This window comes from Lissotriton vulgaris, chromosome 4_1, assembly GCF_964263255.1.
Source record: "Lissotriton vulgaris chromosome 4_1, aLisVul1.2, whole genome shotgun sequence".
NCBI classification, from domain to species: domain Eukaryota; kingdom Metazoa; phylum Chordata; class Amphibia; order Caudata; family Salamandridae; genus Lissotriton; species Lissotriton vulgaris.
This window is the reverse complement of record NC_141691.1, coordinates 1,618,453,842-1,618,598,020: the sequence shown is the minus strand read 5'-3', so window position 1 is coordinate 1,618,598,020 and position 144,179 is coordinate 1,618,453,842. Positions and strand designations below refer to the sequence as shown.

At 45.6% G+C, this 144,179-nt stretch overlaps 1 protein-coding gene across 1 annotated transcript; it reads right to left on the bottom strand.

The window, feature by feature from the left end:
• Window positions 1-34,070: 34,070 nt before the first annotated feature.
• On the bottom strand, window positions 34,071-142,382 carry RDH10 (retinol dehydrogenase 10). The gene is made up of 6 exons (XM_086965886.1): window positions 141,828-142,382; window positions 133,506-133,762; window positions 67,404-67,502; window positions 54,138-54,283; window positions 51,656-51,787; window positions 34,071-35,406 (listed from the first exon to the last, which is right to left on the bottom strand). The coding sequence occupies exons 1-6, from the start codon at window positions 142,111-142,113 to the stop codon at window positions 35,283-35,285; spliced, it is 1,044 nt and encodes a 347-aa protein (XP_086822012.1). The 5' UTR covers window positions 142,114-142,382; the 3' UTR covers window positions 34,071-35,282.
• Window positions 142,383-144,179: the final 1,797 nt, after the last annotated feature.

Sequence of the window (144,179 nt, the reverse complement as noted above, 5' to 3'; positions counted from 1 at the left end):
GAGCTGTCCATCATAGTTGGGAAAGCGCGGGAAGACATTTGATACCGCTAGTGTGTGGTGCGGGGCCAAACGAGCGGGGCTTTTATGCGTGTCAACAAGCCTCTTGTGTATAAAGGGTCAGAGAGCGAGCAGGGCAGCAGGTGAGGAGAAAGCAGCCTCCTGGTCACAGGAACTACACGGGGTCTGCACTTGAGAAACTCATGGATGCAAAGACCCGGGGCTTCTATGCGTGTTCACATGCCTCTTGTGTAAAGGGTCAGAGAGCGAGCAGGGCAGCAGGTGAGGAGAAAGCAGCCTCCTGGTCACAGGAACTACACGGGGGTTGCGCTTGAGAAACTCAGGGATTCAAAGACCTTCCTCGAGTATTACAGCTAATTTTCGACGGCAGAGACGTGGATAAAGCACACTTGCCCAGGTGCCCGAGTTGAAGCTAACTTTGTAACCATTTTAGAATGGCGCCGGCAAGCTGCCAGAGTTGCTTACTTGCAAGTTGCAACTCTGGCAGCTTGCCGGCGCCATTCTAAAATGGTTACAAAGTTAGCTTTCTTCAACTCGAGCACCTGCCTTAACTGAAATCCACCCGCGAGCGTATTTGTCGGCAATTTCGAGAGATTCGCAGATCGCGAAATTGCCGAAAAGCTGCAAATTCCATGAGCGGAACGGATTTTCCGCCCATAGTTAATTTTGACAGTGGGGACCTCATCCTCCAGGGTCTCCTTTTTAAATAGCTGGGTGCCACAGTGCCCACCTAGGGCACGCATCATGCACACATTGAGGGATGTGTGTGGTGCACCAGGGCCCTCGCTGCGCCATTCAGCTCCCTACATGCTGTAGGTGTCGGCATTGCTCACACCAGCAGGGAACAGCTATTTATACTGTTCCCTTTGGGTGTGAGGAAGCTATTGATCTTTTTCCCTGGCAGAATCATTGTGGGCAGAGAAAAAAATCTCAAGTCAACTCCCAGCCAATGGTAGCATTTTTAAAGCTCCTTCCACTGGGAGGAGACTTTGGGGTTGCTCCCGTGTGGCGAGAAATTTTTAAATGCTCCCACTAAGTTGGAGAAAACGCGTTTCCCTGGCTGCCACAGTGCAGGCAGGGAAGCTACTGTGTCTAAGGTATTGGGTCCCCAGGACACAGCAGGTGAGCTGACCCTGGTGAATGGGGTCACTGGTGCCCCCTCCTTTTAATTAAGTTATGGTACCGGAGGATGGGGTCCCCAGGGCTGAAACTATGACTGGTGGAGGAGGGGCTGCACACCCCTTTCCTTAACAAATGATTTGAGCCCCAGGGGATGGGATCCCCGTGGCTGGAAATGGCTCGGGTCCCGGCAGACAGGGTCCTGGTGATGTCATAAATGATTTCATAGAACATGCAATGAGTAATGTAGTATCTGAGTTATTAAGCAGAGCATGACGGGTTGCAAGTTGTAGTTAGCTTCTCTAACTATAACTAGTGAATTTATCTATGTGTGTATATATGTTGTATATCTATAGCGCAAACCTAGTCATTAAGGTAGAGGACACTATAGGGTCAAAGACAAGCATAACGTCAACGAGTGATAGGAGAGCTAGCTGGTTTGTTGATTGTTAATACCTTGTGATGCGGTGTTCTTTAAAGACCTGAATTTTCACCTCTTTGTCTAATTGCAGCAGCCAGTGATTTTGTTCCAGCTCCTGAGTGCATAGATGCAAAAGACCTGCTACCTTGGTTTTTTCTGGTATACATTTCTTAATCTGCAGTCGGATGGTGTCCTGGCTGAGGCTGTGCGAAACACCACAAAAGATTGAGAGCTTGTCTGCAAATTAAGCAGGGGTGTTGGTCATGATGGCTTTGTAAATGTATGCAGCTGGTTTGGAAGACGGTGCTGGCCGGCAAGGAGTTCCAATTGCATTCAATCAGAATGGAGTGAAATGATCATATTTCTACAGGCCCTGGATAACACATGTTGCAACATGTAGGATGCCTTTAAGGCATACCAGTAGGTTTTTGGGGAGGCCATCGTGTAGGGTGCTACCACCACAGGAGTTCTGAAGTAGCTTTCATGAACAAATGGTTTTGCTCTCTTTAGGAGAGAAAGATGGGATCAGGTTCTTTGTGACTTTTTGTTCTTTGGCAATGAATTTGGTGACCATGGTGAATCTAAGTGAGATGGCTTTCAGTGAGAGTAGGAGTTCATCAAGGTTCACGTAATTGAGACAGGTGTGGCCTATTTCTACTGTTTCTTGTTTTTTGTTATTAACAAATAATTCTCTCTAGGCTGAGTTGATTACGGATAGGTGCTGGACATCCAGGCCTGGGAGATGTGCAGACAGTATATGAAGTGCTGGATATCTGAAGCAAAGGATACATTCAAGTACATTTGTGTATCATCAGCATGTTTAGAAATCTTGATTCTGATACCTTCGAGTAGAGCCCAAACCGCTCCCATTAGAGGTTGAAGATGACCAAGAGCAGTATGGGTCAAACAAGGTTTAACTCGCATCTGGGGTGTATTCACTGCACAGTAATGGTAAGTTTGCATGCTAATTTACAATTACAGTTATCTATCCAACTCCCAATCGGGGCCTTTAGATGTAGTCTATGAGAAGTACCCACCTCTTCTATTCTGCTTATTAATAAGGAAGGAACCATCTCTAACTGCCTGACCTCTTAGATTCTTGACTCCTTCAGAGTCAAAGACCTAAGTCTGGCCCTGAACGATCTAATTCATTGGGTGCCAAAGGACACTCAACTCTGTGAGAGATTGGATTCATCATCTAGTTCGAGGTACTTAACCAATACTGAATTTACCACAACTGATGCTACATTAAACTCATGCTCATGCCACTATATACTTGCTATCTCCCTTGAAAGTGCTCTGTGGGGCACCACCAAGTGCTGTGAAGATCTCTAGAAATATAGCAACATTAGGGATAAAGTATCCCCTACAGTACATTATATGGATGTTGCAAATCCAGAATTTACACAGGGGAATAAGGCTGGGTGGGATTATTATTAAGCCACCTTAATGCCAAAGTAACTTACAACACTTTTTAACGTATGCATTCAATTCTTTAGAATACATGGTCTGGCATTTCTTGCAACACTCGTTGAAATCACTGATTTGTTTCTTCTCACGGAAGACATCCACTCGTTGTAGGTATGTAGAATATATAGGATTACAAACTGGTAACAGTGAGCAATATACAACATTGTCCCTTTTCTGTGTCCAAAATGTAAAAAAATAAATGTAAAAAATGTTTTGAAAAAAAATTAAAAGGAATAAAATGTGGACTCCTGCCATTCACCCCCAAGATTCTGTGCTTTCACCTATGGTCCCTGGTTTTCAGAGCTGCTCTAACATTATCTGAGAGAACCCTTCCGAGCAGCCTGGAATTTCTTTACAAGTTGAACAACAGTGGGTAATATCCCTTTTATTCTGCAACATTGTTTAGCAAGGTCATGATGACTTACGAGCTTGAAATAGACAAGGCATCCAGCACGACCTAATGGGCGAGGATAGACATTTAGGTTTATATGTTTGTATAGCGCTCGATTGCCGAGGTGTCTTGGCGCTGTGACGTGTGGGCGGAAAAAGGACTGTTGTGATTCAGGCCTGTGTGGCTGTGAACAGCCAAGCTTTATGACTCCTTCTGAAAAGCTGGAGATTGGCTTGACGCTTCAGAGAAAGCGGCAGTTTGTTCCTGAGCATTGCCGTGCAGTGTGCGATTGCCCTGCCCCCCCCCCATCTGACCCACCTGATTTGAGTGGTTTTAATAAGGCCTAAGTTGGCAGATATGAGATCGCTTGAAGTTTTCAATCGCCTTGAGTTATTCGCATCATACAAACGTAAGCTCGAGCATGGGACCGTTGACCCTGCCTCTAGGCTAGGTCGCCCCCACGCGCTGCTGTCTCCCAGCCTGCCTCCTCGCCCAGCTGATCCTGTCACCGCTGCCGCCTTGGACGACCCCGCCACCGCTGAGCCACCCACCGCCTGATTTTCCCGCCGCTGCCTCCCTGCGGCCTGCCCCCTCCAGCTCATTCGCCGCCCCACTCCTGCCACCCAGCTGCTCCTCCCTCCCGGCTCCTTACTTAAGGGGGCTGCATGCAGGCATAGGGAGTGACCGTTGACCCTGTCTCTAGGCTAGGTCGCCCCCACGCGCTGCTGTCTCCCAGCCTGCCTCCTCGCCCACCTGATCCCGCTGCCTTGGATGACCCAGCCGCCGCTGAGCTGCCCACCGCCTGATTTTCCCACCGCTGCCTCCCTGCGGCCCGCCCCCTCCAGCCCATTTGCCGCCCGCTCCCGCCACCCAGCTGCTCCTCCCTCCCAGCTCCTTACTTAAGGGGGCTGGATGCAGGCATAGCGAGCGACTGTTGACCCTGCCTCTAGGCTAGGTCGGCCCACGCGCTGCTGTCTCCCAGCCTGCCTCCTCGCCCAGCTGATCCCGCCGTCGCTGCCGCCGCCTTGGACGACCCAGGCGCCGCTGAGCCGCCCACCGCCTGATTTTCCAGCCGCTGCCTCCCTGCGGCCCGCCCCCCTCCAGCCCATTCGCCGCCCCGCTCACGCCACCCAGCTACTCCTCCTTTCCGGCTCCTTACTTATGAAGACCACGAAGCGACCGTGCAGCGGACACGGGCAGCAGGTGCGCCGATTGTGCGCTAAAGGCGCGCCAAAGGCAAGCCCGTCTACGCCTGGACCGCGCCCAGCACCAGGACCCCTGGCCCTCAACGATGCCAACGCCCCAGTCGAACTTACAACGCCGCCACCCTCCACGCACTCAACGCCAGCCGGAACCCCGCCTGCTACCGAGCCACCCCGAAACGCACCCACGAACCCTTCATCTGCCAAGACTGCAAATTCACCTGCCTCCGAACCTGCACCGCACCCGCCAAGCTGAGCTCCGGCAACAACCACCTTAAGTGCATCCTGCTCAACACCTGCTCCGTCCACAGGCACGCCTTCAAACTCTGGACGTCGCCTTCCTCACAGAAACATGGATGAGCGCCTCCTCAGCCCCCGACATCGCCATCCCGGATGGCTACAAGATCACCCGGAGGGACCGCGTCAACCAAACCGAAGGAGGCATCGCCATCATCCACAGAAACACCATCCGCATCACGACCAACTCCGACGACACCCTCACCGCCGCCGAGCACCTTCACTCCCAAATTCACACCAACCCCAAGACCACCCTCAGAGGCACTCTCATCTACAGACCCTCGGGACCACGCACACAATTCAGCGAAGCCATCGCAGACTTCGTCAGTCCGCACGCCCTCACCTCCACAGACTACATCCTCCGAGGGGACCTCAACTTCCACCTGGAGAACAACAAGGACTGCAACACCGCCGCCCTGCTGGACAACCTCGCCAACCTCGGACTCAAGCAACTGGTGAACACCCCAACCCACTACGCCGGCCACACGTTCAACCCCATCTTCTCCTCCAGCAAGCACATCTCCTTCAGACACTCAACCGGACTACACTGGACAGACCACAGCTGCGTCCACTTCAACTTCAGGAGAACCACGACCCATCACCACCCGCAACAGGTTCCCCGCAGAAGCTGGAGCAAGATCACCGCCGACCAGCTCACCACCGCCCTCAACCAGAACCCTCCCACCAACACGACGGACCCCAACGAAGCAGCCCGCAACCTCACACAGTGGCTCACCAACTGCGCCGACGAACTCGCTCCACTGAAGAATGCTCCCAGCAGACCCGGCAGCAGGAAAGCCTTGTTGTTTATCAACGACCTCAAAAACTCCAAGAAAACCTGCCGCACCCTCGAGAAAGCCTGGCACCACGACCAGACATCAGAACACATGACCGCCCTCAAGAACGCCACCCGCAAAAACCCCCAGCTGATCCGCACCACCAAGAAGACAACATTCAAAGAACGACTGGACAACAACACCCACAACAGCAAGGAACTCTTCAGCATCGTTAAAGAGCTCTCCAACCCCAGCGCCTCCAACAACGACATCACACCCTCGCAAGACCTCTGCGACTCACTCGCCTCGTTCTTCCACCGCAAGATCGGACCCCATGGACCTGAAGAACTTCCGCCCCATCTCGCTCCTCCCCTTTCCAGACAAAGTCATTGAGAAGACCGTCAACAGACAACTCTCCGCCTTCCTCAAGACCAACGGATCCCTCGAACCCTCACAGTCCGGTTTCCGAGCAAACCACAGCACCGAGACCGCCCTCATTGTAGCCACTGACATCAGGTCCCTGCTCGACAACGGGGAAACTGCTGTCCTCATCCTCCTGGACCTCTCAGCAGCCTTCGACACCGTATGCCACCGCACTCTGATACAGCGCCTCAGCAACACCAGAATCCAAGGAGCGGCCCTGGAGTGGAACATCTCGTTCCTCGACGGAAGAACCCAGAGAGTTCGCCTCCCCCCGTTCCGATCCGCGGCCACCGAAGTCATCTGCGGCGTTTCGCAAGGATCCTCACTCAGCCCCACCCTCTTCAACGTCTATATGAGCCCTCTCAAAGCCATCGCACGTCAACACAACCTCAACATCATCTCCTACGCCGACAACACCCAGCTGATCCTCTCCCTCACCAACGACCCCGCCAAAGACAACCTCCAGGAAGGAATGAAAGACGTCGCGGAATGGATGAAGATCAGCCGTCTGAAACTGAACTCAGACAAGACTGAAGTCCTCATCCTCGGTCCGTCTCCCTCCGCCTGGAACGACTCCTGGTGGCCCCCTGCCCTGGGCATCGCACCCAAGCCAACGGACCACGCACGCAACCTGGGCTTCATCCTGGACTCCTCCCTCACGATGACCAAGCAAGTCAACGCCGTCTCGTCATCCTGCTTCAACACCCTGCGAATGCTCTGAAAGATCTTCCGATGGATCCCCACCGAAACCAGGAAGACGGTCACCCAAGCCCTCGTCACCAGCCGTCTGGACTACAGGAACACCCTCTATGCTGGAACCACAGCCAAACTCCAGAAAAGACTCCAGCGCATTCAGAACGCCTCAGCACGACTCATCTTGGACATCCCTCGCCACAGCCACATCTCTGCCCACCGGAAAGACCTGCACTGGCTCCAGTCAACAAGAGGATCACGTTCAGACTCCTCACCCACGCACAGAAGGCTCTCCACGACACGGGCCCAAAGTACCTCAACAGCTGCCTCACATTCTACAAACCCACCCGCCAGCCTCGCCCTCGCCTCCGTCCCACGAATCCGCAAATCCACCGTCGGAGGAAGATCCTTCTCCTACCTGGCAGCCAAGACATGGAACTCCCTCCCCACTCACCACGGCTGACCCTGGACCATCTCTCCTTCAGGAAACAACTCAAGACCTGGTTATTCCAGCAGTAACAACCCCCCCTCAGCGCCTTGAGACCCTACGGGTGAGTAGCGCGCTATACAAATTCTGCTGATTGATTGAACATGTTGTTTTGTGCAATATATATATATATATATTCACTGAAAAAACATAGGTTATAGACCATATATAGTTAGGGATTAGCATTTACAAAACCTTAATTTACTCGCACAAAACCATTGAAATTCGCATATATAGTTAGTTGCACTAACTATATATCGCGCACCCGCAATCCACTGCTGATGATGTCACATATTACATCATTCATGACATGGTCAGTGACATCACTGATGACACCTCAAATGACATCACTGATGACATCACTGATCACAACATCCAGTGACTGTATGTTTCTGTAAAGTTAAGATATGTCTTACATATTGAAGAATGAGTGGATGTATAAGTGTCTGGATGAAGGATTTAGTAGGTGCATGACTGACTGTATGAGTGAGTGATTTAATGTGTCTCACTGAGTGCATGGGTTAGTGACTAAACTGTCCTAATTTGTGCATCATTATGTCTGTTGTTCTGTAAACTGCTGCATGTGTTGATCAGTAGCTATATGAGGTACTATATGGGTTTTTGATTGGTTGCCCAAGTATTTGTATGGGAGACTGAGTGTGTGTTTGGGTGGCTGGGAGGTGTGTGACTCTGTGCATAGATGTGCGAGTAGTTGATTCACTATATGTATGGGTTCAAAAGTGCATGTGGAAACAGCTGTATGGCCGGTTGACTGTCTGCATGAGTGTATTGGTGAGTGAATGGATTTGTAAAACACAGTACATGTGAGAGTTGACATATATAAATAATTGTGCATAAGAGCCAGTGAATGTGTGAGTGGCTGTAAGGATCATTGTGAACATGTATCAGGGATTGTATAAGAGAGTAAATATGTGTTAGTATATGTTTGAATAAGTAAGGTGTGTATAACTGTATAATTGAGAAAATGGAGGTGTGATTGATTCTTTGCATGACTGACTAGGTGTGTGAGTAACTCCATGGATAAGTGACAGTCTGTGAGTGTCTGTTTATACTGAATGTATCTAAGGTTATATTAGAGTCTGAAGATGTTCATTGTATTATCACATAAATGATATCATCAGTGATGTGATCAGTAATGTCAAATGAGATGTCATCAGTGATGTCATCAGTGATGTCACTGACCATGTCATGAATGATGTAATATGTGACATCATCAGCAGTGGATTGCGGGTGCGCGATATATAGTTAGTGCAACTAACTATATATGCGAATTTCAATGGTTTTGTGCGAGTAAATTAAGGTTTTGTAAATGCTAATCTCTAACTATATATGGTCTATAACCTATGGTTTTTTCAGTGAATTTTCAAGGTTTTGTAAATGATAATTCCTAACTATATATGGTCTATAACCTATCGTTTTTTCAGTGAATTTCAATGTTTTTTTAATAGCAAATATCAAAAGCTGTAAAATGTGAAGTACGTGGTAGGTAAAAACATTTTCGTATTTATGCACGCTGATGTGCTTTGAACGCTGCCCCCCCCCCCTCCTCTTTTCTTTTAGGAATATTCTCTCTTTGTAGATAGTGAAGGGTAGGTAACACAGGCCTTTTCCCCCGTTGTAATCCGTCGTGCCTGCTTCTCTCTCCATTTGACTGATTGTTAGCCTAGCATTTATTGTTTTGGAATTGGTTCTCTTTGGTTCATTCTCTATTTACAAACAAGCACAGAGTCGCAATACTCTGTTTAGTCTTTGCAGATAGTGAAAAATCGTTAAAAAACAAAAGGAATCAAGCAAAATCAGTAGGCCACTAATGGGATCTCTTTTTGACCTTGCTAAAATAGAAACATTATGAACAACCCCTCATGACAAATACGAAACTAGTGAGAGGAACTGAGCTCGACTCCATGATGGCTGCAAGACAGCTCGGCTCCGCCGCCCACCCCACCCAAAATAACGACAAACACTATGCAAATATTATAAATATATACAACACACCAGCAAAGTAACAGGGTCAAACGTTTTATTAAATAACTATTTACATGGCGGCCTGCTGCAACATCGATCCAAACAAGCCTTTGTATTTTGGGCTCAAAATAAACCATCAATAGTAAGATTTTCATAGGTGAGTGTAGGTTCATGGTTTTCCATCCACAGACTAAAAGCCTGGAGTGGGAGTGAAAGAACAATAACTAGGTAAGAAGGAAGGCAGAGGTTGTGGGAAGGACTCTGGATATGGTATGTTGCTTGGTCCCCGAGATGCTTCGATGTCACTGCCTTGCACAAATGGCATAAGTCCTGGATGTTGGGTGCCATAGTTGAGGGTTCGGAGCAGCGCTTGTAACACTGTCTGAAGCTTATTTGCACCTACTGCAGCTTCACTATTCTCAAAGTAAGTGGGGGCTGTTTTTGGACCTGACTGCATCAGAAAACAATGTGATGCGGTGCCTCCCTGAACCGCTTGACAGAGGCCCCCCCGAGATAATTGCGCGTGCTTCACACCTTGTCCCACAATCCGTTTGACCTGAAGATACGTCCTGCGGTGCCCTGGTCCGACCATCACATATACCTGCGCCAGGAGACGGCGTGGGGTGCAGTAGAAGGGAGAGGCGGCGCGAACGAGCCTCCCCCACCTCCCCAGGGGGAGGTTTCTCAGCTACACCCCAGCGCTTCACTCGACCAGCTGACTTGCGCCCGCTCTTGCGACACAGTGCCTCGCTCGGCCAGCTGAATTGCGCCTGCTCTTGCTATTACAACGTCTCACCCGCCATCTAACGGAATTGCACCCAATCTTGCGGTACAGCGACAGGCGGCTGCTACGGAGCTCACGAAATGGCGGTCGGCTCCACAGACTTGGGCCTGGCCTGCAAAGATGGCTCTGGGCAACCGTGGAACACGGACGCTTGACTGCTAGGGCATGGGCCCCATTCCCAAAAGATTCCCCTCAGCCTTGAAGATTCCACAACAGTCACCGGGACCCCTGACTCCCGTAGACTACCGATGGGGAGCGACTGCCATGATTGCTCGCGGAATGGCCACAACGTAGCCACGAGATGGTGGTGCTCTCATGCTAACGCCAGCTTCAGTCTGAAAATCCAGAAACACTGTAGACTGCCAATTCGATCAGTTCCGGTGGAGCCCCAACGTGACCTGGTAGAGAAGAACTTGCCCTCCCCTCTTTGATTGATAGTTCTTGTTGCCTGTCCCTTCTCTTGTCATTTAACAGAACTTTTTGGACTGCTGAAAGGGGTTGTGTTCCGACCGCTGGTTGGTGGAGACATTTTGACTATATTCTGGACCTGCGTTGTCGCGTAATGCGTCATATGACGCGCCGCGTTAGCGCACCCGGAAGTGCTCCGGTGCGCGAGGCGCAGCTTCCCGGAAACGATCCAGAGCGCGGCGCGCAGCGCGTAAAGTAAGCATAACAGGTCATGTGACTTGTTAATAAAACTTTTCATTGGTTCATTTTACTTTTGTTATTCTAATGATGAAAGGCTTGGTCATATGACCTAAAAATAACACTTTTCATTGCTTTCGAACATTTTTTTTTCCCAAATGATGAAAGCCCCACCTTTTTTTTCTCACTCTGACTTGTAAAGCAAAGGACCCAGATGCATTTACAGTTTATCACTAACAATGTTCCAGGCTAATGTATTTTCCCAGGAAATTTACAACTGTCCTGCAAGTAAAATATTCCTATTTCGAGAAAAAGGGCGTTTCTTCGTACCATGAGGGAGCCGTTGAGCAAAAGAGGCTCGGCCTGCTGTCTTAGTCGCTGATAGGCATGAATATCGGATTCTTATCGATCACTTTATGTTGCAGGAGTGGAAAACACAACAGCCCTTGGCCATTTATCTTTACTGCGTTCCTGCGTATTATACCTTTTAACCGTCATGTAATCGGGCTGCTTTATTTCACGTGCCTTTTACTGATTCGAAAACAGTGGCTATTATTCAAAACTTTACCAAAAAAGGTACTACTACCATGTTTTGTTTTAAAAACCTTTATTGTGAAAATGTCAGTATACAAATACGGGCCTATAACCACGTGGGCCGGCCACGGAGCAAACTGGAATCGTATATGATGAGGGGACATTTACACTGTAGAAGAACGTAACGGGCGGGCCATTAGGTTGCAAGAACTACGGTGTCTAACAGTTGTGGAATCGGTGGACGTACATTTTATAATTAAAGTACGACAGGGCCAGTTACAATAAAATTAACGAGATATACATTTGCGGGCAAGTACCATGAGTGACGTTAATTCGATCTTTCAATAGTACAGTAAACAATAACACATCAGAACTTAATATCAATAGGGATGTCCAAATGTTCAATCAGTACTAGTCCCCGCCCGCCATGTGCTTCAAAACTGCATACGTATCTCGTGATATCAAGGTTGGGCAACCAGTACAAAACAAGGAGTTACGAGTCCCATTTATACCGGCGCCATTTTGGGCAAGGCCGGGCAGGTCCAGGATATAGTCAAAATGTCTCCACCAACAAGCGGTCGGACCAGAACCCCTTTCGGCAGTCCAAAAAGGTTCCGTTAAATGACAACAGAAGAGATAGGCAACAAAAACAATCAGTCAAAAGAGGGGACGCTTTCGTGAATGGGGCCCATGCCCTAGCAGGCAAGCGTCCGAGTTCCAAGGTGTCCCAGGGCCATTTTAGTGGACCAGGCCCAAATCCAAAGAGCCGTCCGCCATTTTGAAAGTCTTGTTGCAGCCGCCTTTCGCTGCACCGCAAGAGTAAGCGCAATTCAGCTGGATGTGGGCGAGACGCTGTAGCCGCAAGAGCGGGCGCAACTCAGCTGGATGGGGGGTGAGCCACTGTGCCGCAAGAGCGGGCGGAACTCAGCTGTAAAGCGAGTGAAATGCTAAGGGGCGCCCCACTGCAGATGAGGTACCTCCACCTGGGTAGGTGGGAGAGGCCCATTTGCGCCGCCTCCCCCCCCCCCTCGGGCACCCCACGCCGTCTTTCGGCGCAGCATTGTAGGATGGCCACACCAGTGAAACTTGCTGGACACCACCTCGGTGCCATCCGGATCTCGGCGCGTTCGAGTCACTGTACCGCAAGAGTGGGCGAAATTCAGCTGGATGGCGGGCGAGTCACTGTACCGCAAGAGTGGGCGAAATTCAGCTGGATGGCGGGTGAGTCGCTGTACCGCAAGAGCGGGCGCAACTCTGCTGAACGGCGAGTGAAACGGCAAAGGGCGCCGCACTGCACATGAGGTACCTCCACCTAGGGAGGGGGGAGAGGCCAGTTCGCGCCGCCTCTCCACCCCCCCCCGCCCCCCCTGGCACCCCACGCCGTCTTTCGGCGCAGCATTGTAGGATAGCCACACCATTGCGGCAACTTGCTGGACACCACCTCGGTGCCATCCGGATCTCGACGCGTTGTGCTGCCTTCGGCCTATTCGCACATCGGTCCGCTACTGACGCCGCCTCACAGGCCAACGGATTTTGTAGGCTTTTTATAGCCCAAAGCCGCATAACAGGTCATGTGACTTGTTTATAAAACTTTTCATTGGTTCATTTTACTCATTTTACTTTTGGTTTCCTAATGATGAAATGCTTGATCATATGACCTAAAAATAACACTTGTCATTGGATTGAAACATTTTTTTCCCAAACGATGAAAGCCCCACCTTTTTTTTCTCACTCGGCAATCCAAAAAGGTTCCGTTAAATGACAACAGAGGGGACAGGCAACAAGAACCATCACTCAAAAAAGGGGAGGGCAAGTTCTTCCCTACCGGGTCACGTTGGGGCTCCACCGGAACTCATCGAATTGATAGTCTACAGTGTTTCTGGATGTTTCAGACTGAAGCTGGCGTCAGCATGAGAGCACCACCATCTCGTAGCTCCGTCGTGGCCATTCCGCAAGCAATCATGGAAGCCGCTCCCCACCGGAAGCCTGCGGGAGTCGGGGGCCCCGATGACTTTTGTAGAATCTTCAAGGCTGAGGGGACGCTTTCGAGAATGGGGCCCAAGCCCGAGCAGGCAAATGTCCGAGTTCAAATGTGTCCCAGGCCCATTTTAGTGGACCAGGCCCAAATCCGAAGAGCCAGCCGCCATTTTGAGAGTCCTGTGGCAACAACCTATCGCTGCACCGCAAGAGTGGGCGCAATTCTACTGGATGGTGGGCGAGACGCTGCAGCCGCAAGAGCGGGCGCAACTCAACTGGATGGTGGACGAGACGCTGTAGCCGCAAGAGCGGGCGGTAAACAGCTGAATGGCGGATGAGGCACAGTGCATCAAAAGCGGGCGGAAAACTGCTGATTGGTGACTGAAACGGTAAAAGGGCGCCTCACTACAGCAGACGAGCCTCCACCTGGGGAGGCCCGTTCACGCCGCCTTTCCCCCCCCCCCACCCCCCGGGGCGCCCCACGCCGTTTTTCGGTGCAGCATTGTAGGATGTGTTATAATCCTACTACTTTGATGGAGTGCTATATATTTTTAATGTGACACATAATTGTGAAGACTTTGATGCACAAAAAGGCATCCCTGGAATCTTCCGCTTCAGGCTCGGTCCCACACACCCTCACAGTGAGAATCCCCTCCCCAATCACAATACAGGATCGTTATCAGATAGTAGGAACGCGTGTGGTGTGACGGATCTCATGGGGTGGGGGCCTTGATCTACTGTAACTCCTTTGAAAAGGGGTGATTCTTTACAGTTGAGGCCATAAAATACATCCGCAAGCTAGGTGATAGCCTGGGACCGGCCTGGACAATCCGACACAAAGGAAGAGGAGTGTCAGAGGGTGCGGTAGTGAATAGGGTGAAAGGGAGGTGTCGGGCGGGCACAGGGTGTGATTCTCAGGGAAGAGCAGCGCAGATGGGGGGAGGTTTATGGCCCATGCATAAGACAGAGAGCGGGGTGACCAGTGCGTGGGGGAGATGCTTGCGAGGGTGGGGAGCCATGCTGAGGATCGGCGGCGTGCAGAGAGTGGGTCTGGTCAAGGCATCTAAAATGGCTGCCGTGCACGACAAAAGTGTGGCATTGGAAAAAAAGCAAGATGGCGCAGACAATGTATATCAATCATATTAATTTATAACAATTATTTTTAACAATATATTTACTCGCAGTGTCAAAATGGCGGTGAACACTTCCTGATTTCCTTCGAATCGAACGTTAACAGACGTCACGCAGCAAAAAAATAAAAATTAAAAAAAAAAAAAACGCTCACGCGCAGCCGCTGGAAGACAAGTATCTACATATATGAGCATCCTCAGCCACCCTCAGAAAACAGAGGGTCAGGATGCGTCTCCCGTACCCCCTTATACCCATTTCTCACATTGTTTTTCCTCCATCTTGTAATTTAATTAAAACAAAACACAAAATGGCGAATTCCCGTTTCGCGTCCTAGTTCGCTACCCGGTTCGCGAACAGGAAAGCGCTTCTACCGCAAAAAAACAAATTTTTTTTATTTGCTCACGGGACCCTTTAATAACCCCAACATCATTCCTAGGGGGTCAAGAAGGGTCTACCTTGCCCCCTTTCATTAAATTCCCCCTTCGTTTTTCTCCTCTTGTCTCTCGATCCTACCGAGAGACAAGATGGCGGCCGCTCCGGACTGTTTAGAATGTTGACAGACACCGGAGAGCCAATCAGCTTCGCTTCGCAAAGTTCCGTTACGTGAAAAGTTCACGAACCGGAGCGCTATCCGGGACGCTGTCACAGATATATCTGTTTTTTAAAACGTTAATTTCTCAAAATCCACTGGAGCACATATATTGAGACCCAGCAAAGGCACATCGGGCTAACAGTCCCTACAATTTTGCCAAGTTTCGTGCAAATCCATTCAGCCATTCGAGCTAAAAGTGAGGCCAAACGCCCTATGGAAAAATTAATGGGAAAAACGCGTTTTGGGACCCCCCTTTTTTCTCGGCCCCCCCCTTGACGAAACCCCCCCAAGTTTTCAGGGGCTGCTCAGAAACAAAATGTGCCATTTTCCTGAAAATTTCAGCCGATTTCGTCCACAAACGCCAAAGTTATTAGACATAGGATTTTTTCTCTATGGGTCTTTTGAAAATTCTAACTATATATACCTACTGGCGACCGCCACTAGGTTATATATATATATATCTTTTTTTCTTTCATTCTTTCACTGAAGCCGGGGTGATCAAGTCCTGTTCGCTAATTATGTGTGTGCTGTACCGGAGATATCCTCGCTTAGACCACTTCCCCTTTAAATCGAATGCGAATGATCAGCATGAACTGGACATTGCTGAATAACATGATGACAAAACCAGGAAGAGGAATGAGATTTAAACCCAGATGTGCTGCTTTTATTGAGTGCAGAATGCTTTAGTCACACGCTTACAAATCAGCCCTTCACTGCAAAGAAAAATGCTGCCTTTATCATTTTAACTGACACTTCCTCTCGTCTAATAACAAGCAGAAAATTTATTTTAGAAGATTTTGATCTATTTCTCAGGGAGCATGGTCTTGAGAGAAGAAAAAAAATAGGGAAAACGTGTCTGTGCCATCACGTGACCTTGGTCCTTACTCCTTCACAAGACATTTATCTCAGGGGGGCCATTCCCCTAGCTTGAAAGGGCAGGGAGGAGACGAACACAGGAGGTTAACATTATGCAGCCTATTCACAACGGCATTTTTGAGCCGGTAAAGTAAGTACCTCTGTGGTACTCGTTTATGTAACCTTACATGCCTTCAAGAATTTGCCCTAAAACTAAGGGTGGGCGTAGTTCGCGAAGTAGCGCTACGCGAAGTGCACTTCGCGAACTTCACATAGCACTACGCGAGCTGCGTAGTAGCATGTTCGCACTGTGCAAGATGCGTTTTCAATGATTGCACAGTGCGGACAAGCATCCGGCACTGTGCAGTCATTGAAAACGGCATCTTTCACAGTGCGAGCTGTAGTTTTCTGCTGCTCGAGTAGATTTTTACTCGAGCGGCAGCTTTTTCAAAGCGAACTGGTAGTTTCTCATTGCGAGTGTTCACGAGCATGCGCAACCACTCGCAATGAGAAACCTGACCTCCCCGCATTGAGAATCTCGCCAGGATGTCATTTTGCTTGCTCGCGGTCATGTTGAAGACCGCGAACAAGCAAAAAATGACCACTACACGTGTTTGCACTGTGCTACGTGCAGCTCGCGTAGTGCGAAGTTGCGCAAACTACGTGAGCGTAGCATAGTGCTTCGCCCAGGGTTACCTAAAACATATAAACTAAGACTACTTATGGAATATTCATATACAGTAAATACTAATAAAATTTACTGTCTTTTCTTTGCATACTTACTAAGAGGGAGTTGGATTAATCAAGGTGCAATTCACAAAGGAATGTAGGAATATAAAAGAGTACTCTTGTAGTACTTCCCATATAAATAAATTGTGAGTTGGCCCTGATTGAACAGAGATTTCTCTTAAATTTACGACGAACAATAAAAATGATTGTGAAAATACTTTATATAAAAATGATGCCAAAACGTGCATTAGGTTTCACGTTGCTAAAAAAACAACATGTAACTAAGATTTAGATACTGCATTGTAAAAGCTTACAGAATGCGAGAATAAGCTCATGTTATATTTTGTGTTTACACCAAGATGTGAATTAACGCTTATAATAACATTGATCTTCTAGTTTGATAATGTGATATTAGTGAGAACAGAGAAATTTTACATGCAACATTACTGTTTCATGCGCAGCGTGTACATTGAAAATGACAAAAGAACAGTAGGTGGTACATAGGTTTTAATTAAAGCTATTTTTGTTTATCTTTCATCAAATGTACCTTGCTGAATACTTGTGCCTTGATAACATACATGCAAAGAAGATTTATATGTGCTTTTCCTATATATGTGTAATCGCAACATTTTTTAAAAAGGTTATGATCACCCTATACTTACATTAAACAATTATGACTTGATTGATCTATTAACTCTTATTTGTGAGATTAATTTTATTTGCTATTCAATGCGAGATTCATATTTCAGTATAATGCATCGTGAATGAGTAGTATTTCATGGAGGCCTCTAATCTTGCTTCCCTTTTTCAAATATGAACTCATTAAATGAATAGTCTGAAGTCTGTAAGTTTTAGCTGTCATCCGACCAATGACTACCTTTGACTAACTAGGACAAAAGGCAGTGACAGCTCTCCAACCAACTAATAACTCAAAAGGTGAAACACAACTAGGACAAAAGGCAGTGGTAGCTCTCCAACCAAGTAATAACTCAAAAGGTGAAACACCAGTGGTTGAATGTGGTGTGGTACGGTAAAACCAGAGCATGCTTCTCACAGAATTGGCAACAATACATTTGTTGGCAAGAGCCCACTGTATGCACTCCCCGAGCAGCCTGTTCATACGCTCAACTAAACCATTGATCTGTGGGTGATACAGTGAACTCTCGAGATGCTTTTAGCCCCAGGTGTGTAGAAACTCATCAACCTCACTAGCGACAAACTGGGCACCATTGTCTGTTACTAGGAATTCAGTAAAGCCCTCCTTCATGAACACCTCATTGAGGCCTTCGACAACAGTTCTGGAAGTCTCTTCCCTCACGAACCTGACCTCAGGTCACTTAGAGTAGAAGTCCATAAGAACTAAAGCAAACTTAGAAGGATCAAGTGCATGAAAAGGACCCACAATATCAAGGCCTAGCTTCACCCAAGGTGCAGATGACAATTCAATAGGGGAAAGAGGAGTACGCAAGTTAGCAGTTTTGTCACAGCTTGAACAAATTACGCATAATTCATCAATGTCGTCCACCTCCCTGTCCTTAGAAGGCCATCAGAAAGAAAGCTGCACCCTTTTTTTGGTCATGGTGGCACCTAAATGTCCCTCATGCGCAATTTTGACTAAGGCAGCTCTCAAAGCAAGAGGGGTAACGAGCTTGTCACCTCTAAGTAACAACCCATCTTCGATACTCAGTTCATCTGCTACTTGTAGAAAGGTCTTGAATTCAAAATTCAAGTTCCTCTCCTTTGGCCATCCTTTCGCAACATATTTCATAACCTGGGCTAGGGAAACATCACCACCAAGAGCCTGACAACACTCACACTCTGAAACCGCATACAACTGTGGAAGATCCACCGCAGCCACAATAAACTCTTCTCTATCTTCCTCACCCATGTCTAACTCCTCTTCCACAGATGTATGACGGTACAACACATGCTTTTACAACGCGTACCGTTACGACTCAGGATTTACAACGACTTGCGTTGGGGAGCGCTGGATAGTGAATAGTTTAATTTACTATTCCAACTCCAGTCCCCGTGGATAGTAGGGAAGGTGTTGAATAGTAAATTAAACTATTCCCTATCCTAGAGCGCCCTCCAGCGAAAGTGGTTGTAACGACTTTCGTTGTAAAACTTGCTTGGTAATGGTACCGCCTTGTAAAACATTCTTTGTAAAGGATGTTCCCCCTCTCCCACAGTGTCAGAGGAGCGAGAGAGAGAAAGTCTGCGCACACATTCTTGATACCAGGAATGTATTCAGCATTAAAATCAAATTGCAGGAGTTTTGAGGACAACCCTGCAATCCTAGGAGTAAAACTCCTGACATTCTTCCCATTGAGAATGAAGACCAAATGTTTGTGATCAGTCTGGAGGCAAAACTTCCTCCCCCAAATGTAGTTTCTGAACTTCATCACAGCCCACCAGCACGCTAGTAGCTCCTTTTGGATAACAGAGTACCTCCTTTCGGAGGAGGACAAAACCCTGGAGGCAAACTCAATGGTCCTGACATCCCCCCCCTTTCTTCTGGGAGAGAAGAGCCCCCACACCAACATTGCTGGCATCAACTGTGAGGGTGCAGGTAAAAGAAGGGTCAGAATGTTTTAACACCTTAGGCGAGACAAGTTGTTGCTTCACCCACTCGAAAATACTCCACTCCACACCCTTCATCAGCATAAGTGACAAGGCCTCAACTTGCTTGCAAAATCCTGTACGAACCGTGAATAGAATTCACAAAGACCAAGGAAGGACTTGAGGCTAGCTTTGTCAGAAGGTGCTTTAGATTTGACAATCGAATCAACCAGACTAGACTTGGGGAAAATCCCATTTTCAATGACCTAAGTATAGAACCTCCTTGGTCATGAAAACACATTTGTCCAATGCAACACCACACCATTAATCTGGAACCTAGATAGAACTTCCTTTAAAATGGTGTCATGGGTAGATCTGTCGGGAGCAAAAACAAGGACATTGACCTGGAAAACAAATATCCCTTCCATCTCATTCAGCATATTGGACAAGAGTCGCTGAAAGACTAATGCAGCCGACGCAAGCCCAAACGGCATGCGAACATACTGGAAGGTGCCAAAAGGGGAGACAAGCAGTGAGGTGTCTTGATTCAGGGGCTAACTCTACCTGATGGTAGGCAGACGCTAGATCTAATTTTGTGAATATCTTTGCATCTTTCAACCCTGCTAGCAGTTCATTAATATTGGGAAGAGGATGGGAGTCCACCCAGATCTTTGTTCAAGCAGTGGAGGTCAACACAGACCCTAAGCTCGTGGTTCTGCTTGCGCGCAACGACCAATGGTGATAACCATAGGGAAGACTCAACTGGTTCGATAAAGTCCCAAGCACACAAAGAATCAAGTTCTTTACCAAGATCCTGCCTGACACTAAAAGGGACAATATTCAGCTTGTGCTGGACGGTCTTGCGCCATCTTTTACAATAATCTTTTGTTGGAAATCCCTGATCTTTCCTAGTTCTCCAGAGAACACATGGGGAAATTTGTTAACCAAACCAAGATCCGGATTGTCCCTCATGGCAAAGACCTGTTCTGTGGTCCCAGGTCTGAGTACTATTCCAAACAGACCTTGGTGAGACCAACCCAAGATGCTCAATCCTTTGTGCGATACATACAACTTCCCAGCAATCCTTCTACCCTTGAACTCCATAATCTCCTCAATGTATCCTGACAGATCAATCTCTCTTCCCTCGTACGAGACAGCTTTACGATCAGGGGGGTAGTAATGGTCTATTTTGCCATAGAGCTCTAGCTTGATCAATTATATGCAAGCACCAGAGTCAACAAGTAGCTTCAGCACTCGATCTACCACTAAGATCTCTACATAAGGATCTATACACATTTCTGGATTACCCACAATGACCCCATTGAGGTTCCGTGACAATTGTAAGTGGTGTTTTCGACTCACACGAATATGGTCGAGTCTAGTATCTATGAACCGCAAATGACGAGTTTAGCAAGTGTGCGCAGTTTCGCTGTGCTAACTTAAACCGTTCGTTTGTTATGTGGGTTTGTCATCTGTACCCACGGGTTCCATCTTAGATACGGCATCCATTTTGTCTCTTGCCCTCAAGTAGCCAGCGAACGGACGCTGTCCGCTTCGCGACCCTGGGACTTCCAAGATATTTGCGGAAGACACATGTTCTTTGAAAGTGTCTTTATGACGAGGGGGATGCTACTGTAAGGCAGATGGCGCCGCTCGAGGCTCATCTTGCCGCACGGGCTTATTGTCTCAGCCGTGCATCTCATTAGGCACGTCCCTTTGATGCCTGTATCTCGTGCTTCTTGACACTCCCCTTTTACACCCTTTCCGATCTCCCCACTGTCTCCGTCTTCCTCTGCACCTGTCTTCGTTCCTGTTTCGATCTACTTTACTGCTGATTGGAATTTGCTAATGGTGGGAAGATGGGTTTTTACAGTTGGGAACCGCCAAATGTTTCCGCACTTATGTTCCGGATCTTGTGTGTTTCAAAGTGATCTAAGCGACCCCTCTGAGAGCGACTTGTGGGAACCAGGTTGTAAACTATTGTGTATCATGTTATCCTATGGGTAGAAACTGTATAAAAGGAGCGATCCACAAATACAATTTGAAGCAGTCTCCCCGAACTACACTCGATGTACTTCCTGTGACTTCTGTGTTCCCTGCAGTAAATAAACCTTGACTCTTTGACGCCGAAGGAAGTGTCCCGTGTCTCTGTGATTTGTACGCCGGAGCAGGTTACCCACGAAGGTTTCAGGTGTTGTGCCCTGGCACCGCTGGGTCCAAAGAACCCAGTCCTTCAGTTGGCGCCCAACGTGGGGCTGCATCAGTGGTACCGGTCCAAGCCTGACGATCGTGAGGAACTTCGTGTGAAATCTCCGAGGGAAGGTGCACCCCGCTTCATCGATCCTGTTGTCGAAATGAGTGGCCCGAAGACTTTTCCCGCGAAGATTCCCGCCTCCTAACGGCTGCGACGGACTGCTACCCTGACTGTAGACCTGTTTTGGCGCCTGGCGTAGACCTTGGTATAGCGAGACGATTGACGGGCCTTCCTGAGGACGCCATTGATCTTTGAGTTAAGTATTTGTGGGTCGCTCCCAGAGTTCTTTGTTGTAAACACTTTAGCGAGTGTTTTTGTTGTAGACACTTTAGCGGGTGTCTTTGTTGTACACGCTGTGTGAGTGTTTTTGTCGGTGACACTTTGCTAGCGTACTTTGTTGTTGTTGTATTTGTTTGACGACTGCAGCCGCCAAAGACCGAGGGTTTAGTTCTTTGCTGGGACTTGGTAAATCCCGAAATCCCGTAACCCTTGAAGTTTGTGAAACTCGGCTAGTGTGCAAGATGCCTGGTCGCAGTACTTTGTTCAGTTGCTTTAGACCTTGTGGTGCGGATTCCCTGCTGGAGGACTCATGTCCGATACCTCCGGTTGGAACTCCTACTTATGACCTATATAGCAAACATGGGCTAGGCCCGATTGCTTTTAACGATTATTGGATCAAATATACAAAGAAAGACGGCGATCTTCGTTGGCCACCTCACGGTAGCTTCGAAGCGTCGATCTTAGATAATTTGGAAATAAAGTTGTTCGAACGTAAATCAAGGCCGGCCATGTTTGATGCCTTTCGGTTCTGGCGCAAAGAAGCCCGACAGAAAGAGATCAGACAAAATAAACGTAGTCAGCGAGATACTGTTGCTACTATAGTGAAGAAAGCTGAGCAGTTTCAGCGTGATAAGGAGGATAAGGATAAGGAAGTGTTTGAGAGATTACAGCGTATGTCCATAGACAAATGCTATCCTGTTTTGTCTACGGAGTCGGATAAGAAGGAAGAGGCAGTTGAGGATTCTTTAATGTCCTATCTTATGAAGTCGCCACCTCCGTACGTACAGGGTACCGCAGCTCCTGTGGTCCCTGCCGTACCTGTTCCACCAGTTCCTCAACCTGCACTTGCTCTTCCGACTGTTCCTGCTCCTTTGCCTCTTTCTATTCCTACTGCTCCTCCGCTTCCACATACTCCTGTTCCCGCTACTGCTCACACTACTGCTCCTGTGTTGTTAACCCCTGTTGTTGCTAATGTCTCTACTCCTTCTCTTGTTAGTCCTGTGTCTTACTCCTGTCCCTCTACTCGTAACCGTAGTTCTCCCATTGCGGCTAGCTTCTTTCAGTCGCTCGGACCTGTTTTTGGGTCTGCAGGTTCTGATGGTCCACAGAGACGTAGCCAGCTTCCTGGTAATAGAGAACGTGTTGCGCTATACAATATGGCGATGGGTTGGATGATAAACCCTGTTAGAAATCCACCTCGTGTTGTCCTCGAAACGTTTGATCAATTCAACATACCTACTCAGAGATATGTGTTTGATGAAATGTGCAAGTTCTTACATGATCAGATAGCGGCTGTTGCGCCTGACGAGGTGCTGACCGCCCTGTCTAATCTTCGGCTTCAGTTCGCAACTGGACTGATAGTCGATACTAATGTCCGACGTGCTATTGAACGGTTGCTATCTCTTCGTCCCGCTCCTATTCCTCATGCATTGTTCGTTGAGGACATTGAACAACGAGATGGGTCTGGCCAATATCCTATGCGAGAAGTTCCGCCAGTTTGGGTACCCGCTGATAATACTAATGCTAATGCTCCAATACCAGCACATTTCCAGAGAGTGTGGATACACCTCCCTTGGAAACGATCGGAAGTGCTTCAGGTGAAACAAACTTTGCCTGATCCTCGCAAAAATCCTGCGGGGTATTACCAAGAATTATCGCAGCTCGTAGACGCTACGATAATGAATCTGGCCGATATCGACATGTTGTTTGGCAATATCGTACCGCAACCGGTATGGGCCAAGATTCGTCACCAAGATCACGCGAATGAATTAGGTGGTGATTGGGCTGCCATTACAGCGGCAGACGCTGGACAAGTGGCTGCTACTAAACCCGATCAGTTGATTGAACTTCTTCCCCAGCGAATCATTACGTTAATGAAAACGCTTATGCCAGCTATGAGGGTAAATTGGGACAAGTTGTCAGCCTGTAAGCAGAAGAAAGATGAGAGTGTTTCAGACTTCTTTACGAGGTTCGAGGAAACATTCGTCGATCATAGTGGGCAGGATATGGGTACTGAGGGTGGACAGAGGTTGTTTGTGGATAAATTTGTATCGAACTTATTGCCCGACTTGTGCAATAAATTGAAGAATTCAGAAAGTGCGTGGGCCGTTTCTACCTCAGCTCAGATATTGGCTACGGCACAATATTACGAAAATAGAGAAAAAGAGGAAAATGACCGTGCCGATAAAAAGACGAAAGAGCTGAAAACTAAAGTGTTGTTACAACAAGCATATCCGCCGCGTTCTAATCAGAATGCGCCTCAGCAGAATAGATCGCAGTCGCAATCAAATCGATCGCAGCCGCGTAATGATTCATCTTTTCAGAGATCTTCGTTGGGGTACAACCAATGTGCTTATTGTAGACAGGAGGGACACATTAAATTCAATTGTCCTGCTTTAAATGACCGTAGTGGTGGTAATTCGTCTAGAGGAGGTCGTGGTGGTGCACAGCACGCATCACGTGGTAGAGGTCGTGGTGCTCAGAACGACCGTTCTGATAACTCGTCAAATTCTAATAATTGTTTCGATCAACGTGGATCATCGCAAGGACGATCTGCGCAGTACAATGTAGACGATTATTACGTCGATCAGGGAACTGACGATAGTAATTACTAGGACAGCCAAAGACAAGGAGAGGGAGTGGTATCAGTTCCGGTTGATCAGAGAGGGCCTTACGTCGCAGTTGCTACATCGGGCGTCGTTGAGCCTTTTCTGTTGGACACTGGTGCAGCGAAAAGTTCTATCATGCATTCGAAACTCCCTGGCGCACCTTTGTCTGGCTTAACAAATGTATCTGTTGGATTCTCTGGCGCCCCCGTTAGCAATCCAGTTTCGCGCCCTTTGCCCCTTAAAATTGGGCCTCGTGAGCTCGAAGCTCCGTTGATTTTAACCACTGGTTGTGGTGAAAATCTTTTGGGTCTGGATTTGCTTAAACGCTTGTATGCGACTTTGTATTGTTCTCCTGCGGGTGTAAAGCTTACGTTAGGAGAGAGGGTAGTCTCTCCCATGTACTTGTCCCTCGATAAGCTTCCACCGGAATTGAGTTCTCTTCCTGCATCTTTGTGGGCGACGGGTCCAAACGACGTGGGCCTACTTGATATCTCCCCTTATGTTGTTCAGTTGAAATCGAATGTGCGATTGCCACGTATTCCCCAATATCGTATCTCCCTGGATGGTGAACGAGCTTTGTTAGCGATCATCTATGATTTGATCGAGAAAGATGTCATTGAAGAAACTCGGGGAAACGTGTGCAATAGTCCTGTACTGCCCATTCTTAAACGTACTGATCCTACCAAACCGCCTGTTTATCGTTTTGTTATTGATTTACGGGAGGTGAATAAAATTGTGGTTCCTCAATTCCCTGTTGTGCCTGACATTACGGCGCTACTGACTCTGATTCCAGCTACGGCTTCATGGTTTTCGGTGATTGATTTGAAAAATGCGTTTTTCAGCATCCCGATTGCCGAAGAGAGCAGGGACCTTTTCGGTTTCTCTCTTGGTGGACGTAGCTTCCGGTTCAAACGCGCTCCTCAGGGCTACTGTGAAAGTCCATCGATTTACAGTCAAGCTTTGAAGGGTCAACTAGATGCGTTTAGGTTGCCGGTTGGTGCGGCTTTAATCCAATACGTCGACGACTTATTGGTGGCTGCTGATACTCAGGACATTTGCAAAATTGCTACAGTGTCGTTGCTGCAACATCTCTGTGAGTTAAATCACAAGGTGTCACCTTCTAAACTCCAATATTGTTGTCAAGAAGTAACCTATCTAGGTCACTTATTGTCAAAGGAGGGAAGGAGATTGACCCCAGAGAGAATTGCAGCGATTGCGCGCATGGCTGTGCCACAAACCCAAAGAGATGTGCGTGCCTTTCTAGGTATCACATCGTACTGCAGGCAGTGGATTCCTAATTTTTCATTGCTAGCGAAACCATTGGTGGCTCTTACGTGCAAGGATGTTTCGACTCCTTTACCATGGACGGAAGAATGTCAGAAACGTTTTTCTGCATTACGTGATTCATTGTGTTCGGCCCCTGTGTTAGGTACCCCTGATTACAGCAAGCCGTTCACGTTATATGTTCACGAGAGGGAAGGTTGTGCTTTAAGCGTCTTAACGCAACCTTTTGGTGGTAAGCAACGTCCATGTGCATATTTTTCCTCGACCTTAGACCCAGTAGCTAGAGCATTGCCGAGTTGTTTGAGAGCAACTGCGGCAGCTGCGGTCTCCATCCGACAATCAGCAGGATTGGTCATGGATAATATGCTTACGGTGATGGTTCCGCATGCAGTCGATACTCTTTTGAACCGTACGAAAACTCAGCACTTGACGAGTGCGAGGTTATCTGGGTACGAATTGACGCTCTTGGCAAGCCACATTCAGATAAAACGTTGTAATGTCCTAAATCCGGCAACTTTGTTACCAATTAGTGCAGAGTCAGATGCAGTAACAGAACATGACTGTTACTTGCGGACAGAGGAGGAAACAAAAGGTCGTGTGGACCTTAAAAACACCCCATTGGAAGACCCGGATGGCATCCTGTATGTGGATGGGTCATGTTTTAAATTGCCGAATGGTGATGTGACTACTGCTTATGCTGTGGTGACATTGAATACTGTTGTTGAGACTGCGAGATTGAATCAGAATTCTGCCCAAGCTGCAGAGCTGATCGCTCTTACTAGAGCATGTGTATTAGCAAAAGGTAAACGTGTGAATGTGTACACCGATAGTCAGTATGCTTTCGGTGTAGCGCATAGTTTCGGACGATTGTGGCGAGAACGTGGTTTCTTGACGTCACATGGCACGAAAATACAGCATGGCCAGCTTGTGAACGATCTTTTGGATGCATTGACTTTGCCTGCTCAAGTTGCAATTGTTAAATGTAGTGCGCATCGTAAGGTGACGGATGATGTTGGTCGTGGTAATGCGTTTGCAGATGAGATTGCTAAGGAGACTGCCCGGAACCTTAGCACTCGAATGTATGTGACGAATTCGGTTAGGTGGCCTACAGAATCAAGTATGTGTGAGAATACTATAGAGAGTGTGAAAGCAATTCAGAATGAGGCCACCGACACTGAAAAGATGAAGTGGAAAGAAAGTACGGGAAGGTTGGATGTGAATGGTTGCTGGATTGATTTGTCAGATCAGAAAAGATGGATGTTGCCTGATGCGTATGTACTGGCCGTTGTGCAAATGGCACATGGGTTAGCACATATTAGCGCGAAAGGTATTTGCAAGTTGTTGGCCGATGTGTGGAAGAATGATGGAATTACTAAGTGTGCTGAACGTTTGGTGAAGAATTGTATGGTGTGTATAATGTACAATCCTGGCAAAGGAACCCCAACTCCCCCTGGCAGTTTTGCTCCTCCTTCGTATCCCTTTGAGGTGATCCAATTGGACTTCATCCATATGGAGCGATGCAATAACCTGAAATACGTTTTGGTTGTGGTTTGCGCATTCTCCCGATGGATCGAGGCCTATCCCCTCAAAGATAATACTGCTTTGTCTACTGCGAAAATACTACTGAAGGAATACTTTCCTCGGTATGGAATGCCTAGAGTCGTGTGGTCAGATAACGGAAGTGAGTTTGTTGGAAGTGTGATGAGGAGTGTGTGTAAGGGCCTTGGAATTAATCAGAAATTCCACAGCGCCAATCATCCCCAGTCAGCTGGATTGGTTGAAGGGTACAATGGCACCCTTAAACTGAAATTAGCGAAGATCCAGGCTACGACTGGACTTTCGTGGCCTGACGCTTTGCCTCTAGCATTACTGTCAACTAGGGCGACTGTACACTCCCGAATAGGGCTTAGTCCCTATGAAATAGTGTTCGGCCGTCCTGCGAATGTGTGGGGGGTTCCTAGGCCAGGTATATTTGTTGATCTTGAGTACCCGATGTTGATTGACTACTTACATGACTTGACTGCTAAACTGAGGTTAATTCATCAACAGGTTTACGACGCCTTGCCGACGCAGACGGAGGGTCCAGGCCACCAGCTCCAGCCTGGTGATTGGGTTGTCACCCGAAATTTTTCGCGCAAGAAGAATCTGGACCCCCGCTTTGTTGGACCTCACCAGGTGCTTTTGGCCACGAGGACTGCCGTTCGTCTTGAGGGACGGAAGAACTGGGTACATGCTACCCATTGTAAGCGAGTCCCTATTCCTTTGCCGGCAGACCCGTGGGTGAGGAAAGGCATTGCGTCAACAGAAGCAGCGACATTGCCGGCGTTTGTACCTTTCAGTGACGCACAACTTGTTGGTGAACACTCAGCGCAGCAGAAAGCCATTGTTGGAACATTGTCAGCAAGAGACTCAAGACCAGACCAACGAACTGATCAGCAGGACGCTGTCTCTTCGACAGATCCTTTGTTTGACGAGCAGACACGTCCTGGGAAACATCGATATTCTTTGCGTTCTCATACTAAGGACAAATAAATTTTTTTCTTGCTTTGCTGAAACTGATAACTGCGATATCTTCGTTTCCCCTGATCAACTGTGAACAATTCGTATCACTGAAAATTGTTTTGTACATATATCAAGATTTTTTTCTTGTATCTTTTTCCTTCCACAGCTGAATTATTTGTGCTAAATAAATACATATTGTGTATTGAGGGCCGTAGGGCCGCGCGCGTACTTCCTTCTGGACAGTAGGTCTTGACGCTAGGTTAAAGGCCGTCGGTTCCTAGGAACTCCTGGGAATTGACTATTGCTGCACAGAACGAAGTGCGTCAAGAAACGTTGCGGACGGTCATAGGGAAATGGCATTTTCAAAGCTGAACGATTTGGAAGGAACGCAGGCGTATAGAGTCAAACTGCAGAAACTTAGTCGTACTAAATGTTTTGTATTCCAATTGTTTGTACTGTTTTTAACTGCTTCTGCATTTTTGGCGGGTGGGGTGTATTACACTATGTCTTACTTCTTACTTCCTACCCCTACTCCTACTCCTTACCCTAACATTACTTCTACTGCTTCTCCTCATTCCTTTCATATGTTACCAGAACACGAACAGGCTAGACGTGTAGAATTCCGCAACAATTCCTTTATCCAGCTCCTCCATCAGCATCAGTTAGTGGTTAACACTACTAATTGTTGGGTGTGTGGGTTGATGCCACATACTACGGGTAAGGGAATTCCATATCTGGTGTTACCGTATAGTTCCCAAGGGTCAGCTCGAGCATACCAAACAATGCTTCGAAGCGCACTAGGTTTCCACCCCTCTCCAGAACGTTCCCCCAAACCGGGTCCTACCTCATGGCAGTGGGTGGTATCGATGATAATACAGGATTTGGAAGATGAGATCTATGATGCTTATCTCATCCCTAAGGCAGAGGTACAAGCCTATAGGGCACCGAATAAAGGGGAATATAGTACGTTCACTAATGAAAAGCAGCTTAAAAGCTCGTCTCCAATATGGGTCGTACCCCACACTGGTAATCTTTGTCTTGTGGGTCGTGGCTCGCAAGCCTCACTTGGAGTAAGTGCTTGCACTGAAAGTTACGTTCTGTCAATGTCCCCGATCCCTGTGCTTCTGGCTGCCAAGGGTACGTACTTCATCTGTCATGATCGTGCATACACATGGTTGCCCGCAGACTTCATGGGCTCATGTTTTGTTGCAAATCTGTTGCCTCCGACGTTTACTGTAGATGCCGATTATCATAAGACTAGAGTTGTACGAGGTGTAATTAGTGAAGAGGATACTGCCGGTCAAGAGGCAGGAGACTTTTTCAAGGGTTTCCTCCCGTTTTGGGGACCTATGGTTAATAGTAGGAACCTGAGACATTTGACTCGAGTGGTAGAATCGACAGCTAACATTACTGCCAGTGCCCTTGGTAATATCACCACAGAACTTCAGGCGGAGAGACTTATGACATTACAAAACCGTATGGTTTTAGATGTTGTCTTAGCAGATCGCGGTGGGGTATGTAAAGTGATCCATTCGAGCTGTTGCATTTTCATTCCAGATAATGCTCCTACTGTCTATCAAGCCATCTCGAAGTTGCACAAGATCTCCGAATCCATACACGTGGATGTAGGGGATTGGACGCTACTTGGTTGGTTTTGGGGCCTGGTGTCGACTTGGGGTTGGAAGATTCTGATGATCATCGGGGTTGTGGTAGTGTTCCTGTTCACGTGTTGCCTTTGTGTGCAGTGTGGTCCTGCCTTATGTGGCCTCTGTGCTACAACGTGTATGAGACAACCATCTGTTACCAAGGGGACTCGGTTGGACAGAGCTATGCTACAACGACATCTTGATGGTCTGATGAATATCGAGTATGATTCCGACTAGTGCTTGCCTACATGAGGGCAAAAGGAGCGTCTGAGGTTCCGTGACAATTGTAAGTGGTGTTTTCGACTCACACGAATATGGTCGAGTCTAGTATCTATGAACCGCAAATGACGAGTTTAGCAAGTGTGCGCAGTTTCGCTGTGCTAACTTAAACCGTTCGTTTGTTATGTGGGTTTGTCATCTGTACCCACGGGTTCCATCTTAGATACGGCATCCATTTTGTCTCTTGCCCTCAAGTAGCCAGCGAACGGACGCTGTCCGCTTCGCGACCCTGGGACTTCCAAGATATTTGCGGAAGACACATGTTCTTTGAAAGTGTCTTTATGACGAGGGGGATGCTACTGTAAGGCAGATGGCGCCGCTCGAGGCTCATCTTGCCGCACGGGCTTATTGTCTCAGCCGTGCATCTCATTAGGCACGTCCCTTTGATGCCTGTATCTCGTGCTTCTTGACACTCCCCTTTTACACCCTTTCCGATCTCCCCACTGTCTCCGTCTTCCTCTGCACCTGTCTTCGTTCCTGTTTCGATCTACTTTACTGCTGATTGGAATTTGCTAATGGTGGGAAGATGGGTTTTTACAGTTGGGAACCGCCAAATGTTTCCGCACTTATGTTCCGGATCTTGTGTGTTTCAAAGTGATCTAAGCGACCCCTCTGAGAGCGACTTGTGGGAACCAGGTTGTAAACTATTGTGTATCATGTTATCCTATGGGTAGAAACTGTATAAAAGGAGCGATCCACAAATACAATTTGAAGCAGTCTCCCCGAACTACACTCGATGTACTTCCTGTGACTTCTGTGTTCCCTGCAGTAAATAAACCTTGACTCTTTGACGCCGAAGGAAGTGTCCCGTGTCTCTGTGATTTGTACGCCGGAGCAGGTTACCCACGAAGGTTTCAGGTGTTGTGCCCTGGCACCGCTGGGTCCAAAGAACCCAGTCCTTCACCATCATCCTGTACAACCAAGACCATGTCACTGAGATCATTAGTGACAGATTCCTTATCATTATCACCAGGCATGCTTCCATCGACAATACATTTTACTGAAGAGGGTTGCGAAAGTGTCTTGCTTTTACCGGCCTGACAAGACTTTAGAAAAGTGACCTGTTCTATTGCAAAATCTGCAAATCAATAACTAAGCCAGACACTTTCCGCCTTTCATGTGAGATCTGTAGCCACATCTGAAACAGATATTGCTTTGTGAGAAGAATGCTTTCTGCCTTTCCCCAAAATCGTTCCGAGGTCTGTCTGTTGATTTGTTCCCTTTGTCTTTATTATCTTTTACTTTAACTGCAGAGAGCTTCTTTGCTTTTGTTATCCAGTTCCTTTGCCGACAACTGTGAAGCCTCAATACTTTTTGCTACCCTGATGGTCTCCTCCAGAGTAGGATACCCCAAAGGAAGAAGTTTGATGGATTTATATGTTCAGTGACAGATAAACTGATCACGCACAGGTTGGTCAGCAACATTTTTAAACTGGCACTCTGCCACAAGCCTCCTCAGAGGAGTGATGTAGTTGTCGACATGTTCCCCTGTGTTCTGTGTGCGTAAAAAGAATTTGTGACGGAGCACAACAAGGCTAGGCTGAACATCAAATCTTATTTGGAGCCTCCTAATTGTGTCTTGGTATTCATCAAGTAGGCTCTCTTTATCAATGACTAGAGGAGGAAGATGTTTTAAAATAGCCCTTCCTTCATATCCTAGTGTAAAACAAGGTATTTCCTGCACTCCGCTCTAAACCTCATGGCTTCAATCGCACCCGGTAAGTCTCAAACCCATCAAACCACTGCTTCCATTTGATGGGGGGCTCACATAGTAGGATTTTCCCAAAAAAGATGCACCCTAATGTAATGGCATAATTGTGTGCATTTTGCGTAACCAGCGTAAAGCAAAATGCTAGCATTACACAAAATTATGCGGACATAACAAACATTTCATCTGGCCCTACATTATCCTCCCTCCCCAGACAGGACCAGGTAAAAAAAAAACAAAAAAACAAGATAGCGCCCAATTCCCAGCTGCCTGTTGCTTTACCATCATAAAAGTAATGCATGTGTGATTCCCAAAAGCTGAGTGTGCTTTTGACATAATATTTCTTTATTCAACTTGAAGATCTGCAGCCAGCCTGTCCTCTTTGAGGGGGTCATGTTGTAGCTACCCAGCCCCACTGGATAACGAGACAACCACATAGTTTACAACCCAATTCTCTTTAAACATGAATCACAGTGCATTTCACATCAACAGATTGTCACACAGTGTGTGGACAGTACTCTAGTGGATTTAAAGCGGGGGGGGTACAAGGAGGTGATCAGGTTTGATCTGCTACATGTCCCTCAATTTCATCTTCGATCTGGGGATGCCTTGGACAATTGCATAATCCTACCATCAACTCAGAAACTAAGATGGTATTTTTAGAATCTCCCTTTCATGCAGTGGCTGAATGTGTCCCCATGTCAATCCAATAAAATGAGAAATTACACTACATGTAATCATAGAATTTAAGTTTCCACTTACCCCCAAAAACAGAATACAGGAAATCATTTTTGAAACTTTGATCATGCAAATGAAAACATTCTTCTGTGCATCAACAATGAGATGGAATTGCACAATATTTTGAAAAAGAAACTGAGGCTATCTATAGGGAAATGAAGTGTAAATTAACCAGACGTCTGCAGGACAATGATACTGTTTATTCATTCAACAGAACAAACAAGTCAGTACAACATTGTTGCACTTGGTCTTATTTTGAAGTGGAGGTCACACAAGTGTTGTAACAACTGTAAGAAAATGCATTAACCTCTCAAGATAGTGATGTGATTTAGAAGTACACCAGCAGTGTTGCGATTAACACCATCTTAGATGTCTTGGTCTTGAGATTGAGGGCAATGTGTTCGGTTGCTGAGATTATTGGATATTTCGGCAGCCTTCAACAACATTGATTACTCCATGCCAGTAGAGAGTTTACAGGCATCTGCAGTTTGTGGGAAAACTTTGTACTGGATTTGGTATTTTCTGATAGGTAGTTGTGAACCTATACAAGTGCTTGAATGCAAGCTGCACTAAGCAGCTATAGTTATGAGTATAAGCCGCAATAAAATGCTTCAATACAAGTTCTCTTTTAACTAAAAATGAACTCAACATTGCTGAAATGTGCACAATACAATTTTAAAACTTAACCTTCATGTTACATATTTAGAAATATTCATCATAACTGCATGATGTTCCGGTTTAACACATGTATTACTTTACTAAGCAACATATTATTTGTAAAGGCTAAACTTGCAATTTTCTCACCATGTTTCAAATCAAGCTTGAATAGAATATTGTACAGTTTAATACAGTATTTCTCATTCATGTAAATGAAATATATTATTAAACAGTATGTATGTTACAAGTTGATGTTTCTCTTCTTTAGCGTAGCTAATTGTGTAAGCAATTAAACATTTAAAAGTGGAAGGGTAACCGTGTTTGATGTCAATGAGAACGGAGAATTATGAATAAAGAAGACTAAAACGTGAGAGGTCTATAACAAACTTTGTGAATAAACTTTGCAAGCTGCACACTATTTTGTGGGAAAGGAAGAGCTGAACCTGTTCTCAGACTAATACTATCACTGGGTTGAATATGAGGAAGGAGAAGCCTGCTACACCAATTGCAACATACTATTTTGCCATTTTATACTAGTGCGTGTTCCCAGTTAGTTTCAATGCTCAATGCTTCTCACTCTGAGCACTGATCCTCAAACGACCACAACTCATTCCTTTGACGGCTGTGGCTCCTGATGTTCATCCTTTACCTTGAAGCTCGACTTTTACAGATCACTACTGCAACTGTTTACTCGTATTGATGAGACTCAGCAGGGTTGCTTTTTGAGCGTTATGCTCTCTCATACCTCACTCTTTTCCTTTGAACTAGAACGCTTCACGAGTTCCACTGCATTCAATTCCGATCGTGGTCTTTAGAATAGGAATGGCTTGGTCTTAGTGTATTGTGGAACAAAATATTAGTGGCACTGTCAGGACAATCTAAGACTATTTGATGGTTATCGGTTGTCCAAACACACCATCCTCAGTGTACTCTTAGCAAGTAGTAGTTATTTTCAGCTAGAAATATACAAACCGGTTTTAATGCAAACATACGTTTTTCAATTCAGCTACTAAACAAAGTTCAATATAATAAATCCAGACATTGGCCAGTATTTAATGAAACATATTCAAAAAGGTAATCACATAATAGTTTATATTAATGTACAAGGGGATGGTATACATTAAGGTAGGAGGTAGAAAATTTACTTTTACATTGTTTTCTAAATATAAAGTTACCAAATTCAAGGCACAAAATAGTTGTCTTTACAAAAACAAAATACTGTAAAAATGTTATTTACTGTTCTACAACTTTGAATATATTTTAAAAGAATGTTTACACCATTACATTTTTCACGGTATCAAAGGAGATAAGCGTCTTCTAATGGATAAATCGGTTTCTGAACATAGCAGAGACAAAAAGATATATTTGTACCAACAAAAAAAAAAATAGAGTTTGAGCAAGAAGGAGTGGAGGACATATCTTTGTGACAAAAAAATGCACTTCGTTGAGAGTCTTTTGTGGGGTGGATGGGAAATTCTGGAAAACAAAACTGGATCTGAGCCACAAATTTAAGATTTAGTTCAGTAAACAACTAGGGATCATGTGGGTGAGGGGTGATTGACAAGACATAAAATAACGCTCCTGCATATTGAGTGAACGGAAACGTTCCAAAACCTCAGTTTCACTTGATTCAATGGAGGTTTGCACATTCCTTGCAAGCATCGATTACTGGGAACACGAAGTCTCTGTTTTCTACAATGACAGCAGTTCAGACATGTGTCCTTTGCAATCTGCAGCTTCACGAACACCATTCATAATTAGTCCTTCAATCATGCTAAAAGGGTCACGGATAGAAGTCCTGTCCAATGAAGATTTTTTTTAAAGACTGGAAGTGAAAGGACAAAAATATCTTTTGGAACATAGCCATCTACTGAATGTAGAAAGGTTTCTGCGACGATCAAATGAAGACGAATACCACAGTATGACCCTACAAAAAGAAGCTTTTACACCTAGAGTGGAGGGAGCAGCTAACCGGTACCTTTGCATCTCTCATCTGCTCCTGTTGCAGCACTCTCCCACCTTCATGGCACTACTCGGTCCATACACCACTCTCATACACTCGATGCCCTGATCCAGGATCCAGGACAATGCTGCAGTGGTGAAGACCAACACATGCATCTGGCAGATGCTCAAGTGCATTTCATAATTCAGGCATGAAAATGTTTTTTGATCACATCCAGCTACAAAAACACCAGTCTATGGAAAACAAAAAAATAAAAGTGAGGAGAGCTGGGTTAAATTCCATTTTTGACTTCGTTGTTGTTTGTAGCCTGTTTCCTCTGCGCTATGAAAGGGTACATGCACTTGTCGGCCCCCAGGAAGCGGTACATGCAGACCACTGCTTCGAAAGGCAGAATGCTGTAAAGAGAAGTGAAAAGAAGGTCAGTACCTTGAGGTCAACTGCAAAATACCTGTACAGATAATGGCAAACACAGTGTTACTCCAGATACATGTAGGTGTGCCTGTAAATTTCACAGAACTAACACAGGTGCAGAGCAACCAAATACTGACAGAAGAGGGGTGTAGAATTGGGGCACAGGCAAGGTGAGGTGTTTGCTTGAAGTGTTGAGTTTCCAACTCTATTTGGAAGAGAAGGTATGGGACCCGGCAGATACGCTTGGTGCCTCGTCTTCAACATCATGCACAGACCAGATACATCCTGATTAATATTTGGATCGTTTAGAGTTTGTTTTATGGAACATGGAAGCAATATATTATAGTTTTGTAGGCTGTGATTGGGAGTAGGATTGGTTGGAAGAGTTAAGTAAGGGAGTGGTGAATAGTGCCCAAATATCCTCGTGGTCTGTAGCTCTGATCAAGTATTACCCTATGCGCTATTTTCTATATATATATATATATATATATATATATATATATATATATATATATATATATATACACACATATATATATATATATATATATATATATATATATATATATATATATATATATTCGCAATTGTAGACTCCAACCACTTCCCACACGGCGAGGAAGGAGAGACGGACCTCTAAATGCAGGCAAGATGTTTTTATTATTAATGCAGATTCAGCATGGAGGGATGACGCATTTCGGGCTCGAGAGCCCTTGTTCACATGAAGACTGAACAGTGCCTTTTACTTTTAAATGCTAATGCCATCCCGCCCCAGTCACATGTTTCCATCTCATGTTAACAGAACTAAACAGAAGACTGCACCGCAATTCTATTCGTACAAAATACATTTTGAGTGCAACTAGTTTAGTACAACTAGTATCAGGATTCTAAAAATCGGTCTATCAAAAATATCACTGTTTAAATACATTGTATGTCATGAGAACTGAAAACATTAAAATATAAATATTACAATCCATGATTCTTCGCTTTATAAGGAAAGAGTATATGGTATGGTAATAACTCAATGCAATATTGCTATTCAAGAGCCCTATATCAATATCACGTTAAATCCTAGAAGTACTTGCTTCCCTTTATGATTAATGCTAGTTCATTCATATTAGACCAAATAAAGTGGAGCTAGGACATGGGGATATTTGGGATGTGCAAAATAGTGCAAAAGCAGCAAAATGGAAATAGATATGTGCAAGAAATGTGCCGACATATTCCCCCATTGGGAAATAAAGTGCAAAAGTGGACAAACGTATGCTCCATTGAATTTAGATACAATTCATTAGAAAAATCAAGTTTTTTCATACTACATAACCTCATATTCATGGAATACATACCGTTTCAAGAAGTGCATAATAGGTGATTAAAATCAGGCATTGATTTGCTACATGCAGTATATGAGGTAATAAAGTTGCCGACCTGTCTCAGTTAATGGAGGTTGCCATACCCATACCATCATTAGGACTCATCATACTGAAAATAGACAAGAGTAGAACCAGACTTCTTAAATGAATGCCTACTCATAGATGGCATACAAACAGACCACCAAGAGATGCCTCTAATACAATATTTAGGAAGGACAACTGTGTAATGTTCTCTACTGGATGATGTTATACAGAGGTTTGGCGGTCAAGGGTTTAAAGGAAGTTGTACATGTCTTCCCCATTGTTCAGACCATTAGTGCTTTTGCTACCAAACTCTAATATTAGTTTAGTTTCTAGCTGTCTAAGTAAAAGCTCTCTGTTGCCTCCTCTACGTTGTTTAGATACTGACGCCACCACAAAATATTGCAAAGAATTGACATCGTTGTTGTGTACCCTTTTAAAGTGGCGTACCACCGGGTATGTGGGGGGTCGCTGTGTAAAATAGCTCTCAGATGCTGCAAGATCCTCACGTGCACCTGTAATTTAGTACTGCCGATGTAATTCAGGCCACAGGTGCACATGAGGACATAAACTGCAAATTCGGTCTTGCAATTGAAACTTCCAAGTATGGCTATGTCCTTGGTGCTAAAAGGCGTTAGATAGTGTGTCTTATTTACGCAGAATTTGCACACTCTGCATGTTGAGCATTTCCGAAACCCTGGAACTGGTTTCAACCAGGTGGAATTTTGTGTCATTTCTGGACTGCTCTTGTCTAGTACTGAACCCATATTTCTAGCTCTGCTGAATGTTATGGTGGGAGTAGAAGGTAAACGTGATCATAATATCAGATCAGGAAGCACTATACCCCAGTTTTTCTTAACTATGGATCTGATGTGACGTTCTTCATCACTAAAGGTAGTGATGAGTCTGGGCCCCTGATTTTCTGTTTGTTCTTTTTCCTGAATTATTGGTGCTTAAGACTCTACATCAATTACAGTAAGATCAGGTAGCAAGCTGTCCCTTGATCTTGCTTGTGCTTTAGTCATAGCAGCCTCTAATAATTTGTCAGAGTAACCCCGTGCCTCGAGTCTTCAATAATTCACCAGCACATTTATCAAAGTCTGTTCTCACACTGCAAATCCTTTTTAGCCTCAAAATTTCCCCATAAGGGATGCTGGCAATGAGATGCTTCTGGTGTGAGCTCGAGGCGTGCAATGTCATATTTCCTGCGGTAGGCTTCCTAAACAAAGTCGTTTATATTTTATGGTCTCTGATGTACAATTTGACATCTAAAAATTCCATAGTGTTGTTGTCTACGTGAACTGTAAAATGGAGGTTTAATTGGTTGTTGTTGATATTATTAACAAAATCTAATGCTTGTGATTGACTTCCTTTCCATAAAATAAAGATTTCATCAATGTACCTGAAGAAACATTCTATGTTGTTGTTGAAGCACTCGCTGTAGTTTTCCTTGAGGACCTGTTCCTCCCACCAGCCAACATGCAAGCATGCGTAGCAGGGGGAGAAACAATCGCCACACCCCTAATTTGCTTAAACTCCTCTTTCCCAAAGAGAAAAAAATTGTTGTTGTGTAAACACCATTCAATTAGGCTAATAATAGCCTTGTTGTGCTGATAGAATTCGCTGGGTCTCTGATCTAAAAAATACTTAACTGCTGCTACCCCTGCCTTATGATCTATGCTCGTGTATAGCGATTCTATGCCTAACGCCATCATTAACATACCATCTGACCACGCAAGAATATTGATTTTAGTTAAAAAGTCACTTGTGTCCTTTATATAGCGGGGCAGGTTTTTAACCAGATCCTGTAGGAAGAAATCAATATATTGCCCAACCTGTTCCGCAACACTTCTCATGGCTGAAATAATGGGTCTCCCAGGTACTGGCACAACAGCTTTATGAATTTTTGGTATTAAATACATTGTTGGTAGGACCGGCCCTTCATTATACATAAATTTGTACTCATCTTGTGAAATTAGTTCTTCCCTGCGCCATTGTGCAAGTTCCTTTTTCAATTTATCAGCAGCTTTGGAGTATTCTTTGTGGGTAGCAGGTGCATAACAATCGGTATTATTGATTTGTCTTTTTGCTTCTTTAATATAGTAATTTTTTTGGCCAAATGACTAATTTCCCACATTGATCGTGTTTTTTGACGATGATTTCATTATTTGTTCCTAGTTCCCTCATTAGGCTGGCATATTCACGTTTCTTGTGTTGCATTTGTTTCTTCCTTTTGGATCTTTTCCTGTTATTTTCAAGTATAATTTCTTGATGTCTTCTATGACACAATATATTTATTTTTTTAAATCAGGTCATTAACTGAGCATTACAAAATCGGTCTCATTCAGGTGGTCACGCAATTACAACATCAAACATTGAGTGGTGCGGCTCAAGTCGACTTTGAGAAGTGAATACATCAGATATCTACCACATTAGAGAGACTAGCGTGGTATAGGCACAATGCATCATGTATGACCACACCAGGTCGGTCACACAGCTCTCACCTCTAGGTGATCTGCCCCTACCACCGCCACAATGCCATCTTTCTTTTGGCCATCACCAGCGCCATAATCCTCCCATGCTAACTGGAAATGCCCTTAACATAGCATAAGAGCACCAATAGTGGCTCTGTCTCCCATTGGATACCAGTCTTGCCTGCAAATAACAAAAAAAACAGCAACCGAAACACGGCTCACTACCGGCCATTCCCACGCGAAGTGATACAATCCCATCCCCAAGGCTGTGCGCCTCTAACAGCGCGGATCAGAGTCTGTTTATACTTGCTCAGTGGGATGTAGTATATTCAATACAGATATTTAAAGTGTATGAACCTGTGCCAACTGTTTGAGGATACTCCCTGTATGTGTTTACAACAGTAGGACCATATTTCATCACCTATGGCCTGGCCTATGTCCAGTGTCCAACTGGTTCTCACCTTGCTTTGGATCTCGGTTCTCAGCAAGTTCTGCATGACTGTGGCATAAATAATCATAATCAGTCTGGAGAGCAGGACTTGAAACCATGGTTCATCTAGATGAGCCAGGCACTGTTCCCAAACCATGCGGGTCAGTCAGAAGTATAAGAACAGGTTCAGTGCACTGTAAAGGCTCCTTATATTCCTGCATTGTTATATATTTGCCAGCACTATATATAATCTCTCTGAGTTTGGGGTTGTCTAATATATAGCATTTTATTTACCTGCAGGTTCACAAGGCGCTTCCAGTTGTAGGTTATTCAATAATGGCATCAATGGGGAATATGCCACGTCAATACATACAAGAGTTTCCAAATGTGGCCATGCCCATACAGAACACTCCACAGTATTTATTTCTCTTTTGGGTCTGGTAGGTGCTTTAATGCGAAAACATATTTAAAGGGGTTGGCACGGTCAAGCCCCTTTCCAGCTCATAATGTGGTACTCACCTAATGTTATGAACCCAGTGGTGTGCATACTTCGATTGAGCTACCAAATAGTACATTTCAAAATTTGGGGCAACAAACTCCCCCTGCTCATACAATAGTTTGCCAGTTTGCTTGAGCAGTGCTACCTATCCAAGCCAGCTACACCATTATTGAATTGGGCTGTGCAAAGAGGCTGTGGTTTAGTGGGAGACTCTGTAAGAGATAAAGGAGTTGAGGGGACGACTATCATTTTCGCCCAGTCAATGATATTTAGCAGTCTATTTGATTTGTCAATATTAACAGATACATTGAATTGTGCAAATTATCGGGTGAGCATGAACAAGATATCTATATTAAAGTTGTATTGTCCCCCACCCCAAGTATCTAGCCAACCAAGGTCCACACTCCAACGTATGCGGTATTCCAATGGAATGACATTAGTGGCCTTTGTCGGATGTTATGTTTGATCTACCTATTAAGCACAGCAAATCATTCCCGAAGGTATCTCAGTGCTGGGCCTTTCCAAGTAATGCAAAGCAATCATAATTGATTTATCCCAGTTTAAAATGAGACCAGACTATCGGCCATATGCTATTATTTCTCTAATGATGGGACTCAGGGTACCACAGGATTTCTGATGAAATGCATGATGTTTCTTTGCATGATTCTATTTTTGTTTTTATAGAAATGGGAAAATATATATTTCTCATTGTGATATAATCGTTGTGTCACAGTACATGGAAGGAATTGTTAAACTGTACTGGTAGACTTAATGATATGCGTTGTTTGAGATTAACAAACACGAGAAAATAGAATAATCTAGGTTTTGTAAAAAGACACTGTATATGTAGCACAATTTCATTTAGGGAACATAACCAATAGCACTTGTTCGGCATACGAGAAGAAATACAGGTCGAGTGGGTGTATTTTCTTTCATAGTTGTATGTAGCATGCGGTGCCATGTTACCAGGTCACAATTTAGTCCCATTATCTCCAACAAAGTGAAGAGGAATGCCATCTAACAGAATTCAAAGCCTTGATGGCATCTAAAAATACCACCATATCATTCATTTCTGGATCCGTTTGGTGCATAGGGGCAAATAGTGTCCGGAAATAATCAGCAATGGATCTACCAGCAATAAATATAGATTCTTCCGGCAGCACTAGACCATGCGGTAGGGCATCAGCCTGGCTGTGATTATTTTGATGATAATTTTAATATGTAAATTAATAATTGATAGGGGTCGGCAAGACCCACATCGATTAGGAAGTTTACTAAGTTTCAGGAGCGTCATGACAACCTCTTCTCACACGGACAGCGGCAAGCAACACTTGTCCAGGGCTTTTTTATAGGTCATTAGCAACACAGCTGCAAGCACCGTAATATATTCCTTGTAGAATTCATTTATGAAGCAACTGGGTGTTTTATGGTTTTTCAAGTCCTCATGGGTTCTTTGAACCTCTGGTAGTGTAATCTGAAATCATATTGTTGCCTGTTCAGTACTCTCTACCCATGCCAGCGTTGTTTTTTTGCAAAAACTGGTATATATCTGTTGTGCTATGGGTAGCTCTCATTCCATATAAATCAGGCTAATATTGCGTAAACACTTCCGCAATTATTTCTGATAGGTAGTGTTTGGTCCTATCATACGACTATTGAGACCACCTCCGAAGCAGCCCTCTGCAGTCTAGTGAGTGTCGCTAATGTGAGTCCTGCTCTATCCCTATCACCATATGTGCATACAACAGCAAACTTGCTAAAAAACCTATTTACCCGGTCTAATCTCCTCCTTAAAGAAACTATCCAAAAGCATTGTGTGGTAAAGGCACGATAACCTGTGTCTATGTGTCATGGTTAGTGTTACAGGGGAGAGATGAAAGTACGCACATTGAAGATGTCGGATGTCACTCATCCAGCTAGTTACGTCTTGCCTGCCAAGCCAATAGTCTTGTATGGAAGCTAAGTTAAGGGATGTTGTGTGCTATGTGTAGTCTTGTCCCCCCGGATGTCGAAATCTCAAAATATCTACCACGTTGTGCCTGCATTTAAGTGTGTGTAGTGCCTTCTGTGTTCTGCGGTTGATCTCTCAGGTTACTCATGCTATCAAGAGTTGGATGCATTATCACATATGGTCTCAACCTCAAAATGGGGATTATGGGGGGGGGGGGGGGGGGGGCTGGATCCAACGGCATACTTCTAGTGATGACTGAAAAAAGGAAGTTCGGATCATCGTAATTCAGGACAGATTAATTTATTTGTTCTACGTTCTTCATTTGAAGTCTCCCCTGTAGTATCAAATACTGTTCCTTTGGGTTTGCAATTTCTTGTATGTGGGTATATGTCACTCTTCAACGAATAAACACCACCACTTCCCAGCATATGTAGAGTATCAGGCAAAGGACCTATGAGAGCTCCAGTTGTTTAGCTACATTTAGTTCATGGTCTCATAAGATGTGTCTCCTGGAGGCACAACGCGTCTACTGCATTACGAGAGGAGTATGCTTATATACAAAAGGGGTTTTTGGAGATTGTTTAGCACTCACACATTCCACATAATGAGCTCAATTGTCATCCCAGTATTTGGAACACAATTTTTAACTTGCATTTGTCACTCCATAGTGCTCTATGCAGGAGGGTATGTTTCCCCCTCCCATCTGCAAGTATTGTGTTAGTGACCACTCCAGATCACATACTGAACCTTGACTGTGCACTCCACAACACCAGTGTACAGACATTTAAGCACTTCACTACAGCTAAATCGGTTTAATGGCGTCTAGGCACAGTTTTACCACCTTCAATTCAGTTGTGTCAGCTCAGTGCCAACTTCGTATCTCTAGGTCACCAAAACACCCTAGTCGCTGTCTACGTATCATATCCGTGTTCACTTGAAAATTGCCAGACCCAGCATTCCAATATATCATTCCCTGTCGCTGAGAGTTTCTTGCATGGGAGATTCAGAGGTCCTAGGTTTGTTCCCTTTTTTCTGTGCTGACTAACTCAAGGATTCTGCCACATTAGGGTCCTTAAAAATGTGGGATTTCTCCACCCATGTGGATCCCAGCAGTGCAAGATAGATCATGTAGTATTGGATATCCAGTTCTCGAAGTTTCTTCTTAATCTGTAGGAACCAACTCCGCTATCGTAAAGTCAAGGTAAATCGAAATTGTGAATCTAGCACGAGTTCGATCTCTCTGTTCTTTAATTAGTTAAAGTATCTTATCCTGGTCATGATAATACAGCATCTTGGCAGTACCGGGCAGAATTGAGGGCCAGGTATTGGTCACGGTGCATGGGAACGACGTGCAATTTTGACCATCTAAATGTGGGATAGGTTCTCAGGTCTAAAGAGGGTGGGTAGCATATTTTCAATAAAGTCCTACATTTTCTCACATAAGTAGTCTCTGGAAGGTCAGGTACGCGGAGATTAGATCCAAGATCTAGCCTCCAAAATAGAATTGAGCAGTTTTAGGCTGTAGGCTTTTTGTGCTTTATCCAATTTAATAGTTTCATCCTCCACGTACGATATGCGTTTTTCTGCTCTATCAATATGGGCAGTGTGCTTATCTAGACATTCGTTCATCGCATCCATCCGGTAAGTGAGGGCATCAACCTTGCAATAAATGGAATCAGGCTATTGTGCATCTCGAGCAATAGAGATCACTTAACCAGCTCAACACTGTCCCCTCTGCATACTTCTCGTGCAAACTGCCAACTTTCTTGGATTTGAACAGGAGCCATGACGGTCTGTTGTCCTCCTTGCCCATGTCGAAGGGGGCACGTGACTTGCTGCACCCAACGCGGATAAGTCTGCCCCCACTTCCAGGTTGATGATGACCAAGATGCAGTTCTGGGGTTGCCAGCAATTAAATCTAACCATACAACCCTGCAGATCAGTAGTCTTGCAGGAGGAGGGTGGGGTACGAACTATCCCTCAGTCAGTAGCAGGGTGAGAGTCCCAGGGGCGCAAGTTGAGAGGTTAGTGATACTAATATCTCATGCCCAGGTTCCTCAACAAGTGCATCCAACACAAGATCTCACAGCATTAAAACAGAAATGCAGGCATCAGACACGCTCAGGCCGCAAGAGCCGTTCCTCACTAATCGGTATTCCAGGCTACACACCCCTTTCAATCAGCACATGCTTTCATTTGCATCGTTATTGTGGTTTACTGGGCAGGTGCAGGGTCATGGTTGCGATGGTCTGCATGCCTGGGGCCCACCGGAGGCTCCCCAATGCACTGCCAATACAGTACGAAAGTCTCACCCACCTCCTCAGACTGCATCCTATTTCCTGGCTCAAAGGCTCCCAGGCCACAATCCTGGTGCATACTTCTTCTGGGGCGTATCAAAACCTTGATATGCAGAAGGAGGCTGAAGGTGACCAATTTCAGTGCAGCAGGGCTTCCACCGCCCTCCTTCTGTCCATGTGGTGCTCCGGGGGCTTGTTAAGCGGGGTTTTCAGGCATATTTCTAGCTTGGTTTGTAAGAGTTCTCAAACTAGAGCCATCTTGAGTAGGGCTCTCTGGTGCCCATCTCCCCCAATACATTAAATCCTTGCATTTCACTGCTGAAGATCAAGATTTAAAAAGTCAAGTCTGAGGTTTGCACCGAAGAACAAAAGATATGATAAACATTCCATCACATACCACTTTCCTATGCCACCTTGCCTTGGCTTGGCTTGTCTCTTATCTCTTTAACCATGCATACTCAGTCTCCTGGATTAATAATCCTCAGGTCGGAGTTGTTCTCAATTTGTGATTCCCATTTAGCCTCTATCTAGATCTATCACTTCTCTATCAATGCAATTCCACAGTCTTCTTTTTGCAACCTCTGTGGACTAGGGGGTCACGTTAACTCACATGAGCCTTAATTACCTTTTTCTAAAATCACTAAGTTTCAGGATACTCTGCCACATGTAATGTCCACTGTCCAGTCTTGAATACCTTTAACTGTATCACCATAATCCTATTTTTTTTTTTAATGGAACTTCTGCTTTTCCCCAGGTTCTCAATCTCACATTTTTCCGCAAACCCTACTGCAATCTATCTCTTCACTACCTCTATCTACTCTAGATCAAATTCTTCCATATTCTGGGGAGTGTGGCTGAGTCGGCCAAGATGGTGGTGGTTGAGCTTTAGTGCAGCTCCTGTCGCCTGACTTTAATCAATCTTCATCCTGCCTGACAGCACCTGCATCGGACAACTCCCGGGCCCCTCAGGCACTGTGCGTGGGCTGAGGTGCTTCCCTGGCCCTGTGGTGGCAATGAAGGCGCTGTTGCAACCCCGCAATAAAGACCATGAGGGCGAGGGGCCAGAGCCAAGATGGCAGTTGCTCCGAGGCCACTGCCCTGACTTTTGCCCGATTACGATGTCCCTTGTGTGCAGAGTTGCCTCGCCCGGGAGTTCAGCAACAGGAACTGGAACTGGAGATAGCCCGCAGCGATTGGTAGTCAGACCCCTGCCTTGATTTGGAGCAGCCCTGTGGAGAGACGGGCCATCCGACACTTGGTGGTCCCCTCCATGGCTGCACAGCAGTACTTTTTGCAGCAGAGGCTCCCCTTGCAATGCACTTGGTGAATGACCTGGGGGCTCCTTGACCAAGGGATTGGGGAAAAGGCCTCATATAAGGCAACTTGACTGCTCCCCCTCAGAGGCCCCATTTATGCTCTGCAAGTCTACAGGGGGCTTTACTATTCTGGACAGCATCCCTGCCAATTCAATGCCCGCTGACCGCATATTCTAGATTGGATCTCCCTGATCTGGAAGCAGTCATGTTGCTCCTGAGTCTCTTCCTTTGACTGCAACCTTGCAGAAAGAGGATTGGCCATGCCAAGCTACCCAGATCGTTACCATGGGGAGTCAGCGGACATCAGCATTAGGGTACAAACTTGATTCATGGCTGCCCTACAAGTGTGATTAACCCCCAGACTGACGGAATTGCCGTTTATCTCTAGAGGCGTGTATACTGTTACGCTGTTGCCTCTGCTTACTTGGTCCGCATCAGAGGTGGGGTGTGCTCTTGACTTTGAGTGGAGTCTGTCTGACCAACCCCACGAACTACAGATTGTGGGACCCAGCCGGGTCTTTACCTTAAGCCTTTGTGTGCTGGTGCCCTTGGAAAGGGACATCACAGCGGCACGCCTTAGACGTGGCTGCTTCGTCACAGCTAGAAGTGCCAGGGAACCGCAGATTAATTATGTTATGCCTTGAGTCCGTCACCTAGCCCCCTTCTGAGGCATTGTGGTTCCGTCTCTGCCGCCTCAGATTGATACCACTGACTGCTAGTGCTGCCCCTGGGCGAGCGGGGCGATGAACCTAGATCCTCCTGCTGTCCTAATCGGGCATTGTCCCCTTTATCGGTCCAAATGATATACTACAGTGAGATCGCGTGATAGGTAGCTCTACGATCCCTCCTGCTCGTGCTATCTTGAGGTAAGCGGGCACTTTCTGCTATTCTTGGCCGGGGTATACTTGATGGTGTGGCACAGTAAGAATACTCCACCTGCATTTGCCAAGACCAACAAGGACCAGTATAGGGTCCCGACATCGGATAATAGAGAAGCTGCTAGGCCCCTAGCCCCTCCTCACTTGACATCAGATCTGGGCATGATACTTCAGGTCATTCAGGGCTCACAAGAGGCAGTTGAAACTAGAGTTGATGGCCTCCGGGTGGACCTCTCGCTTCTGTGCCTGCACCTAAGCAAAGTGGCTGCAAGAGTGACCAAAACAGAGACACAGATTTCAAGGACTGAGGATGAGATAGTAACACTTAAGCGTCAGGTGTCCAAATTGATGGCATCTGTGGCGACTCTAGATGGAAGAGCAGGAATCCTGAGAATCGCTCTACGCATGAAAATGTCGACCTGGTCAGACTTCCTGAACCTGTGGAGAGCATAGAGCGGAGTGAACTTCTTGAAACCTAGTTCCGATCCTGGATACCGGTGGGTAAAACTATCCAACCTTTTTGTCACCAAGAGAGCGCACCGGTTCCCAACTAAGAAGGCCCTGCCCAGAGCCTTACCCCATCCAGTGAAATTGTGGCGCCTCAATTTTCAAGACCAGGATACCATCCTGCACGCAGCTCAGAACCAGCCAGATCTGACATGCGAACCACATGGTCATGATTTTCTTGACTTATATAAAGGCAGTTCAACAGAGACGGCACTCTTTTGAAGAGGTGAAACAGAAACTCCATGCTCTATATCTGTTACATGGTTCTCTTCCCCGTCCACCTCAAGGGCATCTTCCAACCTTCTACCTATTTTTTTGACACTGCAGAACAAGCCTGGGAGTGGGCCACAGAGAGATTGCTGCAGCTCACAGAGTGGGGAGGGAGGAAAATTGGATGGACCTGGGGCTGCATGAGTGCCAACTCCGACCCCCCACCACCACCTCAGGGAACTGGGAAGAAGCGTTCCAGATCCCTTAAGTCAAGATCCAGTTAACAAGTGTGGGTGTCCCAGCAACCCCACCTCCGGTGGAGGGGACTCCAGTTTTTGTTGAGCACAATGACCCGCAACTTTTTGGCTTCCTAGATGGTGTACCAGACTCTTCGATTTAACCTCTCTTTCAAGTCCTGTGTCCGGATGCGGCAGGGCCGGTAGTACAAGTAGACTGGCTGGTGATGCTCAAGGCTCACCTCTGCCCATTAAAAGGAAGAGGTAGGGGGTTGTGTGTAACATGTTCGAATGTTTGGACTTGATATTGGCTTATCCGATTACATGTTGGACATCTTCACAGGGGGAGTCACCCCAAGTTACTTAACCAATCGTTTCCAGGCATGGGATCCACCTTATGGATGACATGTATTGCCATTTGAATACTCCTAAGTTAGTTTTCTCTTTTCTTGTAAATCAGGTTTTGTTTGCGGGCGACAGATGTTTCAGGGGAGGAAGTATGGGGTGGGGAGGAAGTTAGGTGGCAACGTACCTGGGTTTTTGTGGAATAATTATTTTGCTATAATGTTTTTACTTTCCAGGTACTCATTTTGCAAGCTCTCCAATACGACGTTTTTGACTTTTGGGTGGCCACTTGCAGACTATCCCAGTCTGTGACGGGTCCAACTGCTATGTATCCATTATACCACTCTTTAATATGAATACCATAATCTCTTGGAATGTTAACGGAGAACTGCAGTACTGCACTATATCAAGCGATATAGGCCAGATTTAGTTCTTTTGCAGGTAACATCGTTGGGGCATCCACTGGCCCTTCCTTGATCACAGAGTTTGCCACTCTGGCTTTACCAGAGTCTCGAAGGGAGTTGCCCTCCTCCTACGCAAGTCCCTTCAACAGACAGTCAAAGTATATGAGGAGCCTCAGGAGAGGTACTGGGGGCAAGGGACACATGGCTACCCAACACCAACTTTGCCTCTTGTTATGCTCTCCTGCAGTTGCTGCAGCCCCCATACACACACTGCAGGCACTCAGCTCTCTACTAGTTGCCCTTCCTCCTGGAATTATCCTTGTAGACTGGGACTCTAATGCAGTTCATGTGCCCCAAGTGGGACATTTCAACTGCCCTCATTCTGAAAGGTGGGCTCACTCAGCAAGTCTAGTGGCCGGGGGAGAGGGTGGGGGGGGGGGACTCAAAAGGCCTTTGAGACGCCTGGTGCTCATGTCTCCCCATTGCTGCAGGTCTAAACCCATCAGTCTGCAGCCCACAATACAGAGACACGGATTGACCTGCTGTGGTTGCTGTCAGCGGATCTCCTATCATTGCGTTCAAACTGGATTCTTTTGCATGGTACATCTGGTCATGCCCCCTTCCTACTAAATGGGGTGCCCAGCCACAGGATCAACACCCAGTCTGGGGATGCAGTGTGTGGCATCCAATGGATGCAGAGCGTGCTGCCTTCGCAGAAGAGGAACCATAGGCCTGTTTTCAAACTAATGTGGGCCCTGTATCCTCGGTGGCCACGCTCTGGGCAGCGGGCAAACCCACCCTGAGGGGACTACTCAAAGGCCATGTCTGGAGGCAAGAATCCCTGCACCAAGCACAGCTAACAGATCTAGAGGCCAAAATTCTTAACTTGGAGCACAGGGTTCATGGCTCCAACACAGATGACATGACCAGCCTACTGGCAATAGCACGGTCTAAACTGCGACAGGTCTCCCTTGAAGAGGCGAAGCAGTGCTGAATGGCCTCAACCTAACGGATCTATGAATCAGGGGACAAATCTGGTAAACTGTTAAAATGGTTGGCGACCAACAATGTTTTAACTAGAATAGTTCCTGCCATTAGAGACTTAGCTGGCAATCTTCAGGAAGACCTGACCGTGAATGCGCAGGTCTTTGTGGCGTTCTATCTGGACCTTTATGAAGTGTGCCCACCTCATAAGCCCCCCAGAGACTGAGAAACCCCTTCTTTTGGCAAATTCCACTGTCTTTCATCCCATGCTCCCTGGCCCACAATTTACACAAACCTTTAACGGGTAAGGAGGCGGACCAGGCCATATCCAGGCTCCAATCGGGGAAGACCCCTGGTCCAGACAACTTCCCAGTTGAATACTATAAGAGATACTGTGCTAGTTTGACACCTCACCTGCCGGCCTTCTATGCAGAGTAGTTACGGCAGATATTGTTCCCCCTCCCCAGATCTAGACTGTGCTACTATATTGTTAAGCCCAAGGAGGGCTTCATACAGACCCATGCTCTTCCTATTGCCCGATCCCACAAATGAATGTGAACATCAGGTCTTTGCTAAAATTCTAGCGACGAGGCAAAGCCGAACCCTGTCCCACCTTATTAACCTGGACCAATGTGGTTTTATGCCAGGTAGAAGCAACCGCCACTGTAATAGTCGTGTGCAATTGGCTCTTTCACAAGCTCATCGCCTGGATGGCACCCAGGCCCTCATCTTGGTGGATTTTCATAAGGCTATTGATACAATCTCTTGGTCATTCCTTAATACAGTCCTCCTACAAGCAGGATTCGATCCATTATTTCGCAGAATGGTGCATCTTCTGTACACTACCCCCCATTGCTCAGGCCTGTATCGATGGCGTTTTATCCCCCTTATTCCAGATCTGTAGAGGCACATGTTACCATTCACCTGGCTATAGAACTTTTGGCCCTTCTGATACGCTATGATGCTAAGATAATGGGAAGGAGGATTCGAAGATCAGATAGTGCTCTACGCGGAGATTCTCCTTTCCCTTGGAAACCCCATGACCTCTGGCCCTTGTGACCTGGAGGTCCTTCGTCTCTATGGGGAGGCCTCTGGCCTCCAAGTTCATGCACGTAAATCTCCCTGGTGGAAGTGACTGGGGATGCTGTGGAACAACACTGGTGCCCTGACATACCTCTTGGGCGGAACTTCATGCGTCTTGGGATTTCTATATTATGCCTCCCAGACCTGGCTTTGACCCTTAACTTTCAACGATTAGCCTCGACCCTCGATTGTGACCAGCGCAGAAGGAGCAGACTGCTATTGAACCCCATGGGGTGGATCACACTTTAAAATGATGTGCCTCCACTGTTGTTTATAGGTCTTAACGTTCACTATCCAATTCGCCGGAGGTGGTTCCATTCCTTGATCTACAGACTCACATCCTTTGTATGGGCTAGCAAGCACCACTGGGTGGCGTTCAGCTCAGAGCGAAAGTCTACCTTTGACAGCGGACTTGGTATGTCCGACATCCATGGGTACTATCTAGCGACACATTTGGTGCCCATAAACAAGTGGTTTGCAAGGGGCTGGGAGGACCCCGCCTACTGCTAGGAACTTCATCTCCTGGGCTGCGAGAGGCTTCTTGATTTGCTTTATGAGGGTTAAATGCCCCTAACAACCCAATCTGGGACACTGGTGGCGGCGCTTTGTTGGAGGGCAGCATTGCGCTTTATTTAGTGGGACCGCCAACTGATGGGCTTGAACCCCTTCTGGCACCAGCGACTCAGGAAAACCTCACAGCGGGTTTCTCCATTACATTGCACGCATTCCAGAGAACAGGTTTCCCTGTGTTAGGATTTTTTTTTTTAAAACCACTGATTAACAAGCATTGGTAAAGCAAACACATTTAATAGACAATGAGTCTGAACAGTCGAGCAAGAAAAACCATGTCACTTGCTGTGCAAAACAAATTAGAAAAAGAATTGCTTCGTGTAGGCAAAACCTCTATGAGAAAGAATTAAATGTGATTAAAGAGTGTACTTTTTAGATGCAAAATAGTCTAAACAGCCAACAGAATTAAGGCGATTGCAAATACTCGTGGCTAATCTAAAATGTCCTTGACAAGCTCTCAAACCAATGGTTGAGGGCTCTTGAGCCAAAGAAGCAAATGGCTGGTGGCAGCTGAACCTAAACCCCTTACAAGATGTACATAATTCAGCAACTCTTCCCTGAATGATGCAAGCACCCTTACACATCCAAACTAAACACAGAAGTAACAGATTTGCACTTGAAAAAACTAGTATATTGAAAAAAGAATGAACAATACCTTTTCATGCAGGTGACCAAGTACATCAGTCGAGGAGTGCATATCATAGGCTGATCAGTAAGAATTGCTCTTATGGCCTGCTTCACACAGTAATCTGGTTTCAATGGTGGGAGAAAGGGCTCAATTTCTTTCCTGAAAGAAAATATTTCAATTATAAAATGCAGTCTGATCGGTGAGCGGATGCAAATCGCTTTAATGTTCATTAATGCCTGTGTAATGCTCGCCACATGGAAGGAAACTGGGCCTGCCAATTGCTTGCTTTTCTTAGAAGACTTTCTCTAAAACAGTTTCTTCCAGGGTAAAGTTAAGCTGTGGACACAACCATTGCGTCACTGAAAATAAATATTGGCGCACTGGGGAAATAAGCATGAGGATGCTGGGCTTGTTCTGCAGAAGAGCGTTCTCATACTTTGTTTTTTTATGAGCAGAAGATACATATTTCTTGTGAGAGTCACACACTACCCATACCACTTCCACGTAGTCCTTTTTTTATCGAGTTCACACCAAAACTATGGTGCACCATCAATGGTTCTATAAAAAAAGGCTTTGCACATTTTTTCAGGCCAAAAGATTGTGATTGTTACTGATCTTTGGTTTATCAGTTAGTTATTCATAAGGCAACACAGAGGGTTACAAGAAATTCACAATGGAACCCCATGTGTGAGAGTAACATCCATTAGGGTTCTCTTAAAAGTTCACCGGCAGGTGTGGGTAAATATACAGTATTTCATTTCGGGCTCGCACATTTGGGGTGGGTGGGTAGATTTTCAAACTAAGTGAATCATAAACCAGAATTGGCTAGTGTAGCTAATTTCCAAATACGAAAGAACAGATGTTGTGCATTCTATCTTTACAAAGGTGAAATAAAGAAATAAAGTGAGGTGTTAAAGTTTTGGAATGTAAATACAGCTACAAAACCATCCTATCTCCGGTTCAAAGAATTAAGACGTCAAACGTCATGTGTTACTAATTTGTGTGCCAAGCGCTTACACTTCTTAAAATCTGCTGGTACAATGCACTCAAAGCGCAAAAATCACCTTTTTTGCTTCCTTTGGAGACATGAGCAAACAAGCATTGGCAAGCCAATAGGTCGAGAGTTAGATGCCTACTTTTGGCTTCGTCAATGCGTGTTTTGTCATGGCTTTTGTGAAACCACTGCAGGAGGAGCAAAAAAAGAAAACATGGCTAAAAGCAAAACATGTTTGGGTCTTAGATGCACAAATTACTGCGGTGTTGTATTTCCCTGGCATTGAAGGTGGAACCACTTTGTGTGCAGGTGTGCTTCTTGTGAAAAAGCAGTATACAGTCACTCGCAGTGAAGTTATCCAATGGCTGAAGTGAGTTGACCTATTGCCCCAAGCTGTTTTGGGGGTAAACAAAACATTTAAACAGCAACAGATCAATAGATAAAGAGGCGGACTGAAAAACTCGATAAGTAATATGTATTAGTAAAAATCAAAACTCGACTGATGTTACATGGTGGGAGAGGATATATATATATATATATATATATATATATATATATATATACACACACACACACACATAAGCATCACTGTGAGCCCAAACATACAGATTTAAGTGTGATGCAAGGAAATGGAGATCACAAAAACTACCAGCGTTTACGGTAAAGCGGTGGCTTGTTTAAAGTAATTGTTAACCTGTTTTTAGTGGGATGGGAGCCGGAAGAATTAATTCTGAAGATAACTACAACCAAATGGCTGCACTTGATCATAATGAAAATGGAACAGTGGGATTCGTATTTATCACTAAAGATTTTTGGATTTTTAAAGAAAAACAATTAAAATAATATAACCACTGCAAACCAGGCCCCAAGCCTCAGTCACGCTCTGGCAGATTAAGATTAATGCTGTGACTTGAGTTCATGCAACTGCAGTGAATTCAGTTTAGAAAAACATATTAAACTGCAAAACAAAGCACAGTGGGTTTTAGGCTTGTGTGGACCATAAGCACCAACTGTATTATATCCCTTTCGCCAAAACAAATACCACACTTGTTATCGTGAATATCTGGTTTCAAGAAGGTCTGAGTCCACCTGCTATCCTAAAGCGAGTCAAAAACACCATCGGTAACACTCCAAGCGTCCATTATTTTGGCATCCTTTTACTACAAGTTGTAGATAAGTTGTGTGGATGGTCCTGTGGTTGACCCAATAAAGGCTGTTACTCGACTGTGTGCACTTTTCCATTCCTTTTTCTCACAGCATTTTAACTTGCGTCCAATATGTAATATGGTTACCTGGAGTTACATCAACTCATAGGATCACAACTGACAGGCAATGCATGCCTTGACTATATATATCACAAAACTGACAGATCAGCTGTTAATCAAAGTGAGGGGAAAGGATCATGCATTTTTCGTTGAGGTTCGAGGGGGAGGTGCAGCTTGGTACCTACAACTTGATTGTGTTAATGCAGCTAGGTGGATGGGATGGAGAGGAGGAAAGGGAGTAAAAACACACCTTATCCTGCATCCACGGAACATACCCGCGTCCACCAAGTAAGGGCACACAAGAGTAGTTTTAACACCATCTTTATCAGCAGCCTTTATTTCATGGCTCAGTGATTCGTGAAAGCCCACAGCACCAAATTTGCTGGCACAATAATCCTGCAGAGGAGACAAAAGATGCATTGCAATAAGCCAATAAAAACAAGATATGCATTGCAATTAGCCAATAAAAACAAGATATGCATTGCAATTAGCCAATAAAAAGAAAATATGCATTGCAATTAGCCAATAAAAAAAGGCTCGGAGTGGGCAAACGGTTTTCAGAGTGTTGTTTCAAACATAGGATTACCTGCAACTAGTAAACTTACAGAAAGGAAAAGAAAAAAAACGAAATCACAATAGACTTGTAACGGTGTCCTTGCCTTTGAACAAGTGCATTGTTATGATAACTTTTGACTAGGTTTGCACTATACAAATAACACATTCAAATATACATTCAAGACTCTTTGGTGGGGTTCAGTATTGAAGATATCTATAAAGTAGAAGTCTTTATAAAGTTAACCAACACCTCTAAAATGAAAGATGTGCCATTTAAAGAGCTTTCTTGGCAGGGATCATCTTTACTGTTACTTTTGAAGAGTTTTTGTCTACCGAATTCTAAATGCACTATTTTGTGTTTTAACTCTAGCAAAGGCAAGCAATAACCTTACCCTAAATTCATAAGGTGACTTTCAGGCTATGGTTGCAATGCATGTCAGGGATCACTTTGCAATTACCACCATTTTCTATCTCCAAAAATAAGATCCCAATTCACAAACGTTCTGCTGTGACTTACGCTTGTAAGACAACTACATTTCAGGAGAGTAAGCCATGATCACTAAAAGTAAAATATTTGTGAATCGCACATGCAGTATTTTAGCCTTTTTGGGATGTGGGAGAGGTTCGGTTCTATGTATTACAATTAGAGAGAGAAAGAGGATTATTTCCACAATCACACATCCTCATTAACATTATCGATCACACAAACAATGCAATAATGTGTTGCATAAAACAGCTAAATATGGAAATAGCAGGAGCCTTAGAAAAATATATTTATATATATATAGTTCTGAAAGCCGCACCCATAGTTTTGAGGTGTGTCTCATCATAGTCCGACTCGTCCCACCACGATAAGGAAGTACTATCAGGGGGGCTTCAGGGTGAGGGAGCTCAAAGTAAATGTTACTGGATAAAGTAAGGATCCAGAATACTGCTAAATATGCCTCTCTGAATACCCAAAGAAATTCCATTTATTAAAGAGTATCAGGGCAGGATTAAAGATTAGAAAAGGAATGAATAAAATGGGAGTTTGTGTCATTTATCCTATAAATTGCCAACTTGTTTCAACTGTTGCAACAGCCAATACCAGGTTTCGGTCTCTTATCAAGGTCGGCGAGATTCCCTTTTCTACACCACATATAAATACGTATAGAAGAAACAATAAGTCTTACCTTGCAAATCAATTTTTTATATCTTATCACCTGTAGGGATAGTAAGTATATGATGTACAACAGTGAACCTACTTAATTACCTTATCCACTGATGCATGTACAATATACACATAATACAGATACCCATTGTTTCTTAACAAATTAGTGACACTTGTGAATACACAGCAACACACTAGAAATGTGAAATCCTATTATCTTTACTTCGGCGCAGTAGATGGATAGTGAGCTAATAAATCAGGTAATACTCAGGGATTTAAAAGCGGCAGTCTCTTTAAGATGCATTCTAAAACCACAATTTGACAATAATGCAGGATGTTGCATCATTCTTTGTGAAATTGATATCTACTTGTTGTTGGAGTATATAAAGACATTCAAAATGCACGTGTTCTGAGATTGTCATTTGTGCTTGTAAAAGTGCATCTGAAGCTATCAGTGCTTGGAGGAGGTGGCATCCTCATCAAGCATAACCCGAATAGTCATTTGGGCACTATCACACTTTGTTATTCAGGGGCAGAAGTGGATGGCAGGAATTTAAGGTTTGTTACTTGCCTGTAGATACTGAAGGATGGGTGGATAGGAGAGTGGGCGGGAATGGGGAAGTTCACAAAAGGATCTTGTGATTATGGGGACATTCTGAACTTGATCTGTCACTTGACTTTTGGGTAGTGTAGTTTTAGTTCTGGGATCAAGTGGGACCTACTGGTGCATGTTAACCATCAGCCTGTGGCATTTTGAATCTTGATGAGCCGTCCGTTTTTGGGTAACCTTTGAACAGACTACACTGCCAAGATAAATTTGTGCTTCAATCTTTAAAGTGAGTTCTAGGTTGTTCTTTCAAGTGATATGGCAGTGTTTTGAGGCGTTTCAAATAGCAGGAGGTATGATGCATGAATTCGATATTTGTGGATTCATGTTCAGGTCTGTCAGACTGCACTCATACAATCTGAACGTTCGCTTGGGAGTAGAAGGGGTGCCATCTAGAGTTTAGCAGGAGTAGGACAGGGTGTACATCTTCTGTTGTTCATTATCTTTTTGTACGATTATACCAGCCTTCATATGTTGGGTTCAATCAGTAGTTTTCTATCCAGTTCACACTCTTGACATGGCAACTATCCATGAGAAAGTTGGAAAGAACTTCCATAACAGTTTTGCAAAAATCGCAAGAAAGGATTTGCAAAGGGAAAACACTCATAGAACCCGATCATGACAAGAAAGAGTGAATGAGAACCATATTTGAAAATAGTCACAAAGAAAAAGACACAAGAGAGAGATTCAATCAAGAGACAAGCAGACAATTCGTCAGATTAGATAGATTAGATAGATTGTGTCTAGCAATTCTCTAAGGAAAGTTAGGGGAACATAGTGAGTGCTCGGGAAAAGTGTCATGGCAAACACTCACTAAAAGAAGCAAAAAGACCATTCTGCCATAAAATGAAGTAGGGAAAGGTCAAAATCTATTCCACTCCCGAAGACGTTTTGTAGAACATTTCAAAGCAAACATACCGATTAGATGCCTGTTCGAGCCTCTCTTGACTAGAAAAAGAGCCTACTGGACAGAAGAGTACTGTTCTCGACTATTCCAGTTAAACACTTGAAAAAACTACAAACAAAGCAGGTCCTATAGGAAGGTGTAAAGGAAGATTGGTGTGGCCTCTGACCTCATACCTTCACTTTTTAGCTCATGAATAAGGTTGCACCGGGAAGCTTATATGCTTCGTCTGACAGCAAAGCAAAATAATGTGGTTTAAAAAGACATTCCAAAAAAAGCACTGACTAAACAGGTAACACCAAAAATACATGAGAAAGGAAGTCATCTTGTTGTCACCACCTAAGTAGGAGCCCTGTGTGAGAATGCAGTGTGTAGGGAAGTTTCCACTGTGTTTGAAGGAAGCTTGTTCTTGTATGCGAAGGAACAGCCCCAGTGTGTTTAAGACAACAGCACGCACTGCCTCGGTCTGTTGTATACCCCTTAATTCTGTAAGAGATGCTTGTACCGACAGTCTTTGCAGTGAGCATATTGGGTGAAGACTGCTTGGGTGGCTGGCTCTTGCGTATGTTTAAGTGTATGTGTTTGCATGCACATTTTGAAGATTCATTATTGTTGCCTGTACTGTGCCTTTTACTGAATAAGGAATAGATGCACCGCTGCTACCCCTGTTTTGCCTGTACTGATTCATAGAAACATGCACTGATAATGTGTTACTGCAGAAAGAGCCAACACCACTCTACCCAACACAATCTGCACAGGACCTTAGACAGTCGATTCCAGATTACTGCAGTCATTTCTAGAAATGTTTCTGAACATCTTAATCAGCAATACGCAACTCTGAGATCAAGAAATAATGATCCCTCCATCCATCCATCAATCAGTTTCTCCCTCCACATGCATAACCGTCGAAATGTGGCTGTAGTTACGCCTCTGCTTTACATGTCCTTAATCCTTCTTACGTGTGGACGTAACCCGTGTAATTTGCTGTACTGCAATTATGCGAAATTAAGCAAAATTAGGCAGTTTTGAAGGGAGCGCAACTGAGCATTTAGCCCTATTTTCTTAGAGCAAAATGCACCCTTTTGTCCAAAATGGACCCGAGGATGCATTTTGAGGCTGAGAAAATAACGCTGAAAGCAACAGGAAACGAATGGCAGCAGCCACTCATGCTTCATTGCTCCTGTGCTCTTGCAGTAGGAGTTTTATCCCAAATTACTCATAATTATGCAAACGGGTTTAATCATGCCATTTTGAGTCAAAAGAGTAACGCAAAATTGTCGAAATGTGTCCGATTACACCAGTGCAAATCACATTTTGCCCAGGTCTACATTGTTGTGCTGTGTTTCTGCAACGGGGCACTCCGAGAGCAGAGAACTCGAGCTCTAGTTCTGTAAACACCACGGGTCGGGCCCGGCCCATGGCACAAAGTTCGTCTTCACAGCCTACTATGCAGGTTGTGAGTTCAAACAAATGCCAACTTCATCCATCCAAGCTGGAGAGGCCACAGCCCCTTAACACCGCCCCAAAAAACGAAAATTAGCCGAGGAGCTCGATCAGAACGGTAGTACCCTTTCTGCTGCAGCAAGGGGCTCTGAACCAGCAGAGCAGGCTGGCACGCTCCCTCAATGAGATTTCAGAGTAGCTGTCTTCAGAGGCAAGCTATTAAATGGTTACTGGCGAGAAACGCACAGGCGCGAGCCAAAGAAAGAAAAGAGGAGTGAAGGGTGGTTGGGCAATTCGCCTCAGCCACGGTTTCTGCAGATAAAAAAAAGTCCTAATGGAATTTCTAAACGCGCGTGAGATTCATCACACCTCGCGAACACGTAATGGTAGGCAATAATGTGGACGATAAGGAGCCAATGAGCTTGGGCCTGGATCGCTTCATCCCTTATCGCCCTGCAGACAGCTTGCTTGAGGGGCTTAATGTGCCCTTTCTATACTCGAAAGGCTTCTCTCAGGGGGTGACAAAGTGGGTACGGTGCCTTCGAAGGCCTGCTGTGCTTCCCACTGCACGACAGAAATGCAGCTATTCATGCTGGGGCCTAAACCGCAAGAATGACTTCTTTCAGGTAGGGTTGGGCGGAATTTGCGTAATCGCGTTACGCAACTCTCCGCAAAACTGTAAAAAATCTCCACGAACACACAGAAATTCCACAAACACGCGGAACTGCTTGTTCGCGATGCTTTTTCCTGTTCGCAATTGCGGTTAGCATGCTCGGGGGAAATCTCACAAAGAGGCATTTTGAGAACGCAAACAAGCAAAAAATTTCGTGAAGTCACGGAATGCAGATTTTGGGGCAATTTTGCGTTCTCCGCAGAACGCAAAATTACCCAAAGTTCGCAAGCGGAACATAATTTACAGCCCAGGCCTACTTTCAGGGCACCCTTTCGTGTGCATATGGAAAGTACTACATAGACATGATGGTTTACAGATATGAACTATGCAATGCTTACAGCAATAATGTATGCCCTGTTCCATTGCGGACTGTTCCAGTAGGCGACACAAGATTAGGTGGACTGTTAAATCTAACAAGGGGAGGGCATGATGTGGGCAGCCACAACCTCCGAGCTGTACTGTGCAGTAGCTGGTGTATAGTGCCTTCATATCCACTGCTATACAATAAAGCACCTTTCTACTTATTAAGTAGTTAGCCACTACGTTCATAATACATGGTAGGAAAGCGGTTGGTTGAGGTGTCACCCATAAGTAATGGCTTAATGATGTACTCGCACTATTTGTAGATGTAATAAAACAATTTCATAGGACACAGATGAGACCATCGCTCCCACATGGGCAAGAAACAGCCCACACCGTTACCCAGCGGGATCAATCGAATGATACGACACATAGTCTAGGAGGAGTTGTGGGCAAGGCTAGGAGATATCGTGCATGAAACTAGGTGTTGAGCATGAGGCTAGGAAGTGTGCTCCTAACTTGTTGCATCCACGTCTAGGTGAGTCTTAAGCATGAGGTGGGATTCGAATACCATGAAGGATTTATTCTGAAAAAGCCAGAACAAATGTGTATGGCAATGAGGGAACCTGTCCAAGTGAAATGTTTAGGGCCCTTGTCAAAATGTACTGGGATGTGCCATTGTTTTGTGCTAAACCACTAAGTAAGTCTGCATATTAGTAAAGGGGACCACAATTTATTAAACAATTTAGTGGACGTTACACGATCAGGCTTGTAGATTATCTTTTGAATAATATATTGGTATGTTACCATCGTATTCAAATACGATGATCAAATATTCCGCTGACTACTCCCAGTCACTTGAACCTGCTGCAGCCGAAGTGGTGCAGAATGAAGTAGGGATGCTTCAAATATCAGCAGATGCAAGCACACAAGGTTGTGTTCAAAGAATATGCACTCGTAACGACCCAGCAGGTCCTCAAAGACACAGTTTAGTCCTGACCTGAACAGAACAAAGTGTCATTGCAGGGCAACCAAAGCACAGAACATGCCCAACACTATGACATCACTACTGCTAAGTGTCCACAGCCATACTAACAAGTTCTTTGTAAATAAAAACAAACCGACACAGAATATCACACTATTGTTAAAGAAAAGGTATGAACTAGTTAGATCATGCTTTCAACAACCCATTAGGGAAGTCTATTGTAGTAAATTAGACACCTGAGAGAAAGAATCGTGTTACAATAATTTCCGTCTTTGAAGGCCGGAGGACCCTTCGGAATCTAAATCCACAACAGAATTTTTTACCAGCTTTACAGGGAGTGGCCAAATCCCCATTTTGAAGACTAAAAGGTGTAGTCCAAAGTGCATGTTAGCAATTGGCAATAAAGACCTCAGTTTTGTCAGTGTTCACCTGCTGCCAATTGCAGGCAATTAAGTCAATACAATGTATCAATGTGAATCCCTGTAAAACAAATACTACAGATCTAAAACACCCAGAGAATTCATTGTTGTGTATGAGTGGCTGCATTGGGATGCTACAGCAATGCAAGTTGTTGTCTTGAAGACCAAGGAATCTGCCCAAGTGTACACAGCTTTGACCCATTCTGGGAACAAAAAGGCTGTTGGAGCCAATCTTCAGAGTTTATGAACTGAGCTTTAAAGATCTGTTTTCAAGTCTGTGGCACTCCTAAAATTAGTTGGAGGTGGGGTACTGCCAGACCATACACTTTCTCGGCAGAGAAACATAGGCGCCAAGTACAATTAAAGGAATGTGAGAAAAGGGGACTAAAGCAGGAATCGGGGGACACAACCCCATGGACAGGAGTGTCATGGATATAGGCAAGAGGGCATGGAAGAGGGGATTAAACAAACACATATTAGCTTATACAAAAATGTGTTGCCTATGCAAAGTCCGTTGGAAAAGTATGTTAATAAGAAGAACAAACATTGCAAAGGCAAAAGGTCTGGTATTTTAAGTGAAAGTAATTCTTCAATTGACAATTTTGCTATGCAGGATTTTGTGGAATTGCGAGCATTATGAATTTGAGAATGGGTGAGTGATTGTATGCATGGATGAAAGTTTGAGTAATTGGTGCAATAAATACATGGACATGAGAATACATTGCAATTAAAAAGACATTGCTAAGTCGATGTGTGTTAATGGATGGAAAAGAAGCAACAAATTAGTGAATGCATGGACAGCTGAGGCCAGAATGCTGGGGGTTGAGTGGGTTCCATTGGCAGCTTGAAATCCCAAAATGGGAAAAGCTCAGTAATTAGCAATCATTGGCACGTTTGATTATGTGTGACATTTCAATGCCCTATAAATGACATATTCAGAGACACTTTATGGCAATAACACCAAAAGGACTTATAACCATGTAATTATAAAACTTTTGGGCAATGGAATGTTCTCGTAATGGCCTTAAAATAGTCCAACACACAGTGATCTTTGAACAAAAAAACAGGGATAGTAAAAGTGTTAGTCACACAAAATATTTGGCCACTTGGCAGTTGTGCATTGATGGGCAAGATGATGAATGCAACATGGATATGTTTTAGAGTGTCTAGCTTCATCAGCGAGGCCAGAGGCTGAGAGGAGCTGAACAGTATGGAAGTATTGCTCCAGGTCAGACTTATTTTCCCATTTATGTAATTGGGATTTTTGACATCCTTTGTACCACCATCAATCCTGAGCACTGCTCCTAAAAAAATCCACATTTGATTGGCCTCCAGGGTAATTGAAATAAAGAGCTCTATGACAAAAGAAAGGCTGTGAGGAAGATGGCGCTACAATTAGGAGCCAGCTGAATCTTACTTTTCTTAAGTGCCCAGGTTTCGTGAATGAAGTTCTATTGCATATGAGCAGTACACTGTTCCTCACACGTCTCAATAATTCACAACGAGTTCTGATATTAAAATGTGGGAGCATCAGAGACACAACTGATTCCTACTAAGCCAATATATTAATAGTAACATTTTTTTTCAGAGCAGGGTGATGATGGTTCTGCTGTCTGAGTCACTCCACCACAGGCATGGGTTGACCTACTCAAGGGAAGAGCGCTCATAACAAATGTGGTGGGTCGCTTAGGAAAACCCTCTTTCCACATGACTGCAGTTGTGTCACTTTAGCTTAAAGTGCCACAGCTTGGGGAGGGTTATTGCACTTGGTTTCAATTTACCAGAGAATATGTTTAAAGAATTCACCCCCTTGGTTTGCACAGCTGTCGGAATAGACCAAGTCTGAACCGGATAAAGGTTTAGCAAAAAATAATGATTTCATAAGCAGACTAGCACATTTTAATATCAAACAATTATTTTTATTTTTACTTGCTACAATAATGTCGTTCTTAAAAGTGGTAGCACTGAAAATAAACTCCATGTTTTTTTTAAAGTGCTGTGCCTTTTTAACAGAGCAATACTTTCCACATGGCGGGAAATAGGGCGGAAAAGTCACATGTAAAGTCCCAGCACACACCACTATGTAATCATGCATAGCACAGTCCAAGAACACAGGGAGTAAGTCATTCATAACATTTCTTTGTAACTTGTTTTTAGGCTTTTGTTATGAAAGCTGGTCTTCGTTATTAGCAATTCTGTTCAGAAATAAAACCGGAGCTGTGCTTTAAGTTATTGGCATTGACCGCTGTTTAGTGCTTCAGAATATTTTTGCATGCAAAGTAAGTCGTTAGGCTATAGGAAAAAACAGAGAACGCCCATGGGTCAAACCACTTTATATTATCTAACATCCAGTGCAAGAAAAAACTGCAATCATAAGATTTAGTTGCCTATTTTTTAACCCTTAAAAGCATTCAAGACACAAGGATTTAAAAGTACATTTTTTAATAAAATAATGCAAATCAAAGCTTTAATTTCAGTGCAAACACTGGTGACAAGGCGAATATCAGCCACTCACTCAATAAGAACTGAAAGTTATACTGCAATGGATGGACGTTGGCCCTATCTGGCAGCTGAAAAGCATGCATGGTCAGACCCCCAAACTGTCCCTACAGAGGGCAAGCAGAATGGGTGAACCAGGATTTCATTGCTGGAGAGAGAACTTAACAGTAGTTCACCTGTGGCCACCACTGCTACTTACTGTTGCTGGCTACGCTATATCACACTGGCAAGCAAAAGGTCTTATTTTGGTCAATATGCAGACGGAGGCCAGGGTAGAAGAACTATCGCACAGCATCTGGACCTTGCAATGGCTTGGTATATATAGCCTCACAAACTCATGGCTGCTGGCTCATCAACCTAACATCCCATTGGAGTGTCGACATGCAAGAAGCCATGGTACTCTTAGGAGAAGAAGTCTACGTCATATGTGGGGATCAAGCAAAAGAATGGTTTGCTTCTCAATTGCCACCCCAACTAAGTGGGCTACGACAAGTTAAGAGGCGAAATTCTCTCAGTCATGATGACTGGCACTTCAAACGGCTGTCCTCCAGGCTTATCAAAATTTGAATGATACTTCCAAGTAAATAACAGCTGAAGAGGTTGACCAACTGCCGACTCTCTGTATACTCTGTGAGCGGATCCTAAAAGTGAATGACTTCTAGCACCAAGATGCCAGCGAGCGAACATGCACTCTATAAATAAACAAGTAAATATTTTAGATTGATATAAAGAGGGTTACAAAATGTGGTATATGTATGGTACTGTGATAGTGTATTTCTTGATAGGAAAGCTATTTATATTTTTTAGATCATTTTCTGGTCTCTAAATGGGATGAACAATGTTTAAAATCAAACACTTTTTCAGCTACCAAATGAATCAAGGCAATAACTAACCACAAAAACATTTCTTTATACTCAGAGCTGCACCGAAAGGGCTGAATTCTGCAAAAAAATTACAATGTTCAACAAGCCATTGCTGCACAAAATGACCAACTAAGATAGCCAAATTCCAGCATAAATCCAAGTGTAGGCGTTGTAAATTCAAACCACTGGCAGCCTGTCTCTCTCCATGGCGGTTTCAAATACCAATGTTTTTCCCTATCTGAGTTACCATCATAAACATATCCCTTGAGCAGCGCACCATACCTACCTCCTTAAAAGCCAGACACATTATGTTGCTCCATAAAAAAAAGAAATGGTAGTGACCCAGCAGACCACAACAATTACATCCCCATCACCAATCTTCTGTTCCTAGCCAAAGTACTGCAAAACTGCAAGATCAAAAAACTGAAAAACGAGGTTTCAGACACTAATCTGATAGAGGACTGTCAATCAGGTTCGAGTCCAGGACACAGCCCAAAAACTGTGACACGTCAGAAAGTTTAGGTACGCAACATCTAAAAACTGTGGTGAGTCCGGTCTCCTTGATCCTCTTTGTGACTTTTGACATCATGGACTAAAGCATTATTCTAATTGACATCCTGAAAAGAAGACTAGGTTTTGATGGCTTGGGTGAAATTCCGGTGTTGGGCACCGACCTCAGGTTGGCGGTACCGACCACCTAATCACAATGCAACTGAACCCTGTTTGGTTGCATACTCCCATTCCTCTATGGGAGCATGAAACCCAAGCTCCCATAGCGGAATCGGAGTCCGTGTTTATCCCTGCCTCATGTGGCAGGCACCTCAGGGTGCCTGCCACAAGGTGCAGGGATGAACAGGGTGTTACCATAGGTGTCCCCTTGGTCCCTAACCAGAGGCCGCAGAGGCAAGGGGGCCCTGCTAGGCTCCCCCATACTCTGACAGACTTTCCATGTCAGAAAGCCTGACATAAAAAGCATGCTGGAGACTGAATATCATAATCTTAAGGGCGGAAAGGCCGCCCTTTCTGATCATAGGTCAGCCTCCGACTGGCCAACAGGCTTCTTGAGCCTGTCAGGAGCCAGCCGCAATAGCTGGCCGGTTTAATTTCAGAGCGCCCACACTGTAATGCAGCGGTCGGAAATTAAACTGAGATGTGGCCCGGAAAGGCTCTGACCGACAGTCTGAGCCTTTCGGGGCTGCATTGTAGCCGGCCCTTCGTATGCATCATATCTATCAACGAGAAAAATGGAAATCCATATGGATAATTACCGCTATTGCCTACTCCACAAAAGTCCTTCCTTACTCCCTGCTGTTCAACACAAACATATATATGGTATACAGACCTAATATAGATTCCAAAATATAGAATAGCACTAATATCGAAGTCAAAATATAGAATGGACAAAATATCGAATGGACAGAATATAGTGGGAAAAAATATCGAATTGAAGGAAAGTAATGTAATATCGATTTTTAAAATATAGAAAGTATATAATATAGGTATTAAAATATATTATTATTTTGAGATTTATAGAGCGCCTGGTGACCCGAGGGCATCCCCGCGCTATATATCGGATTTTAAATATCGAATTTTTTAAACACTTTTTTTAATGTTATTTAATTTTTGCGTAATTTAATTCTGTAGCGGGTTGTGGGTTTATAGGGGAAAAGGGTGGGAAGTAATTTAATTGTAATTAAATAAATCATTTTTATTTATTTATTTTTAATTGATTAATTGGTAATTAATAGGAAAATAATTTTAATAATATTTATTTGTATTTTTAATTGATTAATAACATAATTTTAAATTTGTAATTTATTTTAATTAATTTTTATTGGTATTGATATTTAATTAATTTTTATTAATATATATTAAAGCTTTACTTTCCCTACTGTTAAACTCACTAGAGTGGAAATAGTAATTTTTATCCCTACGCTATCCTACTGTTGCACTCTCTGGAGTGGGAATAGTAATTTTTACCCCTACGCTAGCCAACGCTTTCTCTACTGTTGCACTCACTGGAGTGGGAATAGTAATTTTTACCCCTATGCTATCCAACGCGTTCCCTACTGTTGCACTCACTGGAGTGGGAATAGTAATTTTTACCCCTACGCTATCCTACGGTAAAAATATTGTATCTTTTTTATTAATATTAAAAAAATCAACTTGTAGGTTTATTTATTTTAACTTAAATTAATTATTTAATAATTTTAAAGTTATTTAAGTATGTTTTATTTAATAATAGTTATTTCATTAATTTTAAATTACTTTTAAAATCGATATTTTGACTATTTTTTTGATTCAACATTTTTGTACTTAGGACTTCGATATTTTTGCTTTCTATATTTTATCATCGATATTTTGGGTATTCTATATTTCTGTATATATATATATTTCTGTATATTATATATATATATATATATATATATATATATATATATATATATATATATATATATATATATATTCTCCAGGACAGTTTTCTTCACAGAAAAGCTTGCACTAGTGAATGGATAAACCAGTCTATTTCAGCAAACTTTGCTGAAATAAACTGTGGTTTATCCATTCCCTAGTGCGAGCTTTTCTGTGAAGAAAACTGTTGTGGAGAATTGTTATTACCGAGTGACCCGCTTGGTTGTTGCTCGCCATCTGTCAACGGGCCGCGGACTTCGGGATACGGGTCCTTTTTCTGGTGTTATATAACACACACATACATACATATAAAACCACTGGTGACCTCGGCTCTCAACAGGGTGCATTACATAATATACATCTAATCGGTCACCCTAAGTCAAGAATGGCTCTACACAAAGTGGTCTTCCATGCTACTGTACAATTGGGGACTAGACCTGCCAACCAGACCACATCATCGCAGTACTGAAAGACCGCCACACAATCCTTATGCAAGCTGAATCAAAATACAAAAAAAATTCCTCAAATCAGTTTGAAAAAAAAAAATACCCAAGCCTGTTTTCTTTACACGACTAAAAAAAGGCACCCACAGAGTGAAAGATAAATGTTTTAAACCATTATTTAATTTGTAGACATTAAAAGTGTGACTTTTTTTTATTGTTGTCGCATTTAACATTTCAGGATAAAAAACATGGGAGGAACAAACCTCTACTCCTGCTGTGCTGAATAGTCCCAGTGAACTTGCGACTGTTACAATGTGTCCATGGTTCATATCCAACATCTTTGGTAGGAAGGCTTTTGTGGTCTACAATAAGTAGAGAAACAAATTTGCATTAATACAGTTAAACTAGGCACGAGATCAATGAGAAACACGTTGCATGCAATGACGCCCGGGCTTAATGAACAAATGACATTATAGCGTGCGAGTCAATAAGGTAAAAATTACATTAGAAAAAAACATTATTTTAGACCAGTGAGCAGGGAGGTGGTGGGGTGGGGGGAGGGGGGGGGGGGGGGGGGAAATAAGAAGTGAGAGTACTTACTCGTTATCTACAAACCATCCCGCTCGCAACATAAAAACTCATGAAATACTAGTTTTACACATCATTCATCTCCCAAAACCTAGCAGAACAACGGCTCTAGACTCCACAATTCCTCCTCACCTCCCTCCAGAAACCATACACCACCCCCAACATCTATCACCCTCAATGGAACATTCTTCTGCACCTCCACCCACCCCTTCTACTCTCCTGGACTGCCACAGAGGAATGCACCCTTGCAGTTTACTCAGTTGGTGCATGCCATGTGCTCAATAAGGCCTCTCCAGTGAGGATTAGGGCAAGTACGCAGGGTATAGACTAAACTGGGAAAAATCATGTGTTTACCCAGCAGCGCAAGAGGTCGAGGATGTTAGTTATCCCGGCCAATTACAAGTCGTACCCACAGGGATAAAATATTTAGGGATCTACTTTACGCTAGATAGGCAGCTGCCGTTGGAGCGGAACCTGTATAAGTTGCTAGGGGAGTTCAGTTTAGACGCGGACCAATGGGCTTCCTTGCCCCTAACGCAGCTTGGAAGAGCTGCATTCTTTAAAATGATAACCCTTCCAAAAAGTTTATATGTCTTGCAAAATACCTACCATTCAATCCCGGAAGAGGTGTTCATTAAAGTTGATCATATCCTGAGAAGGTTCCTCTGCGGAGGGAAACTCCCCTAGGGTGGCATTGGGGAAGCTACAATGCAACCAATACAGCAGTGGTTTTTCTCTGTCAGACATACGGGCTTACTATTGGGCAGCTCACTTGATAGTAATTAATGAATGGGTCTTCAACGAGAGGGATCACCAGGCGTACACGCTTGAACACACGCAGTTCCTCAACAAGCCATATTCACATTATCTTTACAGAGCCAAGGGTGCCGCAAAATGGTTACCTGCCACACAAATAGTGATAATGGCATGGAAAAAGGTGGAGGCGCATTATAATGGGAAGACCGGTTGACCAAGGAAACCCTGCTCTGGGTGGGAACACGACTCAAGGAATTTGTCAAGCTGAAAGGCTTTCAGAAGTGGGATTTGGTGGGCATTTCCGAGCTTAAAGATATCATATATCGTAAGGAGCTGGTGACGTTCTCGTGCCTCCAGCTAGAATAGGACATGAACAAGACGCAACATTTTAAGTATCTGCAATGGAGGCACGCCTGGCGGGCTTAACATATTGATACGGAGGGCCTCCCAAAATATGCCCCATTAGAATGACATCTCCTGATGGGCAAAATGCAGTGTCATGGACCTATAGGACAATTATGAACAGTACACCCGACCCCTTGTGAAAATTGAGAGCATGCTGGGAGGCGGACCTGGGTGACAGACTATCTAGATTGGGAAATGGCTCTGATGGAAGTAGCTATTAGATCCACACTGCGACTGATTCAAGTATTTACACAGAATGTACTATGACAGAGACCAACTGTATAAGATGGGTAGAGAGGAGTCCCCCAACTGTTTGAAGTGTAAGACCATGAAGGGGACCTTTTTTCATACCGTCTGGGGATGCACACTTGCAGTTATACTGGGGCAAACTTCTGAAGGAACTGGAGTTTATATTGCAGGAACCAATACCACCAGACGCTATGTTCATTTTGCTGGATATACCAACTGAGATTGATCTCTCCAAAGTGAAGCTGCTGTTGCTCCAGTTAGATCTGGTGGTAGCCAAAAGAGACACGGCGAGGGCTTGGGGGTGGTGACCAATAATACACTGGAAGAATGGTGGAGGGGGATGTATATGCGAGGGGAGAAAACCACCTATAAAAGCAAGGGGGTTCCCGAAAACCTTTTGGAAAATATGGAAGCAGTGGCTAGCTTACTATGGCCTTGTACTGCAATAGGCAGGGGAAGAGGGGGGGGCACTTGGGAGGGGGGAGATAGATGAGGGATCCCATTGACAGACACTGTTTGACATTGTGGATTACCTATGTTAGAATATTGTTAGACCTCGCTCTGCCTGTACTGAAAACAGAAATGAGATGCTTTCTATATCTGTTGTGGTTTTGCAATGTGAATAAGAAAATGCTAATTAAAAAAAGGCCTCTCCAACACCCAGTTCTTCAAACCATTCCTGAGCCTCCCTGGTGAAGGTCACCTAGCATTTTTCATACAGACTCAAAGTAGGTCTTCCCACACTAAAAGCTCCAAGCATAGACCTCCATCTCATGGAACAAGTGCTCCAGGAGGAATTATCTTCAATCGACAGACTAGTTACATCCTCACTGCCAATATTTTCAGATCCCCTGCAAAAAAGGTAAATCGCCCTACTAAACCAGTCCTCTCTAACGTCTGGAAGTTCATTAGCACTGCTCATGAAAGCCATCACTCCTCAATCTTCATCCAGCTCGATCACGCAGAAGCTTCGGCACCATAGATAGCAACATCTTCTGTCTGCATTTAGAATCACTTAGCAGAACTTGATTAGGGATTTTATTACAATTTAAAAATAAATACACAGGATATATGGTGCTTTTCTGTATTTATTTGCAAAAAACAGTAAAAACTGAAGACTGTGAGCCTTATTTACAATGTGTTCTGTCACCCAGGGTCTTCTGGTACTAAGAATCAAAACAGATTATAGAAGAAACATAGATACTGAAAACAGTGAGTATTGATCGCTTTCTTTAAAGGGAGATTGTGAGAAATGGGTCTTAAGGCCAAGGTAAACCCGGACACAACATCGCTCCCAAAAATCTGAAGCAGCCTCCTAAAAGAGATCTTGTTAAGGGGGATCTGTAGAAGTATGCTTTCAGAGCGAACACTGAAGGGTTGAATTAGACCGGTCAAAAAAGAGGTGTCTGATTGGCAATACAAACCATGAAAAAGGCACGAACATATGAAATTGTTAACATTAAACCTTTGCTCCACAGGTAACCAACCAGTGTTTCTATGTGGTAGATTCCTTACCTTAGAATAGATACCCCAGCAATACCAACCCCGGTGGTGGGTCTACGAATAAGATTACACCAGAAAGTCATGTAGACCAGAAAGGCCAAAGAAGCCGTCCCTCCGGACCAGACTGTCAAGGCAATAATGCTTTGTAAAGGTGTGCAGTGAAACCCACGTGGCAGCCTGACAGATGTCCGGCAGGGGGACACTAGGTCCCAATGCCGTAGTGGCTGCTGTTGCCCTGGTAGAATGGGCGTGCAGCCCCACCTGAGGTTCCTTTTTAGCCATAGAATAAGAGGCCTTGATCTACAAGATGACCCAGCAGGAGATAGTCCTCTTGTGAACAGCCCAGCCTTTCTTGGCGCCTGCGTAGCCAACAAAGAGCTGGTCATCCACCCAGAATACTTGTGTGTGATTCAGGTAAAAGGAGAGCGCACGTTTTGGGTCCAGACGGTGGAGCCTCTGTTCCTCTCTGGAAGGATGCGGAGGCAGAAAGAAAGTGGGCAAAGTGATAGTCCGCCCGATGTGGAAGGCAGTGACAACCTTTGGCAAGAAGGAAGGACGAGTGCGAAGCACAATCTTGTCCGGATGAACCAACAGAAAAGGAGGCGTACAAGAAAGAGCCTGAAGCTCACTCACTCACTCTCCGGATAGCCACCAGGAAGGCAGTTTTCAAAGTCAGAAGACGTAAGGGACAATTGTGAAGCGACTCAAAGGGAGCGCACATGAGGTAGGTCAAAACAAGATTCAAGTCTAATGAGGCATTATGAAAGGAACAGGAGGGAACATATGCGTAATGTCTTTTAAGAATCTCTGTACAACAGGGGGCTGAGATGGCCGAAAGGTAGCCCTTGATAGTGCTCAGAGCAGAGCCCTGCCAGGCCAGAGAAAGAAGGAACAAAAAGGACCTCAGAAAAAGGGACAGAGAGGGGATCCACAGTCTTGGATGTGCACCATGCCACAAATTTGTTCCACCTGCAGACGTATACCGATTTAGTGGAGGGACGCCTGGCTGCCAGAATGACGACATCACAGACTTCGGGAGGCAAGTCAAATGGAATTAACTGTCACCGCTCAATCTCGACGAATGTAGGTGGAGGCTGGGCAGGTTTGGGTGGAGAACTGTCCCCTGCTGCTTCAACAGAAGATCCTCCTGCAGAGGCAGTCGGATCGGGGAATCCAGGCTCATACAGAGTAGCTCAAGATACCAAACTCTTCGAGCCCAGTCCAGAGCCACAAGGATAACTTGGGCCTGGTTGAGTCTGATCTTCAGAACTCTGGGAAGAAGTGGTATAGGCGGAAAGGTGTACAACAGACTGCAACTCCACTCACGACAAAAAGCACCACAGAGTGAGTGCCACCTTGGAAATTCCAACACGTAGAACTGATGACATTGCGAGTTCTCTTCGGTAGTGAATAGATCTAACCAAGGCTAGCCCAACTGTTGAAAGAGAGACCTTCCGCCACATCAGAGTGAAGACGCCATTCGTGATCCATCAGATACCGGCGGCTGAGTTTGTCCGCCCTGGTGTTCAAAGAACCTGCCAGGTGTTGAAACGTCAAGAAAATGCCATGACGTTCTAGCCATGCCCAGAGGCGCAGAGCCTCCTGACATAGGGTCCAAGACCCCACCCGCTCTGTTTATTGAAATACCACATGGCGGTGGTGTTGTCTGTGAACTCCTGCACTACCTTACCCCTGACAGAGGGGAGGAATGCCTTCAGGGCAAGAAGAATCGCCCGAAGATCCAGAAGGTTGATATTGAGCCGGGACTCCGCCAGAGACCAGAGGCCTCTGATCGCCGCCTCTCCCATGTGGCCGCCCAAACCCTGGAGGGACGCATCGGTCACTACGGTGTGCTTCGGTTGGGGAAGAGAGTGATCTGCCGCTGACCCACTTCTGATTTGTGAGCCACCCCTGCAATTGTTGTGCAGTGCCCTCCGAGATCTGGACGTAATCGGACTGGTTTCCCTGATACTGCGCCCACTGGAACTTCAGGTCCCACTGCAGAGCCTGCATATGCCACCTGGCATGGGTGGTCAGCAGGATGCAGGAGGCAATGAGTCCCAGCAGCCTCAAGGTCTTCCTGACCGAAACCCAGGACAAGGGCTGAAAGATCGGAATCATAGCCCGAATTACCTGGACTCGCTGTTCGGGAGGATAAACCCGAAACTATGCAGTGTCCAGAACCACTCCGATAAAGAGGAGCTTCTGAGAGGTAATCAGGTGCGACTTCGGCACGTTGTTGGAAAATCCCAGCAAATGCAGGAGGTCGGCCGTAGTCTGGAGGTGGGAGACAACTGTCTAAGGCGAGCCCGCCTTGAACAACCAGTCGTCGAGATCGGGGAAGACTGAAACCCCTGATATGCCCAGATGAGCTGAGACCACCGCCATCACCTTTGTGAACACCCGAATGGCGCTGGTAAGGCCAAAGGGGAGCACGGTGAACTGAAAATGCTCCTGCCCCACCGTGAATCGTAGGTAATGCTAATGGGCCGGCGGGACGGGAATATGAAAATAACATCCTGCAGGTCCAATGCCACCATGCAGTCTTGTGGGTCGAGAGCAGACAGGACCTGAGCCAGAATGGGCATCTTGAACTTCTCCTTTCAGAGGAAGCGATTGATGCTCCGAAGGTCTAAGATGGGACGTAGACCCTTGTCCTTCTTTGGAACCAAGAAGTAGTGGGAGTAACAACCACGATCTACTTCTGGCGTCGGAATGCACACGATGGCCCACTTGGACAAGAGGACCGCAACTTCCTGTTGGAGAAGTGCCAAATGATCTCCCGACATGCGGTGGAACTGCGGTGGCATGGCTGGGGGGCGTAGACTCGAAGGGGAGGGGGTAGCTGCTTCAAACAATCTCCAGAACCAACCTGTCTGATGTAATGGTGCGCCAGTGGGGGAGGTGATGACGAATCCTACCTCCCACTGGAGTCTGGTGGGCCTGAAACACCGGACTAGGAAGGTGTTGAGGCACTGGCAGGAGGGGTGTAGGTGTACTGACCCACACGCTGGCCCCTTGACCCGCCTCTGCAAGCCCCACATCCGCGGCTGTGCTGGGACTGTTGCTGCACAGGTTTATTCTGAAAGGAACATGTGTGCATGCCTCTTCCGGAGCTTCAAAGGGAAGGAAAGTTGGAAGTGGAAGGAGTACGTGCAGCCGAAAGGCCTAAGGACTTGGCTGTGACCCGGGAGTCCTTAAAACGCTCCAATGTGGAATCCGCCTCATCACCAAAGAGGCGGGTCCCATCGAAGGTCATGTCCATCAAAGAATTTTGGACATCTGCAGAAAAGCCAGTCGTCCTCAACCAGGCATGACGACATAACGCCACCGATGTGGAAATCGCCCTATCCAGAGAATCAGCGGTATCAAGACCACAACGTATGGTGAACTTGGCCGCATCTCTCCTCTCCATAAGAGCTCAGGAGAGAACCGTCCGAGCTTCCTCTGAACACTGAGGTAGCACCTGCTCAACTGCATCCCATATAGAATGGGAATAGCGGCCCAAGAGACAGGCAGTGTTCACAGACCGCAGTCCCGAACTTGCGGAAGAATAAATCTTCTTACCAAACTGCTCCAATTTCTTGGATTCCTTGTCTGGTGGAGCAGAAGGAAATGCACTTGGAGACGTGGAGACCTGAACCACCAAACTTTCAGGTGTAGGGTGCTGGGTGAGGAAGGCAGGGTCGCCCGGAGCCGGGCGAGGACTTTGACCCACACCCTTCTCCACAGGAGCCCCTGTGTTGGGCCGGGACCAAGTGCCCAAAAGCACATCATAAAGTGCCTCATTAAGTGGTTCTGTAGAAGTAGAAGCTGGCTGAAGCACTTTAGGCAGTAGGCTGGTCCTGATAGCCACTGTAGGGAGCTTGAGGTCAAGAGCCTCGGCCGCCCTATGCAGCACCGTGGAAAAGGAACCACTCTCCTCCATAGTAGCTGATGGGGATGGTGAATCAGGTGACGGAGTGTAATCTGGCCCACTGCCCTCTGCCTCCTCATCCCAGTCAGGGACGGACTTGCACTGTGCTGCGAGAGAGTCTTCGAACCCTTCCCAATCCTCCCCTTCCTGCACGAGGGGACAAGGATGTGGGTGAATGAAAGAGTCAGAGTACCCATTGGCATTGGGATCGGTGACAGAAGACATCACTCCGGCCCCGTGCTGACTTCTGAAAAAACGACGACACCGGTGTCCGCCGCCGTCAGCGCCAATGCCATTGGGGGCCGCACAGGGCCCACCGGCAAGAACAGGGAGCCCCGGCCAGAGCCATGGAGGCCTCTGGGCGTCGACGATGTCTGGGCCGGAGCCGGCAACGTCAAGGAACGCGGAACAGGTGGGCCCGAAGGTGATCAGACAGGGTTGCACGGGCCGAAGATACGTGCCTTTGCAGACACAAACTCTTGCAATTTGGCTGGAGTCCCCGATGGACATGGGAAGGGTGGGTAAGCCAACGGTAACTGTTCAGGTCCGGTCGCAGCCGCAGAGGCGAGGCCACCTGCCCCCTCAGCTGTGTCCCGCGACCGGTGAGGGGAGGAAAAAGAAAGAACTGACGTCAGCACGCGTGGGCGCATCCAAGTAGCTCTAGTGACGTCATCTCTGCAAATACGATGCCAACGACGCACGCGGAGCCGTACTACAAAGCGCAGGGGGTACTGCTGAGGAAAGCTTTCCAGATACAAACTGATGCCTGGGGATATTCTAAGGTAAGGAATCTATCACTATAGTGTCTTTCAGGTACAAGGAACAGAGTAATAACATCTGTATCAGAGAACTGACAGGCTCACTGGAGATGAATGGGTGAGAAAGCATCATTCCTTGGCAGGGCTGCTAATGCTATGACCCATAACTGGATTGAACTTCACTTTTTTTTTACAAGGGTAATATAATGACTGAACTCTACTATGGCTCCCACTGATTGGTAGAAATATCCTGGGGGTGATGTAGAAGGCTGGCTCAGTTATGCTAATAAGACTACAAACCCTGTGGGAGCAAAAAGCAATGCGGATAATGCACCTGTATCAGCTAACCAGTGAAAACGTACTGAGCAAACACTGCACTGTGATCTGAAAACAAGAGAAATCAGTTCACTGGGTGAGGGGAGGGCACTGGAAGTAAGGAATGCATAAGAAGTGTCCAAATGGACAGACAAGAGAAATTGAGGTAGGTGATAATCCTACCCTTGAGGGCCACTAGCAGAGGTGCTAAAGAAGAGGTGAGGCAGTTTTGTGCATACTGTAATGTAGAGCCAATCAAGAACTATTAGCACCCTACAAGTAGAGCTACAATACAAAGATCAAAATTGTTTCAGAGAAGGAGTTAAAGAGATAAGGAAGGAGAAGTGGATACAAGGTCTGTAAATGTGGCGAAAGATGTATGCAGAGCTATATGATGGCCAACACTGTAACTAGTACTTTGTGCAAAGGAAACTGACTTTTAAAAAGGCAAAGAAAAACACACAAATCTTAGACAAGAAGGACCCTGAGGCAGGTGCTGTACCAATACAATGGTGCAATGGTGCTCAACAGGGCAAAAGGCCAATAGCCTACAGAGACAACATCAACGTACTACTGGGCAAGAAAAACTCGTAACAGCTTTTGAGTTCTGACTGTTTCACCCACAAGTGTGACACTTGGCCAAGATCCATAACGGCTTAAATCATCTGTTTAAGTTCAAAGCGGGTCTATTACAGGCACAAGCATTTCCAGTTGTGCTGTTCCAAACGGAGGACACTCTGGAGCGAAAACATTTCCTCAATTATCTTAATCTTTACTGCATCAAAAAGGAAATGACCATCAACCTTACAAAAACTCAGGTTGTGGTGTTTGGCAGGAAGATCAACAAGAAGGGGAGCTGGTCGCTCGGTGGGCAAACTATTCTTTGAAGCTAGTCATATAAATATCTTGGCGTCTGGCTACAAGATCAGCTGTCATACCGACCCCATCTTTACTCAATGAAACCAAGTACTGTTTGCTTTATTCAGCATTTCAATTAATACATGGCAAACTACCAACCCTGACATTCTTACCACTACTCACAGCAATAAAAGTAAAGTTCATCCCAACACTCAGCTATGGCACAGAAGTCTTTCCAGGAAAGTTCAGGGCTTTCCTTAACTATGCACAAAGTAAGGTATTCAGTCTCCTGTACCATCTTCGAATTCGGCTTGAACAGCCAAGATCTAGGCTCTCTACTCAAACTTATGTCGCTATTAAGGTCCTCCGACGAAGCCAAATTACACACTCTGATGTGGACAGAAATTCAAACTTGTCTTCAGACAAATTCCAATAGCTGGGATAGGGCCCTTGAGCGGACACAAAAAGACCTACAAGCAAAAGAGTTATGAGATCCATCACTAACCCACAACTCTTTTAAAAGTGCATTAAATAAACAAATAAGAAGGATGTCTTGGCACGGAGACGGGGAGAAGCTCAGCAAAAGTAGTAACACATGGACCATCACTGGCTCCTATAAGCAGCCTTCATCCTCAGCCATATTTAACAACCCTACTTAGATCTTTCTATAAAGAGAAGTTAGTTCATCTGTGCTTTGGTCTATGTCAAACACATGATTACATCCCCAAATGACTGCCAAAACCACAGATTTTTAAGTGCAGGCTGTGCCATTTACAGGAAGAAAATTTGACCCATATTTTATCGATTTGCCCCATTCTGATAAATGAAAGTAAAATGTTACAGAAAAAAATCTTAAATCAGCATTAGAAAATGTCAACATGCATTACTTTTTTGTATGAAAGGTGAATCTCTTCAAATAATAGAAGCCTTTATAACATTCATTCTCTAAGTTGACCAGATATTGATAGCAAAAGGCCTGATGATTGCCATGTAGTACTACGAAAAATTAACATGAATTGATAAAAGTCGGCTGCTCTGGTCCTATTTTGGTAATGGAAGGGCACAGCGACACTTTGAATAAATTTGTAACACTGACCATAACTGGCCGCTGGCCAAGGGAATCATAGCACATGGTTGTTGAGACATTGCTCGACCAAGTCAACTTTACTGTATTATTCTCTTGATACCCCTCATACACTTTAGGTAAATTTGCACATACACATTTGCACTTTAACTCAGAAATTAGGTGGGAATGGAAGAGCACACAGTCACTTTGAAGAAACTTGTAACTCTAGTGACTTACTCTTGCATATTGTTTTCTGGCCAAGGGAATCACATTACATGGTAGTGGAGACATTATCTGTACCTAGTCAGCTTTATTATTCTGTTCTTTTGAGAACTCTTGTACAAACCTTTTCTGCACTTGAGGATGCACATACAACCCTACACTTATTGGAATTAGGCAATACAGAACAAAACACTGGGAGATTCTAGGATAGCACTGTAAATAGACTATAATTTTATCATCTTTGTTCTCTCTTATGAAATATGTACCAACATCTTATTTCCACGGTCGCTGATTAAGTAAATAAATGTATAGCCGTGGAATTCACCTACACTTTACATCTTGACAAATGCACTTTATCTAGTACTAATCAAAGATATTGTCAGTGCAATAATCTTAGAAAAGTGTGGAGGTGCACCAGGTAAAGAAGTCCATTCAAACTTTTTTCCACAATTCTTTCTTCATCATTTTTTTATGATTTATATACGTGGTCCAGCCAACACGTTTCTTCCAATAAACTGTAGGGACTTCATCAGGGTTCAGTTTTTCGTAAATGTACGTAGTTTCCCAGTTAAGTGCAACATCATATTTCCTGCAGAATAAACTGGCAAGTTAAGATTCCACCGGTGCAACAAGGTGCCCCCCCCACCCCCTGTTTGTTACACCTGCTAAGTAACAATCTTTTCCGCATCGTGAAGCTCTGTCAGAATTTATATAAATCATAAAAAGATGATGAAAAAATAAAGAATTGTGGAAAAGCTTTTAATGGACTTCTTTACCTGGTGCACCTCCACACTTTGGGATGATCAAGAATCAGGTCTACAGTGGCTATGAACAACGGCAGGTGCCGGAGGATGCTTGCACAGGACCTCTAATTTAACAGAACTAAGAGGGAGGTGCTGACTGAAAAGTGCGCCGTTAGGTTCTTTCTTATGTGCCAGTGCGATGATCTTAGTTTACACTCCTATTTCTACCATATTACCGTACAAATTCTCTAATAACTTTTCTGTGGGGGAGTCTTCAATTCTAGTTTACGGTTTTAAAACTAAGGAACTAAGAAAATCTTAGCAGTAGTGCTGTTACTTACATTAGTATACAATTGTTTGTGTATTTTATTTTGCATCTTAAAAAGACGTCGTAATTACTGACTAAATGGCATTATTTCGGGCAAATTTCAGTTTTATTATTCCGTTTGTGATTTTAACATTTTATTGGCTTTCCTGTAGAATATATTATGCTTTTTATAAACTGAAAATAAACGTACTTTTACTCTTCCTAAAGTAGAACAGAGGGTGTCTAACCTGAATTTTACTGATGGATTAATTTTGCGGTTTTATGTAGAACAAACCAGGCCCACTTGGGCATCAGAGCACTTTACAAAGAAAAGACTGGAAGTAAAATGGAATATCATAGCAAATGGATCAGAAATGAATACACGAAAATGCGGTTTTCCCGTCGCTTGTAGGGTGGCGGAGGTTAGAAATTCACAGCTATTTCCAGGTCAAAGTAAGTTTTCACAATGGAAAACACACAAGTGTTTTTTTGTACGATGTCTGCGGATTTGGGCAGTCTGTGTGACGATCACTAGGGAAGTTGCGTTAGATCGTAGCCCTTTAGGTATTTAGGTCTGGCCTAGAGACAGCTTTAGCTGCTCATGCATCAACAGTTTTCTTCTGCACATTGCAGCACTCGGCATGCGGCAATGAGACAGTTCATTTCAGCCACTGGAGCGATTCACTGTGAATAACAGCATTAATTCCAGCACATCCACCTAGAAAGTAGTCCAAATCAGTGCATGAGCCTGTAGGCTGGTCTCTAGGTTCGTGACTGTTTTTAATGTGTAATGCATATGCGTTCAAAAAGAGAAATTAAAAAAACCCTGCAGGGCCAGACTTATCAGCTTTGCCAATGCTTTATTTTAAATGCAGTATATTTTGGATGTGCATGCATCGCAGGCGGAATGCAGACAGTTACGAATGACAGGAAAGTTTCTGGAGAAAGCCTTGGTTTAAAGTTCCTGTTAAACTGAACATTGTATTATAATCAAAGGAAGGCGGCAGTTACGAGAGTTTCTGATGCTTTTAAAATGAGCAGATGTTGGTTTTGGCATTCTATCGCGTATAGATTTTACCAATATACCGGCTAACTCGAATAAGTTTAGCTTCAGCCGGGAGTTGTGTCGGTTCTGGAACTGATCGAGCTGCGGCATTTAGAGCTGCACTGGACACACGTTTAAAGGTTTCAATGGCTTGGAAACTAGTGGTCAAACTAACAAGTAAGACATCGTTTTTGGAGGAGCATTTGATTGCCAGATCCGTAATTTAAAAATAAAGTATTTGTTTACACGAATAGCTTTCCGTTAGTTAGTCATTTAACCGTTAAATTCAAACCCTGCATCTGTAGGCTCCCCAAACAATCCTCACTTGAGACTACGCAGCGATCTCCTGAAATCACGGCTCCAGGTACTGTGGTTAGCTCCATCTTCTAACGTGTACATAATTCTTTGGGCGCCTCGGGTAACGCATTCTTTCAGGAATCTATGTGAAGGGTTTAGCAGTAAGAATGTAATTATCAGTTAATGGCTTTACAGCGCACATGACTACGCCTATTGATGGGGTCCAAAACGATGACTTTGCTCTTTTTTGCGGCTTATACCGAAAGATCTCCCATAAAGAGGGTTGCATTTTAAGGTGTTCGCGCAAATAGTTAAAATAAAGCAAGAGCAATTATTCGGCGGGCACTTTAAAATGTTTTTTTTAAAACACTTCTAACCCAGCATATTCCACCAAGAAAACAATAGGCGAACAAAAGAAAATAAACAGCCTGGTTGAATCCTACCCGGAGTATACCTTTGATGCCCATGTTCTGATGTAGACTAATGGGATTATGTCTGGTCCTGTCGCCCAGAGGTTTTACTCACCTCTGCGGGTAGCAACTGTTCAGAAGAGAGAATGGTCGCAATCCAATCAGTGACCTACTGAGAACTGGTTGTATAACTTGTTTTCCTTCAAGCGAGGCGCCCGACCAGCCCTCAAACACGAAATTTGCATGATTAATTAAAAGTGTGTCATTAGCACATCAGAGCGCCCACGGAGCGGCACTGAACCCATGGGGCCCTGGCGCGCGTTGATTTATCACTCGAGGCAACTACACCCTAGGAGAAGCCTGCACCAAAGAATTTGCAGGTGGAAGTATTAATCCAGACCTCAATTAAGGGCATTGAAGGAGCGTGGTACATACACAAGCCTTTGGGAGAAGGTAGGAAGGAGATTTTGGGGAAAAAAAAAATCGGGTAAACTGTAAACCCATTTAGGTTTTATTGCGGGTGGTAACATTTTTAGGGGGAAATAAAGGCAAAATAATTGGGGGCAGATTTACAAGCCCCATACACCACATTTACGCCACCATTGCTTCACTTTTATGACTCAGTGGCGGCGCAAATCCACCGACATGCTGCGGGGTATTTACAACGTGACGTATCTGGGAGATGTGTCACGTTTTAAAGCCCTGCGCCACATGTGGCCGGTCAGGGAACGCCTCTTAAAAGTGGCGGAGTGAAATCTACAAGATTTCACTCAGTCACTTTTACGGCCATTCTCCTTCAAACCCCTGCGCCTGCTTGAAGCAGGCGTAAGGATTGACGCAGCATGTTAGGCATAGGGGCACCCCGAGCCTTGCTGAAGCAGCTTCACGCTTGCGACGCAACTCCAGCAACGCGTCACCTTTACGGCAGCAGATGTGTCACGCATCTGTCTATTCTTGCCCCCTGGTGCGCCGCATTGTAAATGCAGCGCATCCATGGTGGCGCAAGAGGTGTATGCCGTGACGTAAAATAACTGGTGCATCCCTGCCGATATGCAGGGATGCACCAGTTATTGTAAATCTGCCCCGCCGTTTTTACTTTTTTTAAATATCGGGAGGGTTGCGCCTAAATCGGGTAATCAAATATATTGTGGTTTTATGTTAGTAGGTGTGGCTGCTTCTTGTCAATAGTAATTGAACAGACAAAAAAGACACACATAACATTAGTTTCTGCATATTGATCAACAGTCGCCACTTTGTCCAAGGAAAAATAGCGGCTTACTGTTTATGTTTTAAGATTCCACTAAGGCCGGCTCTGGATCTTAAATAAGACTTCTACGAATTGATATGTATTCGTATTTCAAGCTCTTCCTATCTTTTTTTACTTTATCAGTCAGAGGTAATTAGGGCTGTAAAATGTTTTCTTTTTGCATTTACTGTTTACAGTAAGTAATGAAAAGTGTAAAAAAATTACCAGCGGTGATTTTTCCCCAAATGTTTTACTAGCAAATACCGATCATGTCGATATAAAAGAGTGCTTGAGCTGTTATCTTCACAAAATCAATTAATTTAGCCTATCAGACTGTTCAAAAGATTAGATACTGTGAAATCATGTCCACAAGCAACATCCGGTGATGCACGTGTCAAGCGGTATGCATGCAGATCCTCGGTTTGTGATCCTAACCTCCCACACCATAAACCAATTAAATACTCCAATATATGCGATACCTTGGACAAGATATACATTTTATTAAATGTCCCGTCCAGTTTAGAAACCAAACACAAAATCAAGACCGCCAGGCAGTTATGAGAGAGGTAGGGGACAAAATAAGAAGCACATTAAGAAAGGACCGGCCAATATTGTTATGGAAGTGAGTTAACATCTTTGGCAGCATGATTTTAGAAGGAAAAACTCGTGATGAATGGAGTCATCTGCTCAGCAAGAAAATACAGATTTCACAGAGTACACTTATCACTGAGTAGCATTTGGGGGGGGAAGCATGGAACACATATTAGGTTATGAAATGTGCGGGTGATAGGCATAGGGAGTCCATAGTTGACACTCTGAGGTAATGTTCATTACCAGTTGGATTCTATAGAACAGGTCTTTGGACTATTGCCCCCAAGTGGGAACATCGAAGAGAAGCTGTCAGCGAGGCACGCCCTATCCGTCAAGTGGATTGCACCAGTGGGAGTCGAAAAACAAGGTAGGATTCCAACAGACTGAATAACCGGTGTAAGCAGGTGGCAACTTCAATGAAGACAAGTGCAAAATTGAATTTCTGGCACAGTTAGAAGAGTATTAAATAAGTGGTACTGACTGACCAGCCAACTCAAGAGGAGAGCAAATGTAGTTACCGTGGACCTCCAAGAATTGGCTAAACCAATACCTAGTACCTGGAAAGAGCCAGAGCAACTTTGGGGTTCAGATGAGTATTGAAACAAGAATGAAGGTATGTACACAACAATAGCCGAATAAATTCTTTAGCTTTATATTTATCCATCTTTTGCTTTTTATAGAGAAAACTACAAACTGACAGCGGCGGCTGGTCCATGGGGGCGTTTTGGGCGCCGCCCCCCCCTGTTTTCTCGCCGTGCGAGAAGGCAAACAAAGGTAGTTATTACCAATAATAATAACTACCATTTGTTTCTGCCTTGCCTTCTCGCACGGCGAGAAAGTGGAAGTTTGTGTGGGCGGTGTTACTCGAGGGCAGGGGGGAGCGGCTTGCCCACTGTTGGTAATACTGTCTGTTTGGGCAGCCTGAGAGGCTACCCAAACAGACAGTATTTACACAGTAGGCAAGCCGCTCCCCCCTGCCCTCGCGTAACCCCTCCCACTCTCCCTGCTCTCTGTATGCTGCTGTGCTGCAGCATACAGAGAGAAATGACGTCAGTAGGGCAGCCGGCCGAACCTATCACAGCGCTGTGCTGTGGTGGAGGGGAGGGAGGCTGTCTGCAGCCTTCCTGCTGCGTCACGACGAGTCGAGCACCATGGGAATTTCAAACAGGACGGCACCGCGGGAGTCAGGACTTGAAGGCGGGAAGCGGAGCCTAAGGTAAGTTAAGTTTGACTTAACGTTAACATGGGTATTTTGCTCAGCCCTCTCTAAAGTGCACATTCAAAGCGCCGGGTATTATTTCCTGGGAAATCTGACATTATGTGAGATTTCCCAGGAAATAATACCCGGCGCTTTGAATGTGCACTTTAGAGAGTGTTCATGCGCCAGCCGGGGAAGGAGTGCGAGACACTCGATTTTAAAGCTTGAAACGTTTGCGTAACAATTATGGAGCTTTTAGGACACAGTATTAATGATGGACAACTGTCTTGCTGTATTGGTGGTTTGGTTTAATAGAGTTAGTGGCCCCTTTGGAAGTTACTAGGCAGGCGCAGTGGCGTACGGAAACTGCATGGACTAGTTCTCTAATCTCCTTGATGAAAGCAGCCGAAATTTCCAGGGGTAATTTATGGATGGTTCACAGTCACTGTGGGCACTCTTTCAGACATCACACTGACTATAATCGGGATGAGGCTGTGGCGTTTTCTGCATATTTATAGATTTGCTGAATTTGCCACATACACCATCATCTGCGGCATATTCTGCCGATTTAAAAAACGCAGTTTGTTTAGCGCTGAAACAGATCAAAGGTTACTAATATTGCATCGATCTGTGTTGCCGAGCAGTAAAAGAAAGTCAGATCTGCTCTGTGCACCATGCCTTGCTGTATAATTAAAAAAAGAAACAAGCCGTTGTTGTAGAGATATTCAACTTGCAGGATTACAGCCTGTGTCGTGCATGTCTATGTGCGTGCCTGTGTCGTGCATGTCTCTGTGCGTGCCTGTGTCGAGCATGTCTCTGTGCGTGCCTAGTTCCTTGTGTTTGTCTTGTCTATGGCCCTTGCACGCTTGACTCGCTCTGCTTTGCGTTTCTCTTTTTCCGTCTGTCTCCTCACTGCCTGTGCCGCTTTCTCTTTGTACCGGTCGCTGCTCAGTGCCTCTCTGTACCTTGTTCCGGTCTTGCCCTCTCATTACCCCGTACCCGTGGAGTTTACCCCTCTGTTTCTGCTGAAAATCTGAGCAATGTACACAAGATGCACGGTTTGTTCTCGTTCCTAATTTGAATTCAGCGCTGAAAATGAAGTAGCCGGAGATATTACACAGCGCCTAGAGGCAGCGCACGTGACACCTATGTGCTTCACACATACCACCAGACCATTAACACTATCAGAATGAATCATGTAATTTACAGGATAGTTTCTGAAATCTAATTAAGGGAAGCAGATTGCTTGACATGTGTAAACCAGCAAGCAATACAAACACAGTCAGCAAGGTGAAAAACTGCAGAGGCGCGCCGGGGTAATGACTGACTTCCCAGCGATAGGGATGGGCTGTTTTATATGCACAATCACAAACCATGGCAGGGTTTTAGAGTGTGTTTTTTTATTGTATCTGAAAGTGTGCATTAGAGATGGGTGTGGAACCAGGACCAGTGAAACAATTCTAATTATACACGACATCTTGGTCTCATTAAATGCAACACAATAACGTGTTTGCAATGCTCTTCTGTTATAGCAGTGTACAACAAGCACGCACCCATGTCACCTGCTGTGTCGATTTGAAAGATATGATCCCCATAGTTTTTTCTCACTCGCTACGGTGCTCTATGAAATTCATTTTCCGCCGCACCACTAACAAATGTCACCAGCCGCCACTGCAAACTGAATTGCCACTATGTGCCGACATAGAGAGGAACTTGGGATCAGGTTGACACCTGGTAATTTTACAGAGCAACAAGGTTATATATGTGTGATGCAGCACTTGGAGCCTGGATGACATCACCAAGGAGCATAGTTATCATTAGAGCAATGATGGAAGGACACAAGAACACCGGGATATTTGTAAAAGACTGCTATAAAATGGGACACACTGCGTCCTAACTACCCAGCCTGGATGGGAGCAAGGGGCCCATTTTCCTTGCTTGCATTGAGGTAATCAATTATACATAAAATAAATGGTGTGGGCTTAGTTACATGAGCCGAATATGGGTCAGGTGAAAACCACTGAGTTTTGAGGGCTGCTCTGGAGCAGGGGGCATCACAGAGTGACAGGGAGACCTTGAACCACAACATGGCAAGTGAATTAGTTAAGCACCCGTCCCGTCCCTTCGCCATTTTCATTTACTATGAGGGAGATTGGTGAGACCGGTACGTAGGATGTGGTTGTGGTGATGTCTAAATGCTAGATGTACTAGGGTGCTGTGCTATTTAGGCACATGTATGTCAGGCAGATAGTTTTAAATTGGATTTTGTAGTGTTCTGAGGTGCGTGGAAACAGGTTGTCTCCATTAAAGGCAATACATTAACCAGTAAGCTGTATTTTTTAACTTTCGTAGGATAAGGATCTGGTGGTTTGCAAGGCCAGCCTAGCGTGCATTGCTCGTGTCCAGGTGAGAGATTGGTTGACAATGTGGGCGGTATCAATGGCAGGGATGAAAGCAGGCCTAAAATAATCTCTCGACCTAATTATAATGCTTTCGACCCATAAAATAGTTTTAAATTATGCGATCCTAATTAAATACTTTAATCACTGAGCCGTCTTTATCATGTATGAGAGCATCTTCAAATATGCGAGTTCAGCATGTCTGCTGGACAAAAAACACTTCTGTTTGATTTAATAGCCTAAACATTTGCTCCATATCTAATACAAATCTAGCCATATATAGGATACACATGACCGCTGACTTACCTCTTAGTTCATGAACTGCACGGTCATCAGGGCGGGGGCAGGAATGTTTCTCAAATCAGGTTTAAAAACGATCACTTTCAATACATACCTGAAGCATGAAGTGGTAGCACACTTATTTGCGATAAGATTTTCCAATGAAATGGCAACAACGTTTCCCATTGATGTGGTTTTACTGATAAAACTATCTAGTGTACAATGTTTGGAAATTAACTTTCTCCAAATATTTGTCATTTGCACTTATCCCTATTTAAATCTTTGTTGGCATTAGGTTTCTGAATTACAAAAACAAACGTTTTGGTAATTCCGGATACATATTTTTTTAAATACTTGTACTATTAATTTACAAGCGGTTTAAATGTTGTATGTTAGGAAAAAAACTGACATCTTACAGACTTGTTTCACATGGATTGTCAGACAGCTCACTTGAAAAACCTCTAATGGTAATAAGATATGATAAGAATCAATTAGTAAAAAGACAAACTGACATTTGACCTTCGTTCTTGAACAGAAAGCAAAATGTGTCAAGATAAAAACAAGATTTAAAGGCATCTTTATTGCTCATTCACTTTCTGAACTTTCTGAATGAACAGAACACCTGTTCTTTCCAGCTTAAGTTCACTCACCAAAAAAGACAAGTGGGTGCTAAAAATAAGAACCAAGTTTGAGCTAGTAATGAGATGACATGATGGAATCGTTTTTTACAGCAGAAAGGTGGTTCTAGAGCCAGAGTACTGAAGCAAAAATATACTTTTCCACTGAAAGGGTAGTAAACCCCATAGATAAAACGTTTACCAATGCCTGGGACTAACAAAGGAATCTAATGATACTGAGTGAGCAAAGGCTCTCCGGAGCTCATACTGCATCTCTCTCAAAGATCACCATGGAAATGGTCAGAGAAAAAACACGTCATGCTCAGCATGCTAAGACAAACCCACCAATCCCCACATTTCACTGTTGAGAAATATACAGCAGCAGCAAGCCTTTGATAAATAATTTTGCCAAAAACTCATATATTCTAAAGACATTTAGCTTGGTATATCCAAAATTCCTATAATCCACAAATTACTCTTAAGTGCTTGAAAGACCATCCAGACAAATCTGGCAGAAAAGGATAACAATGGTGCCAGATTAACAACTGGCACATGGGGTATCACACTTTTCCAGATGTTTTTAACCTTAGAGGAACCGACCTCCACACCTCAGCAGTAAATTAAACATGCACTAGTGGGCTTCACCTGGGAAGAAAAGAAAAAAGCAAATGGTGACATTGTTGTCCTACCACTAACCATCTTAATTCCACATAAGACTACCCACTTGTTCATAGCCTCTGACATAAAGGGTGGTGATGTAGAAGCAGCTGTGTTGCATTTGGTCACAGATTTTGAATGCTTAGAATATAATGCTGTTTATTTTAACTGACCACCTCACACATTTTTTCAGAACCTAGAAAAGAGAGGACCACTACAGTATAATGAAGGTGTTTGACTATAATGTAATCACCCCAAAAGACAAACCTGTCCTTTGTGCATTCACGTCACAAAACATGCTCTAATTTGTATTCATTCGGATAGGTCCTGGGAAGAACCTTTCATTCTTCTATAAACATTGTGGTTCATCCGTAGGGAAGTTGCCGATTAGAGTCTTTTTTCAATGGATGCATATTGGTAAAATAAGATAGAGCGCTGGCCTGCATAAAGAAGATTGGCAAATTCAAGAGACTGCTCTATTCAAGTGATGGTACAGCAATGGTTGCTTCTTGTGCTCAGCATTACAATCTTCCTACATTCCTACGGCAGAGGATGCCACTTAGCTCGTAGTATCTATTTCTGCAAGAGTGAAAGACAGGAGAAACAACCTAGTCCTCTTGGGGATTTTAATAGAGTTTGAAATAGTCACTATATAGTTTCCACTGATAATACAGTCTAAGAATCTTGCTTGGATAATCTAACTTCTCAGGGCTCATCCTAAACTTATATCATTTCCATGCCATTTAAAGTATTTATAAGAAAAATGAATGATCTTGAGCAACCCCCATTTATGAATTTGGTGCGGAGGAGTACTTTACCTGATGTTTTAGAGGAAGCCAAAGCAGTTCAACACTCCAAAGTAAGTTATGCCGTCTGAGCAGTGCTCAGGGCCCTGCAGACATCATGAGGGCTTAGGTGACTGTAAAGGAATTTGCTCACAACAATCATTGTGGAAGTGTAAAAACTATGCCTGCTCCTACCGATTCTCTGTACATAGCCACTTAGAGGAAGACACTGGCAGACAGGAACTGGAATTAATTTGTTATGCAAATAAATAGTGCACTCTTTCACGTCCATCTCTCTACTAGTGAGAGCATTTGTGGGTTAGAGGTGTGAACATTAGACCTGAACAACCGCAACGTGTTCAGAAGCCCAGCGACAGCTGCCATAAGAGCCACACATAGCCTTACTGGGCCGATAAAGGTTAGCTCTCTCCGGAGTCAATTTCTTAGGTCACTAGACAAGGCTCAGAGTAGGATAACAAGCAGCTGAAAGATACTTCAAAAGTTGCACAGAAAGCAGAGTATCACTAGAAGGTATTATTGTGTTACACACTAGCCTATCATGAAATAACTAAAGAAAAAAATGCCCAATTGCTTTACTTAGCAAACACAAGAGATGATGGATGGGGCACTGAAACTTTTCAGACACTCACCACCAGTCACAGATCTGAGTTTAATCCATCATCATTCTTTAGCTCACTTCACCACCCCAGTTCAGACACAGCCATATGCAAATCAGTCTTGACCCTGTTCCTCATGGGAAAAGTCTAGCCCGAACTGCCAAGTCAGGTCTTCCCTGGACCGGAAACAAACATCCTGGGACCGGTTTTGGGGTAACACCCCTCATCAGCCAGGCTAGCTTGAATCCAGTGGCAAAGTGAGCAAGGGACCCACGTCTGGGCATACCCTGCTAACGTAGGGCTAACAAAGCAAACAATTTGTTCACCCACGATAGATAATGCAAAGTATGTGCCGATTAAGCATGCAGTACACAATATGTCTTGTACGCAATTACTCTGAGTACTATATACATAATGTGTATGTTATTATGCACTCAATTTACATGATTAACTGAAAGCATTTGTGAGTCAAATCAACGCCGCCCTGCTCCATGTATACAATGTAAAACACCTACAGAGTTCCTGACCAGTGATTACTAAAAATACCCTGCATGCTCTCAACATTCATGCCTCAGTTGAACTGAACACACATACTATATTCTACATGACTACCAAAATATAACAGAAATGTATGAGGAATGAAAAAACACAAGTATTAGCAAAGCCACTGGTCTTGCGTATGTGATTTATTGGCTTTCCCAGTGCCTTCTAGCGATGATGAACAGCATGGGGAAAACACCGTACAGCATGGCCAAAAAAAAAAAATGTAAGGCAAGATGGCGTGACCGTAGCAGCCATGTCATTTTCAAGGCTCACGCATGCGTGATGTGCGCGCATACATGGATCATTTCTCATGCATGCCTACAAAATGGCAAGGTCGCCTTTGTTCCTTTAACTAATACCAAATGGATCATAAAATAAAAAAAAGTCAAAAATACATTTGCACTCTGTAATTTGCCACCCGTTTCTTCCCTCCAAAATAAAAAAGAAAATATTTTTTTAAAAAGACTAAGTGTGAGGGGCAATGGAGGAGCAAGTTTGGAGAAGCAACACGGACTGCTTGGTGAGGGGAAAAGAAGCAAAGAGGAGCAACATGAGAGGTGGGGGGAGAAGCATGTGCAAGTTAGCAACATGGAGCACAGGGGAGGAAGAACGTTTGGTGGAGGAGAAGCATACAAGAGAAAGCTTGCAACACCCAGAGGATAGGGGTCAGGTATTGGGAAGAGCAAACACACGAGACGGAGAGCTGGAAAACAAATGAGTTCTCATGGAGTGCTTAAGAAAAAAAAGTAGTTCCCTGAAAGTGAACAGTGGAGGGAAGCAGCCAGCCAACCAGAAAGACGGTAAAGAGGACATGCTCTAGGGGACGAACAAACACAAAATGGCAAGATATAAGAATAATTGAATAAAGCAACTGGGCGAGAGCAGTAGTAAAGCCAAACAATGGTAAGCAATTAAGTTATTGAAAAGCCAACAGCAGGTCCATTGCATCCAGAGCTTGCTCTGTCTGGGGAGCTCATCCTAACAGGGACTCAACCCGAGACACAGTACTGCAGATCATACTCTAGAATACATACCCAGACATCACTGAAGCACACACAATCGGACAAAACCAATCAACAACAAAAAATTCAACACAGACCCTTCGAAAAAAAGAGTTACAGTACATATTTGAAGACCAACGATTTCTTCCCATCAAAAAACGTTATACATTTGTTACCTTTCACCATATTTTACAGCCATGATCACAATATATCAACCCAGGATTTTTATTTCTTCACAATAGGCGACAAATATTTCTCCACGCACAAAAAAATAGACACAAAACCCTGGGCTTTAGCAAGGCCTATTTTTCTCTGCAGTTTGCCGAGGCGAGTTCTTATTAGCGCTTCTCATAACTGCAATGCCTGTATGTCCTTCCCAACTACGAGGTATCTCCAGATAAGTCCTTTGCGCTTATCCAACAAATATAGTATACAGAACAAGCTGTACACGCTGTAGACAGTGCCAGACAACAACGGTCCTTCTCCACCACATCACTCTACAAAGAAACCATGTCTATAAAGCGGATCTTCTCTGGATAAGGATTCTGTGCAAGGGTTTCTATATTTTCCTGTTCGAAGATCCTTTCACAACCAGATCTACAGCGGCTCCGGCAGGGCCCTCCCTGCGCCAAGCTAAAGCAGCCTCCTTGAGCGGTCCAGCGGGCCGCATAGTCTCACCATTAAACACTAGGATGTGGCTTAACGGCAACACCGGCGCTTCCTATTGCACTTCCTGTGCACACACAGAGCCCTAATGACTTATTAGACAAACGTGTGAAACTAAACAAGCTCCCGCGCGACACTCGATCGCTTCAGTAATTGGTTCTCAACTATCTGAGTTCATGGCAAATTAACTCCTCACAGACTCCCGCGCCCTTCTTTCCCCATCTCATCTTCTTTCGGGTCCTTGTTGGTGGTCCTGAATAAGCACAACTCGCAAAAATGTTTTCCAAACAAAAGAGCACCGTAGCTACACTGTCCGTGCAAATTAGACCCGAGTAGATCAGCCATGCACACGTGTACTGTGCAAAGTCTGGAAAATCAGAAATGATCATGCGATGGAAGAGCTGTGAAAAGCAAGACTGTTTATACAGAGTACGAATATACCGTAATTACAAATACGTGTTTATCTGTCCTCAACAGGAGGTAGCATAAAGAAGCAAGTACCAAGAATGCCATACTGGCTGGCACTTCTAAGGGTGTGTGTTGTGCTTCGTATTTATGGATGAATTCTGGAGAGTGGCCTATGTGGTTCGGGCAGTGGTTTGAATGTCGGTGTTTCTATCTGAAGATCATGTGTGTATGCAAGGTTGTGTGAGTGAGAGCAGGCATGGCTGCACCCACCACCACATGAAGCAATGCATTTTAACTGTAAACATTCACAGCAAGATCAAACAAATAAACCAACCACCACAAAGGGCTGCAGGACGGCCATTGCCGGGCCCCGGGGAGAGCCGAGTTGCAGACTAGTCTTTCCCCGGGGTCTTTCGCGCAGGGGATAGTCCAGGAAGGGGAGGAGTTAGGGGGTGGGTACTTAAGCGCGGGGGAGGAAGGGATCTTCCTCTTTTCTGCGCCTGGCACCATCGGGAGGGAGCTCGAAAGGAGTTGTAGTTAGTGTGTAGTTTGAGGCCTAGTGCTACTTTTGGGATTGTGCTCTGAGCTGTTTTACGGCAGCTGGGGTTCTATTGCTTTCCTGTTCTGGTTTCTGACTCGGGAAGGATGTCTGGTGTGTCTGCGGAACAGGTCCGGGAGGCCTTGTTACTGCTAGCTAGGGCCGGCCGCGAGGACCTGATTAGGCCCGGGGTCATGGACCAGGCCTGGGTGGGGGCCACCAGAGGCACGAGGGCTGCCTCGGCCGGGGTACATGCGGCGGTTTTTGCTTGTTTGGAGGATGACCAGGTTATGGAGGGTGGCCCGGGGGTCAGGAGGAGGGGGGGGGGGGGAGGGTGTTCCTAAGGATACAGCGCGGGGCGGGAAGCGCAGGACAACTTCTGCGCGCCCCTTCCCCCAGTTGGAGTTTTTGCCTGGGGCCTCGGGGGCGGCCGTGAGGGCCGCGCCTGATGCGCTTCCGCTCCAAGGGCCCCTGTTGGCGCCGGCCGGCGCTGCGCGGGGGGAGGAGCTAGGAGACGCCTGGGGCTGTGGGTGGCGGCGGGGCTCCTGGTCCGCTTGGGGGAGGCCTCTTTTAGCGGGGATGGGCCTGGGCATGAGTTGCGGGAGTCGGGGGAGGGGTCTGGGGGGGGGCCCGATTGACTTGTCCCGGGGCTCTAGGGAGGGCACCCCGGCCGTGGTTCGGCCGCTGGTGCCTGGGTTTGCGGTGGGCAGGAGCGCTTCCCCCGCTCTGGTTCCCATTGGCGGCCCGGGTTGGGTACAGGGTTTCCAACAGGTGGGTTTCTTCCCCCGGGGGGGAGAATTCTTTGGCCACGGCCCACCCCTACCCCCCCGATTTGGGGTTCCGTTTCCTGGGAGGAGAGGTCCCGAGGGGAGCGTATCCTGGAACAGATTCAGGAGGTCAGGTGGGCTGAGGAGACGAGGGCCAGAGTGGGCTCGGTGTGGGGCACCGACATTGAGGGGCCTCCCACCCCCACCTCTAAGGAGGAGAGGGAGGCGGAGAGGCAGGAGGAAGAGATTCGACAGGCGAGGTTGAGGAGGTCAGGCCCGGCCGCCCACCTTCCCAAGGGCGCGGCCGGGGTAGGGACGGCCAGCACAGCTTTGAGGCCCGATGGTGCCGGGGCCCTGCCAGGTTCGAGCGACCTGGGGGGCGGGAGGGGATCCAAGTCGGCGGTTGTCGGCAGAGCCAAGGGGGGCCTTGCGGGGCGCACCACGGCTCCGAGACGCAGGCCGGAAGTAGTAGGGCAGTCCGCGGCGGCTGTCCCTCCTCCGCGGGATCGGGCAAAGGCTACTGGTGGCGCCACCGGAACGCGTGGCCGCGAGTGTGTGCCTAAGGGAGTTAAACGTGCTGTGAAGTATGTCGCATGCGAAGGTGTGGATCAGGAACCGGTGCTTGAACTGGATTACAGCGAGGAGTTGGAAGAGGGGGAGGTGCGGGATGACCTGGAAGGCGTAGGCCGCGCAGCGGGGGTTGACGACCTTGGTGTGTTGCAGGTCGACCCCGGGTCGCGGAAGAAGACTGGAACTGGGAAGGCCCTTGGAAAGGAGTCCAGAGGACGGCCCCGGGAGCGGACGGAGGCACTAACAGGTGAGAGTGCCTGGTGGGCGGCTTGGGATGACGCGCCCCAGGGTGGGGAGGGGAGGAAGCGGGCCTGTAGGTCGGTGGGAGTGGGAGATGGGTCTGTGAGGGAGGGGGGGGGCGCCTTCGGGCGGTTCACCTGTGGAGGGTAAGAAGGTGGATGGTAAGTCGGTGACATTGGGGGTGCAAACTGACAAAAGTGATGGGAAAGATGAAAAAGGGGTGAAGGTCCAGAAGAAAATGCCTTATATGGGGCTGGCAATGCCGTTGGGGTCGCATTTGTCCGAGAAAATGAGGGACAAGATTTGGAAACATGAGTTTGTCGATGTGTTTAAGTTGTTGCACCGGGAGGTTCACGCGAAGGAGGGTTCCAAGGAGGAGGAGGAGTGGGAGCTGACAAGGCGGCCTAGGGTGCCGATCACTATGGAGAATTGGACTTCGGCCTTTTTGATCTATGCTAGCGTCTATTGTCAGAAGTATCTGGACCGGGCGATTGCGCTATTCAAATACATGGATATCATTCGTAAGGCCCAGATGCAGTTTGGTGGTTTTGATGATGAGGAGTTTCGGGCCCGTGTCAGCGCCGATCCGGAGAAGAGCTGGGGGGAGGTGGATCAGGAGCTTTGGATGCAGTGGATGGCGTCTTCTCACTCGTCTGCCTCTACGCATACGGCCAGCGGTTTACCGGTGTTGTATCGGTCTATTCCGACGCGTCCCGCCCAGGGCGGGGCGGGGGGCGGAACTGTGCCCAACACCATTGTGTCCGGTCAGCCGCCCAAACCGGGAGGGGCCACCACGGGGGTGTGTTGGAGCTACAGTCGGGGTTTCTGCTCAAGGTACCCGTGCAAGTTCAAACATGAGTGCTCTAAGTGCGGCGGGAAGCACCCCATTACTCAAGGTCTCTCGCTCGCCACCCCTTCTGAACAGTGGCGGAACGCTAGGGGACGGGGGCAGCCTGGCCCGAAGGGCGCCTACTCCGGTTAAGGTGGAGGCGATGGCCCCGTGGCTCGCGTGCTATCCTGATCGCGAGGCCGCGGCGCGGCTCTTTTGGGGTTTCACCGATGGCTTTCGGGTGGGTTATCAGGGTCCCAGGGAGCGGCGGTGGGCGAAAATTTGAGGTCGGCGAAGGAGTTGCCGGGTGTGGTGGCTGCAAAGTTGGAGAAGGAGGTGTTGGAGGGGAGAGTTGCGGGGCCATTCGTTGACTGGCCGCTGCCGGACCTGATCGTTTCACCGCTGGGGTTGGTGCCGAAGAAGGAGGAGGGGGAGTTCAGGATGATTCACCGCTTGTCCTGGCCGGAGGGGAGGTCGGTGAATGACTTCATTGCAGAGGAGGACTCGAGGGTGCTGTATGCGTCGGCGGACGATGCGGTCTGGATGGTGCGTTCCTGTGGTCCTGGGGTGGAGCTAGCGAAGTGTGACATAAAGTCGGCTTTCCGGCTCTTGCCGATTCACCCGGCGGATTTCGGGCTCTTGGGCATGCAGTTCGGGGGTGCCATCTATGTCGACAAGGTCCTGCCCATGGGTTGTGCCATTTCCGGTGCGTTGTTTGAGCTGTTCAGCACGTTTCTGCAGTGGGTCATGGTGCGGGTGAGCGGGTGCCGCGAGGTCACTCACTACCTGGACGACTTCCTTTTTCTGGGCAGGGCGGGGTCGGGGGATTGCGGCAGGGCTCTGTCGCGTTTCCAGGCCTTGGCTGTGCAATTTGGAGTGCCTCTAGCGCCTGAGAAGACGGCAGGTCCCAGCTGTTGCCTCACGTTTTTGGGGATCGAACTGGACTCAGTGGAATGGTTGGCGCGCCTGCCGGCGCCTAAGGTGAAGGAGATTCTGGCGTGTCTGGAGTGGGCTGTGGGGGAATGGCAGATTCCTTTGCGGGCGGTTCAGAGGCTGCTGGGTTTCCTTAACTTCGCATGCAGGGTGGTGCGGGCGGGGCGCACGTTCTGTCGGCGGCTCGGCATGGCCATGTCGGGGGCAGTGCTTCCGCATCACAGGGTGAGGATCTCGCTGGGGGTGCGGATGGATTTGCGGACTTGGATTACGTTCCTGCAGGATTTCCATGGGGTGCCTTTGGAGTTTGATGAGGAGAGGGCAGTGTGGCAATGCCAGATTTTCTGACGCGGCTGGGTCAGCGGGGTTTGGAGTCTTTTGGGATGGTCGGTGGTGTGCGGAGAGCTGGCCGGCCTCCTGGATCAAGCAAGGCAGGAGCATTGCGTTTTTGGAGTTCTTCCCTTTGCTGGTGGCTCTGGTGGTGTGGGGGGATGACTTTCGGGACAGGACAGTGCTCTTTCACGTTGACAACATGACGGTGGTGGACCTGGTTAATAACCAAAAGGCGAGGGACCTGCGAGTGCTGCGGCTGTTGCGTAGATTCATGTTGGCTTGTCTGCAGTTGAATGTGGTGTTTCGGGCCAAGCATGTCCCTGGGGCGAATAATGACATTGCGGATGCGTTGTCTCGTTCGCAGTGGCAGCGGTTCCGACATCTGGCGCCGGGAGCGGACGCCTGCAAGACCGAGCTGCCGGCCGGCATTTGGGCCTTGGGGGAGTGAGGATGATTGGTCTGGTGGAGGGTTCGTTGGCCCCGTCCACGAGGAGAACATATCGACTGGCATGGTCTGAATTTAGTTCTTTTATGGGCTGGATGGTGTGGTGAGTGGGGAGTCGGAGGTGCTGGAGGGTTTGAGGGGATATGTGCTTTCTTGTATGGACCGTGGCCTGACTGCTGCTACGATTTCTGGAAAATTGGCAGGCATTTCCTTTTATTGTGTCTTGTTTTTGGGTTTCGACCCCACCAAGGATGTGGTACTGGCTCGCATGTTGCGGGGGTAGGGCCGAGAGAGGGGCGCTGGGAGGGGGCGCCTGCGGGAGGCGGTGACGTTTGACCTGTTGGTCCGGCTGGTTGGGGTGTTGCCGGAGTGTTGCTATGACAGGGCCGAGGTGGGCCTGTTTCGTCTGTGCATGGTGTGGATGTTTTTTGGGGCGTTTCGGGTGTCTGAATTGCTGGGCACGAGGCGGGGGCCGGAAGGTTGTTTGAGGATGTGCGGGTTGATGCGGGGCGTTTGGGGATATGGCTGGGCCGCTCGAAGACTGATCAAGTGGGACGTGGGTGTGGCTGAATGAATCTGGTGGGGCGGTTTGCCCAGTGCTGGAGTGGCGCTCCTTCTGCGGGGTGGGGGGCCCGCAGGGGGGTGAGATTTTTCGCCATTCCTCTGGTGCGAGTGGGTCGGCTGGCCAGTTGCTGGCGGTGTTGCGTATGGCTTTGGGACGTCTGGGGATTGATGGGGCTGGTTTCGGTACTCATTCTTTCCATATTGGGGCTGCGACTGCGGCAGCCCGGCTGGGTTGGTCCTGGGACTGGATTAGGAGGATTGGGCGTTGGAAGTCGCGTTGTTGCGAGCGGTATGTGAGGAAGTAGTTGGGGTCCCAGGCAGGTTTGTTGGTGTTGCACTGTTTTGTGTGCCTGTTCTAACATCTCTTTTCTTCGTAGGTTGCGTGGGTGGCAAGACGGTGACGTGGATCGTTGGGCACTCATTTGTGCACTGGGCATCCAAATACGCTGACCAGCAGGTTTACGGCCGTAACCTGGGACTGAAAGGACAATTGTACGAGGTGAAATGGTGGGGAAAGAGCGGAATGCGATGGGGGGCACTACTGCCCTGGCTCGCGAAGATGGTCCCACAGAGGGGATGCCCGGATTTGTTGATCATTCATTTGGGCGAGAACGACCTGGTGCAATTGTCTGGACTGGCTCTGTTGCAACTCATGCAGAGGGACTTGGATGTGTTGAAGTCAAGGATGGCGGGGGCCTGCATTGCCTGGACGGAGCTGGTCCCCCGGAAAGTTTGGAGGGGGGCCATGAAACACGGGGCTATTGAAAAGGCCCGGAGGAAACTGAATCGGGCAATGAGACTGTACTGTGTGGACAGGGGGGTGAAAGTCATTTCGCATCCTGGGATTCGACTGGAGGAGCCTTTAGCTTTTAGGGAGGACGGTGTGCATCTGTCTCGACTGGGAAACGCGTGGTATATGATGGAGCTGAGGGATGTGGTGAGCAAGTTGTGGAACGAGTCGATTTGGTGCCGGAGGGAGTGACTTTGCAGTGACGGACGGACGGCCCCTTAGTGGGGGGGGGTGGGGCAGTGTACCGCCCTACAGGGGGTCCACTGGGTGGCAGGTTTCGAAGGGATAGGGGGTCAGGAGCGGGCATACCCATCCCTTGGGGGGGGACTTGGCACAGGACGGACCGAAGTTTGATTGGAAGTTTGCAATGACTGGGGGCTGTAAGGGTGATTGACGGACAAGAGAAGGGTGTTTGGAGCCGCTAGGGCTCAGTGATGACATGGATGAATGAAACGAATGGGGGGGGGGGGTGGGGGGGGGGGGGAGTGTGAATGGGGGTTTGCTGTTATTGTTAGTTGAATTATTGTTATGCGCAGTTCTGGTCTAATAAATGGCCTTTTACGCTTAAAACTGCGTGGTCTGTTTATTGCGCGATGCCGGGCCCCGGGGAGAGCAGAGTCGCAGACTAGTCTTTCCCCGGGGTCTTTCGCGCAGGGGATAGTCCAGGCAGGGGAAGCGGAGGAGTTAGGGGGTGGGTACTTAAGCGCGGGGGAGGAAGGGATCTTCCTCTTTTCTGCGCCTGGCACCATCGGGAGGGAGCTCGAAAGGCCGCCCACCCACCCGGCAACTGGAGGTGGTTTCTTGGGCCGGTCTGTTGCGTTGCCAGTTTAGGCCAGAGCTGCGGTAGGCAGGTTTCGAAGGGATAGGGGGTCAAGAGCGGGCATACCCATCCCTTGGGGGGGGACTTGGCACAGGACGGACCGAAGTTTGATTGGAAGTTTGCAATGACTGGGGGCTGGAAGGGTGATTGACGGACAAGAGAAGGGTGTTTGGAGCCGCTAGGGCTCAGTGATGACATGATGAATGAAACGAATGGGGGGGGGGGGGGGGGGGGGGGGGAAGTGTGAATGGGGGTTTGCTGTTATTGTTGAATTATTGTTATGCGCAGTTCTGGTCTAATAAATGGCCTTTTACGCTTAAAACTGCGTGGTCTGTTTATTGCGCGATGCCCATGTCAGCATAGTTTTGACTAAAGGGTCAAAGCCCATGGGATATTCAAGATACATGTCAGTCAGTCACTCAGTTCCCACGGGGTCTGAATGACTCAATGGTAGGTGCATCACCGAGCTGGATAGGCTACAGTATAGGCTACGATCTAGGGCATATGATATTCAAAGGACTCGATCACAAGTGTGCATTGCTCTTTTTTTGTCCGGTCTGCTACCTCAGCAGCAAACTTCTTTCCTGCTTGGGAGTTGGCAACAGTCTTGTACTGCAACTCTGGACATTACAGTGGCAGCCAAGGCGACAGTCAGTAGAGGCACCAGTGATGGGGTAAACCAAAGTGCAATATTACCACTGTGATTGTAGTGAGGGCCAGGACTCAAGTGAGACATGACACTCAGCCCCTTCCTCAACAATGCATATACGGTTTATGCCACGGTAATTTTTAATGTGCACTTGTTTTAAAGGTCTTTAAGTAAACTAGGATGAAGGGGTTACGTTTGTGCAGTATGGGAACTCTACGGTTAGAAGAGTTGTTTTAGTGAGTAACATACAATCTAAAGTGAGGCAGTAAAAAAATGTTCTTGTGTCAATTTTTCAGTGATGTGGCAAAAAACTTGAATCTGACCTTTGCACTGCAGTAATAAATGTGTCTTGTTTTAAGTAACATGTTATTGAGCCACTCATATTTTCACTGCTATAAACATAAATCAAATTACTTTAAATGTATTTTAGTTTAACCTCTCGATTGGGAATGCTATACATGCTTCCCGCCCTCTCACAGACCTCAGTGTTATAAATGAAATCAAACTGTTCATGTGGAGTACAAATGGGGCTTCAAAGTATTATACTAATCCAACGCCTGGGAAAAGCATATACACTTTCAATCGTGCAGGTTTCACGTATTACACAATGGGTAACCTAGGCTTTCTTATACTACCAAATTATAGTGACCATTTTATTATTCAGTTAATGCCCTAGGTCTGCTTAAGAAGGAATTTGATTTTCAGTCTCTCACTATCTTTTACAGTGAAAAAAAAAATGTAACACTATCAATCTAGTGCTTCTCAAACTTTTTAGAACCACAACCAAAATTTTACAATGACAAACTTTCCCATCCCACCTAGCTTTAATGATTATGAAGTGTTTGATTTTTTTAATGTAAATAAACACAGTCATTTACAGACGACACATTTACAATTGAAAAGTCCACTAAATTAGCAGACATAGCTTTCCTGATAAAACTACATTGTACACAAACGATAGTTTGTGGATATCTGATTTAAGTGAATATTTCTCATTATTACAATTTTTTGGGGCGGATTTTTATGTAGCGTGAACTTGATCCGAAGGTATCAGAGCGCTTTACACGAGCACCAGTTTCGTTGCAGATGGACACATTATTTTTTTAGGCACAGGAAGTTTAAGTGATTTGCCCAGAATCGCAGTATGTTGAGCCTCCCTTGAACCTCCCTGCTGAGACTCAAACCAGGTTCCCCAGCGTCGAGATCGACCGCTCTAGCCATTAGGCTGCATCCTCATCTTGCATCATCAACTTTAGTGTCTGATAAGTTTTTAATCCTATTATAATCTTTTTTTCCATAGACTTCAGCATTACAAATCATTTTTAAAAATGTTTGCTTTCCTAACTGCTGAATGTACAGTTAATATATTACAGATAATTACAGCTTGTTGTGTTACATTAAAAAAAACTACAGCCTTACCTTTCACTCTTCCTGTACCCCAGTAAGACGGTCACATAATTCACTTTACTTTCTTTAAATGTAAAGAAAGAGGAGTATGTAAACACCAATTCCCCATATTAAAAAATAGGAATCCATTTTTTAGAAGACCAAGCATGGCATTTGACCTCCATCTTTGAAGTGCAGCAAATGCGACAAGTTAAATACTGAATTTAAAGGCTTCTTTATTTATTGCTTTGACTTTTGCAACCCCCTTCCCCATCCCTCTCCAAAAAGGTTGGTGACCCACTTGCAGTTCGCGAGCCACAGTTTAGGACGGCGGTGGGGGGCTCCCAACCTCCATGGGCCCCCTCCGCGGCCGTGCCGCCAGACAGCACTACACATGTATTATTATCAACAATATCTGAACCACAGTTAGGTACCGTGTATGTTTTGTTGTCAGTTTTACACCTGCACAATCGAAACTCATGAAACTGAGCACAGAGCAGGCTTACATTTGGCATTCGAGGTTTCACCAAACACATGAAACTCATGGGAAGAGACCTCTTTCAAAATATTCCCCATGTTCTTTTCACTAATGGGACCAAACACCTCTGCACAAAAAAAGCTGCATTGTTCCAGGCTAGCTCTAACATGTACCAGCGTGAAGAGCACAACCTCACTTTAAAACATAAGTCTTACTTGCAGTTTTTTCATTAATCGTTTTAAAGCATACATTCCCTTGCATAACTGTCATCGTGAGTTTACGTTTGCTCTGAAAGTTGAATAGAACCCTTAAAGTTGAAGCATGCTGTACTGTTTTTGCTTAGGGGTGGCTCAACATGGAGATAATGGAAATGGACATATATTTTTATGCTCGTCAGTCATAAAATCGCTCCGTCTAATGTATTTCCATTTGTTTTTTTATGGTGTTTCCACGCACAGAGAACATTTACAGTACTTCCGATTTACTTTTTTCCATTGCCCTTCAGTTATTTTGTAAAACGAAGTAAGTAAAAACTGGTTTCCTTAAGCATAGTCTCGAAACTTATGAAATGCATACAGATGTGTGATCCCAAATGCACTGCAACCATGGTTCATACGGTCTACTTCTAGCAACCTTAACCCTAGTCAGAATAATTTTAATTGTTTTAGTAATCGAATAACATGTCAGATAAGGCAGATGAGTTAAGCTACCGCTGCTGATATCTGCTTGCACCCCAAACCTCTCAGGACACTACTTTTCATTAAGAACCAGAAGGAACTACTAGATCAACAGCAAGAAGCTAAATAGATTCAAACCGCAACATTCATATAATGACAAGTTACCACAGTTCATTCACCCTGTATAACAGCCAACCTCCCCCTTGGAAAACATGTTCTCTACTGTCTCTCCTGAAGACAGGAAATCATTCCCCCTAGGAAACAACTTCAGAACTGTGGTCCTAGCTCTCATATTCTTGCATCTGGATGGTGACAATATTCTGCTTCTTGCAGAACACGAAAAACACTTGTAACAACGGCAAACTTCACTTTCAAAGACACATGGGTACAGAGACATTGAGGCCATAATTTAATAATTAATAGCTCGGTCTGCTGCCCCCCGCCTGTGCCTGCTAGTGCCACCTAAGCTGCAGGCCTCAGCCCTCAGGGGAGTCAGTCTCAGACGGAGACAGATTGACTTGCCCAGCGGTATCAGATGCTACCCTAAAATGATTCTAATGCTGGTCGCATACCCTGGCTTGAACATATGAAGCTGCAGAAGGCTTCCGTATGCCATATCTTGGCGAAGTGTGGCCCGCAGGGTCGCTCTCAGGCTGGCGTGCCAGGTCACGGCTTGTTCATGTTCATTTAAATGGCCTGACCGGTACAGTAGCCCAGTTCAATATTGGTGGGCCTGCCAGTAAGTCATCACTAGAATGATGTGTGATGAGCAGACTGGAAGAGTGCATCAAGACCGAGCCCAGGATCATCTGAAGGTATCAGGAGAAGGATAGGATTCTTGGACACTGGCATACATGCTCCCAGTTAAATGCTGAAGGGCAGGTGTGTGCAGCTGGCCACAAATGATGGGATAAGAGAGTCAAGAAACGTAGTCTCAACACATTGCCATTAGAGGAAGTGATGGGGCACGTGCGGCAGACCCCCAGAGACGATTAGTAGTATTCCCATGCCCTCACTGACAATTTTGTGTAGTGTTGACTTGAGTACTATTTGGAATGTTCTCTACTTCTTTGCAGTGGGGGATGCTTTTATTTAGCACCCCCAGCATGCTTGCATTGTGATACTCCAGCCACTCAGCAACAGCCACTTTTAATAATACTTGCCCTTATCGCACGATATTGGAAATGCATTTTGCGAGCCTGCCTTCATGCAGCCCTGTTAGCGAGGGCATTGGATCGATTGACGATTCTTTAAAGGAGAGCAGTGACTCTGGTTGCTGCAAGGGAGAGCGGGGTTGGGGCAGAGTTCCTATTGGGGTTGTGATGGTACCGCTGTTTTTTTGGGGGGTGTGGGGGGTTACTAGCTGCTTGCTGCATTGGAGGGCCCCCGCCTCAGTATAGGTCTTTTGTGCGTGTGTGGGAGGGGGTGGAGTGGTGCTTGGTTGCACAGACCTGTTATATGGGAATGGAGTGTTTTGGAAAAAAACATGTTTGCACATATTTTAAAAGCAAACTTACAACTAGCTGCTGTTTGTTAAAATTCATGTGCCGCTTGAGCGCATTTGGATGCTTTGTACTAAAATGGACATGCCTTTGGTTTTCCTAGTTGCAAACTAATTCGAAGGCCTGCAAAACATCTTTTCAAATTATTTATGTACAAGGGTTTTGGTGTCCCTTTTGTCCGTAGGACGGTCTCTGGCCACCGTGCTACTTGTATGTACATGCCCACCATTTTGTGATGGGCTGCTATCTTCCCTCACACTTCCTTTTACGCACAGAAAATTCTCTGCTCCTGTTCCACGCCAGGGCCCAGGCCTGATTCAAAGTGCTCTGCCAAATATCATGTTTGTCGAGCCATAGCCTTGGAATCGCCTCTTGCCAGGTCACAATTGCTGCCACTTAAGCTGCTGTTATTGGATGGTAGATTATTGAATCCATTAAAGGCAGAAGCCATCCAGAGACGTTTTAAGGCATGCCCAGACTTTCAGGCCCCGCCCCCCGATTCACCAGGTGGTGGGCCGGGCCGCTGGAGATCGGGGGGGGGGGGGGGCCTCCATGTGCTTTGCAGGGGGGCCCTCAAGTTTTGTTACACCACTGGGTATATTCTTTTCTGGGTCAGTGGGCCAAATCAATTTCTATAAATTCCTATAGCTATGGGTGATCCTCAGGACACAAGCTTTCTCAGTCAGGTGTAAAAGTCATTGGCATTATAGGCTAGATGCACCCAACTCCAACTACTCGTCAAATGACTGATTACCTTTGAGACATGCATTGTTGTTGCCACCTGTCCACTAAAGGTCTCATGTCTGATTTATTACAATCCATTAACCTATAACAATATTAATCAAACACTGAGCAAACTTGATATAGAGAAATAAAGCTAGGAAAAGGTAAAGATCACAGGTGTAATCTTCCTTTATTTTGAGTTAATGGAGTAGCTTTCAAAAGATACCAAGCTGAACATCTCTCTCGCCTGTTATGAGCATTGACATGTTACTGTCTTCATTGCAAACTCAACTGCTCGCTCGCTTCCCACAAGACCTATTCATGTTTACGGGGCATGATTAGGCAGCAAGTCCCTGTGGTATTTTAATGATGACAGAAAATACTTTCGAACTAAAAAGTCAGAGCATGAGTTAAATGTTTCACATTTGGTTTCTTTTGGACTGGCACTACCACGTCAAGTGTACAAATAATTAAGCAAAGAGTATCTAGGAGTTGTTCAGAGTAAGCTCCATTTGGTGGAGTTTTGTTAACTGTACACCAAGTAACCTGAGCATTCGAGTCCACACTTAAATGTGCCACACAGCTTACTGCCACTTTGGCATTACAGAAAAGACAGCTGAATTCTGAAATACAGGTCCGGCTAGTGCGAATGTAGTGAAGGTGCGATCTCAAAAGGACATCCCCTCAGTTTCTGGTAGCCATGGTGCTATACAAATAAGGAAACACTGGGAGAGCGCGACAATCAGAGCGCGCCATTAGGGCCCAGCCACCTGGGATTCCAGCCACGCCCATCTAGCATGCCGGGGTAGTCCGACCGGCGAGTAGGAAGTCCTTCCGGGTCACATAAAGTCGTAGTTCCGGCTGCGACCGGCGCTGGGAGGGGGAGGAGCTGGAGCCTATTTACGCCAGGGGGCTCCAGGTTTCATTCTTTCTCTATCCCGCTCCAGCCCCAGTCAGTCACCAGCGAAGAATCTCCTCCAGCGGAGAATCTCCTCCAGCGAAGGAATCTCCTCCAGCGAAGGAATCTCCTCCAGCGAAGGAATCTCCTCCAGCGAAGGAATCTCCTCCAGCGAAGGAATCTCCTCCAGCGAAGGAATCTCCTCCAGCGAAGGAATCTCCTCCAGCGAAGGAATCTCCTCCAGCGAAGGAATCTCCTCCAGCGAAGGAATCTCTTTTATTTCCCTCTGCAGGTCCGGAGGAGCAGAGAAGGCAATGCGACATGTTTGGGCCGGCGAACATTGTGTGAAGCCGGTGATTGAGTCGGGCTTGGTCGCAGCAGTTCCGGTGTCGGCAGACTCCACAGCAGGAGTGCAGAGAGAATGGGGACATCAGCTGGGGGGGGGGGGGGGGGGGGGGGGGGGGGGGGGGCAAGGGCGCCAGGTCACAAGCTAGTCCTCGGATGCTTGATTGCGTTCTGGGAAGGACATGGCTTTTGAAGTTCGGACTGGACTGTTCCCATGGGGCACAGGGTCAGAGCTGATTTGCATATCGCCATTGTCTAACCCAGGGTGGTGTGGAGTGCAAAAAAACGATGGATTTGGGCCCAGATCTTTGGACTGGGTTGAATGTGTGACATTGATCCACATTCGGTCCATCACTTGTTTTGTTTGCAAGGTCACAAGCTAGGGCATGGGGCAGTGGCATCTGGTTATTCCCTACAAGCCTCCTGGTCAGCCTGGTGGTAGAGGAGTGGGCCCAAAAATGGCAGACAAGGACCAGAGGGCTTAGGCTCACCTCTCAAGGACGCAGGTGGGTTGCGCCTTGCGTGGTTCTCAGTTGGGGGATGCGAGCCGGAGGGCCCCCTGGTGCTGGAGCGACAGAAGGTCTTATATATCAGGAAGTCAGTTGGTTAGGCTGATTGGTCTGTGTCTCCGGTACGGTCTTCTTTTCCCGGCCCGCCTCGGTGTAGTCTTCCAGGATAAAACCTTCTGACCCCCCCCCCACCCCAAGAGGCCTGGACCTGGCTCACGGAGGAACGCCCCCTCCATACTCGCCCTACCTCCTCACCCATGGCAGCCCAACGAACTCCCAGCCACTCTCTCCCAAACCCCAGACGCCGCACTCTCTCCTGCAAGAACAACGATCGGCAGGAGGGGGGGGGGTGAAGGGGGGGGGGGGGGCTTCGCTATCTCCGGAGGCGGTGTCCCAGAAGCTCCTTCCCTCTGCACCTCCTCGTATCTCTGGACCTCTGACTGGATCCCTGATTGACTTGGGCCAGGTCCCAGGCCCATCCGCAATGTTGCGACCCTCCGTGTCAGACTCAGACTTGTCCGAGAGCCCTGTGCTTCAAAGATCCAAAGAGGACGAAGATGTTGGACCCCTGAGGCCCAGCGGACTGGGGTCCATAAATTGCCTTTTATTTCTACTTGCAGCTACTAACCTTAACACATCCGTCTATATGGGGGGGGGGGGGGGGTCCATGTCCGCCAAGACTATGTTTGGCTAATCGTTTTAGCTTAGTACCCAGAGCTGTTTGCAATTGCTTCTTGGGGCCATCTCTGTCACGTTCATGTTCTGCTAATCATTTTAGCTGAGCACTCACTCATTTGTGTTGTTTTAGGGTGTTTCCTTTTCAGGGCGACAGACGTTTCATTTTCAGAAGTGTAGGGTCAGCGGTGTTGGGGGGAAATGGAGGGTGGGTAGACCGTTGTCTCCCAATTGTTTATTGTTTTTGGCCACCTACGGGTCGCTGTTTTTTGTTTCCCTTGGTAGCCTTCTATGCACACATGCCACCTGCGATGTCATGAGACTTAACAGACCGCATGAAGTTCAGCCCCTGGCCCCTGCCGTGGGGTGTTACCTCCCCTGGGACCCGGGTCCACTTGCACTGTTCCTTACACACACTACCTGCACGGATGACGTCCACATTACATAGACCCCTCCACATTCTGTTGTGAAATGTCAATGGCCTACTAGACCGCATAAAACGAACTGCTGTTATTTGCAGCGCTCAGCGCCATGCTCCCGATATCCTTTTTCTACAGGAAACACACCTTATGGGCACTCACTGCACCTTCCTCATCCGCTATGGGTTCAACAGGGTCTGGCATTCTGGTTTCACTCTGGGTTCCCGGGGTGGCCATATTGCTTCGTAAGGGTCTCCGCTTTACTTTGGCATAGGCTGAGACAGACACACAAGGCCGCTATGTGGCCCTGACTGGCAAGATCGAAGGGCATTCTTTTAATCTCTTGTGTGTATACATCCCCCAGCCACAGCGCCCTCAGCCCTTCAGTGTCTAACACTCGTAGTTTCCACCTTTCCTCCGGTCGGACGGTCATCGGAGGCAACTATAATGCCGTTATGCAACCTTCCCGCGACACGACAGGTGCTCCCTCGGCGTTCCGTCTTGCCTCTGCTAAGGGCCTTTCGGACTGGTCCTCCGCCCTGGATCTCTGCGATGCTTGGAGAGTGTGGAACCCACGTCGGGAACAGTACACTCACACTTCGGCGGCCCACCATATTCATTCTCAAATCTACCTGCTCCTGTTGCCAGCCCCCGACTGTCAGTTGATGTCTGGGGCTACTATACTACCCAGAGGCATCTTGGACCACTCCCCTGTCTCCCTCCGCCTTGGGAATTCCCCTGATGGCATTCGTACGACTTGGCGGTTGAACGCTTGGATTCTGCAGGATGCGGACTTAATTGAATCCCTCGGGCAGGAACTGAGGCAATATTTTTCGATTAATACGAGATCTGTCTCGTCGCCGGGCACACTGTGGAAGGCTGGCAAGGCCACTCTACGAGGGCCGGCTAGAGCTTTGGTCCACGATAAGTGCATGGCACAAGCCGCCTGCCTTGTACAGCTGGAGGCCTACGCTGCACAGTTGGAGACAGCCCAGGCTTATGTTGAAAGCGCAGACTCCGCCCGGTAGCTTGCATTGCTCCATGAAGAGATCTGTCAGATCTCGCTGGAATCCGCTAAAATGTTATGGCGATCCTCCGTGGTGCGCGTATTATGGCTGGGGTGATACAAATGGCAAATTGCTCCATAACCTTGTTTCATACCACAAAGACAACCACATCATTCCCGAGGTCCGAGATCTGACCGGCTACCATCACTTCACTTCTTGGGCTATCACCCAAGCCTTTGCGGGCTATTATGCTAATCTTTTACGCGGCCCGACCTCCCGAAGCCTCCCTGGCTGCTTTGCTGTCGAAAATAGGGACCCAGCTGCCCCGCCTTTCCCAGACGGTCTCCGAGACTTTGGATATCCCCCTCACCCCAGAAGAGATACATGGGGCCATTTCGCTCCTGCACTCCGGTAAGACACCAGGTCCGGATGGCTATCCTCAAAAATACTACGCAGACATGTTGGTCCCACACTTGTGGCACTGTTTAAACATGTGGTGGACACGGGCTCCTTTCCATCAGAGACGGACGTGGTCACTATTGTGGTCCTCCCAAAGTCACAGCCACCTTCCCTTGCCTGTGCGGATTACTGCCCCATTTCCCTCATCAACACGAGGTGAAAATCTTTGCCGCTGCCGTGGCTCAATGACTCCGCCCACATATGCACGATTTGGTCCATCCGGACCAATGCAGCTTCATGGACAACTGAAAATTTATAGTTATAGCACTCCCTCCTTTAACACATTTAGTTCCATTAGAATAACACCTTTGATATAAGTAATTATGACAACGCTAATACAATTATATGATTATCAAATGAATAGGACACGTCGTGGTAACAAATAGGTTCTCAAGGATTCTCCACAACAGATGAAAATCGATCTCCTTTATTTGTATTCAGCAAAATCCCAGCAGTTGAGATCGAAGCCAACACGTTTCGTCTGTACAAAAATAAGTATTCTCACTTTTTCAAGGCAATCAAAAAAGTCGAATCAGGATTCCATGTTGCACACAGTGATTATATATATATATATATATATATATATATATATATATATATATACACACATACATACATACATACATACATACATACATACATACATATATATATATATATATACACACACACACACACACACACACACACACACACACATATATACATATATACATATATAGTATCCATGTACAGAGAGCAAAATATTTCAATAAATCAAGACATAATTGGCAAATAAGCCCACATACATCACACATGGTTCTTTCCTAGAAGAAGCATAGTGGAATCCGCAAAAGTCGAGGTCCCCACCAGGACACTGTAGAAATGTCAGTTGTATCCAAGTAGTGTATCTCATACATGGTAAAGTCAAAGTAAAACTGCGAAAGGTTACTAAACCATGATAAGTTGGTCTCCTGAAGCCGCCAAATTAATGCAGACCCTCGCACCGGCAGAGTTACAGAAGACCGTGAATGTCCCCAACACATTGCTGCATACCTTCTTACAACGGGGGGATGGAGGTAACCAACCTTTACTATCTGGCCACGAGACTCATCGTGATTCATGACCGGTTCACGGGCGGCTGGTCCAACCCGGCGTATCAGGTGGAGCTCCGATCGTTGGACTTCCCGCAGCTCCAGGCCTACTTGTATGGGGGCCCTGTACCGCAGGACCTCCCTGCCCCCCCCATCACCCAGACGGTTCTATTGGCTTGGCGTACATGCCTGCACCACACGAAATGGGACAGGAAACTTACCAGACAGACGCCTTGTGGCGTGGTGTTTGGCTGTGGGAGGCCTCGTCTCTCCGGGACTTCCGTCGGTGGGACCAAATTGGGATCTCACTTCTTGGAGATGTCTGGGTTGGGGACCACATCAGAACCTTTGGAGATTTACAGCAGCGCTATTCCCTCCATTCCTGCCAATTTTATAAATACCTACAGCTTGGCATGCCCTTCGAGTGCATATTCCGTCTCCCATCTCCTTCCCTGAATTTAGTCCCCTAAAGGCCCAAGTGATGATGGGGAACCTGGGTAGGGAGGGAGGGAGGAGGGAGGTCGCGCATCTATCGCTCCCTTGTGAACAATTGGCCCGCATCTCTAGATTAGTTACGTGCCCACTGGGAGGGTTGGTTGGGCCCTCTAGATGATGCGGATTGCAGAGACGCTCTCATGGCTCCCAAGACCTTGACGACCTCTTCCAAGTTGAGTCTAGTCCAACTCTACTACCTACACAAGGCATACCTCACACCTACACGCCTATACAGAGCCCGTCTACGGCCCTCCCAGACCTGCATGCGCTGCAATCACGCCCCTGTGGACTTCTATCACATAATTTGGCAATGCCCTGTCCATTCACCATTCTGGGTGGGAGTGGAACTGGAACTCATACAGACCCTGGGGTGGAAAGTTCCCCATGACCCAATACGTCTGGTCCTGGGTGTGTTTGATGGCCTTAATGGATCTCAGGCCAATAAGCACTTCCTTGGAACAGCAGTGGCGAAGTGAGATATAGCGGCACTCTGGTCTCAGGCCATGATGGGGGTGTGGAGCTCAAGATGAACCCCTTTTTGAGACCCGGGGATGCCCCAAGCTTTTTGGCAAGATTTGGGGTAAATGGTTTAACCTATTGCCCTAAGGTGGGAGGTGTTTTCTGTACAGGAATATCCATATGCAAGTTTTTTAGCTTAACAAAAGATTTATAAGTATGTCGTCTCTCTTACAGCTGTGTCTTATCCATATAATGTGCTTCATTCCGCTGCCAATGTATTTTGTGGTTTGTTCTTCAAAATCAATAAACTTCATTATTAAAAAAAAATGTAAATATGTTATTGTGCAAAGTGTAAGTAAGTAATTTCAATTTGTCATGTTTATGTGTGATGGTGTTATAATAAACATGGCCGTTTGTACCCACAGTTATGGTATAAAGTATTGATTTGTGGGGTTTTCATGGGGGGGGGGGGGTATCCTAGGGGGTCTGGGCTCTGTTGCCACTGCACTTCTGGGGGCACACCATGGAAGAGGGCCCCAGAGAAAAACCCCCAACAATCCCCCAGACAAATTAGCATTTTGCACTAGTAAATCAAATACAAACAAGTGGGGCCACACACGAAACGCAGTACTTAGCATTCAAAATAAAATTAACATAAAGTCTACAAAGCCATCCATTACCTTTAAAATTCAACGTCTTTTTATATGGATAGCTGGTGGCTTTGCTGTTAGGGAATAACCAACAGAATTAGGAAAACCTAAAAAAAAAAAATTCATCCCTTCTTGATAGATGCAAACGACTGTTGAACTAATCCATGTAACTTCAGGGTGGTGCCGTTACTCACTGCACCTGGAGGCTGGGGACCGCCCCCCACTTTCAAATTCAATTTATTCAGCATCAGAAATCATACAATACCACCAGAGACTACACAGCCACAAAAGCACATACACAGCTAGTATCAACAACACAATTCCCAAATCACAATGAAAATAATTTTACCCATATTTATGAAAATGTAAAATGTACAACAGCTATAGCTTAGCAGAGAGGAGTCAATTAAGCTGACAAACCTAGGAAAGCATAAGTAAGAGTGAATGGCTCCATATGTGCAAAACCATTGTCAGTGTTGTACTTGACCTATGACTTTCCAACAACACAAACTACTGACTTAAGAAAAATGCTTTGGCAAATCCAACCAGTCTGGTATTTTTGTAGTAAATTCATAGTCACACGTACATCCATGAACATGAAGACATAGTTGCACAAAGATTACTCGCACGCATATAGGCACAGGCATACAAGTGCACAGATGGATAACTGGTTGAATTTGTGGTAGTATGGGTATAACCAAATACATGGACAGCTAGATATATAGAGCATATGCGTATGGACTAGATGATGTATGGGTGTGCGTACTTAGCCAAATAAATGGACCCTGGATTAAGTGGTGCATTGGTGTGGGTAGATGAAAGTGAAGGTATTAGTGGATGGATGCATTGGTAAGAGTGTGTAGTTGTATGTCAAGAGTAGATGGTGGACAGGCAAATGCAAGGCTGCAGGTGGAATACAAGTTGGGGAAGGCAAATGGTGTAATCTATAGATGTGGATGAATGACGGTATGAAGGAGTTTGAAAGGTAAAGGATGGCGGATGAGGGTGTGAGTGGATCAACTTATGAACAGGTAAACTGAGCATAAGGCGTGGACAGATTGGAATATGGGAGGAATACCTGGACATATTGCAAACATTACGGTCCAGATATCATCATTTTATGTCCCATTAGGGTCTCCCTGCCAACTGAGCCATGCGGAAGGGGTCTATAGTGCTGGGGTGGTCATGGGATTGGAGATTTTGGTAAGGAGAGACTACAAGGACCAGACAGTGGGCCTGTTGGTATTCAGATTATGGCACCAGCGCGAGGTACGAGTTATAAGGAAAGAAAGGGCTACTCTTTCAGAGGCAGAATCTGAACTCCCATAGTGTCCCACATCACTAGCCTCTCCTGGTAGCCATGTTTAGGTCCTCTTCTGTACCATTTAAATAAAAAAATCCAGAGGTTTAGAGCCAGCCCGTGCTTATATTTAATTTGGCTTTTTTGTGACTCATTTGCTTGCTTCTTATACGATGGCTTTCCCGCTTCTTCGGTTTGTACCTCCCCTGCTTCTTAGGTTTATCCCTCCCCTGGAGCCATCGTTTGAATTGATTATTTGTATCCTTGAACTACTCACATTCATGCCATTATGTTTTAAGCTTAAGCACTCGATGAGAAGGCATGCGTTTTCTTGCTCTTTCCCTCAAGCATTGCTTCACTCCTTCAAACACTCACACTCCCTCCCACATGCTATTTGTTGCTCTTTCCTCCTCACATCCCCAGTTCAAACTCTCCACCTCGACTTTTTTTTCCAACCACCCCCTCTCGCCTCAAGCTCCTCTGATTCTCAATGCCCACTTTCCTTTGCATCCTCTGTTGACTACTCACCCCATCGGTTCCATCCACTTGCTCACCCACCCCATATCCACCTCCCTTTATGCAACTTTTTTAGTTAATATTTTTTAGGATGTGCAGCAGCTACCATTTTCTACTGCTCCATTCCAGGTTTTTTTTTTAAAGCACTTTTGCACGAGTACAATTTTTTTTTTTTTATCTATTGGTTGTCACATTGAAACGATAAATAAAAGAATGATTAAAATGGTGTGTACCCATGTCATTCTGTATGCCTGCATATACAAAATCACACCAGCATGCATACGGAATGACACCTCCCAACAGCATCATAAGGCATAAGGGTACATGCCATGCAAGTCACTGAGCTTTTTTTTCTTTCTTGTACTGAATAAGCAAAACATTTAGCAAAGCCAGTAGGTCAAACAGGCAAGACCCATTGGCTTTGCCAAGAATGGTAAGAATGAGACACTTGTGCTTTGTACAGCAAACAATAATTGTTCTAATCCCTAAAACGTTCACTGTGAGACCACGACTTTGACATCATGCATCACTGAAATGAAGAGGAGTCATATGCAAATGATGCAAAGCCTAATATGACGCTGTGAAACCGTGTCCTACAGATCAGTCAACCACTACTCCGCTAACACTGCATACCTTATGTCAAAGCCCCTCTTCCCGATAGAGTATTAGATGTTTTTCGACTAAAACAGGCTCAAAAATAAATGTCGGTTGAATTCCTCTATGTCCTGCAGGCAGTCACCCTGGAGACAGCCCTACTCAGAAGGCCTGCGTGCTCTTCTATTCCTTACTTACAGTTTCTGCTTTTGAGCAGTCATAAGTGTAATTGGCACAAAATAAACTTTCTTGCTCATCCTTATAACTTGCAATGCGAGGTTTAAAAGGGCTGGAGCAACCAAAATATTCTTGCCAAGTCCCAACATGAGAAATGTTGTTCTCGCCTTGTTAAATGTGGTAAAATACAATCTGTGGCTCAAGAAACAGATGTAAAACTAAAACAGGAGGCTTAGTTTATTACTCTGCATGCAACCCTGCTCTGATGAATAAGGGCCACAGTTAAAGAGAATGTTAAGATTAATTTGCTGTGGTTAATTACATGAAATCCCAAATGCAAAACTAACTGGTGATATGCCAATAATGGATTCATTCTCTCAAGCACCTTCATTCTGTAAATAATCTACCGCAATTAAGCTAATCATTGACCAACCCCGACAAATTAGCATTTTGCACCAGTAAACCAAACTGAGTCAAGCAGGGCTACCCACAACACGCAATACCCAATACTCGAAATTAAATGCAGGGGAGAACCAATATAACTATCAAAACCTAAAAAACTTAGCACCTGAAGGGCATTTAATAAGGATGAAAAAATATAGCTGAGCTTATTCATTTAACTTAACTATGAAATAAAATGTGGTCCAACGCGCTCTCTTGTACCACCTGCATTTAAAGTGGTCTTCTAACTGCCCGAGACACAAATGCTGGTAACACGCGGATTATATCTATGCGAGGAGTAACTGGCGTCTTCTAGCCAGTCTAGTCCAAACATTTCAATTGGGAAGTAAAATCCATCTCGTTTTAAATATTCTCCTCTTCAGCTGTTTCAATGTTTGGATGCCATTTAGTGCCCTCTTGTAATAGAGGTTGCATGGACTCATCCACCTCCAGGCGTCAGTGAGCAGCTACAACCCAGTTACTGTGCAAGGACATGGCACAGTACATAGTATTCAATGGAGACGGAAATCTATCCCTCTACATTTGCGGGTTGAATTAGCAATTGTGCTCCCTATTCTTACAGCACCAGTTTCTATCAACAAAGGCAGACACTTTACATGGCCCTGGGGATTCGTTACGTGCGAGGTTACCTCGCAGATCCAAAAACGCCTTCTAGGTGAATGCTCGACGTGCATGGTTCAGGAGCGCCGTTGTGTTGCAGTGTAACCATGCAAAAGAGCAAAGACAGACTGGATTAGCAGACGTGCTTGGAGACCCAAAGCAGCGGCAACAGGGGCGCCAGACGGATGATGGGGGTCAATGATTTCTGCAGAGGGGAGGCACATTCAAAAGAGCAGGTTTGAATATGTGCCAGACTGAAAGCTCCAAAATAAATTGCAACATTTAAAGGTCAAGATGTTTTTGGACTGGGGCCCAGGAAACTTCAATGGTTTCTATGTTCATAATTAATAGACAGTTCAGGCATGCGGTTTCAAGAAAGCTAAGAATTCTCTTACGACCAATTACATTTGTATCAATATCTTTAGTAAATTAAAGTTCCTACGGATTGCACATTGGTTCGTGCAGCAAAATAATACACCTAAATGAACAGGTATTGTATTGGTGAGCATAAAACAGCATAGCGTCTAGAACCACAAAGGACCCATCACGTTAGTCCCACAATTTGGCCAGGTAGCTAGATATAAACTTATAACATATCTGAGCCTTCAAGAGCAGACTGTAGCAATCATGCTGGGAGCCCCCATGCATGTGGTGGTCTGTGGAAGAGGAACATATTGCAGAGGACACTGCAGGGCTAAGGGTCTGGTCACCCAAATAGTCCGGAAGGGGTTTAAAGTTTGAAACATGTTGAATCCATTAGATCCGAATGCTTTACACCATTCACATGCACAAATATAGGTCTGCTCTGTTAATATGGTCCACATCGGATCCTGCTGTATGATAATTTTTTATCAAAAATCAAGGTTTTGTTTTTTAGAGTTTAACTTTTCGTAGTTCACGGTCCTAGCTCTGCTGCCACAAGCATATGCGCACGTAGCAATATTCTCTATTATTTCTACTTGAGCTTTCCTTCACCTGCGAGTAGCGAGAGAATGCAATGCTTCCTCTAATGTTTATAGCAGTCCTATTCAATGCCTCTCATATTAGGTGCTACACATAGGGGACAACTACGTGATCACATTGGACGCACAAAAGAATTGATACAGAGAGAAGAATGAATTGCTTTTTGATGTGGCAAGGTAATACCCAAGACAGCAAGTTTTAAGATGCACAGTATGCAAGTCATCTACTAAATAAAATCCCTTCCACTCACTCCATAGCATACTTTCTTATCCCATACAGTTCGCTACTGCAACTTGGACGGCATAGTCATTATTTGTAAATTTTGTTCTCCCATAACTTTTTTACATTCAGACTAGCAGAGCACTATAAAAGCTAGAAACCATAGGTGGTTGTGTATTTTCTGTGGCTGGAGCGTCCAAATGCAATTCTTTGTCTTTGTCGTGGCGCCAGGAATCAAATTTACTTAGTTAGAAAGTAACTAAAGTCCTGGCTTACTTCCCCTCCCCCCCCCCCCCCCGACCAGATTTTTGTGTTTTTTTGGTTTCTTGTGTCAGCGACATAACACTTGGTAGAACATTTTAGAGCAAAGATACCCTCCAAGGTGAGCCATGCACTGTGTAAATATCCACCCTACGCTAACATTTTTGGATACACAATAAGTCTATGCGCAAAAGAAGGTGGTGGTAGATCTTCTTGAAGTATTTTGTATCAACACAAGGTTAAGCATATGGGAACAGGATAATGTGTTTTGAAAAGCTTTTACGTTTGCAACTTCAGCTTTCCACCCACACAGTAATGAATTTTAAACGCTTGTTATGAGGTCAAGTGCATTACTAATGGTATAACTATTTCCAATCTTTCTGCGAAAACGGTATATTTAGAAATTGCTTAACTAAGCAATATGAGAATGCATGTAATACCTCTAGGGCAATACAAGTAAAGCATTTAAGCACATTAAAAAGGGGAATTGATTAACAGGATTGTTTTTATAGTTGCTTGTATACAGGAAATAGTAGCTTAGGTTTCTCATTACAATGTATGTTAATTTCATAGTCTTATTTCCAGCCACTCCTGCAATTCCTACAAGGCCCAACCCAAAAGGGAACACCTCCCCTCTGTGGAGACCACTTACAAAACTAAATAAAGGAACAACTGCAGTACGTTTAACCACTAACCGCAAGGCTCATCAACTTTACCCCAATTCCTTCCTGGTTGCAGCAGCAAAAGACCATACTTGATCACAAGGTTTCCCAAACTCTGGATGATAAGCCTGTGAGGAAGGATTCCTGGTATGAGCCGCCTCATGCTTCACAGATACCAAAAAGCATGGAGGAGTGGCCGGTCAGACAAACCCTCTTTGGTTTTGTGCGGCACGTTGATCAGGAATCACTCAACTGCAAGGGTGAAATTAGAGAGCATAGGCAGTTACACAAAAGTGCCTGTGCTGCCTTCAAAGTACATAATGTTTACCTCTCTACATTTAGAAACCCTACTACTCCACTCCCAGACTTGAACAAAAAATTAAGAGTGAGGAACAATAACTACAAGACTTTAATAAATGGGGCTACCCCGGCTTGCTGTCGTCCACACTGGGCGACGTCAATGCATTAAGTAGCTAGTTCTCAAAGAAAGAATAGAACGCCGCTGCATGACAGACAACACTATGTTCTTGCACTTGCATGGTCACTTTCCGCAGTGAGAACTTGTTTACAAATGTGTCTCCAACTCTGCTTCAAAGATCCCAGTCATCCAGCCATCATGTGATGCTATGTTCTCATATGGGCGCAGGCCGAGCGCACAAGTGTGCCTCCCGGCTTCAGCTTCCAGTCCCAGCCATGCTGGAAGATTAAGATTATTTCTTCAGGTCATGGCAATCAATTACATCAATGGAAGGATCTTGTCACTACTTTTAAATAAACACTTTATTCCGAATGGCGTACTTCCAATTGGCAGCTGGATACAGGCCAGCGATCTAGATTTCAAACAAAGGGTTCACTCTTAAAATAACCAAGATAGGAAAAGTTGTCAACACATCCAAATACTACAATAAATCAATTTCAAGCAGCAGGTCAGCAAAGCAGCAGCATAGCGTGGGTATATACGGAAGCCGCATGTTATCTGCAGTTTTTATAGATGTAGTATTATCAACGCATATATGAAAATTAAATTGATTTATGTTATATAGACCAATCAACGCTATTCTCATTCCGCAAACATGCAAGCCGCATGAGCAGGAGGCGATAGCTTTGGCCAGACTGGTATCTGGTGAATGGATCACAAAGACCTGGCTGGCCAAAGTGAGCACCTGCTCTCAGATTCACTTCCAAGGGAAGGGTTCCCAATCAAGCAGGGTGCCTAAGTGGTTCTCATACGGATTTCAGAAATATTGAAAAGTTTGTCAAGTCATGGAAGTGATCCTTGCTGAGGTGGAGTCGGAAGCACTTAATCCTGCAATAAAATGTGTTTCTGGTGTATCAAGGCAATGATGGTGCAGAACGAAAGCAAAGGGCTTAGAAACATTCTAGCACTTTCCCCATAGATAAGCAGCCTATGCCTGCCTTGATACAGAAAACTTAACATTTCAGTTTTACCGCCAGTCTGTAGATTTTCCATTGCTTCTACAGCTGTACCAACCTCCAGCCCATAAAAGGGCATGAAGGGAATATAACAAGTACACTGAATCTTCACTAGTGTCTCGCTTTTTTTTATTGTGGGTCTCGGTTTTAAATAGTCTCTTGCTCGGCTGCATCAAACACAATTTTCTCCACTTCTTTAACTTCAAATTCTCCGAAATGCTCATTTTTTTAATTTTGAATTCCATCGTCCTGCAAGGACCTTCTTTTCAAAGCAAAGTAAAGTTGCGTAGTTCATTTACAGATCTTTAGTAACTTTGGTAATAGGCGCTGAATGGGTGTGAAGATCCTTCTTTTACTGGTGGAAAAACAGAATATGGCTGTGAAGCAGACCACTGCTTTTCTTCATGGTTTACTTTTCTGAAATAATGAAAATTATGAAGAAGAAGAGTTCCAATGCCAAATGGCCATAAGATTTGGACTGAATGAATATATTTATAAATCGCAACGTTCACGCCAAGGTGCATCTTGGCGCTAGCGGAAAGACATGGCAGTCTGAGCTGGAGAGACTCAGGGGGCACATAGGAGAGAGGGATCAGATGAGGGAAAACAGTGTGATCTGGGCAGCAAACATCTAGGTTTTTAGAAGGTTTTTTTAAACAGGAGTTCAGACTGTGCTAGTCTCACCTGCGTAGGCAAGCTATTCCAGGCTTTCGTTCCCAGGACTGCCATTGACTTTCCCCCTCTAGATGTCAAATGAAAGAGAGGAGGGGGGGGGATGCTAGAAAGTTTTCTGCGATGACAGCAAAAGACGTTGTGCAATATAGGGTCTTATTCTGAACCAGAGGTATTTTGGCCCAGTTGTCCTGATGGCCTTGTAGAGGATTGTTACAACTTTAAAGAGAATCCTTTTATGTATGGGTAGCGAGTTCAGCTACTGAGTGCGGCTACTGAGGACAACCCCTTAGGCAGTTTAAGTACCAGCCTAGCTAATGCGTTCAGGACCACTGGTAATCATTTCAGAACAGCCTTGTTAGCTCCTGCATACACGCTGTTGCAGTAGTCCAGACACGATAGGATTAGTGCTGCTGCAACTGTATTCCTTGCAGTAGCAGGAAGGAGATCCAGGAATTTTGGGAGGGTTTTTATTGTGTGGAAGGACATGCCCGCCACAGCAAGGGCTTGCTTATGGAAGGATAGTGTGCAATCGAACCTTATCCCCAAGTTTCTCACAGCATCTACTCTATTGGGAGGTGGAGTCGTGTTTGGCGTCCACCAATGTTTGGGCATAAAGAGACTAGATTTCCAAAGCAGCAGAATTTCAGTTTTTTGGGAGTTACATTTGAGGTGGTTTAGTTTCATTCAGTTCATAACTGCAGATAGACAATCACAAAACTTCTTTTCAGCTGCTGTCGACTTTTTGTCAAGAGTGAGAATTAGCTGGGTGTCGTTGGCATATGAAATGGATTCAATGTCGAAGGAGGCAGTCAGAGTAAGCAACGGTATCATGTAAAGATGAAAAAGAATTGGGCTCAGTGACTAGCACTGTGGAACCCTGATGGCAACTATTTTCTGTAGAATTGTAACTGCCGAGTGTTACTATTTGTCACCGGTCTTCTAAAAAAGATGTTAACCAGGTCAACGCCTTGTTTGTGATGCCACTGTTCGCAAGGCTGTCTCCCAGAATATCATGTGTAACCATGTCAAATGCAGCCGATAAATCCAACAGAATCAGAACTGCATCCATGCCCTGATCCAGGGCAAACTTTAAGGTTTCAGTAGTATGGAGCAGGACTGATTCTGTTGAATGACCAGGTCTAAAACCTGATTGTTTGGGGTGTAGGATATTTGCTTCCTGCAGAAAGTCATTAAGTTGTAGCTGACCATTTTCGCTGCTATTTTACTCAGACATGGTAGCAGCGAGATGGGTCTGAGATTGGAAAGGGTGGTTGGGTCTGCAAGTTTCTTTTTTTGGAGGGGTTTGACAGCAGCAATTTTCCAATTGTCAGGTACCCTCGCTAGCTTAAAGGAGGAATTGATTATTTGGTTGATGGTAGGGTTTATAATGTCCACAAGTGCATGTAGAATTTTTGGAGGGCAGGGATCAAAGGGAGAACCAGATTTACAGGAGAGAATAGCCTGCAGGGACTGTACATGACTAATCTCCTTGAAACAGGTAAACTCTTGTCTGTTTCCTGGTGCGTTTACTTCTATAGGCGGGGGAGGGATCATTTCCTTTAAGTCTTTTTTTAAATTTCGCAATTTTCCCCCCAAAATTCCGCAATCGGATCACACAATCCCCGTGATGGAGGAATTTCTTGTTCGAAAATTTTTGGATTGAACAATGTTAAAAATTGTTTTCTGATTCAACGCTGCCTTATTAATGAAATTAGAATAGTGTGCCATCTTTTCTATTTTAATTTGGTGAGGGTATAATCTGAGAGCAGTTTTGAAGGAGGAAATATCTTCTGATTTGTAATTCTTACTCCATATTTGTTCCAATTTTTTGCATTGGCCTTGTAATTCTTTTAGGCGAGAGGTGAATTAGGGAGCAGAATTTTTATTGGAGGTGTTTTTCCTTACCACTGGATAGCCATATTGCAGCATATGGGGCGTTTTAATTTTGGAGGACGACCCAACAGAAGAGTTTCTTACGCCCTCCATTTATGATATGTTATTGGGCTCAGAGGCAAGACAATGCATAAACAGAGTAATTGAACCCAGTTACTATAGGAAAACAAAATTTAAAGTTGTAATGACCGCTTAGGATATATGGAGAAAAACTAAAAAGAAATTCGGTATAGGGTCTAATTTGAATTTTTATACTCCATTTAAGCACTGCCTTTTACTCCCTGAAATATTTAGAGACCAGGTTATGGTTAGGTGGCAAAGTCTTGGAATTTGTCAAATTGGAGATTTGTTTTCGGGGAAGCAGATAGTGTTTAATTTGTTGCAGCAGAAATTTAAATTACCCAGAATGGACTTAAATATTTTCAGTTACATAGTTTTCTCGAACAAAAAAAGAACTCAAAATTTGATTATATTGGAAAGGGTAGATATTATTGATGCAATTAAATTAAGATTAAAAATGGGCCCGTTATATCAGAAGTTTACCAAAAGATTTAAAGATGACCTTGCGATTTGGGAGCAAAAATGGCAGAATAAATTGGAGGTAGAACAAATTAATTTAGTTAGCTATAAAAGTTTTAAATAACGGCCCCTTAAAGAGTCAACATTTTATGTCTATTTTTGATTTATATTATACACCGAGAAAACTTGCAAAGTGAAAGTCTACAATGGGGAAACAGTGTAATCGTTGTGGGCTACATGCCGCGGATGCACCTCATATGTTTCTTTGGCCCCAAACTTTCTCTTTTTATTAAGGATGTAGAGAATTTTTGGACGACATATAGTTTGGGTATACAAACGCAATTATCGGCTGAATTGGTTATTTTTGGCTGGCAAGAAGGTTCGGCAAGCCATCAGTCGTGTGCCGAAAAAGGATTTTTGTTTATTTGAATGTCTATTTTCCGATTATGTATTACATCCCAATGGTTGGAAGCTGAACCACCCACCTTTATTAATTGGCAATCCAGATTATTGTCTATCTACAATCTTGAAGTTTCATTGTACACAACTAAGGGTGTTAGAAAGAAAAGGCATGGCTTGAAACTTTGGTCGCCTATCGAAAAATGGATATGATCGCTTATTTTTCCTTCTTTTCTTAATGTAGGATGAATAGATGATTTAAGTATTTTTTGACCGTTTACGATGTTTATATGTTAATATGGGAGTAAAATGGAATATGTATCATGATTATCTTTATATTATTGCTGTATGTCTTTTCTGTATGCTGAATTTAAAAATGTATTTAAAAAAAAAAGGGAGGTGCTTTTCCTAAGAGGGCCAGTGGCGCCAAGGTGTTGGCAAGAGAGGTCATCCAGTCATTAAAGATATTGGTGTCTATTGAGGGGTCCCCAGTAAGAATGGGTTTACCCACTTCTGCTGTGGCATATAAAACCGGGATTAGTTAACATCTCATTCCATTTGCGTCTTAATGTGAATCCAGATTGCCTGGGGTTTTTCACCAGTAGTGCAGCAGTGTAGCCAATCCTGAAAGGAATAAACTTGTGATCTGACCAGGTTATAGAGACTGGAAGGTCTGTTTTGAGAGTAACTGGGTTGGTGCATATACCGTCCAGAGTGTGCCCTGTACAATGTGTGGGTCCCTCTGTTTTAGACCCAGAGTGTTTAAAATTTCTGTGACATTTTTTGTGCTGGGGTTATTAATTTAATCAAGGTGTATGTTAAAATCTCCCAGAATGGTGAAATTGGAAAATCTGACCACTAGGGAACTCATGCTTTCGGCTAGTCTATCTAGAAATTTAAGACTGGACCCTGGGGGTCTGTAGATCAAAGCCCCTGCGAACAACATTAAGCTGTCTAGTTGGAAGCAGAAGCCAAGGCTTTCAGCTTCTTTTACTTCTGTAATATTAAATATTGAACACTTCAGGGTGTTCCTGTATATTATTGCTAGCCCCCCTCTCTTTGCTGATTTCGGTCTTGTCTGGAAATGGTATAGCCTGGTGAGAGGGCTTGCACAAGATCAGGGTTTGAACACTCTTTTAGCCATGTTTCAGTGATAAAAAGACAAACTAGATCCAGATTTACTAACATGTTGTAAACATGTAGCGCATTTTTGGCTAAGGATCTGGCATTGACTAGGCCACAGCACAGGGGATTGAGGTGATTTTTGGAGTCAGTAATGGGGGCATAGCCAGATGAGGGGCTGTGCTCATTATTAAGCTTGTGACTACATTTCAGGCATTCTTGGCATGTTCAACCAGAACATTACTCTGAAGCAGTGCAAGATTTGATAACTTCACTGGAAGAGCTGAAGCAAATAAAAAGTCTTAAGGAGATTCTGGAAACAGATAGGCATGAATTTTCTTGATTGCATGCCTGCATCCTCTTACCGTGCTCCCTTTTGTGTGCTCAACGCAGATATAGGGTCAACTTGGAAGACTGGTTGAGAGCTACAGGTGATGGAGAAAATACAGAATTTTTTTGATAGTAGAAAGAGCAAGCCCTTGTGGCCTGGACCTCGAACTGGTTTTCCAGCTAGCGATAAACAGGACTTCCCCGGCAAGATGGATAAGATTACAAAAAAACGGACATGGCTTTGCTTCGGAACTTTGAGATAAACTGCAGAGAAAGGTTATGTGGTGTCTTGGGCCACCTGTTTTCCCAACATTTGTATGAAGCCATGTAGAACCTTATAACTAGAAACTTCTAACTTAATTTCCAGAAAGAGTTAGAAGTTCTTCTGAGCCAGGAACGACAGTGATAAAAATAAATGATAGGAAGTTGGCACATAAAGCTCTAGCCGACTCGTGTTAATACCAAAGTGCCTTGGCTGATCAAGCACCGGTAATTACAATTGCTGGAGTATGTGCATCTTACAAGCCAAGGATGCTACTAGACATGGGATGATGGGAGGAGGGAGTGGCCATCTTGCTCAAGGACTCCAGAATCGCTGAAGTGGAGTTCTCGTTTCCATGGACACTAGCAAAGCTTCATGGCGGTGCCTGCGAAATGGTCTGTGAAAGCATGAAATGCCTGTAAAGGATGAAGGTCTGAAGAAGGCTCCTGTCACAAAAAGCAAGAAGCAGACTTGAAGGTTATGTTATGTTAAATTAAATTTATTAAGCGCACGTACGCCCGTAGGCTTCATGGCGCTGTAGGAAGACTAGCAAAAACATAACATATAACAGAAAGGAACGGAGTTAACTAAGGGTAAGCTTGCTTAAAGAGCCAAGTTTTAAAAGCCTGTCTAAAGGCTAACAGGTCTTCGTGAAGCCTTAACGTCAGTGGCAGAGAATTCCAAAGGGAGGAGGCCAAGAAGTGAAAAGATCCACATCCCTGGCGTTGTTTCCTGATCCGGGGCACCACTAACAAGTTCTTTTGACCTGAGCGGAGAGCACGAGGGGGGGGTGTAACTGACAAGCAGGCTGCTAATAAATCCAGGGCCCTTACCTTGTAGAGCCCTGAAGATAATGCATCCCGCTTTAAATGCTGCTCTCTGCGCTACTGGCAGCCAGTGGAGACTGGCCAGTCCCGGCCTGATGGACTGCCACTTGGGAATCTTACAGATCAACCTGGCCGCTTGGTTCTGAACCAGTTGAAGTCTCTTGAGCTTCCCCGCTGGAAGACCCAAATACAAGCTATTGGAATAGTCCAGGCGGGACAGCACTAGAGCAATGATGACCTGAATCAGAGCAGGGTGGGTTAATAGGTGGGCAATCTTCTTGATCTTACGAAGTTGGAAGAAACTTGCAGATACCACGGTCCCTACCTGACTTAAGCTAAAGATCTTCGTTAAAAGTGATTCCTAGGCTTTTTACTGTTTGGGACTTAGCTGGAGGGTTTCCCATTTCTGGAGGCCAAAAATGTGGCCCCCAGTACAGTTCACACTTCCCAGGCAAAATCAATTCAGTTTTGCCTGGGTGGAGTTTCAGGTGATTTAGGCTCATCCATTTCTGAATGTGGACCATGGCCTCCCGAAATTCGGTAGCCGCACCAGGGGAGTCCAAACGGAAGATCAGTTGCAGATCATCTGCGTAGTTAAAAATTAAGGCTCTAAACTTTTTTAACGAAAACAGCAGGGGTCGTAGGTACAAATTAAATAAAAGTGGGGACAAGGATGAGCCCTGAGGGACTCCGCATTCGTTATTAATTTTAGGGGCTGTAAAGGTTCCTAATCTCACTGCCTGGGTACGTTCCGAGATAAATGACTTCAGCCATCTCAGTGCCGAGCCTCTCAGGCCTGCCTGTTCGACACGGTCGACCAAGATGGTGTGGTCGACCGTGTCGAACGCGGCCGACAAGTCAAGAAGTACCAGTGCTTGGGGAATGTCCTTGTCTGCATTGCATCTTATTTATTTATTTATTTATTTTTAGAGTTTTCTATAGCGCGAACTTGAACCGATTAGGTACATTCTGGACCGCCAATGTCACCATCTCGGTAGAATGCCCCGGTCGAAACCCTGCTTGATTGGGCTCTAGGTATCCAGTGGTTTCAACGAAGCTAGAGAGACAGCTAGCAACGTGTGCCTCCAGGATCTTTGAAAGGAATGGCAACAAGGGTATCGGGCGATAGTTTGATGGATCATGAGGATCAAGACCGGGTTTTTTAATCAAGGGAATAAGTAGAGCATGTTTAAACCCTGCAGGTACCTTTCCCTGATCGAGTGAGTCATTAAGCAGAGGAAGGATCCCATGAGGGATAGAGTGCCCTATCTCTGTGAAAATGTGGGGTGGGCAGATGTCGTCGGGTGAGCCAGACTTGACCCGTGCCAGGAGAGCAGAAAAAGTTTTAGGGTCTATGGCAGGGAGGGCATCTAATGTAGTAAGGTTGTTAAAAATATCGTCCAGAGGAGAAGATTTAGGAGAACTAGCAATGTTGCGTTTTATAGTTACAATTTTCTCTCTGAAGTAATCATTCAGAGAGTTACACAACTTCTGGGTGGGAGCTATTGAGGGAGCTGTCCTATCATCGTCACAGAGCTCATTGACTATATTGAAAACATCTTTAGTTTTGTTGGAAGAAGTTAAAATTTTTGGGGAAAAGTAGTTGGTTTTATGTTGGAGCAGGATTTTTTGGAACTCCTTTCTTGCGGCACAGTACACTTTCCTGGCTTGTGGGGAGTAACTTTGTCTCCATTTCCGTTCCTTTTGTCGTACCCCCAATTTAAGCTCTTTCAGTTCTTGGGAAAACCATTTGTGGGCTTCATTCCCTCTAATACTAGGGACCCGTACCAGGGGGGCTGAGAGATCAGCTGCGTGGCGTAGCCAATTAGACAGCGCTCTCTCACCAGTGTCCAGGTGGACCTCATCCATGATGGTAACAATCACTGTACTGTTTAAATTTTCATCTGTATTCACAAACATCAGGTAATTGCTGAACGGAAGATCACAAACATGCTATTGAACCTCATGCAGGGCAGATGCTGTCAGAAAAGCGAAACTTTGTGAGGACTGGGTTAGGATCTCTGGCAGAAATAGCTGCTCCATATACAATTAGCTACAGATGCCCTAGAGATATCCATCTGGCCTCCTTAAACAGTCATTATGATTCCTTCCATGATTATTACACGAATGCAAAAACAGAGATCCCCTCATCCACTGATACAGTTATACTTTGAGGAAAACAGAAAAAAAAAAAAAAAAGTGTTTCTTGGTACAGCCCCGAGGCTTCTACTTTCCGGTTCTACTTTCCGCTTACTTGTCAGATGCAGTGACAGTGCTAGTATCCATCACTACATGGCCATGACCAATGGACCTCTCCCATTCTGCTAGGGTCCGGATTACAAGCTGCATAGATTTAAGTGCAGAGACTCCGGAAGGCTGGAATTAACTTTTTTGCCCAGGTCTCTTTGCATAAGCACACTAATTCAGAGTAATCCCACAGAATGAGAAGTACCCATACATAACCCATTTTTTGCTATGTAAAATGCAGCAAGATGGGATCCACACTCTGCTCTCAACAGGTGGTTAATCGGAGCGGGGGCTAGTACATGGCAGGGAGTGGAGGCGGGACGAGTGGCCTGGCAGCAAAAAAATCACTTAATACCACCTGTAAAGTGAATTTAGAGGCAAAATGTTCTCACTAGTAAAATCAGGTAATGTGCTCTGCACCTGGAAATTTGGAGTGAGGGATCACCCTACCATTTACAGTTGAGAGAAGTGGCAGCCCCACTCAGCTTACTGCTCTGTTCAACTTGTGTTAACACCAAAAACAGGGTCTGGGCTCTCTGGCAATAAGGACAAGCCTCACCAAAATAATGATAAACCAAGAACAGGTACCAATATTGCCACGTTATTCTACACTGGATCTCGGGTGATCACTCGAATGACTGAATAAAGCAGTAATTCTCAATGAACCAGATTTCAGAATAAATCATTTCTGTTTTATTTTTTGATTTAAGTGCATGTATCTATTTAGTATGCAATTTTTTGTATTTTATAATCAAGGACCATTTAATTAGTTCCACACTATTAAGCTGAACACAGATTTGAAACAAATAACATTAGGCAAAAACGGTAATTGAACAGACAAATATCAACTCACACTCGTCAATCATACCACACAAGACAATCAAGATATATTTACAATTATTTACAAACAAAATAGTGTCACAGTGGAAAAATAAAGCATTGGAAAACAGCAGATCAACAATGTTATTATTTTCTGAAATGATCAAGGGTTCCTAATGCTGAATAGAAGAGGTCTACGCGTTTCGATAACCCCTGGTTTCGGGGAAATCTCATCAGGACCATGTGCCTCTCAATGGCCGACTTGACTTTTGTGGATGTCAATCTTGTTACGCCTAATGCGGCTGTTAGTGCGACTGAAGAGCAGTTTTCGGTGGTTGCGGGTTGTGTTTTGTAGGTAGCGCAGGGAGTTCACGTATATCTATGTCGAAGTTGAGCGAATCTGTAACGTGCTCCAGAAGCCTGGAAGCGTCGTGTCCGCTGTCTGCTACAGGGGGTCTGCGCTCCTCGATCTCTGTGCGATTAGTCCAGTGACCGGCACCTTCCAGTCGGTGATCAACTTGTGATCAGGATCTAGGAATTTGAGGTGATTAAGCAAGGAACTGGAAAAGGAATGCATGGAAATGCAAACTACTTCAACTACAATGATTGCAAATTCTAGGACGGTCTCCTGCTGAAAACTATCAGTGCCACTGAAGGATCCAGATATTTTATAGAAATCAAAAGAGGCACAAAATTGGGCCGTGAGTGAAGCTCAAAAAGTGACAAAATAGCCAGACATGAAAGCCTCCACGATCAGCACTTTAACTGGGGAGTACTATAGGGTTTTCAGTACCTACACTTTTTTTATTATTTGGAAGGGATAGTACTGGCACTTCTCAGCACTGCCCTTGTGCTTTTAATAGGAGAGTACCAGCACTTCTTAGCAGCAAAACATACTCTGAAACAAGAGGTCCCTGCACTTCTATATTTCCACTGCAAACACTGCCTGTGATCCAATTTGGATTTTGCACCATCTGGCTCACTTCTAAGTTCCTAGCACCCACAAGGAGATACTTATTTATTTTTGTGGTTTTATATTATACACACGTGGTGCAAGGGCATTAAAAGGTATTTACAGAAGAACTTGGATGTCATAACAGAAAAATTATGCTACAGCGCAGATTAGCCAAGCCATCAGATGGCTGGACAGAGGATCACAGGAATGGGAAAGAGATAAGACATTCACAATCTTAGCCATAGTTTTTTTTTAAGTGGCAGACTGGTAGTTATTTTAATGGCAAGATGGGAGGAGAGGAGGTGGTTGTAAAAAGAGTAGGTGGGAGCACCAAATCCTCGATATGCGCCCTGAGAAGGACGGTTTCATACAGAGTTCTTGCTTAAATATGGAAGGCCCAGGAGAAGGGTTTCAGAGTTCCTTGACCCACACTGCGTGCCCGAGATCTTCAGTATATCAACCAGATAGTATGGAGAACAGTTTATGAAGGGCTTTGTGAGTGATGCTGGCAGAATTAAATAATACTATTGGTGCAGTGGGGAACTACTGAAGAGTTATGAGTCGAGTGAGGTGATAGAATTTCTTCTGTCTAGTAACAATGTATAGAAATGTCCTAAAGGGTGCCAGGTGAACTTTAAGGAGCCGGGAGAGGAGCCCGCTCCTGTTGTCAAGTCTTCAGAAGACTAGTGCCTGGACTACAGTCTTTAAGTCCTGCTCTGGAATGAACTGCCTGGTGCCTCAGAGTAGTCTAGAGTTGAAGGCTTGTGTTTTTGGTTGCAGGCGGAGATTTTTCTCTGGAGGCTCAATTGGGGGCTTTTATCCACTTTCCTACAGGCAGGTTAGAACTAATCGGTGATATTAGTGGGACGTCTGTTTTAGTTGTGTTAACTAAGCTGGCGAACTCTAGGATGCTAGGATCCTCTTAGACACCTCTAAATCTGCCTTGTTTTTACCTTCTGATGGTGTCAACTATTTCCTAAAGTGCAATCTCGAGATCACCTTTTGCAGTTAACTTGCGCAAAGTAATTTACATATTGTGAGAAACAAGTCAAACAATTATCCATTTATGCCTAGTTCAGTTCTGTCACTTCAGTGCAGAAACACTGGCATTTCCGTTTGATTGGACATACGACGGCGACAACCAGCACCAACTATGACGATTCGTGAAACTAGATAAAAATACAGAAAAGTGTCCCACCATAAGGCATTTAAATGAAAAAAAGATTCTATTTAATAAATAAAAAGGGTTGTTCTTCTCTCCAATTACAGACGAGTTACAAGGAGTAACAAATGAGAAATCTGGCATTCTCCCACACAAACCGTGATGTAATACTAAGAAATGCTTGAAAACACTCCCTGCTCTGTCCTGGCAGCCCAGATATGGCGTATCTGCGAGTCTCCTAGGAAAGGGGTACGTCAGACACGGGAAGCAGGCTGAAGGCAGGCGTGTGAAACGGAATAGACTGCGAAGGACCGAGCACCCAGCTGCGGCAGAGAGACCCGCGGACCGTGCAACAGTAGACGAGGCTCTGTCAGGGGCGCAAACCAGCTCCAGCAGGCAGGCCCATCACTGGAGGCCGCACAGAGGCTGGCATGGAAGTAAGGCCCTTATCAAACAATCCTCGTAGTAAATGAATATATATTTTTTAAAGTGGAAAACAAAGAGCACCTCGGAGAACACAAAAAAGCCCCAACTTTCTAAATATCCGTGTGTGATTAAACCACCACAACGTATTCGGTTTAAATTGCACACACTACGGTCTACTCTGGACTAGGACAAGAATAAATCTTGCTTCCATTAACACAATAAACTAGGTTGCTTCCCACACAGGTCACACTCGCATCCAAAAAGAATGCAAGGGAAGGAATAGAACGCTGAAATTCAGCGGCTGAATCGTTCTATCCCTCGGTCCTCTTCTATTTCACTGCCCTTTAAGTGCATCCCACATCGACCAAACTACAAGGCATCGTCCTTCCTAAAAAGCGTATTCTGCGGGTACATAGCAGTCCTTCGCACATTTCAAGTAGCCGTACCAGATATCAGGCGGCTCCCCCGGCTGCCGGTAGTTCTGTGTGATGCTTTTTAAGGCAAATGCCCGTCCACCTCGTGATGGGAAAAGTAGCATAGACGTGGCCGAGCGTGGCCCTGTGGGGCGAACCATAGGATTTGTTTCCTGGGAAGGATGCTCATTATAGAGGGCATAATAATTGGATCTACATTGCAGATCGTGCCTCGGGGCCAAATGTTGATGTTCTCTAGCCGACGCCTCTTTGTGGCTCTGCATCAATGTGTAATCTTGGGGCGCTAGAGTGGTTTGCACCATGTTTGATGAGCGTCACGATTGGGGGAAGGGGCACTGCAAGATGATCCGGTGACGATAAAATTCATCTCACTCACCAGAACATCCATTCCGTTCACTTGGAACTGTATCACTCAAACAAGACGAAACAGAAGTTTACAATTAGCATGTCCTCAGAGCATACATCAATGTGTGCATTTATCTACAATGGTGAGGTTCCGTTTGGTTGTTTAAGTCATATTCGCCCCTTCAGGAACACAAAAAAATCAGAACTGAGATAGAGATATTAATACTATCAGTTTTAAATAAAAATAGCATTTTAATTGGATGAAATCAGATTTTTTTTAAATACACTACAAGCAAGATGCATGTGATTTAGGAAGGCTAGATCAGAGTTACTAATGGGAAAATGTTTATTAGGTTAGGCACCAATTAGACATCCATGTTTGCATTACCTGGTGAGCGAACATGCCAAGTGAGTATCTGGCATAGTTTTCATTGCTACAAAGAAACACTTTTGAAGGTTACTTTTTGGCTAACATGATTTAAAAATCAATGGCAGGGAGGCTTCGGGTTAATGGCTCACGATTGCCAGAAATACAGACGAGGACGGTTTGAGCTTTACAACGTAAACATCAGACAATATATGCATCCTCAGTTAATATAGGTCATGTAGACTCCATTACAATTTATGAACATTATAAAAACTGTAAACTTTGAGACAGGTGATTTGATAGGGACCTGGGGGGCTCAAAAGATGGTCTCACAATATCTCACACTTAATCCGATCTTTACTGCTGTGCCTAAAAAAATAGGGATGGGGATATTCACCCAACTCCCCCAAAATCTGATCAGCAGATCAGTGGACCAACATCCAGCTTCAAGCACACGTCACAGTATACAGAAAAGTGCAAAAACTGTATGTTCGGTAACAATATTTGTATCTTTTATTTTCGGCCTACTGGCTTCTTTTTCGTTTTTAGCCTTTTACGAACACATATTTCATTGTACAAAGGCGTACCCCATGACTTATTCAGGGCTGTCCAGCCAAAAGGGTCTAAGTCCTGTATTTTTTGTAAACTCCCGTTTGTTCTTCAGAGCTGGATAAAATCAAATAGTTATGCACCGATATATTCTGAATACAATCCATCCCCAATCTTTATTTATGATCCGTTTTTATTGTCAAATTGAAAGGTTTCTCATAAATGATGAGAGGTCCTCCCTACAAAGTGTTTCTCGTTCCTTCTTGGTGTTCAAGAGAGTTTCACGCCGAGGTGTGAGCATACTCGCGCGAAAATCAGGAAGAACCGAGAAACACTTTGCAGGGAGCACCTCTCTTTTTCAACGAGAAACCTCTCAATTTGACATAAAAACGAACTATAAATATAGATTATGGATGGAAGATATTTAGAGGATATTGGTGACATCTGTGGACAACTATTTGATTATATCTTGGTCGGATGTACGACCGAGAGTTAAGGAGAAATCCAGGACTTTGGCAGGACAGCCCCGAGGAAGTCGTGGGGTACGCCCTTGTACGACGAAAAACGTCTTGGTTAAAGTCTAAAAATGAAGAGGCCAGTTGGCGGACACCCCCCCACCCCTTCCCCCAAAAACTACAGTGGATGAACATACAATGTTGTGTACTTTTATGTATACTGATACGTGTGCTTAAGGCTGGATTGTTAATATAAACAACGATTGTCAAGATTAGCACACTGGATCTTTTTATCCCGCTTGGAAGAATGAAAGGCTTAGTTGGCCTCGTGAAAATGTGACCTGTGACATTCACAAGCTCCTACAGTGCGTAAGCAATGCTTTCAGGAAAACAAAATGCTAAAAAAAAAAATCCACTAATCTTATAAGAACAATATAGAAATTCTTACCTTTTCAATTGGGAAGATTTAGAAAATCTTAAATTTGTGTCTACTGAAAAGCGTTCCAATTAAAAAGGATTTTCCATAATGAGCTGCTGTAGCATGAAGAACACATTGTGCCATGTGAGGCTTACTGTCATACGCATTACGCAGATTAGAGGCTATGCTGCTACTGGCAAAGGAGCTCTCAATAAAAAAAAAAATGAAAAAAAAGGAGGAGATATTTTGCGACTAGTCTCAGTGCTACTGCTCCCAAATAATAATTGGCCCAAATTACCATTTGTGTTTATCCAAAAGCCCAACTTGAACATGCTTTGCTGCATCAGACAGCCTGCAACCATGTACACTACTGCATGTAGCGTTTGACCAGTTCTGCTGAAAGTGATGGGGATGCAAATATAAAAGCAGGAAAGGCTGAAAGCAGGGGGAGCATAGTCCTAGGTTCGACACCTCAACGTGAAGTAGGTTTTGGGCACACATCCAGACTAACAATGCCACATTTTTCTTCTGTAATGATTTTTTTTTACTTTTATCTAAATCCTCCTCCTCACAATATCTTTGCCATTTATAGCCAACACAGGATACAAACAAAAGAATATGAAGTAAGTCAAATAGAGCATTGCCCGAAAAGCACGAAATAATAACAAAGGGTTGGACACTACCGAAATACAGAATCAAAAAAGCAAATCAATAAAAAAGAAAAAAGCCCTGTAGACAAAAAGAGTTAAAAAATAAATAGCACCAGCATGGACGACCTTGTTACTTACTGGCTTTTGGATAAAATATATAGGGGGTTCAAAAGAAACCCATTCAGTGACTGAGTTTTAATGGGTAAAGTGGAAGTAAACTAATCAGGCTCACAGTTCAGTGAGCTCAGTCATATGACAGATCAACGTTATCACCAACAACACAGGTAGTCAGAGACAGTGAATTACAGTAGAGCCACTGGAATTAAGCGATTATGTGGCTCCTGCATTTTCCGAAAAATTGTGGATGTGCCATACGACCATCAACACCCCATTTTAACAAAACAATGTTTCCAACTCAAACGATTTGTTACTAAAACATAGCAACACATTTTGCTGCACAGTGGAAGGCCACTTTGCGCAACAGATATTGGCCACTAGCAGATTCGTGAACTGTAGAGCAAGATTTGTGCTACACTTCTTGTAATCATGATCTATTGTGCAACATATTAGCATTAGAGCAAGTGGGTGCCTCAAACAGGAGTTCGCCAACAAGATACATCAGTATTTTCCTCGGGGGATCCTTACCCAGAAGTGAGCGTGGCAGTTGACCATCATAGTCCTCTCGATGAGCTCGTCGGGGCATTCCAGCAGGTGGTGGCCAGAGACTACGCCTGCATTGTTAAGCAGTAGAAAGACATCTCCCACCTCCCTTCGGACCTGCTCGGCACATTGGTACACATTCTCACGCCGGCCCACATCACATGTGTAGGTGTAGACCTCCAGGTTGCGGCAGGGAGTAACCTCTTCCTCCACCACAGCGCCCCTGATGGCAGCCTCGGATGCTGTAAGGGGAAATTAGTGTAGTCACCAAGAGGAACAACACACATCATAGTCCAGAGTTAATCAACTCCACTAAATGAGGCATTGACACATGTTACTAGGGAAACCAACATGAGCCTGAGGGAAATCCACACAAAATATAGAACATAAAAGTGTGAAAGGAAATAGAAGTATTGAACATGAACCATGACCAAAAACAAGCTCCCTCTCACAATTTGTTCACACATTGACCAATAGTGTGTATTATTACTACATGCTCACTGTATGTTGTTCATGAAAAGACATGGGGTCCTAACGTTCATGCCAGAGGCAGGTATCCGTCATTATAACGTTTTTTTTTGCTTATGTCAGAAATGATGCATGAAGCAGTTCATAATTTGTAAAAGAATATTGAACTTGACTAAAGGTTCTCTCCTCTCATGTCAGTGCTTCTAAATGTTGGTGTTATGCAAACCAAGACTACATAGTCTTTACCTGATACCTCTTTCATCCACCACCATACACTCCATGCTCCTTTAGCTCATGTGTACAGAGTTTTTCCATGCCCGTTTGCTCCCTTTGTCACAGTTTTCTCGTTTTTTCTTCCCCCTTTTCTGCCTCTCTCGTTTTGGATCAAAGTCTGAGGGTGAAAAATAAGTCCCAATACCCAAAAATAGAGCACGCCCAAATTAAGCAACGTGTGACAGTAAACATACACAAGAAGGCAATGAAAAGCAAATGAGCAGCAGGAGTGAGAAAATCAGACAAATAGCGTGCAAGAGAGCCTAACTCCACTAGAGGTGGAGTGCAAATGCCATGCCCCACTAAGAAGGCATAGAGACAGCCAGTTGGCACTGGGAAGGAATTAAGAGAGCCAGGCACCACTAACATGGAATTGAGATGACCAGGCCCCACTAGGAAGAAGTGAGGAAGCTAAAGTCTTCATGGAGGACAGCAACATCACCAGGCTCCGCCAACAATGCAGAGAGAAAGCCTGGTTCAGCCACATTTTGTGGAGCTATTCACATCCTTGAAAAGTCAAGACAGTACCCCACATTGAAGGTTGCTTCTTTCCAGCAATTTTCTAAGTGACCTCTCGATCTAAAAATGATGGACAGTGACTTCTGTACTATTCAGCAGTAAAAAAAACAATTTGCAACATGCTCTGCGTGATATTATCACACGCCCACACCCCTCTCCTCAGAAAACTTCACAAATGTTTCATAATCATAAGGCTAGTTCTTCAGACCTTGTGGCAAATGTGTTATTCAAATAGGGACCATTCAGGATGAGTTAGGCCCTCTATACATTCCGCAATACAGCATCACAGCAAAAATGAAGGGTCTTTTAGTTACTGACAGGGCAGGACTACTGTGCAAAATAACATTTCTCTCCATCCGATATGATCTTTCACTGGGACGGGGGAACACTTGCAACACGGCCAGATTAGGTGCATCAGAAACAAAGAGAGCAACTCTGGCGTATAGGGAGATACTGGACACTGAAGCTTATCAGCTTCTATTTCTCAATCACAAAATTCTGAACCACTTGGTCTCCTATGATGTGGCGCCAAAGAAAGTTGTATAGAGCATCTGAGACTCAAACTTGCAGTCCTTAATTCTAGTCTCAAAGAACTGTACTGATTCATGTGCGGAGGACGCTTGGAATATCTTCGAGGCGATCAAAGGCAATTGTAATTTAACAAGGTTTGCTAAAGTGAATCTGGAAGTTGGTCCATTGTGCATTTGTATTAGTAAGGTATAAAGAGAGTGGCATAAGTCTAAGATGCCCCCAATTGGTGTCAGTAGTAATAACTAAGTCAGACTAATTGGACAACGCAATTTCTAAGTTAGCAGTCAGGAGGGGCGTGGACATCAGCAATCACAGACTACTAAGGATGCAAACTAACTGTGCTGAAGGGGCAAAGACGAGTGCAAAACGTAGTGTATTTAATAACCTTGCTCACTCAAACAGAACTTATAACAACTACTCATTAAATGAGGAGGATGCTAGGCATGTGTGTAGCAGAATTCTCAACTACAATTTAAGTTAAGAACACAGGACCCTTTTCCAACCCCAAAACATCCCCAAGTATGGGACTGAAGAAACATCACCACTGCCCTAACATGCCCTCTAGGGCACGATATGACTACCTAAAGCCTACACTGTACAGTGGGATGTGTCTACACAAAGTAGACAAGTTAACACAGAGCTGTATAAGCTAGCCCAAGCGCACACTTTATTTGTAGCAGCTTTAACACTTCAAACAGAGAGGTTGACCAACAGAAGCAATGGTCGGTACATCGAACAAGAGGGTGGTTAACATTAATCCAACAAGCATATTTGAGAATGGGCTTAATATGCCACAAAGAGGGGTTATAACTACCCAAAACACACAGTGTGCAATGGGTGCAAATACTACCCTAATCCCACTGTCTGTGGTTCTGCGATTTATTGTTTGTTTTTCTCTTCACATACTAAAGGCTTTTCACAGTGTCCGTATTTCTTTGCCTCTCTCTTCATAAAGTGGCAATCAAAGTTCGAATATGTTTTAGATACCAACTACTCCTCTCTTTCCCCATTGAGGGCGTTTGGCAAAGTAACGCAGGCCCACATTTTGCTAGGTAGTTGTAAGTCTACCCAAATCCAATGCTGGACAACCACCCAAGCCCCATAGTGTACAAGGAGATTGGGAGACCGCCCAAAGAATGTGCGTGGAGGTTTGACATCCGCCCAGAATGTGTACAGAGGTTGAACGCCCTCCCAAAACCCAGAGTGTGCAAGGAGGTTAGACATCACTTCAAGCCCCACAGTGTGCAAGAAGGTTGGGTGTGCGAAGAGGGTGGACCACTTCATAAACCCTGCTGTGTGCAAGGAGGTTGGACAACAAGCGAGATACTTCGGAACGTTGTGGCTTTCGAAGGTTGCTCAAAGCTCTCGGTCTGCAAGGAAAGCAGAATACTACCCAAAGGACAGTGTATTTGGAAAGTGGAACTGCCTAAAGACCACACTGTGAAAAAAGGTTGGAAGATTCCTTTTTTGCATGCAGTATGCAAGAAGGTTGGAAGACTCCTCATGGCTTGCAGAGAGCAAGGAAGGTGGAAGGTTGCCCAAATAATATAGTGTATACTGAAGGTTTAGAATGCCCAGAGCTTAAAATGTGCTCAGAAAGTTAAGACAACCCAGAGCCCACAGTGCATTAAGCAACCGCCCAAAGCCAACAATGTGTGAGGAGGTTGGAACAGTGCCCTAATTCCAGGCTCCCCAAAGCCAACAGCAAGTTGGCTAGATGACCAGCTAAAACCCACAGTCTCAGTAGGCTGAATGACCCTCAAAGTCTTTAAAACTGCCTAAAGCCCGCCGCCACCAAGGAAAGTAAAAGACTGACCTAGGGCACAATGTTTGAAGAAAGAGTAACTACCTAAAGCCCACAGTGTGAAATGAAGTTGAAAGTTAAACCCTCAGTCTGCAAAGAAAATTGAATACTGTCCAAAGGATACAATGTGTAAGGAAAGGGAAACTGAGTAAAATCCACAGTGTGCCAAGGAGGTTTAAAGACTCCTGAAGGGATCCAGTAAGCAAAGAAGGTGGAAGACTGCCTAAAGCCCACACTGAGTAAGGAAGGTGGAAGATCGCCCAAAAGCCAAAATCGGCAAGCACTGAAGAAGACTGCCTAAAACCCTCAGTCTGCAAGGAAAGTGAAAGACTGTCCAAGGCATACGGTAGGCAAGCAAGGTGGAACACAGTCAAATGCCACAGTGAGCGGGGATGGTGAAAAACTGCCCAAAGCGTGCAAGTATGGAGGAAGACGGCCTGAACCTTGTGAGTCTACAGTGAGTGAGTTTTTTATTTTATTTTTTTTATTGCAGATTTATATGGCGCAAACTCGACCCGAAGGTATTGGAGCGCTTTACATGAGCACCGGTCACGTTACAAATTCAGGCACAGGGAGATATTATGTGATTTGCCCAGAAACATAGTATGTGAACGTGACCTTGAGCCGTGGTTTCCAGCATGAAAGTCGGCAATCTAGCCAACGGACCACAAGGTTGAAGACGACCCAAAGCACACAGTGAGTGAGGAAGGCAGGGCCCCATCCAAAGGCCAGAACTGGCAAGTAGTGTAGAAGGCTGCCTTAAAAACCCTCAGTCAGCAAGGAAAGTGAAAGCCTGCCCAAGGAATACGGTAAGCAAGTAAAGTTGAAGACTACCAAAGGCCACAGTGAGCAAGGATGGTGAAAAACTGCCCAAAGACTAAAGTTTGCAAGTAGGGTGGGAGACTGCCTAAAGCCCCAAGTCTGTCAGGAAAGATGAAGATTGACCAACGGCCACAATGTGAAACTAGATTGGAAGACAGTCTGAGGTGTGCAGTGTGCAAGGAAGGTGGGAGACTGCTCAAAAGCCTACAGTGAACAAGGAATGTCCAAGACTGCTCAAAAGCCTTCAGTGAGCAAGGAAGGTCCAAGACTGCCTAAAAGCCTAGAGTGAGCGAGGAAGGTCCAAGACTGCCTAAAAGCCTACAGTGAGCAAGGAAGATCCAAGACTGCTCAAAAGCCTACAGTGAGCGAGGAAGGTCCAAGACTGCCCAAAAGCCTACCTTGCGCAAGGAAGATCCAAGACTGCTCAAAAGCCTACAGTGAGAGAGGAAGGTGCAAGACTGCTCAAAAGCCTACAGTGAGCGAGGAAGGTCCAAGACTGCTCAAAAGCCTACAGTGAGCGAGGAAGGTCCAAGACTGCTCAAAAGCCTACAGTGAGCGAGGAAGGTCCAAGACTGCTCAAAAGTCTACAGTGAGCGAGGAAGGTCCAAGGCTGCTCAAAAGCCTACAGTGAGCGAGGAACGTCCAAGACTGCTCAAAAGCCTACAGTGAGCGAGGAATGTCCAAGACTGGGCGAGGAAGGTGCAAGACTGTTCAAAAGCCTACAGTGAGCGAGGAAGGTCCAAGACTTCTCAAAAGCCTACAGTGAGCAAGGAAGATCCAAGACTGCTCAAAAGCCTACAGTGAGCGAGGAAGGTCTACAGTGAGCGAGGAAGGTGCAAGACTGCTCAAAAGCCTACAGTGAGCGAGGAAGGTCCAAGACTGCCAACAGTGAGCGAGGAAGGTCCAAGACTGCTCAAAAGCCTACAGTGAGCTAGGAAGATCCAAGACTGCTCAAAAGCCTACAGTGAGCGAGGAAGGTCCAAGACTGCTCAAAAGCCTACAGTGAGCGAGGAAGGTCCAAGACTGCTCAAAAGCCTACAGTGAGCGAGGAAGGTCCAAGACTGCTCAAAAGCCTACAGTGATCGAGGAAGGTCCAAGACTGCCCAAAAGCCTACAGTGATCGAGGAAGGTCTACAGTGATCGAGGAAGGTGCAAGACTGCTCAAAAGCCTACAGTGAGCGAGGAAGTTCCAAGTCTGCCCAAAAGCGAGGAAGATCCAAGACTGCCCAAAAGCTTACAGTGAGAGAGGAAGCTAGACGACTGCTCAAGAACCACATAATGCAAGGCTGACTGAAGTCTGCCCAAAGCCCAGTGTGCACGGAGGATGAAAGGCTGCCCACAGTCTGCAAAGATGTGTGTGATGTGCAAGGGGGGAATTTAAGCCTGTTGAGAGCCACAGGGTGTGGGGAGGATGGAAGACTGGCCAAAGCCCAGAGTAGTCCAGGAAGGTGGAAGACTGTCTGAAGCCTACAGTGTATAGCAAGGGATGTGGAAGGTGGTCTAAACACGATAGTTAAAGAAGGTTCATAAACACTTCATTAAATTTAGGAAAACCTATTCCTGGAAAAATACTGTAGAGAAAACCTCGTTATTTTACAGATCTCAATAGACCCTGGAAGCATCTCTTGCTCCCTGCAAGGTCATCTATTTCACTGTGTTCTATGCTAGTCCTAATGTTTTCATATCTACTTCAGGGGAACTTGTGATCAGATTCCGGAAGATGATCAACCCATGAGTTCAAAGATATGAGCGGAGTAAGATGGATGACCCATCGAAGCAATAAGTGCCCTTTTTCCAATTGCATAACTGAGGTACATCTGTAGGATATGCGTGTGATGCCCGTTTATGCAATAGGGCTGGAGAGCGTTGTGCAAACTGTCTCATGGGCAGAAAATTAGTGGCACAATGCAGACATGTGGGTGGTGGTATAAAGCTCTCCTTGCAGTAATGTGTGGATTTGTAAGGCAGAGCGCTTAAAAGTGGCACCACACGGCATTGCGGCTCAAGGATAGGAAACAATGCAGAGTGGCACAGCTGGTGGAAGACAGGGGAGAGCAAAGATGGTTTATGTGCCGGTGCAAGGTAAGGCAACTTGATGAAGGCAGTGCCGAGTTGATTCATGTGCCCTTTGCCTTGCAGATGAAAGAGGTAAGAAGCCCTGTGTGTCTATAAACAGCGCACGCTGCCTTGTGGATCTTGTGTGCTACCTACAATTGAGCCGTGGATGTAGTCAGAGCAGTTAAAAGCTCCTGTTAAACACAATTTAAAGGAAGTTGCTAGCATGTCTTAAATGTAACTTCACAATTAGCGCAAATGTTCACTTGTTCGCCATTGCCTAGTACCACGGCAGTGAAAATGTGTGCGGTCGTTTATCTTCGAAGCCAGGTCATTTGTTGTAACGCCACATGGAGTGACGTAAAACTAACGAGTTCTTGGAACAGAACTAAGTGACTCAATAGATGATTTCGGAGAGATCTGTCCTCCGAGCATCTGCCACTGCAGAACCAAACACTGCGCTTGGTGGCAGAACGAAACACTACTCGCATATGCACAGGCGGTAGTTTAAAGCCACCCTGATCATACTCAGATACCTGCAGCACAGAGTAAAGGGGCGCTTTATGCAGCGTGACATGTATTTTGAGTCAGCGCATGCAGGGCTTTGAGACTACTGGACACCGCCTGCCGTGTCTGAGAGTGTTACTAGACTCAGTGTGCACAGCGTGATTCTGTCTGGTGAGTGAATATAGTGCGGCACCTGATTTGAACAAAAGGACATGGCTGCGCCAAACCGCGGTGATGACCAGTGCCGATCCACCATGGTGCTAGTAAATGAACCCCAGAAACTTGGTTCCGATACGCTCTGTTCTAGATAGATTACTAACTACAAGTGGTCAGTCTGTGCCAACATGTCAATCAACGTGACGTCTTCACAGCTTACCCTCTGTATGGTAGAGCAAGTTGCAAACAACGCCTGGCACATTTTACAGCGAGTGCCGTGTAACAGCTCTCCCGCTTCCGGTGAGATTTCTTGCAGTTGGTGTGCCAGTGCAAGGTAAAGGGCCCGACAAGCGAACAGTACCCTGGAGCCTGAGGTGTTAAGAAACTTGTGGATTTTAGAGCGTTGTGTAAGTAGCAAGCGATGTCTGCGCCACGCGCTGGTATTATTCAATGCAGCATGCAGTTTATTGTTGCAGGCTAGTGTTCTTTCTGTACCGAGTGCGACAGGACAGGTATTGCAGCAGTGTGGTACGAAGGCATTTGTGCCTGCGTGTGGACTGTTATAATCATGGTTTTGTTGCGCTATGCAATGCTCAAGACTGCCAGATTGTACTCTGGGTGCAGAGTTTCCAGCGTTGCAGTTACTTGTGTGACCCGTGCCAGACGCTGTGATTTCTGGTAGGCGGTGCATGGTGAAGTGCCCTGTGTATCTGCTATGCCAGGCAAAATTAAATAAACACCTAAGCATAACAGGCAGCATTGCTGCAGCAGGTGGTGTGTTCGTGTGCTGGTAGAATGTCGGGTATGTGAATGTTGGCCTGCGCATGTCAATATGCCATGTGGCAAAAGCGTGTGTTTTGTAACATGGGCAGCACGTGCAAGGCAGAACATCCCGTCTAGTGCGAAGCGTCCTGTGTACAAAGCGGTGTGGTTTGTGCACGCATTATGTCAAAGGGGGTGCCGTCTGATAAGAGTGGCAGAGTTACTGGTGCACCCTGTGCCAGGCGGTGGTCTGCGGCACACTTTGTATGTCAGTGCATGGCAGAGTCTCCCAGGCGGCTCTCGGCCTGTCAAGTGGCTCTTGCTCTATGCCAGTGTGCCGTGGGGCAGAGTCCCGTATGGCTGGCAGTAACAAGTGCGCCCTTACGCAAGGCCAACGCACAACCCCTTACCTTGCTTCTCCGCGTCGCTGGCCTGGATGTCCCGGTACACGGCCCGCACCAGCTCGGCCGTCTCCTCGTTGCTCTGGCTGTTGATGTCCCACAGCACCAGCACCGCCCGGCGCCGGGCCAGCTCCAGGGCGAAGAGCCGGCCCAGGCTGCCGCCGGCGCCCGTCACCAGGCACAACTTGCCCGCCACGCTCTTCTCCCGGGGCCGCACCAGCCAGCGCCCCGCCGCCTGCACGAAGGCCCAGAGCACCTTCAGCGTGACCACCAGCAGCTCCAGCAGGATGTTCATTCCGACCGGGGGAGAGGGCAGACCGCCTCGCGGACAGCAAACAGTGTGCGTAGCTTCGGGGCGCCCCAGAGCCAGTCCGCCCTCCTGACACCACCTGGAGCTTCCGGGACCGTGGACTGCTCCCCGTCTCCTGACTGAGCTTCTTTAAAATCCGCTGGCCTCCGCCTCTCTTCCCACTTTTAACTACTTCAAGAACTGAAGACACTGCGAGGGCCGATCGGGAAAGCTGGTTTATACTGACTGACAGACCATGGGCGATGCTGGGCGGTGCTGCCGCCCGGGCCGCCCCTCGGCGCCGCTATTGGGCGGACTGAGTAGGGCCCGCCCTGAAGAGACAGCCCGCAGAGCAGGCTGTGGGCGCGCGGGGCGGTGCTGTCAGCGCTTTGCTGCACAGCATGTTGAAGGGGGCGTCCGGGAAAACTACCCGTGAAAGCAGGTAGAGGAGGAGACTGTCGCCAGTCAGAGCAAGATAGTGGAAAGCTGCTAGTGCAGGAGGGGGCGGTGGCAGGTGAATGAGTCAGTCAGAGCTGGGCATGGGGTGCTGCTGGTGCAGGAGGGAACGGTGGCAGGTGAATGAGTCAGTCAGAGCAGGGCATGGGGGTGCTACTAGTGCAGGTGGGGACGGTGGCAGGTGAATGAGTCAGTCAGAGCAGGCCATGGGGGTGCTACTAGTGCAAGTGGGGACGGTGGCAGGTGAATGAGTCAGTCAGAGCAGGCCATGGGGGTGCTACTAGTGCAGGTGGGGACAGTGGCAGGTGAATGAGTCAGTCAGAGCAGGGCATTGGGGTGCTGCTAGTGCAGGAGGGGATGGTGGCTGGTCAGTGAGTCAGAGGAGAGGCGTAGGTATAGTGCAGCGGGTGCAGCGGCATCAGAGGCCAGGTTTGTAAGCGGACTACTACTGCACGGTAGCCAGTGTCTGGGGAGAGGGTGGTGGGCGAGAAACTTTCATGCGCTTGCAGTATGTTCCATGGCATCTCTTTGCGAGTTGGTGAGTTTGCCTCCATCAGGGTCATGACGGCTGCGGCAGGAGCAATGAGGAGGTGTGGACAAGCTTGCTACCACTGACCCTGTCCCACCAACCCGGACTTGAAGGTGTTTGCTGACGGATCAGAATAGAGGGGCAGGGTTGGGGTGTCCTCCGGTAGGCACACCTTGGGATGGAGGTGGCCTGAGAGTGCTGGTGACATCCAGCTGGGTGCGACTACAGGAGGGAAAGTGAAAATAGCAAACGTATTTGTGTGAAGCGCCTGTATTTCTGACAACACTACAGTGAGGTCCACTGATAGGAGCACACATCACATGTGTGTTATATATCTGTTGTCTCGGCCGTGCCGTGGCAGTTGTCTCGCATAGCTAATGGCCAGTTACTTGCTGGTAAAGTTAATTACTCCGAGTCGTAGACCTTCCCATCACAGTCCTTGCATACGCGAGTGTCAGCTCACCCTGCAGACATCCTCACGGAAAAAAAAACAACTGCTCCCATCCCTACCCTCCAGGCCACACCCACATCCTGTGGAACATAAGCCCTGACCTTACCTCTAGAAAACCTGTAAAGCAGAGCACAAGAAGCCGAACACAGGGAGGGAGGGTTGGGAACCAGGACTGCGAAGAGGCTACGACTCAAAGTAATGAACTTTACCGGTAAGTAACAGGCCATTACCTTCTCGTCAGACCTTCCCGTCACAGACCTTGCATGCGTGAGCAGATACCCAAGCAAAAAAATTGGCTTCAAACACCACAGCTGCAGAAACAGACTTTATTATAAGCAGGATTGTAACACCTCCTGCACAGAACGCAACACTGCATCCCCAAAACTGTCAGACACACCCCTACCCACTACCAAGCGGTAATGGGGCATAAAGAGGTGAGACAAACTCCAAATGGAGGCCAAGGAAATCTCAGCCATGGGAGCCCCTTGCAAACAAGCCCAGGAAGGAGCCAGCCCCCTGGTAGAGCGACCCTGCACACCCCTAGGCACCAACATAGCCTGGGACTCAGGACTGTGGCTAGGGCGAGGCTGAAGGAGCATAGCTGGCAGGTAGGGGTGTAGAAGTTGAGTCGAGTGT

Coding starts and splice junctions, on each gene's coding strand:
- RDH10 (XM_086965886.1), bottom strand. CDS start 142,113: ATGAACATCCTGCTGGAGCTGCTGGTGGTCACGCTGAAGGTGCTCTGG. Junction 67,503..133,505: donor ACTGCCACGCTCACTTCTGG/GTAAGGATCCCC, acceptor TACTTATTGTAG/ACCACAAAAGCCTTCCTACC. Junction 35,407..51,655: donor TTGGTCACCTGCATGAAAAG/GTATTGTTCATT, acceptor TTCTCTTTACAG/CATTCTGCCTTTCGAAGCAG.